General features: G+C 30.1%; 1 protein-coding gene across 1 annotated transcript; it reads left to right on the top strand.

Annotated features, from left to right (window-relative positions):
* The first annotated feature begins 44,358 nt into the window (after positions 1-44,358).
* Positions 44,359-115,128, top strand: LOC128999504 (fat-like cadherin-related tumor suppressor homolog). Its single transcript, XM_054426069.1, has 47 exons — positions 44,359-44,441; positions 52,146-52,248; positions 52,712-55,893; positions 58,465-58,571; positions 59,436-59,673; positions 59,883-59,941; positions 60,265-60,411; positions 61,614-61,757; positions 62,261-62,468; positions 63,815-63,948; positions 65,874-66,109; positions 67,547-67,791; positions 68,936-69,122; positions 71,558-71,786; positions 73,596-73,842; positions 76,815-77,035; positions 79,074-79,258; positions 82,916-83,189; positions 83,747-83,893; positions 84,462-84,633; positions 85,100-85,309; positions 85,862-86,098; positions 86,789-86,971; positions 88,098-88,274; positions 89,222-89,527; positions 91,897-92,105; positions 94,565-94,709; positions 95,262-95,417; positions 96,228-96,527; positions 97,545-97,793; positions 98,666-98,923; positions 101,370-101,582; positions 101,968-102,162; positions 103,042-103,223; positions 104,065-104,266; positions 104,988-105,202; positions 106,179-106,313; positions 106,398-106,541; positions 107,309-107,561; positions 108,052-108,376; positions 108,780-108,930; positions 109,514-109,724; positions 110,077-110,284; positions 110,802-110,910; positions 112,029-112,170; positions 113,792-113,860; positions 114,431-115,128. The coding sequence occupies exons 2-47, from the start codon at positions 52,169-52,171 to the stop codon at positions 114,550-114,552; spliced, it is 11,748 nt and encodes a 3,915-aa protein (XP_054282044.1). The 5' UTR covers positions 44,359-44,441; positions 52,146-52,168; the 3' UTR covers positions 114,553-115,128.
* Positions 115,129-144,179: the final 29,051 nt, after the last annotated feature.

The raw sequence follows: 144,179 nt of genomic DNA, 5'->3' as shown, positions 1-144,179 counted from the left end.
GCGCTAATAACGCAGCTTTTGATAGATTTACACAAACCGACTAAAACCCAATCTCACCAGGTGAATTTGTATGTACTGCTAGTGGAATGGAAAACGTGATTGAATTCAGAATACGCTGTGTTAATTTGGTTATTTGTGGTAATCAAGAAATGTACTGACAATTAGATAAATTAATTTATTATAAACATATAATTATATTAAGCATAATGGGAGTTATGTTAGTCAGTTTACAGTTTAGAGTGTGCCCCATAATTTTGAATTAAAACTGTCTTTGAAGAGTACCCGTCTTAACAATCTAGTTACCCATTGATGGCGAAATATTGTAAACTTATTCTACTATTTTATGAATCAACTTGAAATACCCGTCTCTTTTCATGCATGCCACTGTTACAAAACAACTCTTTGTCAGTTGCTAAACCAGAACAAGAGTCTTTGTACTTTGTATCAAAACGCTTGTTATTTATTTGTTTCTTTGCAGTTTAAACTTTGATCCCTGTTTTGTTTTCTCTTTGTTGTTGCGCAACGTATATTTCTAACGGTTGCTGCGTTGGTAAAACTTCAAACGTAGTATTCAAAGGGTGGCCGAAACTACTTTGGCACTAAATATATATGAAAAAATAAATAGTTAAAACAAATATACTATATAAAAATTAAATAAATATAAAATTTTTATCAAAAGCATCAATAAAACAAAAATAATTATGACAGTTTCAAACAATGCTTTAAAAATGCATTTCTCTTACAAACTCTTAATATTAGACGAAGAATATAAAGTTTTATGTAGAAATGTTAAATGCTTACTACTTTGGGCTACATTAAGTCTTAAATCAAACTTAAATGTAGGAAAAACTTGTAAGACAAAATGCTAAGTAAGGGTTTCCAGTAACAATCGCTTATAACAACTTGTTAAGCGAAATTTACTTTTTCTGGCCTTCTGAAGTCGTATGATTTTGCTTTATTATATTTTAAAACTTATTTATTAGATCAATATACTTATAAATTATGTGACAAGGCAAAATTATTCTATTTAAATGACTGGTTTTACAATGAATGATGCATTACAATCTACTTTAGAAAAATAAATTGTTAATTTTTTAAAGTCCTCTACTATATCTATAACATTATTAATATGATTATACAGGGATTAAAAATTTTTGAATTGCTCTTATAATTTTTTGTAAAAGTGATAAATTTTTAAAGATATTAATAAAATCAAAAATTTCATAGAAATATATTTTTTAATGAAGTACCAAACTGGCATTCCTCAATCAGGATGATAAGGATAAATCTATAACATTTGTGTTGAATGTGTGTAAAGTAAGTTTGCAATACAGTAGTAAATTATCCTTTGGCCTTAAAGCACCACAAATTTATAGAGAAATACAAATACATACGATTTTTAATTAGGGGGAAATTTATTTTTACTTTTTGAAGCAATACCCTATCAAGGCATGTTTTACTATTTAAATTTATATTTATTTCAAGTAAAGAGGTAGACATTGGTGCACTATTTAAAACACTTTTTGAGGGAGAGGTTTTAATATGATGAAGTTGTTGGATGAATGAACTATTATCACATAGAAATATTGCTTGGAGAAATCCTTAAAATACAAAATCCATTCTAAGAAAAAAGAAAAAACCGGAAAATAATTAATTAGATTCATTTCGATACATTAAAAATCGTTCATGTATAATTTACATTAAATTAAATACCTATAATCAACAATGTTGTAATTAACATCAAAGCAGTGGCAAATCGCAGTACCATTGAATACCAAGAAATTATAATTGATTTTGTATCATAATATGGTTCCACGAAGGTGTCTGATTATAGAACCGCAGTTGCAATTCAAAGGTAATACAATACACTGGTTCAGTGGGTACACTTTGGTATAATAATTGTAACTTGGTGTGGGATTTCCGCTTTGACTATATTTAAATACTAGGAACTAGTTAACAGCTCAAAAACTTTACTTGTTCATTTCCGATTCGATAAAGTATACTTATTTGTCTAAGGTATTTTAGTAATTGTTTTCAAAATATTACCAACATCTTTATGTAAGTCCAAATTTAGGTGAAATTTTATACACAAGTATATTTTTGATGAAAATAACAAATAAGAATTCCCTTTCTTAGTTAGAGGATTTTCAACTCAGATTACTAGAATGGCTAATCTTAAAAACTTAAAATCCAAAAATCATTTTAATAGTTTTTTAAAGTCTCAAAATACAATTTAATAATAGTCCGATGTAATGGATCCTGTAAACTTGGGAATATAATTAAATATCCTCATTTTCTTTACAACTTTATCCATTTACCTCTAAAGTATTTTTAGTGAAAGAAAGCACGCCAAAATGCGTGTTCTATGTGTGTTAGGCCTATCTCATCTTAACTGGGAATAATAGATTTTAAGAATTTACTTAACAAGGTACTTGAGCTAACAAACAATTATTTTCTTTATAATATAAAGTAAAACGTATTCGATTACATCCTGTGTACTACCAATAACCTCAATAAAATTGAATAAAGAGGATAAAGAGGATACAAATATTACCATTACACCAAAATTACCACAAAACTCTTTAAAATATGTTCAATTATTCCACCCTCAATGTCATATGAACTATTTAGAAAAGTAAACATTTAATTTTATACAACACTTTGGTTAGAGAACATTTTTGTTGGCACGAGCCCGGAATTGTTTTTCACATTACTTCATACTGGACCTAGGGATGCAGCATTATCACTTAGATAAAACCCATTGGTGATTTGGTGGGATTTGAAGCCGGGACGTCAGGAACCGAAGCCCCACACTCTACTAGACCAGCTCGCTCCAGCAAGTTCAAGTCTGATGGTTTAAGCGCAAAAGGGTCGATCTGAACTTATATGAGCATTTATCAATTTGTCGATTAATGAAAATGTCAGTCTACACATAAATATTGATGTGATATTGAGATCAGGGCTATACAGTTTTGGACGAAAAACAAAACAAATTCAAATAATATAAGTTTTCATATAAAAGATACGACAGGAATATACTTTCAAAATAAATGAAATCAGGAATGAAGTAAACACACTTTTTCAGAAAACAGAGTCAAACTCATTTCTCTTTTGTATCAGCGAAAAAACAAGTTTTCTCTATGACACACGTTTATCTAATTTACTACTTATCTTGTCTTTCTAGACATAAACAGTTCCGGTAACGTCGTCATTTTCGACTCTAATAGCATTACTCAACGATCTTTTTCGTTATAATATCGTTCTGCGACAGTAACTGACATGTCTTTTGTATTACAGTAAATAAAACGTGAAACTCAAACTTCTGGTTTGATGATTCAGGTAAAATAAAATTGTAATTTATACGAGTATTATTCAACTATAAAGAATAAATATGTTAATGTAAAACACTTATTTATAGTTGCTATTCTGTAATATTTCCGAATCACTCAGTCGTACGTCATTCCCTCAGCTTACGCCAGTCACTCAGACGTCTTACATCACATCAACTTATACACCTGCTGATGCAAAACATATTTCTAACACGTCACTCTGCATAAGGTTGTGTCATGAAATTCTGGACGATTCGATAAGGGTTGGTATCATTTTTACATGACTCTATTAGTAACCTAGTAACATTACATTGTACATCACTGCTGTGATTTACCATCACACAATATTTACTTATAAAAGTAAAACCTAATTGTCACACCTAAACCAAAAGGTGTAGTTTTTTGAACACTTAAATAATAGCTTTTTAACAATTTCATTCGCTGGTACGTCATCTTATATAATGACTCTTCTCCTTGATGTTAAATAATTTAGTGTTACTTTTAAAACACATACTCAAACTTCACATTTTCCTAACCAAGAGAAATCTTTATAAGCTTCACTGACACACCATCATGAATTTAATCGTGATAGACACATCCTCGTCTGCTCATTTAAAAACATGTCATGTTTTTACATATCACTCAAGCAAACACTTCTATAATCTCTAAGGATCTAAATGTGGACTATTGTTTTGTGTTACTCTTTGTCAAATCAGATGTATTATAATAAAAATAGTTCCTTCTGTATTCCCCGGGAATACTGGTTATGCGTTTTAAGTGTGTTTCCCTTAGAAATTGAGAATAAGTTTTTGCAGGTATTTCACAACAAATACTAATGACTAAAATCTTAAATATCATGGTTATATTGAAAATAGCCCCACTGCAGCAAACAAACCGACTACCAAATTAGATTTTTCACGGAAACATTCCTCTAACAGCGTTATATTTAATCCCCATTTAAGTATCGGTGTGTTTATTGAGTACTTAGGTTTGCTGCTACAAAGAAGGTATTAAAGTCCGTTTTAGAGAAGTGTTGATACTTTGGTATTTAATGAGTAGAGATATAAAGCTAAATTAAAATGTATCCATAATCAAGCAAATTACAGCAGTTTGGTAATTATTCTCTATAAGATTATTGATATTTTAAGATCGTTGTTTTTTTTGTGCCCTCCCGTAACTGAAACTCCCGTAACGACAATGTAGACTTGCAGGTAGGCCTACAGGAGAAGCGCTTCCCAAAGCGTCAGCTACACCAAGACCAATAAGGTGTAGCTCAGGCAGGACCAACTAGAAAAGCTACATCCCCACTAGATATACCCTCCCCAGGAGTCGTACCAGCTACTGCAGGGTGAATTTCCCCCTGGCGAGCGTGCTAAGTCTCTAGAAGAATTCATTCCGGGATTTTTTAAACTCTCATATGAATAATATAAGTGAGGAGTTTTTTCCATATGTGAATCTTTAACATGGACGAGCTTGGGATAAATAGAGATAAAATATTATTGATTATGATTTTTCTCAATTAAAATTCGTGGTCTCTTTCCCTTTATAAACCACACAGCATAAAATGGGTTGCGTGAACAGTTAGAAGAAAATGTAATGGTAGCATGTCTATGTATATTATCCAATAAACGGTTAAAGGGAACTTGTCGTGATAGGCAACGGATTGATGCATGACATTTTTTTACCATACGATAATACTATACTGTAAATTCTTTTGTTTTCTTTTGTTTCTTATTTCTTTTTCGTATTATTTAAGAAAATAGCTAAGAGCAGTACTCAAATTGTTTATATTTTTTATAGAAAATAAGTTCCAACAAAAATACTCTACAGTAGCTGTTAATATATTGCACAGAGGTATTAAATCATTTTTGTAAATTGCAATAAACGCAATATAAGCTGTAATAGTAAATATTTTTTAACTATATTATTTATTTTTGATTCTGGGGATGACATATGTATAAAGTATAATACAGTATATATAGAAATATATAAAGTGCACATATCCTTATTTATTACTGTTGAAGGCTACTGAAACATATTGTGTAGAAACTGTAAGGTGAATAATGTTATATCGGATGTTGAGGCTGTTTGAACGAAAAGGTAGGTTTGCAGTAGGGTTCAATTTCCGTAACAGTTTCCATAACAGTAAAGTGAATCGCTTCAACCCATTTGGGTCCATGTTTTGCTTTGGGTTAAATAATCTATACCCTAACTGTATTTAATTTTTTTTTCTGATAAATCGCTTTAGTTATTATGTATACGCTTTAGCTATAAGGGATGATGGAATAGTAAATGTTAAGGGGATATTAATGTAGTGCAAAATTTGATATAGTTGTATTAAAAATTCAATATAAAATAAACTGAAATGTTATTGTCAGGTAAAACTTATCACTTATAAAATTAATTGTGCATCAATACGTTAATTTAGGTATTTTTTGTAAGTTTCATATTTTTTTTTAAGACCGATGTTTTTTTTCTTTTATCATAGACTTTAATTTTAATCTTTGAAATTATTAACAATGGTGTTTTTACTATTAATCTTCCCTCATTTTCTATTCTTGTTATTAACAATTTATTGTAGAACACGAAAATAAAATCATCTACTGAAATTCATTTACATGTAATTGAGAAATCGCTTTATGGTGCTTAAAAACGGATTTTTTCAAACTTAAACTGTTCTTGGTGAAGCTAAGTTTTAGATTTAAAACACCTATATGCATCATCACACATTTAATTTGTACTTACACCAAAAATACTTTGTAACACTGATGACCAGCCACTCTGTATATAATATGGTGTAATGACAATGCATAGTGGGCTCCGAAAACTAGATTCTATATTCCAAAAAAGGTTGAAAGTTTTTACTCTCATCTATGAACGCCTTTGTTCGTTTGCTGGTGCTGTATTCTGCTATTTTATTGTTAATATAAGACTAATAATAGCTCGAAACTTGTTGGTTATAATTATAATGCAAATTATTGTTAAACTGAGACTTAACTACTAAATCTAAAACGTAAACGTAATTAGTAATTGAATATCACAGTTCTTGGAACATAAGCGCACAGTATCACGCAATAGAACAGTTCTCAATCGTGTGTGAGCATGTCAAACATTAGAGTCTGGCAAACATTCAAGGCCCCTTTGGTAAGATTGGATATCAAACATATTGACTTACACTCGGTTGTTAAGTCATTGAAATCGTTTGTACATTTGGTTGTCATATTACAGAGAAATGTATAACCCTTTTCCAAATTTTAACGTACAAAGTACTATCATATATATTTTTAGAACGTTTTGGAAATAAACAAATTAGATTTTACAAGACTAAAAAATATAACTCATTCCTGAAACATAAAATAAATAAAATGAATAATAAATAAATAAAAACATATAATTTATAATTTTATTTATTACATTTGAAAATTAATAGTTTAATAGGAGAATCACTTTAGATTTAGTCCAAAAACTACCTACAGTAAACTAGATATAATAGGCCACGAATAGTCTTCATTGACATACAAATCACATTGTTATGTTTACAAAAAACCAATGTGAAATCCAGCAGATATATTTAGCTTAGTTGTGTCACAGTTACATGCATTCTTAGCCAGTGATAAACTTTATCCAATGTTGTCAATCCACAAATAATATCGTATGATTTAACTTTCCTTATGATAATTACTTCGGTAATAATAACTACAGCTTCTAGGAGTTTCGTTTCCTCATTTGTCTTTGAAATTTCTATAGTTTGAGTATTATCGTATAATATGTGCCCTAATCGGTCAAATTCAGATATTGGTAATACTGAATCAACTAAGCCATTTTAATAAACGATCCACGGATTTCCTAGTATATTTTCTTTAATGTTTATTTTACAAAACTCTTTTCACATTTACTGGCGATAACAGGTGAGATCGTAGAGGTCCGATGGATAGGCTCAGTCAGGTGTGGAATTTGTCAGGTCCTCGTCAGATTTCTATCTCACACTCAATATTTTTGTCGAAAAAGAATTTGCACTAGTTTTATTCTTAAATATGCTGAGAAATAAAAAGAAAATTGAGTATTATATGAAAAGAACTTTATTTAAATATTTGGCACATTTTCCAAAAGAAAACTATATCGTATTTTTTGTGTCAAGGTGTATATAAACATATATTTACTATATTTTCAGTAAATGTATGAATTTACCTAAACATAACTAAATATTACTCAGATAATTTGACATTATTAGGTGATAAAGTAATTTTTCATGTATCTTTTAAGCACCAGTATATATTTATACATGGTTTCAGGGTTAGCTAGTACAATGCAACGAGTACAGGATATAAATATATTTATACGAAGGGATCTCTGGTCTAATGGCTAAAGCTCTGGACTTTTGAAATCGAAAACATTTTCAAGAAAATTGGGAAACAATTTTAGATGAAAGGAACTTAATTTCTTTGCAGGTGATCTCAAAAATAAGCTAGGTATAAAATACACACATTATTCAATAAAGTTGCCATATTAATGGTCTTATTACAACTAAAATATGTAGTAAATTAGGTAAAGTGGTGATCAAAAGATTTACTGTTGATTGCAATTTGTTTTAAATCCTTTTAACTTGATCCTAACTACCTTAAGAATTGATAATTCTTATCATGAATACTTACGATATGAATTATAATATTTTTATGACTAGGTAATATAATAAACAATATGTAATCATACCCACCTTCAATACTTTATGCGTAATAAAATACTATGAGTAGTATTTTATTTTTAGGGTATATATTTATTATAAATATTTATTATAAACATTATAAATATTTTATTTTAGGGTGAGCTGCATATCTTGTCAAACTACGCCCACTGGCATCACTGTAGACAGCTGACTATGCAAATACATGATTGTATATTCAATTAACAGCTGTCAATCAAAGGGTATTTCGGGATCCATAGTGATGACATAAGTCAACCAAATAGAATCATATTGGACACACAATTTATACACTGTATGGCAAATATTTTTATATATATGCTATTTAAAACCACCAAATAATGTTGGAGACGTTCACTTTGATAAAGATAATTGATGGTGGTACAAAGCTAGATTTTAAAGTGAAAATTTATTATGGCTAAAAACTTTCATTACTTTATTAAGAATTTATGAATTTCATTGATCAAGGTATGCACAGAGAAAAGTCTCTAATAGTCTTTGTTAATCTAAGGTCCAACAAAAGAGCACTAACGAACGCCTACACCTTCCTTTACTGTTATGAAAATTAAAGTTGTAATTATACTTTGTTCACCTCCCTGCCACGATTCTCGGATGAAATTAACCTAAATATAAATTATGTAGTTTTTCTTAGCAAATAATTATCTTATTACTAATAATATTCGTTAAAATCTTTCTAGACACTTAATATTACATCCCAACTTAATCGAATATTTTGTTATCCTTAACTTGGTTTCAAAAAGTGTCATGATGTAAAGAGCACAAAAAGGTCCACGTAGCTTTTTGTCTTTAGGCTGTTTTAATACATGTTATTTTATTATTGAATTAGTAGGTTTTAGCGTTAATTAACTACGCCAATTAACTTTTCTAGAAAACAGAGTGCTGAGGTTCGTTGAATCTTGGTTAGTTGGTTAAAGTGTACTTAATGTAATGACCTGTTTCTAAAGCATTACGTTGCCAAGGGCTTAAGTCTTGGGAATGTAGTAGAGCATTTAATTTAAGAGCTACAACTCATCAGACGCTAGAACCGGGATGAACTGTAGTATTTATTCTTTTATAAAGCTTAATTAATGTCAAACAATGCAGGTAAAACTACTAAAATAGAAATATACTGTAAACGCAATTTTTATAATAGTTATAGTTATTTTAGTTACTTTACACATGTACTTGAAGGTATTGGAATGGAAAAAAAACTATAAAAATTATGTTTCTATTGCACTTAACTGTACGCTTACCTTTTCCAGAAACATTAAGAGATATGTATGATTATTGCTGTTACTTACATTATATTGCTCTATGTTGTTGTTTTTAAACATTATGCTTCCTTTTTACAGTCAACATAAAATATCTTTTATAGGTTTATATAAATATATCGAACAGTCTTCGTAGCCGTATTGTGATATATTTATCACTAATACATAAAATAAACATTGAAAACTGTTATACGCAACGTAATAATGTTAAGTTGTTGAATATTAAATAAATACTTATTGTTTTATAAGTTTAAACCGTAATTGAACTTAATGTTACCGAAACATTTGAAAAACATAACATTTATTTACTATTTTCAATCAACATTTCTTTTAGGTGTTAAAAATAGTTGGGAGTTAGAAATAAGATAGTTCGAATACAAAAAGCCTTTAACTCACTCAATTAATCATGAAATATTATTCTAAAATTATAATTCTAAAATTGTTCTATTGTAAAATGGTCTTAATTCCATACTCTTGTTATATAGAGCATTGCACTACTTGATGTTTAAACTAGGGTTAGTGGAGAGTTTTGGAGTGTACACAGAACACGGTATGTGTTTAATTCTATTTGTCTATGGTAGCGATTCAATATTGTTTGGTATTGTATCACTTGTAAAGTTGTTTATTTTATATATTGGACGTTGAGGTTTACCAAGAACATTATTTTAAATAAAATGAAACGTGTTGTTGAATTCAATATATTGCCCTTATGCATTGGTTAAAAAACGAAAAGAGCATGATTGTATTTTAGAATAAAAAAGCAAAAAAGGAAACTATAAGTATATAGAAAATTATACCCCGTTTATTCTTAAGTTTTAAATAGTATCCAAAATTGTTTAATATTTTTGGGTTTTACATGCAGTTTAGACCCCGCTGATAAAAAAAGTAAATAAAGATATTTTACGGGAATAATATGTAGATGGTTGAGAAAACGGAACGTTTTTACTATTTAAAACTAATTAAACTTAAAATGCTTTATTCACTTTATGAAAAACAATAATTTAAACAATACATAATAAATCATCAAGTTTAAAATACTGCATTTATCTATTAAACTACAAACCAATGTGTTCTCTAAATTAAGAAAGCTCTCAGTTTCAACTAAAAAAAAATATTCTTTTTAGATTTCCCACAATAGGCTACTATTGATAATTATGAAAATATTTAAATATATTTTTTGTACAGTATGTTATTAATATTACAATAAGTTTTTTTATTTATTTAAACTCTATATTAATCTGAGCTTACTAGTCTATAATTGATACCAATCACGAATTTGCTTCAATTCAAAACCGTACAAAAGGTTCTTTCTGAAAATTGCTAATTGAAATTTAATGGTTCTTGTTAATTGTAGGGCGATTAAATAAATTCGCTTTGTAAAAGACTATTGCCGGGAGAACGTTGGATACAAATACTTTACCATTCTTAAAACATTAAGGTTCTGATCAGTTTTGGGTATTTATGATTTATTAAAATGTGTGTGTAGTTTCAGCTGTTACATATTATTTTGTAGATATTTTCTATTTCGATTAGTATAAACAGTAAATTTCTCAAAACTTTTTTACTAGAAAAGTATGTCCTGCTAAAAGCTTACGAACACATCTAAAAAACTCACATATTATGAAGACTAATAAAAAAAGGAATAATGAAACATAATGGAAAAAATGACAACGATACTATAGCACACCGTTTGATAAATTCAGTGCAACTACAAATATTTAAACATAAAAGTTATGGAGAGTTTTTGATTAAAGCTGCTGTATTGCTTGAATATGCTACAAATATAGTATATTAAATATGTATACATGGAGGCCTATAAATTGTGGAATATGTACCCACAAATATTATCATTATTTAAGCAAGTTGAAGCTCATAAGTCCTATGTATATAAGTTCCATGGAACAATAATTCTATTTATTGTATGTTACTGAAATGCATAGCACTCTTAATTTTACGTGCAAGGAATGGCGTCAATAACACAATTTAAAGACCATATAGAATTATTTACACTAGGAGTAATTCCCCACTGGGAGATTTTAATACAAAAACAATATAACTATTTTATTAGTTTTATTGAATACAGTTATACAGTATTTTCGAACATGACAATTTAAATAAAGGTAATTCAACTTTTAATTAGTAATAAGCTATGTAGTTGATTCGTAAAAATAAGAGACGCGCTTTAAAAGAGAATATACCCGAAAATAAGCAATACTGCTTAACAATAAACCTTTATGCACTGTGGTAACTCCTAAACTCCCTAACAAACCGAGTTTAAACTTTCCTGCAAATTCAATATTGTATGTGTGGTGAAAGAAGTTTGAAATATCTACATCTGGCGAGGTTACCTAGCATTACTTTATTTTTAATCAAATACAATGAAAGATTATATATTATGTTTGTTTGTTTGAGGTTTTGACATTAAACATTTTTTTTTTATTAATAAGTTTATTTGTGGTTATTTACATATCATTAACGTTCGTTCGGTCAGGTAAATTTTTTGGAATGTTTAGAAAAAAAATTAAAAAACCTAAAACGTGTAATAACCAATTCAAATTGTATTAGCAGTAGAAATTGATATAGGTTATTTGAAATGAGTTAAAAATATAAATAAGTTACAATCTTATTTCTATAATTTTATGCCATATACTACTTATTCAACAAAATCTCATTGATATGAAATTGAAACAAATAAACAAATAAATAATAGTTTTACATCACATCATAAAACGAAAAACACACGTGTCTCAAACCTGTGTTACATGATTACAAACCCCCAAGAAATATTAATATAGTACTATTTTAACCCCAGAATGTTAACTTGGGCCCCAAATAGAATATGATTGTTCAGAAATGCGTACAAAAAGATATTATCTATTCGTTACTACTTGTATTACTACTCTTAATTTGCCAACTAACATACAATTTAAAAAAGGTGATTGTATCATTTCATGATTTGCCATACACTAATTGGAAGAGTGTTTTGTAATAGTTTATATAACTTTGAAAACTAATCTACAAGTAAATCAGATGGATTTAATGGGATAGAGTTTAATTTCCCTGGTGGTCCCTATCACCGCTATCACCCTGTAGAGACCTATTTTACTGTATAGCTAATGTTTTATCCCTTTTTGTATTTGTCCTTGAATAAGAACGGACTGGTTTTGTTTTACCAATACTATTAAGAGGTATATACCACTCCCTCACTTACTCTTTGAATCGTATACAGTATTTAAAAAATAAAAATCTTAACAATTCATGAATTCGCTTTAAGTTTTCAGCTTTAGATATGCAAAAAAGAAACGTTTCCAAGAAATTCGATCAGGGCTCTGCTTCAGTTGTATTAAAAGTTCCACCTTTTGTTCGAAACTATAATGATAAAAAATACATTTGAACAGATGAATACTTTTGAATGTATCATATTAAGATAATCGTTAGTTAATTCATGGACTATTTAATTGTCAACGGTTTTGTAACAATTGTTATTTGTAAAACATATATTGTTAACATATTTGGAATTATCTTAAATGGAACTATGCATTATAATTGTGGCTTGAATATTAGTTTTTCACTACAAATGATTTTTGTAACAATTAAATTAATAAAAAATCAAGATTTGAATACCATTTTAAGTACTATTGTATGATCTGCTTTTCTCCGCAACTAAATAGCAATATATTATTTGATGGGTTAAGAATATTATTGTCAAAGAAACTGTTATTTGCTTTCAAGTTTCATCTGTTGTTCTTAAGGATGAAACCTGCCTCATCCCTATCCTCATCAGATAATTATTTATGGATGCTAAAAAGATAAGGCCAGAAGTTGATAAGTGCAACCCTATTCATATTGACTACTAACAATGTCATCATCATGCAATTGCAGAAATGTATGTTATTGTAAAACCCGAGTTCATGTTCTTGACTAAAATCCTAAAATAATAGCATTTTAATAAATTTGAAATGTTTTTTAATGTTTTTAAAAAAATGCGCGTACTTTTTAGGAAATATGTATCCTAAATATTACAAATATTCATTAAATATTCATATTGTGTTTGATATGCACAAAATTAAGTTTTGAAAATGCTTTTTACTGGACATTTTTGATAACAACTCCTTTTATGTTTGTACATTCCAATTTGACGGAATCATTGTAAATTAGTTGACCTGAAAATGATTAGAGCTATAAAAACACAAAAAAATTCGTTTTATTTTACCTAATGTAACAATAAGATACTTTATACTTTTCAATAAAGCAAAGTGAGAACTGACTATACCTTTTAATAATTAGGGTTGAATGTGTAAACCTTGGTGAAAGGAGAGACAGCAGGAATGGTATTCTGATCTAGAGTAGTATTTAGGTCGTTTCAGAGTGATTATAGTCTGAAGCTCCTGGTGTATCAAAGGACAGTGTATATTGGGAATGAAAAAGTCATCCTTTGGCTTAACTTCAGTATTCACATATGTTTAACTAATTTTGGTGATTATATACGAATGGATGTAATACAAATTAATTTTATTTTCTGAACATATCCATAATGTTTTTTTTTTCAATTGGTTTGTATGATATCCATTTTTTTGTCGTGGTTGTATGGATTTATGCAGGATCATGTGAGTTTATGTTTCTGCATAAATCTACATAGTAGATATCTTTGCCGGATTATACTATGTAATTCCAGGTGCACTCATTTAACATAATGTTATACACGAAAAAGACCTAAATAATGTACTGCTTGATGATGCAAATGTAATTTAACCTTTACTAAAACACAGCATTACTTGAAAACAATGTAGTTTATTTCGTTTAGAATCATATCGTATTTCTTATAGTTATATGATATTAAGTTAATCTGCAAATTGTTCAAATAAATTGCCTTGTTTAAGAACAAGGAACAACAAAGAGAGTTTAACAAAAGACACGTTTCTTATCAAGATGAATGTTTCTTTGTTTCTTTAATTGGGTGCTTAGCAACACGAAAAGAAGTATTTTGATCAATAATTCAGCCCATAAAACCTTTTAATAATAAATTATGTATCATTTAATGTCGTCATTACATGAACTTTTCCTGTATTATTCACACTTATTTCCAATTATGTAATTGGCTTTTTTTCAGAGAATTTCAGTTATTTTGTTTTTGGAACTTCAATTGACTAATTAATGAACTAATCAATTATCTAACTTTTATGATATATCATATGAGTGTAACAGTGAGGTTCTGCCATCCATGTATAATTGTGCATTATAGGATCAAGTTATTTTCTAAATCCAGTTGTATTATTATTTTAAATGTAAGTGACTACAAATGATTTGGAAAACGTTTATTTTTACTAAAAAACTATCCGTCGGTCGAATCATGAATATTGTTCTAACGATCAAAACGTTACTGTAAAATAATGAAAATTATATTTATGAAAAATTTGAGTGCTATGCAATAATTTAATTAAGATTTGTATTCACTCCTAGTTAATTAAATTAATGTGTCTGAAATTACCTATGATTTACAGATAATAATGATTGAATATTCATGATTTTTCAGAACAACTTTTAGTAAATAATGGTTATAATATGGTTCAAAATATGGTTATATTTTTAGCACATCATGATCTTTGCTTTGATAATGCCAAAGTAGTTTAGGAAATAATTGAGTTTGTTTAACATTGTATAGCTGATATTGAGTTTCTAATTTAATAACTTGAACAAAGATAATCCACCGTAGAGTCATTAACGATAATGACAACGTATCAGTTACTGTAACCAATAGTGCTTTGGGGATGAAATTAGGCTCAACTACTTTGAATATTTGTTTCGTGGCATCAATATTCCTGAAATGCATGCTTCAAAATGATTTTTTTACACTCGTCGTTTATCCAGCCAAAAATAAGATTTGACGTAAAAAGTAAACCTTAATAATATATTTGAGATGTATATAGTTGTAAATTTCAATATTTTACTCTTTTAAGAATTACTTTAAAGCTTTTTACGCATAACTTTCATTAAATACAAAGAACAAGAAAATATTATATTGAAATAATCTAATTATGTGGATGATTATAGTTTTTAAATGCAAATAACTACTTAAGTAGGGCTTACTGTGTTACCTGTACACTATTATTTGTTACCTGTTAACTGTTACTTTTATCTATTACCATTTACCAGTTACATGGTCCCTTGTACCTATTACCCATAGGATTGGGAACCTTCTGTCACCTCATGTTGACCTTTGGAACCCCTCAGTTGTGACCACCATAAAAGCCTATATGAAGCTGGAAGATCACCATCGTTGACTGTATTTTTACTGCCTGTATTGTTGCCCATAGTTATTGCATGTTATTTTATTGCCTATTATTGTATTGCCTGTTATTTTATTGCCTATTGTTTTATTGCATGTTATTATTACCCGTTGTTTATTGTCTGCATTGCCTGTTATTATTGTCTGTTATGTTTTGTATTTTTTCTTTGCATAGCATGCTTACATAACTTTTTTAATTCAAATTTTGAATTTATAATTTTATTGCATTAAGTAATGTAGTGTTATTGTAAATTATACAATCTTGTAATTGCTGATGATTATTGTATAAATGGTGTAACCGTGTGAAATAAATAAGTTACGTATTACCTGTCACCTTTTAATGTTACATGTTAATGTAACATTTAAATGTGTTTAAGCAACTATTGCTCAAATCAAATGCATCAATGCTGTTTTATATGTTTATGCTTATAAAACCAACAATACTAGCTGTTAAAGAGCGCCATAACCTCGAATCTTAAATTTATAATAACTTGCTCATTCAAAATAGCTTTGTCGCTTACACAAAGGCGACATTTCTCTGTAAGATTTAAAGCTTTTCTTTTGTCTGGAGCTGAAGATAACGAACAAAGCATAGCTTTCAACATATTCATGTATTAAATTATAACAATTATTTAAAATATTTTGTCACAAGTTGTATCAGGTATTTTAATTCAATTTTGAAAAAATGTAAATATTTTTAAGTGAAAGGTTTTGAGTGTTATAATAGTTTTTATTGGAACCTTGATATCGATACAAAATTGGTACCTTGTTAGTTTCTTTATTGATTTCAAATCGTATATAAATATTGCTAATAAATTATTTGCTATACGAGACATAAACAATATACTTAAAAAGACTTTAAAATTATTTAACGAAGTTGATCTTTTGATGACGTTTACACTACTTACCATTATTAATTCAATTTCATAATAATGTGTCACTCTATGGTTATCGTTCAATTTTTCTCTTGTACAGTATACAATTATTAAATTATTACCCTGAAATATTAATGAGTAAAAGATAGATTATATGACTCTTCACAATAATATTTTTTATTTACTGTTCTTATTTGAGTTTTAATGCAATTTAATTGTTATTAAGTTCTTTTCCTACAAAATTAAAGATTATGATATAACTTGGAAAATTTCTGACAAATACAAATTTCTATTTAAATATTTGTTGTGCTTATCGTATTTGCTCAAATATATTTGATCAAAATACCTTCTTGTTTAGCATCGTACGTGTTATTAAATTAAGCTATTGGGTCTGATTATGATTGGAGTGTCAAATTGCAATCGATCATCACTTACCATCTTTTATATGTATTTACCGTCTTGTGAGTAAAAATTATAAGTGTAAATATATTATTACATGTGTTATTCGACGTAAATTTTGTGCTTTCTTCTATTGTATCATAACTTCTATAATAGGTTTCCAGGCATATCAATATAACCACTTGAAACAATGAGTCAGTGATGTGGAATTTTGAATAATCTAATTTTAAAGTTTATGAAACATTTCAAACTTATAAAAAATGCTGCTGTGCATTCTCAATTAATGTGCTCAGTGTTGGATTACATGTGTATATGTATGCTGTTAAATTGCACGTAAAAGAGGGTTTACTTTTTATTTTAATGTAGTTTTGTTTTGTTTTGACACATAAAAAGGCTTATGACGTATAAATCATTGCTTTAAATATATTTTCGTATAAAAGATCATATTTTAATTATGTTTTTTACCATCCTTAATTGAAGTTAGTAGGATTATATATAACCACACCTTAGTTATATATTTCTTATCGACGAAATGTGTAGTTACTGTAAATTTTATATCCACACTAGTCACGTTTATAGCTTCTTAACCAGCTTTAGTGTTAATATTTTACGGAAAATATATAAAAATACTTTTAATAACACACATATTTACACATATACTGTATTAAACAAGGTGGTAAATAAATATAAGAATAGGTAGTGGTGATGACTTTCTTTTGGAATCTCAAATCATTATCTTTCGCCCAATAATAAGTTTAAAAAACACCTATATTTTAAAGCGTTTTCACTGAACATTGAAGTACAGTTATAACTAAAATGACTCCTATACATAATTGATACCATCTATATTTACTATAATAAGAAATCTTATATTTTCCTTAAAAATAATGTTTCAGCAAGTTAGGCGATTTTAAATTGTTAATTGAAACTTTTAAACAGGCATTCGATTATACTCATAATTCCCGGAAATGTCGAAATAATTATGAACTCTAACGAAGCTATGTCCAATCCATTACCTGATAGGCCTTTACATTAATTATTGCTACCCTGTATAATCTGATTCACACGGTCATTTAACTATTGGCTAATTAAAAGCACATTGAACATAAATATTTCCTTAATGATCATTGAAATTTACATATGTTTTACGCTAAGCCAATAATAATTTAAATATATGGAACTGAAATGTCCCCCTAATGAACTAGTAAATGATATAGTACTTGATTTAAACCAATTTCTATCATCTATTTAAAACATTTATGCTTGGTCGATCTTACGAATAAAATACAGCTGTTTGTGTATTATATTTCAATTAACATGACTATACAGGGTGGTCCGGCTAAGGTATGACAATAGTTCATTTTTACTATGAAAATAAAAGTTAAAATGTGAATGTTTAAGATGTTATTCGGGTTAGCTTCAAATTAAAAAAAAATGAACGCAATTTTCCACACATATTATTTTTTACTTTCCGATTATTCTCACATATGGTCGAAATATTTACTAACCCTATATGGTACTTGACAATGTAAACTTTCGTCGCGTTTCCTACAAGTTTCTAAAATATTTCTCTAGCTTTTTTAATTCAATGGCCAAATGTACTGCCAGAACAAAGGTATGGCTGTGGTATCACCATTGTCACCATCGAGTATAAAAAAAGACATTCAAATTATTTCTTAGCCATTCATTGGTTTTTTTTCATCAATGTAAGACCGAGGTTTTGTCTGAAATGATTTTTTGACATCATACGAGTTTCATTCTATAAGATTTAATGTTGAAAGTCCGAATTCAACTTTTAACAATAAGTTGCTCTTTTTGTATAAAGAATCTCCCATATTGGGAATAAGTTGTTACCGAAGGTATCAAGAGAATATGCTCACAGGATCGATTTCATTTTTCGTTTTAAGGTCCCCGGAGCACAGAAACACCATCCGTGGAACTAACTGCAAGGAAGACTTTATGTCATGGAATAAACTCAATAACATAACATATTGTGCTCTTAGTAAAAGAAAAACAGTTATACTTTTTTAATAATGATACAATGTAATAATGCAAAGTAATTCGAATAAAGTAAACTTTTCAAGTTTGTTTGGAAGCAATACCAAAATGTCTCCGTAGAAATATACAATTGTTACAAAACTGGTGAATATTCTAACCTGGAATTCATGTTTTTACAAACCCTCTGGCCTACCAATACAAATATAAATAAAATGATGAGGTTTGGTAGATCAGGTAGCTTATTCTAACTTTAAAGCCCAAGTACGTCCTAATGTTTGACAAATATTACTTTTCATATTTGGATGCAATTACTAATAAATTAATTTGGTTACCTTTTTTCAAACCTTATTCATCGACTATGTGAAATTAAGTTGTATAAAAAGTACTTCATAAATGCAAATATATGTATTAAAAAAATAAGGCATATTGGCAATGTAAAAGGCTTATTGTTGAGTAAATTAAAGAGTGAGTGTTATCATCTGGTTAATACTGATTCACCACCCAATTCAACGCAGATGTGAACGCTATTTCGTCAGTTAAACATGGTCTCTCTCCCATACCTGACCATGTAGATTGTATTGACAATACAATCCTCCAAGCTGTATTTTGCGTTTCAATACAGATTTGTGTCCTTCAAAACAAACAACACCTGTGAATCCATCACATTGTGCCAAGGTATGAACAATTTTATTAGAATACATTTTAAAATTAAAAAAAAATTATCTTGATCTTATAATCGAATGGTTTCAGGCCAACAATCTGTAACTTAACAGAAATAAAACATATTGCATGACCTTTCATTCTAACAGCATAAAAAGTAGACAGATTTACAATAAAAAAAATAGCAGTCAATTGAAATCCATAGAAGTCTAAATTCTAAATTTCTAAGGACTTCACTTGACTGCCATTTTTAACTAGGATAACGTAGAGATCTCTAGTTTGCGTTGTTAGTTTGTGTTTAACACAAAGTTTAAAATGAGAGTTCATTCGAGGGGGCTATACATTTTAATTTTTTTTATTTTTCCCTAAAATCTTTCATTTTAGGTTTGCAACCCATGTAGCAATTAAGCTCAAAAAGTACTTCATAACATGCCATAAGGGTGTGCAGAGTTAGGTTTTCCTAGTATGGGCCGTTAAACAATTTACAGGGGGTCTTCAGACTTTTTATTAACCCTGTATTATAATAAATGTAAAGTGTTTTAGAGTAATAAACAATATAGATATTCTAGCTTTGTTCAATACAAAGCGTTGATGTAAAGTGTAATTTACTGAGGCTGTTTGATAATGGCGATGTTTACACATAATATAACATTTGAATATAACAGTTATATATAACAGGTATGTATTAGATATATATAACAGGTGTATTTAACAGTTATATATAACAGTTTCTAGCTTTTTCAGTATTGATTCGCTTGAATAAAGCGAATAAAAAAATCCATTTGCTATTTTAACTTGCAAAAAACTGTTTTCCAATTTTATTTTGCAATTAACAAACGACATTATAATAAATGTACAAAATTGTCTTTGGTTTAAGATATCAATAAATACATTTTTATTCCTCCAAAATTAATACAATAAATAAAAGATATGTTTTTAAATGACCTATTGAAGAGTCCTGTGATGAAACACAGAACCTATTATAAAATAGCCTACTGCTGCATGCTACGTGTTACTATCATGAACATAAAACACCGTACTTGGTTCAATAAATGAGTTATTAAGTAAAATAATTTTAAAATATATATTTTTTCACTTTGCAGTACGATGTAAAGCACTTTCAGGTTAAGTGTAAGAAAGGGCCATGTGGCCCTAACTTTGCCTGTTGAAATAAAGGATTTTCATACGATGAATAAGCGAAATATTTTCTTTTGTGTGTAAATACAAACAACAAATTTAACATCATTGAAATTTCATTTGTTTTAAACTTACTTTTTTGTATCGTGATTGGGTTTCTGATAAATTATAAATTCAGGTTTAAGTTAGTTTCTATACTACTTTGTAAAATAAAATCCTTGTAATAAATAAAGATAAACATAAAACATATATATTTTTTTATAAATAATAAGTGGATTATAAGTGTATTACCATCAAGATTGTTGCCATTAAGGACTTATTGAAATACATTTTATAATGTCCTAAAGCAATTTAGCAGACCTACAAAATGCCAGACCGTATTAGCTTCAATTCAGAACCATATAAAAGGTTCAGGTGAACAGACATTTCTCATTTGATTTTGAGATTGGTTTAAATAATTTTTTTATAGGAATGTATTAATGGTTTTGATTTAAATAAATAATAATTTCCCTTTATTAACGCCTTTGAATACATACATACATAAACTACATATACTATACATAATTACATTCACAATCAAAAATATAACAATATCAAACATTTTACTGTTCCTGGGCACACAAATATACCTTTTTTACTGCTTTAACATACTTAGCTCAGTTTAATGAATCATTAGGCACCGTAGGTAAGTGATAAGTAAAAAATTACAGTTTAGCGTTTTGTAAAGTGTTTTCAATTATATACAGCCATTTTTTTTACATAACGAGCAATGCTCAGTGTTAAAAGCAGAATGATTCAAAGACCCCTTGTAAATATTTCCGTAGCTGGGATTTAAGTACCCAATTACTACAGATAAACCATCCATCAATAATAGCCGTGCCTTTCATCCGATGGTAGCTTTCTATGCTCAAGGAATCATTAGTTGCTATGACCTACATACAATATCGATCATACAATCGATATTAATATATGGAATATCGATTATATCGATAATTTTTACACTGTTATTCAGATTAACACAATAAATAGTTTTCTTTTCATAAAATAGACAGGTTACTATCTTTTATAGGCTGAGGCAGTTAGGTTGGCTTGGTTTTGTTTAGTTTTCGATATTGTCAAACAATGGAATTGACAAGTTTTGATGTTGTGTAATTTGTTAGGAGGCAAATAAATACAAGTTTATCAGTATGTTTGTTATGTGCGAAAATGTGACATTGTCAGTTATTAGCATAATGCAAGTTAACTAGACTAGACTGACCTAACCAAAGCTAGCCAAACTTATCCTTACTAAACTAGACCATTACAGCATTTTGTTAAAGATTAGCACTCTTCATTGAAAGATCATGGTTATGGATGTGGTGGTTATCTTGAAAAATTGCTGGTTTTCAGGAAAAAAAGAAGCATCATTGTAAATTAGGGTGGGAAACATCGATCTGATGTACAATTCCTCTAAATAAGGCAAGATACGAACGTGCTTTCATGCTACGAATGGATTTTCAGTATCACTAATTAAAATACTATTTTACATAAGGGGTTGTTTTTATTCTGACATGGACTCTTTTAAACCATTTTTATTTATAGGACTATATCCTATTTTCGAACAAATATCACATATTTTATAAAGTTGACGACCTCTTTTTAGCCGAAATTTTACTATATTAGGTCTATAGTCTATCAGTCCAACGAAAAAGTGCACTAAATATTTTTTTGGTGGTGCCAAGACGTGAACCCATGACATTTCTATTTTAGATACGGAGTCCATTCTACAACCAAATAAGCTATAAAGACAGCTTATAAAACATTTATCCTTCTAAATGAGATTACCGCAAAACATAGATCAGTTAATATGTTTATCCTTAAAAACCAATAATGTCACAAGAGCTTACCAATGGCTTTACTCTTTGCAATTCAACATTAACACTGCTATTTATATTTACAACAAAACAAAACGCTCATGCATTTATTTAATAGCTGTCTATGCAAACCTTGTTTATCGAAATACAAAAACATGTTTTGCCATAGATTTCTTTAAAGATCACGTCATGCTTATTTTATTATGAAATGCTGAACTATTGCTAATAATCCAAGACAACAAGTGTCCTTACACTATTTCCCCATCTAAACGTGGCATTTTACCCATACCTGATTGCCTGGGTGAAGCGTTGTCTATACAGTCCATCCTAGCTGCATGTTACGTTTCCATACAGATTTGCATCTCACAGCGTAAACTCGACATGTTGGTCTATTTCATGCATTACCATATGCCACGTTTTGTCAACAGGATTATGTTTGACTAAGTTAGACTCATAACCGATCGTTGAATCCACCAAAAAATACCTGTTTGTATGTACGTTTAGTTTATGTTTATGGGTTCGCATGCTAAAATCTACAGTGTATAAAGAAAATACTTATATTTTCAAACGTACCCTGAAGTATTGAAATCAAAAAAATAACACAACGTCTTTATTTTTGAAGTTTCATGTAACAAAATATACTCAATCTTAAAATATACATTTGTGGTATTATATCTCGCACCATTTAGTACAATAGCGTTCAATTATTACAAGTTATTCTAACACAAAAATCTTCTAACTAACCATCTATACATTTAGTGTTGAAAAGAAGTCCATTCTAACAAGCGAAGGGGTTATATTGTTGTAGTCTGCGATAATAGTATTACTCGATTATAATTCTATGACACACAAGTCAATGTATTTTAAGGCAAACACAACAGTTGACTGGATAAGATGAGAAGTTATTTATTAGAATTTAACATAACTTAATTGCATTACTTTCTAATTGTTTACTACATATTTTTGTTATTTTAGGCCACAAAATATTTACCACTCGTATTCGTAAAAGATTTCAATGTATGAGGATGGTCTGCTGGCATTTGATACGGGATTAAAATGTGATTTAAGGGAAATAAAGTTAAGGATTGATATAAAATAATAATAAAACGAAAACAGATAAAAAGAAACAGTCTGAAGGAACAGAAGGATGATTTTGAGAAATGAAAGGATAAAATTATAAGAATATGAGAGAAAGGGGAGAATAATGAGTACACATTAATGGCTACAAGATAACAAGACTGTTTGATTTACCTTTTGATATAACTTGTTTCAGCAATTTAATAAATTGTAACACTTGTTACTGGGAAAAGAGGTGTCCGTTATGTAAATCATACAGCGATAAAACTATGATTATTACTCCAATTTCTTTTCCATTTTTGTTTAAGGAATATTTCATGTTTACGAAGCAGTCAGTAAAGCTGCTCCTCCATTGTAAGGACGTATACTTATCATCATCAATATTTGATTATTCTAAAAGAATTATCTTGTATAAAAACAGTAAAATGTACATTGTTTAAGCTTAACTAGTGGTCGCTTCGTGGTCGAAAACTCAACCAAAACATGTATTGTGCAAACTTTTCTTTTTTCACATCAAGCTGTAAATGAAAAATTTGATTGGAATTTCTTACATTTGTTTTGATTTTCTGTTTATATTTCGTTGTTATTTCAACACCAGCATGGCAACCTATGAGGACCGAGTTATTTTTTTACATTTTAAATAATTTTTGTGTATTTTTAAGTCTATTTTAATTTATAAAAGGATTCTGTGCATCTACATTAAAATGCCTTACCAGTATGCGTAGATTTCCCCTGCGATGCACACGAGCAGAGAAAAAAAGGTTTTCAAGAAACATGCTTGGTTGTTATTATACAGGGTGTCCATAAAAAACGTTTCAGGACTTTGGGAAATGAATCCCCATACTACAAGGAAGAAAAAAGTTTATGGGAAGGTATGTCCGAAAATGCATATTAACCCAGATATCCGCCATTTTGTTTTTATACAAAAATATTTTTATCTTTAAAGTTTTTTATTCGACGATTATGAAATTTGGTATACATGTTAATATACACAAGACCTATAATAAAAAAAATAATAAAGTTGTTCCGATTGTAAATTTCAAAATGGCGGCCGTTTGAATTTTTCTAACTTAAATAAATCAAAAACGGCTAATTCTATGAAAAAATGTCAAGAATACCTTTTTTTAGCATTTTTAATTTCCTATCAAACGATACCAAGATCAAAAAAATCGGACAAAAGATAACTGAAATATAACGTTTTTTGTGTAAAAATAAGGCAAAGTTTTTTCTTCCTTTTAGTATGGGGATTCATTTCCCAAAGTCCTGAAACGTTTTTTTTATGGACACCCTGTATAGGTATTATAATAAAGGGATTTAAATTAAATCATATTTCATGTGGGTTTTAGTTTCACACTTATATTATTAAGATGGTATTTTCGTTCATCGAAGTTTATACAAAGGGAGGATCGTAATAGACTTTGATAATCTATGGCCCAACAAAAGAGCGCTAACTAACGCCTTTCAATTCCCTTCACTGCTACATTAAGTTTAAGTTGTAATAAAATATTGTAGACTCACCTGCTGTCAGTGTTCGATTAATGTAACATACTGTATAATATTATTATACGATTACTCTATGTAATTTCTTATATATTTATTAAATATTATGTTTATTTTAAAGGATTTTTGTGATATTATAAAACAGTTCACTCTTTTTGTTTTTTTGCACAGCATAAATCGATATTATGCCTTTTTAAGTTGAAGTAATAGTTAAACAAATGAACGAGAATATAAAAAATACATCATACCTCTTATGTTATAGTTTTAATTCCCCGCTATAAAGAATTTAATAGTAAATACAATTTGAATAAATTTCATATTTTGATTCACCTTGCTTTATTGTCTCAATTGTAAAAAAAATAAATCAATCCCCAATATAAATTGCAGCATCTTCAAGAGATTAAACATTTTAGACTATATACAAAGAACTATGTTTGATTTATTTTAATTTGTATTTTATATGTAATTTCGACTACTGTGGAAATTGTAATCTATATATCTATCTTCTATATATATAAAATCCAATGTATGTTTGTTTTTTTGTTTGTCAGGCATGCACTCCGAAACCGCTCGACAAATTTTAATGAAACTTTCAGGCATTATTAAGCATCATTCAAGAATGGTTTGTGTGAAGTTTGGTGGAGATCCGTCAAAAGGGCTCCGCCCCAGTGGCTCTGGAGTTTCCCATAATAACCTTATGAGTACTCATATTTAAATGGCATTAAAGAATCTTAACAGCTGGTTCAACTAAACAATTTGATGTTCAATTGAATTAAAAGTTAATAGGTTTACCAACAGGGTGCAGCACTATTATTAGCGAATTTCCCATATAGGGAATAAGCTATTACCGTAGGTCTCATGGTAAGACCTAGACCCGGGACCGATTTACTTTTTCGTTTTGAGGTCCCCAGAGGCCAAAAACACCATCCGTTCAAATTCATATATATATATATATTTATATATGTGTCCGTTAGCGCGATAACTCGAGCAAAATTGATCCGATTTTGATGAAATTTGGTACAAACGTGTTAACCTACATTTATTCGAACGAGTTCGCGAACCAGCATAATCGGACCATGGGATCAGGGGTTTATGGGGGGTTTTATGGGGTAAAAATGGGTTTTTCTCATTTTTGACCCTAAAAACTTAAAATTTCTAAATTTCTCTCTAGACCATTTTGAAGAGCTTAAAAAAACAAATAATTTAGTATATTGAAGTGTTGTTGAATGTTCATTGCCTACGGAGAAAATTTAAAAAATTGTAAATTTAAAATTCCCATGTTATTCTTATGGAGAATAAATAAACTGTTCTAGTTTGCTTGTTTATGGATATATTTTAATCAAATTTGGCAATTTGGTTTATTTCATACTAAGCTATCAATATTTCAATTGAAAAAACACATCTCAACATGTTCCCAGTAGCAGCAAACCTAACTACTCACTAAAATTAATGTTTTTTAAATAGGAAATAAATCTGAAAATTTATAGGGAATATTTTAGTAGAAATCAAGCCGGGTAAATGGAAATTCGCTTAGGATGCAGGTTTGCTGCGACGGGGGTATTTTTTTCTATTTATGACAACAGCTAATTTGCAACCAAAAGGTGAGTGAGCGTAGCAAACGAACTTCAACCTGGAGGCGAGTTAGTGTAGCTAACGAGCTATCCTGAAGGCAAGTGAGCGCAGCGAACGAGCTCCAACCTAAAGGTGAGTAGGCGTAGCAAACGAACTTCAACCAGGACGTGATTGAGCCATGCGAACAAGCTCATCTTCAAAATGAACGAGCATTCACATAAAACCACATTAGGAAAGGACTACGTCTGTCGGGCCAGCTAGTACTTATTAATAAGGAGCTCCTAGTAATATTTGTTGATTAAGGAAATAGATTTGCTCTGATATTACAAATTACAGTATTTTAATACATCATATAATAACCTATTTTGAATCCAAGATCATGCATTAGCAGCCCAATACTTAAAACAAGATACATTTATTTTTATTTTTAAATACCTCTTTTAAATATTATATTTCAATCGAAAAACATTGGTTTTTTGGAGGTTATTTTAAAATTTTAGAATCTGTAACATTATAACTATCCAACAAACAGAGGCTTTTGAATGATACCCTTGTGCCTTATATTTGTGATATGATTAATGTTAATCAATTTTCGGGTTAAGATTTAAGTTTAGAAATATATATTTAAATAAAAATACAATCTCTTAGTAGATAATGGATTGCTACGGTTTATTCAAGCTTGACTGGGCTGTACTTTGTTCAATGACCCGTTTCTAAAGCATTGCGTTTCCAAAGTAAAATTTTCTTAATTGAGCAGAATATGTAATTTGAACGTAATAGTTAGATTATAGGCTAAAATTAAACTTACTAACACATGAATTACTGTAACCTATTATTAGACCCTTTAAATGTTTGGTATATTGTATTTTCATTTACATTAGTATTTTCGCATTTCTTGTAAATTATCTGTATAACGAAGTGATTTACGTTATAAAGATTTGTTTCAAATTATCAAAGAGGGTCTTTGAAAATTGGTAGGTCGTAATAATTTAAGGTTCTCATTTGATTCTTTAATTGTATGGCATTATTTCGGTGTAAATGCATTTTACTAATACTGTAATAAGTTGTTTAAGTTGCATGCGCAAGGTTAAAAATCAACCATATAAGAGTATAAATATATGTAGGTACAGTCAAGTATGTTAAAAAAGTGAATTTGGAAATTATTAACACAATAATTTCCTTTTTTGGCCCACTATATTGTATAAAATACAATACAAAGAAATTAAAATACACAAAAAATAATTTAATCTACATATAACCTAGCTAATCCACATTGGTATCATATATTAGCTATTTATTTATTTTAGTGGGCTACTGTTGCTTTTTAAAAAAAGCGTTACAGCTGATTCTGTGGGTTCTCGAAAGTTTTCAAGTAATTTCCAGAAAAGGTTTCTATATTTTTGGCTAATAATTAAAGATTTTAAATTGTTTAATGAACCCTCCCCTCCTCTTCCTAAGCACTACACATTCTATCTCAAGAGTCGATTGATGTTAGTTTCAGTTATTTCTAAAGACTACCATCCATTACGAAGCATTCATTTGCTTTCATTCAAAATTCTATAAAAGGCTCGTTCTATCAATTTCTCATTGGAACTCAAGTAGGCTTCCTGTAATTCGGAGGTTGATTCAAGCAAATTCCCTTTATTAAATGGTATTGGTGGTTAAAAATTGAATAAACATGTTATTTATTAGACTATCGCTCCTTTTCAATGAATTTGCTCATATCAATCTTTTCATTATTTTTCACTTTTGTGAGTGCTTGAAGTATTTCACTGTTTTATTGTTAAATTATTAGTTTAAATGAACATACAAAAATATCTTAAAACCTAGTTTCCGAATAAGAAAGGTTTATATCGCCTTCAAATTAGAAAGGTGCAACTATTTAGATGTGAAAATAACTTTTTATATCTACTTAAACTGAATTAACATACGCAAAACTAATAGGGACTTGGCATTTATCCATACAATTTAACCTATTCTAATTAATAACAGACTACTAAATAAATATATAAAGAAAATTAACAATGAATACCCTAATAATATTATAAAATTGAAGACGAAAATAACCATTTAGTGATTTAAACATTGGTTTTATTACATCTTCTAAGCGGCATAAAATGTTTCAATTTGAAAATGTTTTCCCCTATTAATTATTTTATATTGAATACATAGCATACCAAATATATTTATGGTTTTAACCAAATGTTTCACTCAGGAATCCCTAATTTGCATTTAGGAAAATGTTGGCCAAACATTTTATAACTTCAGAAATATATCAATCGGTTCCATGAATAATCTTTTACATTTTATGGGTTAATAAAAAACCCGTGATACTTATTTTGGAAAAAAAACTTTGATTTGGTCGGTAGTTTTCCTTGGTATAAATCGTATAGTCATCATTTATTTCAGTCAACGCTATATAATAATTGCCTTAAATTTGAATTGTTTAAATCGCTTTATATAATGCTATAAATTACAGAAATGGGGCATATTTCTTGATTTGTAATAAAACTGGCATAGATATTCAACGATTAAAATGGTTTGACTACCAATAACAAAAATTATGAGCAATAGATTTATTATACTTCTCTTCATATTGCAGGATGTATATAGCATCAATAAGGATGCTTACCATAACACTGGGCTTAAGTTGACCATAATTAATTGACCTGGTTAGATCAGGGGTCAATTGGCCTATATGGTTTAATTATTGACATCTAAACGTCTGTATTGACTAATTAGTGAAAGATCAATGATTAATTATCACTAATTAATTGCAGAAGGTATTTTGATCGGTTGATGGTGAGTCTGAGCATAGTAGACGTACGAAAACATTTTAATAATCTTTTTTGAATGTTAAGCAACCAATAATGGGAATAAACGAGTATGTTGACATAGTAATATTTTGGAATCAGTGCATTTTACTTTAGATTATTAGGTTTGGAGTAAATTTGATGGTATTTTAAAATAAACTGTTGAGTCAGTGACGTAGTCGTTTGCACCACAGACTTCAGACCCAAGGCAGTGATGTCATGGAGTCAGATCCTGTTTCCAGACACTACATTTTATTATGTTAGTTCACCATTGTACTGTACCAGCTCACTCTTTCTTCTGATAAATACGTTTAAATATCAAACTATTAAACTAATAATTATTATTATAACATTAGCATCCACAACAAAGCACATCTTTAAGCTTCAAAAGGAGGCTGTACGGGTCATTGCTGGCATTCGCCAGAGAGGGTCTTGTAGATCAGCTTTCGTCAAATTAAGACTTCTACGGAAAAGTTGAATTTACAATCTCAATACCTTAAATATTTTTACACCAAACCATGGTTTTTTAACCATTGATTCCCCAATTCAGTTTACAACATTAAAAAGTCCAAATTGACCATTCCATACTACAAAACCTCCTTTAAAAAAATCGTTTTTTATAATGCTATCATGCAATTTAACTCACTGCCTGACGAACTTAAAACGGTTAGTGATATTAGGGATTTCAAACGTAAACTTAAATTATTTCTTTTATAGTTTTATAGCGTAAAAGAATATGTAAACTACAACTCATCATAAATATGTTGTATTTTTTAGGCATGATGTGCAATAATGGGTATCTATGTCATTGCTTATCATGTATTTTATTTATAAATTGTGACGCAAGCCATGCATGTAAATAATGTCAACGGGCAATAAAGGAATATTTTATTTGATTTCATTTGATTTACTTCTAGAGTCCAGTACAGTACAGATAGTCTTGGACAAATTTTGGGAAAAGAGATTTATGAGAATTTTGATATGAAGGCAGAATAATGCATTAACCTGGGAAATCAAACTGTTTGGATTTATCTCCTTACCGATGTTTTATTTTTACGTAAGACTATAATATTTTATATGGTACTATATTTTTCGTGATTGCTTTTTTCCAGAGACGTTTGAAATATTACTTATTTTTTTTATTAATAAAATCAACGGTTTATTAATAACAACGTTAGTATAACGTTGATTAATAGTTATATGTGTGTAGTTTATGTTTATTAATAAATACGCGATTTTTATTCAATTTAATATTTGACCAACATTAAAATAGTTTATCTGGTTACCCAGCAGGAGTGGTATAGTTAAAATACATTGTAGTTTGCTGTATTTCGTAATAAACATAATTCCTGGAATGATATTAAACTGAATACAAAAAATTATAAGATCCAATATAATGCTAAGGAGTTAAACTAATATTTCATTGTTGTTTGTTGTTTTTTATTGTATTGTTGCTTTGATAATAATATTTTTTGTTGCCAGTGTGTTATGTTTCATTATCTCAATTATTTAACTTTGCACCATTACTAAAGAAATAGAGCTTCTACTTTATCCCTCAATTACGCTATAATATCGAAATATTAGATTAAAAATCAATCAGGCAAATGGGAATTCGCTTAATCCACACGTTTACTGCAGCTTGGGTGTATATTCAAAAATAATAGTTCATTATTTTATACGGTATGAGTTATTGTTAATAATGTAGTATTAAAAGGGAAAGTTTTGAGCACTAAACTGTAGTAGTAAACTTAATTAATTCTCATAATAAAAAATACATCGTTTTTATATAAGCACACAAAGTAAACACACTTCAAAAGCAAACTTAAGCAAATTGGTGAATTTGTTTGATCTGATCAATTTGAAATAATATTGGGTTTATCAGTAAATTCATCAAATAAATTGCCTGTTTTTGTAACAAGAAACGACAAAGAGGGTTTAACAAAAGGCACGTTTCTTATCAAAAGAAATGTTTCTTTGTTTCTTTAATTGGGTGGTTCTTAGTAACACGAAAAGAAGCAATTGTCCAATGACTTGTATACTATCGGACTGTTTTACTAATAAACACCTAATACAGATATAGTCGTTGTGGCTTAAGCTCTCTTGGATACTTTTGTTTTAATTTTATATAATTTGATGTAATTAAAATTGTTATGTTTAAAATTCAACCTTAGCTTTTAATTCGTTAATTTATGTGTTGACATTTGTATTATGTAATAAAGGCTTTTATAATGGGGATACTTTTATGATCACACATTTAGATAATCTATACCTTCTCTGAGAGAATAATAACCCTTGAAATTATAATATGTTTTTCTTGGCTATTCCTTAAAATAATAAATCCTAAAGTGAAAGATACTTTCTTGTTCAATAAATTTACTAGACTAATAAAAAAAAAAAAAATAAAAATGATTTCTTTTGAGAAAAGGGGATACAAAATTAAATATATAAAGTAAACGAAAACAAATTTTATTAGAAACTATTGTATTTCTTTCTATACTTAAAATGTATTAAAGATTTCAGAGATACATATTTAAAATCTAGCTTGATACTAAATACCCCCGCCGCAGCAAACCTGCCGTCTAAGCGAATTTCCATTTGGCTGAATTGATTTTCAATTGATCTATTTAAATAGCATTAGGTTTAACGAGTACCTAGGTTTGCTGCTACAAGGAAACTAATAAAGTGTGTTTTTAGTAAAATATTGATAGCTTACTATAAAATAAATAAATTTGCCAAGTTTGATCAAAATATATCCATAAACAAGCAAACTACAACATTTTAAAATATTCTCCATAAGAATAACATGGGAATTTTAAATTTACAATTTCTTTAGTTTTCTCCGTAACCAATAACCGTACAAAAACACTTTGATATACTGAATTGTTTGTTTTTTAAAGCTCTTTAAGAAGGTTTAGAGAAAAATTGGAAAATTTTGTGTTTTGAGGGTCAAAAGTGAGAAAAACCAATTTTTACCCCATAAAACCCCCATAAAATCCTGTTACCATGGTCCGATCATGCTGGATCGCGAACTCATTCAAGTTTATCCCGCCTTACACTTTCAAACCAAATTTCATCAAAATCGGATAAAAATTACTCAAGTTATCGTGTTCACGGACACACATATATATATATATATAAATCTATATATATATATATTACTAAGCAAATCAAAATACCACAGTACCCTAAAAACATTTTATTTTATATTACTTACATGTTTCGGACATTAATGCCATGATCACAGTATAGTATATAACCTATTAGTTTCTATAAATATTATCCTAAAGTGAAAGATACTTTCTTGTTCAATAAATTTACTAGACTAATAGAAAAAAAATTTTATATATAATTATGTATTAATAATAATAACCCTTGAAATTATAATATGTTTTTCTTGGCTATTCCTTAAAATAATAAATCCTAAAGTGAAAGATACTTTCTTGTTCAATAAATTTACTAGACTAATAAAAAAAAAGATATAAAAATGATTTCTTTTGAGAAAAGGGGATACAAAATTTAATATATAAAGTAAACGAAAACAAATTTTATTAGAAACTATTGTATTTCTTTCTATACTTAAAATATATTAAAGAATACATATAAATTTGCCAAGTTTGATCAAAATATATCAAAATATAACCTAGAGAAACTAATAGGTTATATACTATACTGTGATCATGGCATTAATGTCCGAAACATGTAAGTAATATAAAATAAAATGTTTTTAGGGTACTGTGGTATTTTGATTTGCTTAGTAACATTTAAAGTAGCCCTCATTGATGTATACAATAACAAAATATATATATATATAGGTATACATATATAAAAATTTGAACGAATGGTGTTTTTGGCCTCTGGGGACATCAAAATGAAAAAGTAAATCGGTCCCGGGCCTAAGTCTTACCATGAGACCTACGGTAATAGCTACTTCCCTATAGGGAAATTCGCTATAATGAAAAAAATTAGTTAGACATTGTTGATCGTTAATTTAAAATCTATGAGATTTCAGTTAATATTTGGATATAGTGACAAAATAATGAAATGTTTTCCAGCTTCGCCCCATGGTGGTGAACGATAGCCGTATATAATGATATGCGAATCAGCATTTTCGTATTTAACCACAATAGACATAAATTCTCCCAAAATATATGCATGTATAGTACTGTGTGGATTATGTGTAATAACGCATGCTACTCAGTACTACTCACTAATTGTTGTTTTAAATCAAATATGGAGTTAAAACTGTTATTAACCTAATGACTTGTTCTGAAGTCAAGCATATGTGTAATATTTGGAATTATAAAACAATTCACCCTGAAATATCTATTATTGTTAAATAGTACAACATAACTAATTATATTATGAAATCAACACAATGATATTAGCGAGATTTCCAGAAGGAATAAAGTTGTAGATATTGGGTAGTATTTAGTTTTCCCACAACAGTATCAGCATTATTAGCAGTTGTACCCGAATATATCTAAGAATCTTAAATTTGTAATAACGAGCTCATTCACAGAGAATGGGCTAGTCACTTACACAAAGGCGGAATTTATCTGTAAGATTTGAAGCGTTTCTCTTGTTTGGAGCTGGAGATAGCGAACAAAGGACAGCTTTTGATATGTTCATGTAGGTACAACATTTACAGTGAAAATAATCTTTAAAATATAATTTGTGAAACTATATCAAATTAAGGTGTTTTAAGTCACCAATTGTATCATGACTGTGTTTTTCATTGAATTGTATGTACTTGTTGAAATGCTTATTTTTAAATCAGTGTGAGTTTTTACACGGTTTTTACAAGACTCGCACTACAAAGAGAACGGGGTTAACTATTAAAAGAAGCAAGCATAGGAAAGCCAGAAGGGAAATGACCATTAGGAAGGCCCAAGAAGTGGGATATTGTTGGTGGGATAGTGTCTCCAAGGAAGTCAGAGAAGTCAGGGGCAGCAGTGGAAGAGGCAGAGGATCGAGAGAGAAGGAGAGCAGTTGTTGGTGCGGCCAAATCCCTCCTTGGTCATAAATGGCCATGGGAGTGAGTGAGAATATGGGTTTTTGCACAGTCTTTCGTTTTACAAAGTCATTGTGTGTAAAAAAGAATAGCCTTGCCTTTTGTAGTCTAAAAACAACAAATTGAAGTTGTATCTTTTAACTAAAAAACTTCTTGATCAGCACCACAAGTGTTACTAAATTACCTGAAAGCACAAAAATACGTCAAATTACACTTATAATTATATATTTACACTTATACTGTTCACTCACAAGACGGTAAATACATAAACAAAGATGGTGATCGATTTCGATTTGACACTCCAACCCTCATCAGACCCAATAGGTGAATCTATTAATTCACCTTTGTGTTCTAATGATGATTGAAGTGTCCAATCAAAATCGATCACCATCTTTTTAAATTTTATTACTGTCTTGTGAGTAACCAGTATAAGTGTAGATATATCATTATAGGCTAAGTGTTATTTGACTTAATTTTGTGCTTTTAGGTATCCTTTAACTTATTGGTTATTTGTTACAAGTCCATAATTAATTATAACTCTAAAATAATTCAACATCCTTCAGAATTAAAGTGTATGTTACAGTTGTATTGCATCGCCAAATATAAATTTTAATATGTCATGAACTGGGGATTTTAAGACTAGTTTTAAAATATAATACTCTATGTTAAAACATTTGGGCACGTACAGCATAATATAGGAATAATGTAACACTACATTTATATAACATTGTGCTTTAATATTTTTTGTCTAACGATTTATTTTTAAAAGGTATTAATTGTTTTAATTTATTTTGTAACGAGCCCTTCTTTGTTATCACAAAATGAAGTCGATTATTATCTTTTAAAATTATATGGTTTTGATCAAGTAATTTTTGTAAATAAAACGTTAACATTTTTTCAATCAAAAACCAAGTTAAACTACAGGCTTATATATTTTACTATTTTTGTCATCTATATAACATAGGCTAACAGATTTAAATCCTTTGCCTAATAAAATGTTACATTTTTCGTATACAACTAACACTTTTAGGCGAATTTAATGGGGAAATCACTACAAATTAAATTCCAGGGAAACCACATAGTGCTGAGCATTCAATAACCTAATTTGTATCTTATAAAACATGCAATTCAATAAAACGCTTCCGTGCATGTTCGCTACGTTTAAGTAATAGAATACGTGGGTGGAATTATGGGTTTTCTCTCATATATTAAAGTGTTATTGAGATGTAGTTTGGATGAAAATGTCCTCGAATTCTTTGTTAAATTCTTGATTTTCTTATTCTTAAAGTTAAACGTTTATAAGTTAGTAGTATTTTATAATGCATTATTTTGGGTCAATACTATAATTTTACGTCATCAGTTATCAGTTTTTGAAACAAATTACTTTATTACTTACCACTTACTTTATTACTTACTTATTACTTTATACTTATTATTGTTCACCACTTTGTAGTATGACTATATTATTAAGCTATTGTTTTTGAATTTACAATTAATTGCAAATATGTTGCTCATACCTTAGGTTAATCGAGGTGCTCATGCTTATAATCGAGGTATAAAAAAATAACAATCCACAAAATAATTAATTGTTTTATTAAAAATGAGCTATGGCGCTTAACATGTCATAAATATTTGTTTTTATTATTTTAAGATTTTACTTACTAGAACTGTTTGGAATTAACTAATTTAATTGCTCAGGAAATATCATATTTTGAAATTCTATAAAGAAATACAGTACATATAATGTGAGTATTAAAAAAATCTTAAAAAAATTGTACACACAAGAAAAAATATCCCTTATCTAAATAAAAGTGTATCAAAACTCATCTTTCATAACCATTTTAAGAGTTTTCTCAATATTGGATTATCTTAGAGCAGAATTCAGCACTCTCCGAACTATGTTAACTTTACTCATTACTAAATTCTTTGGGTAGCTTTGGTATTAGCTTCTTTACAAACTAGGTTCAACTATTCATACAAAATTCATCATAACGTGCTTCTTTGTAAGGCAACGGAGGAGTTGGAATTTTTAAATCTGTTCAATCTAAATTGATAAACCAAACCTTTTTGATCTAATCGACCATTAACCCTTTTCTAAATAATAACTCTATTTAAAGTTGTACAATATTCTTATACATTTATACAAACAAGCGTAGGCTATACATAGTTAACCAAATAAATCTATTTGCACATTACGTTAAACAACCATATTGAAAGTGGCGAAAATGTGTTTTTCATCAAAAGTATCTACAAGTAGGCGATAACAATATGTATATAATTACTACCTACCCACTTATAAGGAGCCCCAAATAGTTTAGAGGCAATTAACCCAATAATCCAAAGTACTGTGTGAATGCTAACTAACTAAATTCATTGTTATTATTATCAATACCGTACCTAATACATCATTTGTAGAAACATAAAGTTATTGAGATTATTTACTTTGATTTCGTTTCCAACTTAACTATTGTAAAAACGTGATTGCCTTTTTAGTTGTTAAATCATGGGACTTTTGCACTGATAGACGAGGTCCGTCCCCAATCGCATTTAACATGAGCTAACCTTCAGCTCAGAGCTACTGGGCAAGAACAACTAGTTCTTTTTAAAGATTTATTTTACGAAATAAATAATTAGGTAATTACTAGGATTGCTTTTAGAATAATAAAGGGCATTAGATTAATAATTAATTATTTTTCACATTTCATGTTTTTTTCTGAATTGAGAAATTTCTACTTTGTCTATAGATGAATTAAACTGTTTTATAACCTAAATAATTATGAGTTTGTCAACAATAACAAGTAGTATACATGTACTAAATAAATTATAACTGTTAGTTTCTATTAACTCTAATAGAAATACGCCATGAATTGGCATTTATATAAAAAATAATTTGATAATAGGCTAATCAGTTAAAATAAGCTAATTTAAACTTCTTGCTTTAACCCAAATTTACATACGCACTATATAATTTGTTTCAAACAGAAACATATAATTTAGCTGACGTTACACTCAACCATTTCCACATGAAACATACATCAAATCTGGGTTCAGATTAAAAAAAAAGATGAGTTTACATTTTTTTCAGGACACTTTTTGAGATTTTAAAACCCGAATGTAGGACTAAGAGCAAAGTTTAATGCGTTTTGTATATATAATTTGAGTCCCTCACCAACAACTTTATTTGTAATAACTTTCAGTCTCTTGTTTAACAACGTTTGTTTGAACCAATTATAAATAAGTTATTTAATATTGCATCTAGCAAAAGCTTATTTTTCTAAATGCAATTTGACAAGACAAAAAACACAGATTATATTCTCATTTAGCTTTCATCTGCTGCGATGAAGAATCTAATAACAAATTAAGTGTCTTCTCTTTAATCTTATGTTCTAATTTTCAAACGTTTATATTAAATAGGTAACTGCCAGAAATTGATATCCATGGCCTGATGGAGACTAGTTTTATAATGAAAAAGAACAAAGTTGATTGACACAGTAAAAGACAATTATATAATTACAAATGCTGGTAATTTGCCCCTTAAGTTTTAAAAGATATTTCAGTATTTTTGCAGTTCGCGTGTAAGTAAATAGTCTAAATGGTTTTTATGTTCTCAGCAAATGCCCAGTTTAAATAATTGACATTTTATATCAAATTGGCTTGAATATTTATATAATAATTAAATATCTATTTCCTATAACCATAACTATACATACATAGTTACATAAATATATAACCAACCAATCCCTAGCTAGCCAAAACTGTCTCCTACAAATTCCTTAAGAATGCGGATCTTTTAACACTGTGAGTCACTGGCAGAACAGAAATCTACAAGAGTTATAGGGTATTTAGCTCGGTTGGAAAGATGTGATATACTAGACAATAAACTGGTCCTCAGTAAGACACATTTCGACGATGAATGGCCTAAGGCCACTGATGTTAATAATTTAGACAGCAGTAATATGGTTAGCCGTTTCAGATTTATAGTTTTTCTTCCATTGTTGCTTCTTTAGAAATATTGGCTGATGTTCATAATACGAACTGTTAAGTTTACCATTAAACGTATTATTGTCAGTTTTATAAAATATATTAAACATATTATATCTAAATAAACCACAAACTATTTCCTAAAGATGATAACATTAACTGATACAACTTCTAAACCTGGTAATTAGTGTGTTATTCAACGTTGGTGATTTACTAAAGTTGATGTACAGTAAAACAATATTTATTAGTTATTAAAACCTTTAGTTATTAAATGACATCAAACACACAAAACTACAATATCATTCATCGAAAACCATTCAACTACTCTGTGAGATAATATTAGGTTGTCTTCATTGACCCTTGTAGATTTAAAAAGGCTCTAAAAGAATGTTGTACCAAGAATCAATAACCGTGTTGTATAGTTATACATATTTAAGCTATTTCCCCATAAGTTCTATCAATTATTTTTGTTTCTCAAAATCTAGTATTATCCACCAGGGGTAAAGGGGGAAGGGGGGATGGGTAAAGGGCAATCACCAAGTTGTCGATACATTTTATATGCATAACATAAAACTATAGGTCTTTAAGCTAGAGAGAATTTTCCCGTTTTGGATTACCGCCTTCATCAATGGTTACACCATAATTTTTATGTATTTACTGAGCTAAAAACACTGTTTCGTGGACTTGGGGCCAACTCTTACCAAACACAAATAAAATCTATTACGTAATAATTTCATGTGTTGTTGGTCCTGAAATACAATGTTTTAGTCAACCTGTAGACACATGAAATTACAGGTAACTCAGAGGAACAAACTGTGTCCTATAATTTGTACACTATTCATACCAATATTTAAACTATATAAAAATGTGTTAGTTTACTTAAATACCCTTTTTTTCATCAACCGAATTACAAGGTGAAAACTTAACCATACATTTTATAAATAAAATACTCATATCATATAGTTTCTACCATGTATTTTCCTAGCTGTGGAAACGTAAAACATACACATTTTTCTAAACTCAAATAAAAAAAAACAATAAAAAAACAAAAACTGTTTGCGAACATGTCATACCGAGTAAACCGTCAGTCCCCGTGCTGTTTACAATTAGTCGTGAGGTGTTGTCGTCCAACGAGAACAGTTTAAACAAAACAGAGTAGAATCGTCTGTTTGTTTCTAAATGTTCACCACGGTTGTGTTATAGATGTAACTTTTGTAACAGAAATTATGTGAACATATATGGGTGGAGAGTAGTTATTGTTTGAATATAAAATATTGGTTGATAAAAAATTACTAAAAATAGTGGGGGGTTTTATGGGATTTATTTATTTATTTATTTATCCATATACGGTAAACACCATTTTACATTGAACATACATTGCAATTTTTTACAGATGGCCAAAAAAGAGATCTACTACTAAAAAGATCAGCTAACTACTACCTACACTTAGTGTGGATTGGTTTTGGAATTGGGTTGGTTTTCTCAATTTTTACCCTCAAAACACCAAGTTTTCCAATTTTTCTTTAGACCATTATGGAGAGCTTAAAAACAAATAATTTAGTACATGAAAGAGTTTTTTTTACGGTTTGGCTACATAAAAAAAAACTGTAAATTTAAAATTTTCATGTTTATTCTTGTGGAGAATATCGTAAAATGTTGTAATTTGCTTGTTTATAGGTATATTTTGATCTAGCTTAGAAAATTTATTCATTTCGCTCTAAGCTAATGATATTTATTAGCTTCCCTTTTGCAGCAAACCTAGGTACTTAATAAACATAATGTTATTTAAATAGATTTAATTTTTTGATATTAAATATATTGTTTATCAATTCTGGCAAATAGAAATTCGCTTAGTCTGCAGGTTTTCTGTGGCGGGGCTATTATTATTAAACAATTGATGTCAACATCTGGAATTATTATTATGAACACTTACTTTTGTCATTGTGTTAATAAAAAACTGAGAAGAGAAGATAAAAAATATTTAAAATTGAAGAAGAAGAAGGCAATGTAAAATGGCCCCAAACAAGTTTCACGGGTGGATTTAAATCTGTTTCCTGTCAGGTAGAATTATTTTGCAATTTACTGTAGAACGTTTTCGAAGAACCTCATCTGCAAAATTTCCTTTTTTATGAACGTTATAACATCTACTCAACATTTCATGTGTTCTACAAAAGGGTTTGAGTTTTTTGAGTTGTTATTGAATAAGCTTTTCACATAAACAAAATATTTTCTGTGTCATATATGCTCTACAATACACACTAAAGATTATTATCTTTTATATTATATATTCATTTAAGTTCATTTATATACATATTTTTTATCTCCTTGACCTTAGTACCTTAGTAAATTAAGTTAGGTTAAAATTTGTCTTTCTTCTAATTAAAAGATTTTACAAATAGTTATTTTGTTGTTATTAAGGTTTAGATTAAGAATAAGCCATGAAAAAATAAGTGATCATTAATTACTGTAATATAATTATACAATTACCTCGTCACAGCTCTGAAGTCTCCGTATGTTACGGCCGTTTCGGCATCAAAATTCCATCCAAAGATATATCCACTAGATTTAGCTTCGTCAAACTTTACACGCACATTAAACACGAAAAAAAATTAAAACATATTCAACAACAACCTATGCGTGACACGCCTGTCTCTTGTTTTATATGTTTTAATTTTTCTCGTATTTTTATATTATTATATTATAGTCATCAATTCAGTCAGTCGTTAAATCATGCCTATTGATCATTAATTATTGATTTGTATAAATATATTTGATGGATGATTATAATGCTGCAGCTGTGTTATTGGTTTAACAGTTTTGTTTGAACGAGCTCGTCTTAAATGTCAGATCATACAAACGTCACAACAAACGTTTTTATGAACGTTAGTAACAAAAGCAGGCTTTGGATAGTTTCTAACAAAAAACGAAAAAAACATGTCATCCATATAGAAATCGACCCATGGTTCTTTGGCGTGTTTTAAAATTTTAAAAATTAAATCTCCTTTATGGATTTTTATTGAATTTTAATTTTTATTCCTTATTATATTATTGGAATTAAAATGTACATGCAACAGTGAAATGTTTCGTAAATACGTCAAATACTACATTAATGTTATTAAAGTGATTATCAACGTAAGTTTTCCTTGACCTATGATAGAGAAAAGTCCAAAATAGAGTCGATACAAAGCTGGATCGACCTTCTGAATCATTTCAATGAGTTATTCTGATTTTGAAAAGTGTTCAGAAACGATTTATGAGTTCTGCTGTTGCTAGGGGCAACCTTGAATGCTTCCGAATCACATGTTTTCATGGTCCACTGATTTTATGACGTCATAATTTCTATACATGAATATAAATTTATCGGTTGCTCAATACATTGAATATTAAATAGCGAGGTTTTATAATGTGTTTCCTTTATGTCCTGTTTATTACAGTTTATCCAACATTATTTGTGTAAAATATAAATATGTTTTGTTTATTACTTGTTTACAGCTGTGGATAGTGGCAATGGCGATATGTTGACACGTTAAGCAACCCAAACATAGTACAGGGTACAGTGGTAATAGGCTCTGAACAGTTGTTAGGGGAGAACCGGTCGAGGGTTCAAATCTCAGTAAATAAAATACCTTGTATGCCATTTGATGATATCAGAACCATATGGCTCAAATGCAGAGAGACTATTCAAAAAAATCATCGGATTTTATAATGGCAAAAGCATTCAATCCGTATCAGAAAACCTTTCCTTATTTGGCATTATCTTGTTTGTAAACCTTATTTTTAATAGACAACACAACTTAAAAAAAAAAAACACTTTGTATGCATTTTGATAAACAAAAGTAATGCTTACAGCATTAAATATAGGGTTATTTGTAACTGGACTTCATAATAGAAGTGACGCGATATACGCCTACACTATGTTGAACTCCCATTTAGCATATAAAAATACTCTCAATGTTCATACGGTTGTTATAACAAATTTATAATTACTTTACTTTGTTTGGTTCAAATGTTTAATTTAAGTTATTCGTAACATTTTATGTGAAAATCATAAGGCAAATTTATTTTTGATCACTAACAACACTTACCGTAAATCGTTCAACAGTCATGGGAGTGAAGAAAACAAAGGAAACAACCAAAATGGTGAGATAAGTAAAATTGTTTTTGAGGAATCAGCTGTTTCGCAAAATAACTTTAGTGAACACACAGCTTTGAATGAAACTGAAGACAAGCATTTCATTATTCAACTTTACTATCGTTAGTAAAATTTTAATGTCTGCATCATGATCGAGATTTAGTTTTTAAATAACGACTACTTACAATTCTATCTCACTCCAAAAGTTATTTATGTCCCATGATTATTTTATTGAGTAAGAGACAAAATTCAATTTGAACGTACGTCATAACATTGAACGAAACTGGCTTTACCATCTCCCTTTACTGTTATGGAAAATGTAAACCCAAATAGAACTTTACTGATGCTTGGCTGCATTGACGATCCTTCGTGTACGTACTTAGAATTTATCATCCTTCCACCATTATTTGTTGTACTTAGTTAACATGAGTAAACGGTCACGCGCTGTTTTTGTATAGCTTATTTTACATATAATCTTTGAATAATAACTCACAGTACCATAATAAAAAATGATAACAAATTATAACTCTGTATTGATAAATTGTGAGTCATAGCCTTTTTGTTTGTGGATATTTTTAAATGTAGATGATACAATTGTGCTCTGATATTTAAGGCGATAACTTATTAATACCATTTTCTTTTTCTTTAAACGTAAGCTGGTTTTGATTTCGGACATAAATCTTGTTTTAATAGGTACCTATTATTGTAGATAAACAACTTTTTGTTTTGTATTAGCAAGGATAACCTAAAAATAACTTGGTATAATATAACATGTAAATATACTTAAATGTGTCAAGTATTGCATAATATCTTGATTAACCATCAACTATGAAAGATTGAGTATGAAAATCTCAGGTAAAACTCTTTGACAAAAGTTTTTCCCAATTTACAACATCGTAAAAAACCCTCACTAAAATATATACCAAGTTATTGAAACCTAGCGGTATAAAATTTTCGATCTTAATACCACAGCGATTCTTTTAATGTTAGTGAAATGCTATTTCGATAGGTATGTGGCATTTGGCATGTAGATAATATTAAAAATTAATCGAGTAACACAATTTTAGGTACCTGAATTAAGCCGGAAAACTCTTTTTGACAATACAATTTACTAAAATTGTTTTACTAAATAACCTACAGCAAAATTTGTAAAATTGTTTCTGGTTAGTAATAGTGGTAATAGTGCTCGCCTTCAAATCTAAAAATCACTAGTTCGATTCTAAGCGAATAAGTTGGTTTCCAGACCAAGATACAATTTTTTTCATTGGGCTTTGGGGTTTGGACCGTGCAATTCCAAAGCTAAAAAAAATATTAGCGTAGAAAAGAGAAACCCAAAGACAAAACTGCAAAATGAAGATGAAGGGTATACCTTTAGGTGGTGTTTGTGAAAAAAATAATTTTAACAAATAATGTACGCATTCTACTTCATTTTACTAAAAAAATTTCCTTTCACACAACCAATTCATCGCATTGCTTTTATTTTATAATTAAGTACTATGACATAATCTTAGCTGTAACGTTTTCAGTAAGACAAAATTGTTCACCAAATCCTGCATTAGACTTGCGAATCCACATTGTTAAATATTTTCCGCTTTCTCCGTAAATAGAAGCGGCTGGCTCCAACGGGCAAAACTCCAATGTATTATTTATCTAAGTCTGGGCAGGGTTGAGGGAGGGACATGCGCCCTATCGGGGGTGTTAGATGTAGGGAGGGGTGAGTTGTCATTGCTAGGTGTACCTCCGCTTAGTAGTTGCCGCGGTCAACGCTGTAATGGCGGGCGAATTCTCGCGCGAGTTGTAAAGTGCCGGTTTAAAATGTGGTTTTGCAAAACGGATATCTTTACATAGGTAGGTGGTTATTAAATGACATTTTAATGCACAAGTTTTAAATATTTATTTTTTATTTTTTAAATATTGTACGTGTTAGTATACATAAATTTAAAAAAATACAATAGGAAGTCAATATTACCTAAATGTAGACTGTTAGGTAAATTAAGCCCTATTAGGTTAAAGCTTAAAATTTAGGACGCGTTTAAAACTAAGACTTTGAATATTCTAAATATATGATACTATAATCTTAAATACTTGTTAATGATTCTGTACTTATGTGGAATTACTTTTAAATCTTTGGCAATATAACATTGTTCCATATCTATTTTACATATATTGCATATAACCATTGTTCAATAATAATTTAAAGATCATATCCGTAACCTACAAAGTAAATAAAGTACACTTATTACATTTATTTCAGAGCTAATGCAAGGCTAAATGTTTTACACATATAGGTTAGTCATTTAAATATGGTTTACAGTTTTACAGTGCAATGACACATTTTTGAAAAAAAATTATAAAATTAAAAATATTTGTTATTTAAAATAGTAAGACGAAAAGAAAAAGTACTTGAAATGTTATATAGTGTAATGCAGATTTATTAACCTGTAAAATTAACAGTTTGTTAATCATTATAACAACTAAGATTTTTATTACTAAAATCAAAATTAAGAGGTTAGAAAATAATTAGGGTTCAATTAAAATTTTCCCGCCTATGGAGTAGCCTACTGATATGTATATTAGAATTTATGACTACCTGAAAATAATGTATTGAGTATTTAATTATAAAAAAAGTTATTTGCAGTACATCATATTCTTTATATTGTTTGCTTAGGCCGTACTCGAACTATAAAAAGGGCTAACAATTTCCCTATACCTTCAATACATAAAAAATAACATTGAATCTCACAAAAAACACTCAAAGCTCAAAGCGATTAAAGTGACCTATTTAAACCCCTTTTGGTTCATTTTAAACACGTAATTTATTGTTCCGCCTTTTAGATTGTTAAATCATATTTACACGATATTTAATAAAAACATAATATGATCTGTTAAAATCTCTATTTATTTATGTTTATAGAAAAACCCTTTTCTGCTAATCAATCAACAATGACATTTTCCAAGAAGAAGCAGTGACTTCATAAACTTAATTACAAAAACGTCATTCAACTTTAAATCATCTACGTAGTAATTTGCGGAAAGTTATTTAACTAAAATATTTTAGATAAAGGAGTTCTGTGTTAAAAGTAGTTGTATAAATAACAAAATACATGATATTTAAATAAAATGAAAATTAATACACGATATTTTAATACAATTACTTTTCGAGGAGATGTGTTAAAAATAGTTTAATTCAAAATGGTCAAAGCCTGAAATGAATGCATAACTCACAATGAACACACAAACACTTAAAGATCAAAGCGATTAAAGTGACCTATTTAAAACCCTTTTGGTTGATTTTAAACACGTAATTTATTGTTCCGCTTTTAGATTGTTAAATTATATTTACACAAGTTTAGAGCATGCATTTATATTGATTTTATCTTTATGACCTTTAAATTCAATCCATTTATATTACAAAACCATTTAACAATGAAAGCTTATATAATAAAGTGCAAGTTGTGTTATTTATAAGTTTTTAATAATTTGTTCTAAATCACTTATCAAAAAATGTAATGTAAATTAAAACGTAATCTCAGTTTTTGTATTGCTTTAATTACTGATTCGAAATCGATAGCAATTATCATAATTTCCCTGTTTTCCCTGGAATGCAATCTATTTCATATATTTACTGCACCAACGACACATGCACCCTTATAGGTTTTAAAAGTAAAGGTTTCTAAAGGTTTTAGGAGTATTGAGCTCCATTCTATTAAATACTCTTTCTAGGAAGGGTGTACAAAAAAGTTCCTTTTCAAACTTTACAGAATCAGGTTTGTAAACCAGTAAAGGTCTTCAAAGTGGTTACTAGGAATATAATGTCGTTTATGTATTTTATGATCTTCTCCTTGTAAAAATATTAAGCGTTCTAAGTTGATTACAGTAAAAATGAATTTGGATTAATATTTTGCACGTTGAAAATTGAGAGGTATTTGTTAAAAAATAAGCTATAAACTGCTAATTCTTTCGGGTGGGCATTAATTGCGCCAATTGGCCTGAGATAGGTAGTCGGGGATTCCTGAATTAGGACATCTACTCCAGGGAGCCACCCGATAAGTTTTCAAAGCCAAGTGGCGGCCCTCTTTGACTGTATAATTGAGTAAGTTAAGATTAAGTTAGGTTAGGTTAGGTTAGGATTACACGAAAACAAGGACATTCCTTCTACCGGCAACTCACCCTTACCTAACTTGGGCTTGGCGCAATTAAGGAACATATTTGGGCCCTTTGAGGTCTTGGCACAATTAGGGAAATCTTTGGAGCAATTAATGCACAACCATTTATTCGGATCCCTCAGGTAGTACTGGCAGATCAATTGTCAACAGTGTAATGAAGGAGTAATTGGTTTTTATTATTATTGGGACTGTTGAAGCCTCTTGACCATTTCTTTATCTTTTCTAGCTCTCATAGCCTCTCATAGTAATTGTCCATTCCTGAGAACTTAAATCCCACTTAGAGAAATTACATCTTATTGATCTTACATATAAAATAATTGGATGAATATTAAATGAGATCTGTCTTGCTTATAATATTACAGGGCATCTTTTTCAACGCAATCATCCATCTGTAGTACTCTATATCTATATCCAATATTAAAAATAAACAGAAACTTAGTAGAGAATCAATACTGAGACTGGACGTTTGTTGGGATTTATTAATAGGTGGAAATAACAATAATATGTGATACAAAAAATTAGGAAAATCAGGTAGGGGAAGAAGTTCCCAATCAGTCGTATCTGAGGTTTTAAAACTGATCAGGTAAATTTCTGCCGTATTCAACCCACCAGTTACATATACCCTACATTACCCCCCCCCCCCCTTCTCTACATTACGGACAATTCATGTTAGCAATGAAGAGTTAAGAGGATTGTGTATATTGCCTTTGGATCTCATTAAATGTTAAAATATGTTTTATAATAGTAAAAATTTATCTTTTTTTAAAAATTTGCATTTGATGTCAAATAAAAAAAACTGCTTCGTATATATCAGAGTAGTTGGCTCCTTTGGACTAAACAAACCAAGTTAGTCTTTGTTTTTAATTCCAGTGACACTACCTAATTAAATATTTATTAGCATAGACCATTATTTTAATGTACTTTATTCCTATTCCTATTCTTGATACGTTGCATGCCATTGTGATCTATGTGTAAGGGAAATGCAAGGTTGAAATAGGCAGTTAACCTGTTATATAAATAAAAATGTGTGCAAAAAACTAATTACCTAGGTTTCTAAATTTGGATTCAATTACCCAATTTTTGAAAAATTAATTGACGTTTAACATGTAACTCATCTTAATAGTATACAATACAATATTTTGATATCTAAGTAATTAGGTAGTGTATAATATATGTGCTTAAGAGATTTATTTGTAATTGGCGAATAATATGAACGATATAAATAGAATATATTTTAAATATGTAATATCTGGTTCATTCAAAAGCAACTATACGGCCTTTATCAACCTATTGAGGGACAAATATAATACCAATATTGCTATTAGGTTTAAAAATAAAATTTCAATGGTATCCATCCGAATAAAATATTTTCATTCTTTAGTTTTTTTTCTAATGGCCGTATTTATTTGGTAGTAACAGTTACTTCTTATTTTGTGTTAGGATCAAACGAATGATCTTTGTACGGTCACTGTGCCTGCTTTTCAAATACTAATCCACAGTTAAAACAACAAAACCAAAGAGTAACTGTAAGACTTAAAAAAATCAGTTTAAAGACCTCGAAATCCGATTTTATAAAATAGTAAATAAATAGTTAATGATCGTGTGTAAACAGCAATACAATGTGTTATGATTTCTTGTGCCTCTTTTGAACAGTCCACATAGTGTGTCAATCTCAATAACTTTAATTAAGCTTTTCACAGTGTCCTTGAAAGTTTGAGGAAAGAGAGTGTTTCGAAGTTAAACAATGAGGGTTCTTTTACAGCTCCGCCAACGTGTGTTCAAGTCAGAAGGTAAAAGTCAAACAAACTTTGAGTGAATGAACCGCACTGTATTTACAAAGCCGTATAGCTTCTATCAAACCTTCAACTTAATCCCCTTCAATATATCGAGTCTTAATTTGAATTGCTCTCCAAGGAAGTTTGTTTAATTTAAATTCCTCCATTTATTTGCATGTGGCTGTGTAACCTTAAAATATAAATAATCTTATTCTGAACAGTGGATTAAAATATTTGTTTATTGATAAGCTAAGTATATAAAATATTTTCAGGATATTTCTAAATTCTTAATTATTGAAAATCTTTAAAGAATTATGTTGTATTCCTTAAGGCAAAGCTGTTGACATTTTCAAGCAATGGTAACAAGGACATGATAAGTGTTTCAATTTGTCTTGTATTCTGAAATTCTTAGTTTAACTCAGTATTTCTGTCTTTCATCTATATAATTTGTTTTTCGTTTTAGTTTTATCCATGTTTAATTGAAATTTTAATTTACAATATGTATATTTTCACCGAAACTATCGAAGCTTTAAAAGGCACACTATGCAATAATATTTATTAAATAACTGTTGTTTTATTGAAAAATATTGACTAAATGCTATTTTAAAATAAAACCTAAAATCCAAGAATTGCACTTTGGCATTCTGAGCTAAAACTAACATATCTGAAGAAATTTTGACCCAAGGATCTTTAATTGGATATATTTTACGTTGGCATACACAGATATTAAATGCAACTATAAATCTCTTCATTTAAAAAAAAAATGATAGATTTACAAATAACCTAACGTAAAATTCAAAACCCTTACCTATGGATTAGTATTAACAATAGATATTTTCCACCAAACACTAGCTTGGCTTAAAGGATTTCCTAGAAGCAATTGATGATCATTATTGGTCAGAGGCTAAAGAGGATCGTTATTTGAACTAATCCAGGATTTCTGCTCCTTCTCAGGTGTTGAGCTGGTCTAGAGGATTATGGGAGCTGCTATCACTAATCCTTTTCCAATAGAATAACTAATGGCTTTCTTTGGTTTCAATATGAGAATACTTCAACGTACATTCGAGCATTTTTTTGGAATGATATCAGTTTCCCTTTTAGTTATATTTTTAAGTACCTCTTTATTAAACGTGTATAAATGGTAAAATAAGTTCAATGTCATTATTTTATATTCATTAAAATATGATACTTAAAAATACAATAGGCAAAAAGGACCCTTTAAGATTTAACTGAATACACAATTACTGCACTTAACTATGCTATGAAATTGCTGTATTGTATTAAGACTATTGCTTTTTAAAACGTAAATGAAGATAAATATGCCCATGTGAAAAACATGTAATTAAATTTAAAAATTTAAAATGGAACTAAACTTAAAATTGATAATTTTAATATAATGCCTTGAGTTGTTTAACATAATTCATAATAATATAATATTCATAAACATCTGAAGATATTATAATTAACTTTGTTATTGAATACTTTATAAAGGGTGGAATGGAACTTGGTACACTGAAATGTATACATGAATCAACTTAACAAAGAAATCAGAGATTTTCTCAAATATTACAGAAAACAATCACAAAACTTACAAACAGACTTAAGACTTTCAGCAGAAATATGATGTTGAAGCAAATATTAGGGCAGGCCTTAACTAATGCAATAAAATATATGGAATAAAGGATACTGTTTGGTTAGGTTAGTTCAATCGAAACAGTAAAACACTTTACATTCCATCCTACCAAATATCCATAAACTCATGGTCAATTGGAATAAGTTAAGTAGCTGTTTATTTCATTAGCTCTTTAAGTTATGTAATGAAAGGTTTGAGGCACTAAGAACAAAACTAGTGCAGCAAACCAATTTAATAAAAGAAATAAATCATTTTAATATTAAATTATTTTAAAATTACATTAATTGAAAGTTAAATAATTTTAAAATTTAATTTATTTTAAAATGAAATAATTTTAAAATTAAATTTTTTAAACATTAAAATATTTTAAAATAAAATTATTTTAAAATTATTTAATGTTTAAATAATTTTAAAATTAAATTATTTAAACATTAAAATATTTTAAAATAAAATTATTTTTAAATTAAATTGTATTAAAATAAAATTATTTTAAAATTAAACTATTTTCAATTTAATATTATTATTATTTTAAAACCCTTTAAACTAGACTCCAAGCACTGGCTGAAATGTAAATATTTACAGTAACTTAACACTGTTTGCACTCCAATCAAGCAGAACCACACTGGAAAGGTAGAGCATCTAAGGCAAATGTTTACACATCTCAACTTCGGGTATTGGCAAAGTTCTGTAGCATGTAAGGTAACAGAAATATTCTCTGTGACACATGGAAAGGAAAATTCTCATTTCTTTTTAGGGCGTGTTTCTTTTTTATATTAATATTGTAAATGTTTTTACGCAGATTTTTGGTAGTTATTAACTTTAGTTGTTATTTTCTTACTACTTTTTATGTTATGAATGTAATATGTATGACTTATTTGTTTAGTTCAGTGTTAACAGTAATATAATTTTTTGTATTGCTTGGAGCTTTCTTCTAGTATATAAAACACCTTTCTTTATTTTTCTGGCTAGTTTAAAAAATATTTCATAAAAAATTTGAAAGATTGAAATAAACTCACTAAAAGGTTTACAACCAATATTATTTATTGAAAACTAACATTTTCAACTTGGTTTGGTGTAAAATGAATGTAGTAATATTTAGTTTCACGAAAAAAACTACTTATCGTGCCTAACTTATAACGTAACATATAAACTTAAATACACAATGCTTCCACCTAAAAAAGGCCCTTAATTCATTCGTAAAACGTAAAAGAATTCTGTGACATTGTTTTAATACATTAAGATTGGATCAGTTGTAATGATCTATCACCATGCTAATTTATTAAGTTTTTTTATCCAACATGATTTATATATTTAAGTGGCTCTTTAGTGGGTTTCTTATGTTTAAAAAGTAATAACACATTTTTGGTTGTTCAATAATTTATCTATGTACAATATTTGGCATTAACCGACATTTTATTTGTAGTGTAGTATTATTGTGTTTTTTTTATATTTGAGTATTGTTTTATTTTTTATTTTCGTATTGTTTTATTGTTTGAGAGGGCTCAAATAAAGTATTTAACCCGTAATGGCGTTTAAAAAAGATAAATACTCAAATTCTTAGCATACAACTAGATCTAATGCAAAATATCCTACATAAGAATAGTATTAGAAGTACAATAATAAAACATCTCATTTTGTTTACCTTGATACAAGTGATCGTGCTATACTCAAAGCTAATACACAATACCATCGCGTTGGTTTATTTTTTGCCATTCAGCTTTGCAATGTACTTAATACTTTAATAAAACCCAAAAGAACAAAATCAGCAAATGAGAATTTTCCACAATGTCTTATAATGTTGTAATTATTGTTTTCTACAGCTACCTGTAAATGAGTATTAGGATGTAAGTGTTAAGTTTGCAAATAATAATAATATTGACGTGGACATTTTAAACTTAAAATTATTTTCTTCATCTCGTTTCAATCCATATCTATCAATCACTTTGCTTGTTAGAAACAATCACATATTTGTTCTCAGGACTATCCAGATGACGCTGAAGAATGACATCGCTGCTTTTCCACGCCGCCATTTTGTCCTGTTGTATTTTTTCTTGGAGTCATACAAACCCAGAAAGGCTCAGGTAATATTTCATTTTATAGTAAAAAAAACAAAATTTTATTTGATCATTTAATAGTCAACATACTAATTTTAGTTAAAGTGGTTATAGTACCTGTAAAGTTGATAATTCAAGTGGTTGTGTAACAACTAGTTTCGGCTCACAATGGAGCCTTCTTCAGGTTTGCCAAGGACATTGTTGTTTCTTCTGACACCACATAGAAAACATTTAAAAACATAACACGCATGACTAGGACTATCTACTAATTTTACCTTTTGCTACTGTTGTTATATCATTCAAAGAGGGGACTATTATAATAGAAAATTATATTTATTTTGCTGTTCTTATGATTAAGCTTATAAAAAATGTTTTTGGATTTTAAATAGAAAATAATATCCTTTAATGATTTTTCTCAAAAGATTCATGAACCAAAAATGTAATACTTACTAAATCCACAACCCTGCTGCTATAGTTATTTTCTCTCTAGGTTTACCAGAACGTTCTACAACGTGACGACCCCAGAGAACTCTGTCAGTCGCACACTCGTCTCTTCCTCGGAGAGGATGGGGATCCACAGAGAATCACAGGATGACGTAACTTTCAAGATCACCTCCGGAGATCCTGACAGGATATTCAAGTTGGAGGACAAACCCATGGGAGACTTCATCTTCCTCGTACTCCGCACCAGAGGAGGGAGTTCAGTTGTGCTCAATCGGGAACGAAAAGATAAGTTCGTTCTTACAGTCAAGGCCTTTTCTACAAGAAGCAGCTTGGAAGTGACTACGATCATTTACGTCAGAGTGTTGGATCGGAATGATCTTAGTCCGATATTCTTTCCTTCCTCTTACAACGCTACCCTCCCTGAAGATTTCCATCTGTATAAACCAATTTTGACGGTTTCTGCTGAAGACGCTGACCTAGGTTTGAACGGGGAAGTAATATATTCCATCAAGGAGCCTTCAGAGCATTTTGCTGTACACCCGTTTACTGGGGTCTTGACGTTGACTAACCCACTCAAGTATGCGGAGAGGTCGGTGTACGATTTAACTATTGTTGCTCAAGACCGTGCCACAGTGTTTAGAGGGGGAGGAAAGCCTTCGTTTGCATCAGTTTCTGTTCGTGTAAGACAAGTAAATCTGTTTGGGCCTGAAATCTACGTTTATGTTCTCCAAGAGCCTTCTGCTCACAGACTGGGCTGGACATATGCTGTCGCAAGAGTTTTAGATAGAGACGAAGGAATTCATGGAGAAATCGAAGATGTGAAAATAGTAAATGGAGAACTTTCTTCATTTTTCACCGTGGCACAAGTAGATGAGAATAATAACAGGACTGAATACAATATAGTTTTATTAAATAGCTTTAAAGGAGATATATTTTCTTTGGTAAATCTTTCTTTGGAAGTTATCGACCGAGGATTCCCTCAAAGGAAATCTTACAAGGGTATTTCATTTAGACTAAAACGTGTTGTAGATACTGATCCAAAGTTTTTAAATGAATTTTATGAAATTCGCGTGCCTGAGTACTTACCACAGGGTTCACCTATTATTCGTCTATCTATTTTGAATAAGGAACAGTTTTTATCAAATAAATTTAGTATTGTTATAAAAGAAGGAAATGTCAATAAATCGTTTAGGTTTTATGATAAAAAGCTTGTTCTGTGTACAATTAAGCCTCTTGACAGTGAAAAACTTAGAGTCTTTACCTTGTCCTTGGTTATTGTGGATAAACATGGAAATTCTATTGGATCAACAGCCAAGGTAAAAGTGAATGTCGTAGACTACAATGACAATGCTCCAGTTTTCAACGACACTCCGGAAGAAATATGGATAAATGAAAATCAGCCAGCTGGAACACACGTTGTAAAAGTGTTAGCCACAGACAAAGATTCAGAAGACAACGGACAGATCACATACAGTTTGGCAAACATCAATAGAATTCCCTTTGAAATAGATCCTCTGTCTGGAGTGTTGCGTACAACTCAACCTTTAGATTACGAAACTGCAAAACATATCTATTTTATAAAAGTTCGAGCATCCGACTCAGGGACAGATTTTAGACGGGAAACAGAGAAAACGTTTACTGTGAGGGTGAGAAACATTAACGATAATAGTCCTGAATTCACAAAAGCGGAGTGTTCATTATCTATACCACGAAATTTAAAAGTTGGATCTGAACTTTTTTCTATTACGGCGACTGATTTAGACGAATCAGACATTCTTAGCTACTCAGTCTCGTCTACACATGGTACGAACTGTATTAAGATAGATGCTGCTAAAGGTATGCTGAGTTTGCAATGTGATCTAAACGAACTTTCTACAACGGAATGGGGTGTTAATATTACAGCAAATGATGGAATCCATAAGGCACAATCTTACTTAAGGATTTTCGTTGTTACGATGCAGCTTGATTCTGAAGAGCTAAATCTTGCTCAGTACTCTTGTAGGAATTTTGACAGTTTGAAAGAAGAACCAAAAATAAGCAAGTTTAATTCCTTATCACTTTTATCAGGTGATATTGACTATGGAAGCATTCCTAGTAATGATAGAGACAACTTACACTACCCTTTGTTTGAAAACTTACCTGAAAGTTTGAATATTAAGGAGTCCATTCCAGTAGGTGAAATTGTGTACAAGCTTAGAGCGTTTGACGATGATAAAGGAATCAATGGGAAAATTGTGTACGGATTGACAAGTAGACCAGAAGATTTTGTGGTAAAAGTTGATGCGGACTCGGGCGAAATTATAGTTTATAGTGAAATTAACTACGAAGACCAAAATAAATATTCATTAAACGTATCTGTTTGTGATTTAGGCCTCCCACAAAAGTGCTCTTTTGGAAATATCATCTTGAATATATTAAATACCAACAGTTTTGCCCCAAAGTTTAAAGAATCTCACTACAAATTAAACATACCAGAAAATACTGAGATAGGTGAAACGCTTTTAAAAGTTGAAGCAACAGACGACGATTTAAATTTAAGTCAAAATGTCAGCTACTACATTACTAGTAACCCACACTTCGCCATTGACCAAAGTGGTTCAATAACCCTAAAAACCCCTTTAGACAGAGAAACGTCCAAAACCCATACGATAACAGTAAAAGCTGCCGATGGAGAAGTAAACAGTAACGACACACTTTACACAGAAGTGGTCGTGACGTTTTATATACAGGACGTCAACGACAACGTACCTGTCTTTGTAAACACACATTTAGCTGCAAACGTTCCCGAAGACCTTCCAATCGGCAGCATTGTTTTTCTAGTGATTGCTGTAGACAGAGATGAAAACGAAAACGGAGATGTACATTTTTCCCTTGACAATGAATTATTTAAAATTGACTCTTTCACAGGAGTGATTAGACTAAAATCTAAACTGGATTTTGAAACTAAAAGTGAACATAGATTGGTGGTGACTGCAACTGATAGGGGCACTCCAGGACTATCATCTTCTGAGACTGTCGTGGTAAAGGTTACGGACGTTGATGAAAACCTTTTCCCTCCATCGTTTGAGGAGGTGGTTTTTGGAGGGTCGGTGAAGGAGAACCTCCCTGCAGGGACTTTAGTGACATCGTTATCTGCAGTGGATGCCGACGCTACTGGGAGAGACTCTGAGATGTTTTACTATCTTCAAGGAGGCAGCGGATTGGGCCAATTCACGATATCAGAACAAGGTATTTACCTAATTTAATGTAGCTTATTTTTTTATTTATTATGTTTCAAATTATAAAAAAATACAGGCTGAATACTTTTTTGTTGCTTTTATATCAAAGTAAGGGAGTTTTTTAGTCAAAAATATGTTGAATAAATACACTTAATATTAGCACTAGAAATATTTTTTTACAACTTATGAATTTGTATAGCCAACTTCATGCCTATATTGCGCTTAAAAATATTTTTACTTCGATAATTTTGCTTAAAAATGTTGAATCGTTCGTAAGGTTCAAGTTGTTTCTTTTCAAGTGTATTGTTAACCCTCCCTCATATACCTTAGCTTTACCTCGATTTTTAAGCATGAGCTGGTTTCGTTAAGAGTTTCTCGAGTCTATAGTGACGAAATGCACTTTTTAATAGAGGAAATTATTACACTTAATGTTTTCTAAGCCAAAACTATCACCCTGTATACTCAAAAGTTAAGGGGCTTGCTTCGAGAATGATTCATCATAGGATGTAATAACCAGTTCTAATCTATGCTCGCTTCCATGACAGGTTGTGAGGGATCGAAGGATTAGGAGTTGATTGATGCTTTAGCCTTATCAGAGAAGTTATAGCTGGGTAAAGTTGGTGCAGCATAGCCTTCAGTCAAGCTGGTTCTATCGATTCACATACAGTGTTTGAGAGTTTAAAGATGTCTTGTCAAAGCACACTTTAAGTTTAATGGCTTAGTTTGAAGTAAATTAAAAATTGTTTGCCTTTATTTAAAACAATATGCGAGATTTATTTCGAAAATATTCCCGAACGTTTAAAACAAGAAACAACTATGGATAATTTAATTAGTTTTACAAACTAAACCACCAGTAATGAACATAAACCTTTCGTTTGGTTTCAATTTCTCTGTAAACCGATCTTTCTTTCAAATCCATTACATACATTGAGTTACAAACTATTTACAATTTACAGTAAAAGTCATGTTTTTTTATTTAGTAATATTTTGTAAAACATCATAAACTTCAACATCTTGAAACGGAAACGAGGAATCTGAAATTCTTATAAAACATTACTCAGATATTTTAGCTCCTCTTTAGTTTCCCTCTTATAGTGTGAATTCAACAATTTCTCCCAAGCTAAAGTTGGTTCCATAATCTACAAAGATTTTCCTTTTAAGTTAATTTATCTGAAATATTCGTGACGATAACTTTAGTAAACTATTGTTAAAACATCCATTTCAATTTAAAAGAATGATAGAAATGTGCACCTACAGGATGCAAGCAGTGGACTAATATAAACCTGATAAATGTTATTTTTCACTGCCTAGTAAAAAAAAAAATTCCCTGTAAACGGGAAGTTTTATTGAAAAAATCTGTTGAATTCTTGTTACAACGTGTTTACTCTATACATAAACATTATATTAACATTTTGCATACTTATTTATCCTATTAAAACGACTATACTGAAGATTGTTTGGTTAAATTAAGGGATAAACTATCTTTTGGGGATCAGAAACTATTTACAATGAAACATATTTCATATTGTGCTTATAATTTGAAATTTTCAAGATTTTAAAACTTCCATTGTAAAAATTTAACATTTCCATTTTAAAACTTTAAAATATCCATTTATATCTATACAAATATAGTAGGATGAGAGACTGAACTGCTATTTGCAATGCACAAACAGGGTCGAAAGAGCATACACTATATTACCATATAAACTAACTAGATAGAACCCATGTATGTTTCCTCTGGAGGGCAATCTATATCAACCTGTAGCATCCAGTTTAACTCTCATGTGACATTGCCAGGTCTAAAGTATATATCCTGCCACTCCCTGATCATACCCATCTCTCATTTTAGGTAGGCATTAAACACGTTTTACAACTTACAACACACACAAAAAAAATTGTCCACACTAAAATTATATATTAATAAAATCGGTTTTTGTTTTATATTTTCCATTCGTTAATATTGTATATTGGCCTATCACGTTATTGGCCATTGATTCCTGAACTTGATCGAGGCCAGGATCCTTAACCTAATTTGACTAAACCACATTCAGATCAAAATCTCTTTACAGCCTTATAAAATGCCACTTTATAGTACGCGAAACACCTGACATTGAACTTCTAAGACCGAATAATCAAGAAAGAAAGTCAAAACTTCTGAAAATAAACGAAGTCAATTCACTCGTAGTTAATAATTTCTTAGATATCCTAATAAATTATTGCTTTGATACTGGAATCATTTTACCAAGTATAGTTATAACTATGACCTATACATATCATGTATTTAAAACATACACATTTCCTTGAAAATATTTGATACCAAATTATTGACATCGACACATAAATGTGAAATACTAAATACAAATACAAATTTAATATAATTTAAGTAAAAAAAATAATTGACAAATATATAGTACAAAGGTGAGCAAAATGAAGTAAGAATCTATTTCAAAACACACTTCTATTATTTTATCGGCTTGTAATAACAGAACAGGTATTCCTTTACTATAACCAATTTATTCAAATTTACTCTGTGTTAATAACACTGTTTACTTGACACTAATCTTAATTAAATGTTTCCCAGGTCAAATCTACACGTCAGCAATATTAGATGCTGAACGTGCAGATCATTATTGGCTGACGGTTGTTGCAAAGGATTGCGGACTCGTTCCCCTCTCTACCAAAACCCAGGTATTTGTGGAATACTAATAACTTATACCAAAGTGATATTTACTTTAACTGCAATGGAGCTTGTGGACTATGAGTTTAATCACTAAGTGATTTAGTGTTTTAAATTTCATTATTTCTTAATAGCTTACAAGAAAGAGATAACAAGTTTTTTTTTCATGAGGTGTTGAGGTGGTGGAATGAATTAATGTATAAATAAGTTTGGGTATGTATCATTGTAATTTTGAAAACACTGATAATTTTATGCTACTAAATTATTAGATATATTTTTATCGTGTGGAGTATGGACGTAATTTGAAGTATGAAAAAATAGTTATAAAAATGGAAGGTTAGTCTGAAGGGTAATGAATATTCTGTTCCAATCGAATGTACATGTGTGTTTGGGAGTCAGTGTCATATTTATTTTATAATGCATACAAATTTCGATGGAAATAAGCAAATCGGATAGTTATGTATCACAGCACCTTGTAGAAACACCAATTGTTAGATTTTGCAATTTTTTTAAGAGGTTGGCGGCCTCTTTTGCATTTGCCCGTCCACATAGACTACAGATCTGTGCGTGGAACGTGTCCAGCAAAGCAAGGGGTGAGTCGGTACAGTAAAAAGGTGAACTGTACTGATAAATTTTAGTGACAGTGACCAGAATCCGAACCCACGACATCGCTGCCTTGCCTTGGGTCCGAAGTCCGTGACGCTTCCAACTGAGCCACCGACTCACTAAATTCCCGGACGTTGCCTGTCAATCTCATTAGTTTAGCTTTTAGCTGCAAAATATCAAATATTATTCTGAATTGATTTACATTTTGACAGCAAATTTGGTATTCCGTATTACTTTATCCTTCATTGATCCAAAAACACGATTTTCAGGTGTACATATCAGTACTCGATGAGAACGATCGGTTACCACTCACGGTCGAGCCGTTCTATACCTTTACAGTGGAAGAAAACCTTCCTTCTCTGACCGTTGTTGGTTACCTGTCAGCTGTGGACGATGATGTCAGTGGTACCAACATACATACTGGGGACATCCGAAAGGCTACCAACATATCTTACAGTTTGTCCCCATCGTCGATAGCTCTCCCGTTCACCGTTGACTCTCAAACAGGCAAGTTTTTTTTTTATTCTCAAAGATAGTTTTATTTTTTGCATACTTTTTGTTCAAAGATACTTAACAGATTTTCATGTTGGTGGGTGTGTTTTATGAGGGACATGTTAATACCAAATCATCGTAAAGACTTGTATTTTACAAATCTTTGGGTAAGTTTCTAACCGAGAAGTAAGGGTATCTAAGATTAACCTATTATATATTTGTAGGACTTATTTCCACTACCAGACTGCTTGATCATGAAGATGTTAGAGAATACGTGTTAAAGGTAAGTACAGAACTAATAATCTAATTTAAAACCATTACTTTATTATGCTTAAATTTGTATATGCTCCATTATGTCTAGGAAAAATTATTCACAACTTTAGCTGCAAGCATTAATTAAAGATAATTAATTGAAGTTGCCAATATTTTTCCTCATACAAACCTTTAACAATAAAACTTATAATGAAATAAAAAACATTAGAACTAAGAAGTTTGGTTAGGGAAGGTGTTTGTGTGTGTTTGAGTGTATAAGTGTGAGAATATGTGTTTTTAGTTCTGTATTTATAGCTGCACAAACTACATTTTAATTTCTTTTGATTTCCTTAGGTTGTAGTGTCAGACAGAGGTACCCCAAGTCTCACGAGTGAAACTGATGTTCTTATAACAGTGTTGGATGTGAATGACCACGCTCCTCAGTTCACGCAAGACCATTATGTAATTGAACCTCTCTACAGTCTTCAGATATTCCCATCTGTAAGTGACAACTGCATATATAAATGTTAGACGATAATTTAATATTGGCTTCAATGAGATGTGCAAGCTTAATTCGTAGACGCAAATAATTGCTGCACTAGAAAAATGTACGTTTCTCTCTTAAGCATTTTTCTCGAGCACTAAAATGGCAATTTTCACTATTGACTTGGAAAAGTCCCGGAAATAATTTAAAATTTTCAAAAAGTAATAAAGATAGAGCTTTAAGAATTGGTACATAGTTACTGGGCATTAACATAATTTTTACATGATTTAGTTATACACTAGGCTACCTCTTCAAGGGGATGGTCCGCTAGGAGACGGATAAAAATGTTTAATTTAAGCATAGGTTGATATGCCCATCAAATTAAAGGTCTTTATTAGTAGAATATAATGCTACAGTTAGGACCTTTCAACTCTGTCTTTAATTAATAGAAATTGCTTAGTGAATTCAATTTGCAAACTCATTATTTAGTATCAAAGAAGAATAGCTAAAATTTTCGTTAGTCTAAATAGTCTAAAAATAACCCATAGTCTTCATAAGGGTATATATGATAACTTGCATATCATACGCATTTAACAGAACGTTAGGTTTTACATTATTATGTTTTAAAAAAATCTATTTTTATCTAGAATGTTTGAAATAGCTTTAAAACTATTTTTAAAGCATAACATAAATATCGACATTACGTTTGTATAATCTTGTAGTAGTCTATCTGATGTTAAACCCCAACCATTTTTAATTTCGCAGTACTTTATGTATTAGGGAAGACCAAATATAATGCACCAGTTTGACATACAGTTTATATTCCAGAGCCAAGTCCAAAAGGCGCTGCAAGCTGTAACATATGAATATGACAGTTGGAGGGCGTTCAGTATATTGCCGGAGATGGAGATCCTTCCTTTATTCCAAGTAAGGTCTGACGCTGACTTTTTACAGATGTACTTACATGCTTAATATAGTAAAAAAATTGTTTATATTTATTTTCAAACTTTTAAAATAACAGAATGGTTCCGAATTAAGTATTCAACTAGTATACTTAATAAATAGCATTTGTCATTAGTTATTTATACTTTAGTATTTATTACGTTTACAGATATGATAGTTATATTAAATTTCACTTCGATTAATAATCTATTCAAAATTACAATAGCATTTTAAAAGTTGTTTATACTATGACACAGACTCTTTTTTTGAGTTGTAGGTGGTGGCACTGGACAAAGACGAGGGGAGCAAAGGAAAAGTCGTTTACAGTATTTCTATGGACTCTCCATTTACCATAAATTCCGAAACCGGTGCAATATTCCCTTTTACAACTCTAAAGGCTGGTGCTGAATACGAGTGTCAGGTAAGTTGACAAAAACCGTGTGTTGTTTTAGCTATGATTAATTTTAACTTGGGTTCTACCTTAAAAGTTTAATGTACTTTTAATCTGTTGGGATCTAACTTGAACAGCCTTTTATGATTGGGTTGGCAGTTTATTGACTTATATCTCAGATTGTACTTAATATGATTTATATAGGGAACCCTCTTTGAAAATCCTACTGACGTACAAACTAGAACATTTTAACAATCACACGTGCTATGAATGTGGATAGAGCCGGTATTTTCTTTGCTGAAACTTTGGAGATTTGGTATAAGAATGTTTAACATAATTATCTCCTCGTTTTACTGATTTCCTTTGCTATTTTATAATAAATAAAGTTGAAAGAAAATTACCATCTTTAATATTACCATACTTTTAGCATTTTCGATCATAGTAAAAATATAAAACTGCATGCAATGCAGTTAACATAATTTATTACAATGATAGAGGTTCTATTAACAAGTTTTATTGGAATTTGGTTATAGGTCAAAGCCAGTGATAATGGAGTTCCGAGGAGAAGTTCAATAACGAAAGTCACAGTTTACATTCCTGAGAGTGCCTCGCCACTTAGCAAAGCTAAACAAGTCAATAAAGTGATGGTTAAAGTTCAAGAAAGTTTAAGACCTGGAGAAGTAGTAATGCAATTTAACTCCTCAGCATCCAATAAAGGTCCGACTGCATACTTAATCACGGGTGAGTGAACATTTAAGATGGTTTTCCACTTCAATTGTGAACTCCCTCAGAATTCCTTTTATCAATTCAGTTTCATAGCTTAATGACTACATGTTGGTATAAACATCATTAATAACTGAAAAAACATAAATTTTTATTACACATGGAACTATTTCAATATTACATTAACTGTATAAACTACAAAGCCAATATCTAAAAAAGTTCTCATTAAATTTATATTACAAAAACACTTTGAGAATAACAAGGGTTGAATAATACGAATGATCAATAGCTACATGATACCTCACTTAATGTAGTACGTAATTTCTGCAAACTATAGGTACACAATACAGGGTGACAAAAAAGTCTGGAAACGGTTTAATATCTTTTTAACTAAATTCGTTAGAAAATTCAAACCTTTCACATCAACTTACATGTATAAAAACTACTTTTTGCAATCATTGCCATTATTTGACCTCCCCCAGGGGACGGCCCACGAGGAGTAGGTACATAATCTTTAATGTAAGCATAGGTTGATATGCACATCATTTTAAAGGTCTGGTCGAGTGGAGTTCATTGCCGGAAACCGCGTCAAAAAAGGTTCATCCGTTACAAAATGGCAGCTGTCCAAAGTTCTTGTGAAATATACCTGCACAGGCCTTAGTATGGGCAAATACTCGTAATAAACATTAGTTTGAGAACTTAAACTGTATTTTAAAGTCAACTAGCTCATAGACTAATAGTATTCAATCTTCAAAATAAATTTAACCCGGTTTCAGATTTCCCTGCTAATGTTGACTATGAGTATTTACCAATACTAAGGCCTCTGCAGGTATATTCGCAAGAAAATTGAACTGCCGCCATTTTGTAACGGATGAACCTTTTTTGACGCTGTTTCCGGCAATGAACTCCACTCGACCAGACCTTTAAAATGATGTACATATCAACCTATGCTTACATTAAAGATTATGTACCTACTCCTCGTGGGCCGTCCCCTGGGGGAGGTCAAATAATGGCAATGATTGCAAAAAGTAGTTTTCATACATGTAAGTTGATGTGAAAGGTTTTAATTTTCTAACGAATTTAGTTAAAAAGATATTAAACCGCTTCCAGACTTTTTTGTCACCCTGTATAGTAAAAAATATAGTCTATGTAAAAAAATTAATTTCTTTGTATTGAAGAAATTTCACTAAAAAGGTGTACATTTGATCAATTCAGATTAAATTCAAGTCTCAAGTGCAATTAAGTTTTTAATAAACATTACTGAAAGTAAACTACTACGCATGGTAGTTTTAATTAATTCAAGCACAATTAATTTTTTAATATACCGAAGTAACATGTTTTAATTAATGGTTATTCATTTTCAGGAGGAGATGGAGCTAATAACTTTGCACTGGTGAGGGATAGGTTATTGTTGGTTGGGAAACTGAACTGTGAAACTATGCAATCAATGGCGCTGAACATAGCTGCCTTGAATGGGACCAATATATGGAATACTCAGGTATGTAATTAGTGTTAGATTACAAAGTAAAGAATGTTAAAAAATTTTCATTTAGGTGTTTCTTGACTCACAACCCCCAGTCTGTCTGTAGGTTACCCCCTCTACATCTTTAGAAACCTCATTGCTCTAAATATCTCTTAATTATATACCTTATAATCATTTTTCATATCAACATGACTCAAATCACAATAATGTTTAAACAAAACATTATGTACGATTAAAGTGAAAAAGTACCATAAGGCATAACAAGATTATTAAATCAATCTAAAGCTGCAAAATCATGCAGACTAACCGAACAGAAAATTGTACAGTTATCAGGACAATATGAAAAAAATATAATAATAATAGCAAATGTTTAATTATAATTATAGGCAAATTAAAACTTTATTATTATAATTAATTTCTGTAACAATCTCTCAAACACTATTATGATTTCAGTTTTTCTACATTTACAGATATGACATAACAGATGATTGTAGTTTTTCAATGTAGAAACTTTTTTTAATTTTCCCTCGTGATTTCATTTTGCAATCTCCGTAATATGTGTGAAAAATATGGTCAGTAAAAATATTTATTTTATCTACATTATTTAGTTCATTCACATAATTTACCAGAAAATATTTTTCAGGCGTTACAAATTGGTTAGTTGTCGACTTCAATGTGAAAATATTTATAAAAGGAAATAGACCCACTACTATAAACAAAAATATCGTTGCATATTTGTCTTTACACAGAGACAATTCCAATGTGATGTTTGTCCCAAACTGCTCCCAGTGGGAAGTAAACAGAGCCATGTTAATTGTTGGTCGATGGGAATTGGCGTTTCGGCTGTCATTGCACAGTTCGGATAATCTATATAATATTCCTTTCATTTTACTTGTAACTGGTAATAAACAAAAAAATTAAAATAATAAGTACACAATTTTTCACAAATACAATTGACATTCGTATGTGAATCTTTTTATTTACGGTTAAAATATAGCTTAAATGTTAACGATTATAAAGTAAACTGTAAATTGAATTCGTCAAATTATAATAATTTATAATTATAATTATGAATTATAATTTTGTATGCGAGGTACTCTTTGTAAGATACATTGTTTTATTTGCAACTAGCTAATGTACCCGTGTTTCGTAAGAGTAAGATAAATCAGGTTCATAGTAATTGCATTGATTAAGAATAAATAATCGATGATCAAGATTTAGATTAAATAATCCTACCTCGTAGTTGTGAAAGAAACATATAATGTCTTTGGATCAGCTGTCTGGAATTGTGAAATAAACATTTGGTAGTTTTGATTGTATACATTGAATTGTCAACGAATAGGCAAACCTGTGAGTTTTCTCATGTTTTCATGGAGACCAGTTATTAAAATTAACTATTTAAAACCTCTTCTCAAAACTTTGGATATCTACGGAGAAAATCAAGGAAGTGAATAAATTATTCCTAGATATGTGGACCATTTTTGTGCTTACTTTTGGCCGTATTATGCTGTACTTATTATACTGTATCGGTTTAGTATTTTAGTTGTTACAGCCGCCCATCAGACCGACAGACAACTCCTCAATTTTGTAATAGTAGATAGATATAACAATTTGTTTACAGTGAGGATGCTAATAGTTGTGTCCTAACCGTTTAGAAGTGTAATGAGCCAATGAAATAACGAAAAATACGGTGAAGTATTGCATTGGTTGTTGTTTTATTTACGCCATATGAATTAAACAACTAAATTTCCTATCCAAAATATGTATAACTATTTTCATGTAGAGAATTATCAGACGTTAAAAATAATTTTTCCTCTGAAAAAATTCAAGGCATGTGCATTTATGTGTACATTCATGTGTTCATGACGTGTACAAAATATTTGTTAAGTAGATTATTTTTATTTTAAGGACTTAGTGTTATAACTTTAAATATATTTCAGATGGAAATACAAATTTTGGACGTGAACGAGTACAATCCGAAGTTTTCCCAATCTCATTACTTGCTAAACGTAAGTGAAGACACTCCGGAGGATTCCATCTTGACAACATTTCAAGCCCAAGACAGTGACGTCAACTCCTCCTTTCACTTCTCCCTCCATAACAGACATCCAGGATCCGATATGTTCACTCTGGATCGCATCACTGGGGACTTGATTCTTACTGGATATTTAGACAGGTAAACATGGTTTTACTCTTTACCATTACTGGTAACTTGTAAAATAAATTGAAAATCCACCGTTAACAAATTACTGTTGAAAACTTGCAAGTACAACAATTCTGTCAGGTACCTTGTGTGATTTATAAACTTAAAATGGTATCTAATGGGAGGCTAAAACAGTTTTCGTTAGCTAAAAGTAAAATCTACCTATTGCTTAGGTTAGGTTAGATTAGGTTTTTTTTATTTTAAACCCCTTTTATAGGTTTTAACTGTTTTTTTGTTACTTTAATAAACAAATATAGTTTATCTTACGTACGACAAAGTTTTCAAAAAAGAAAAATCATTGTACTGTCAAACTAAATGTATGGACAATGATAAAATTGAACGGACAATTTATATAAATCGGGCCAAATTTTCAACGTTTAATAATATACGCTTTTATGTTCTTAATGTCTTTTAATGTATAAAAATTACATATATCTCAGGTGGTTACAAAGAATACATATATATATATATATATATATATATATATATATATTACATATATTTCTCAAATCTGTGTTAAATTTAATGAAAAAGAATAGATCTATAACATCAAAAACATCCCCTATTCATGGCTCTATAATTAAATTTGCATTTTTTACCACCATTTTCACCCAACTGCTTGAAATAAACAGTATCAAGTGAAAAAATAAAAACAAACTTTAAATTTTGGATTCTAACAATTTAGAAGAAGATATCTTTTCCTTTCCTCCCTTGGGCAAATCAAAGTCTACAAACGGTTGTCAGTGTAAAAGGGATGATGTAAGGGAAGTTTATTGCCTGGAAAACACCCAACAAAGAATCTTGCTGGTCACGAACCTTAACGTGACTTAAACCGAATGGAATACGTGACATAAAATCGTTTAAACTCTGTTTTACGGCTGAAACTTCTATCAGTGTTGGCGATCACATGCAGAATACATATCTCTCGAGGCTTATGAACTCAAAATCAACAATCTCGTTTGTAGATTTCACTTTGTAATGTTTTATGTTGTATGTGGTTTTGAATGAATATTAAAAGTGTTTTATGTCTAATTAGGAAATGTAAATATCTAGGGTCTTATAAGTATTTTCAGATCATAAAATAAATGTAGAAAAACAAACATTACAGCCTAACACAGAGAGTATTGTGTTCTATTTATTGTCTTACCTCAATCTAAAGAACAATCTATATAAACCTTCGTTGCCCATATACTTTAGTGAAATACAATTTCACTTTGTGAATCTTTATCATAGTTGTTTTTTCAGTTGTATAAAATGCATTAATCATGTAAAAATTAGCAATAACTTTTCTTTTTTATAAGACACCTTTAAAAAACAAAAACAAACTGAATTTTTAAACAGTAAATTGTATTTTTATTAATAAATATAAGTAATATTAAAAACTAATATGTTGCTATGAATTTGTTTCAGGGAGACAGCATCATCCCACTTACTAACAATACAGGTCTCTGATGGGGTTGAGAATCAGAAACATGGATACGCTCGTGTCTTGATCGACGTAGTTGATGTAAACGATAATCCTCCTCGGTTTGCTACTGAATCAATGACTTTGAGAGTGTCTGAAGATTTGGAAATTGGAGATGTTGTGGAAACTTTAGTAGCAGCAGATCTAGATGTCGGGGAAAATGGGGAAATCAAGTACTCCATCGTATCAGGTAATTATTGAAATGAAATCCTTATTTTCAATATAAGTAAATTCCATTTTGTAACAAAAATTGTATGGCTGTACATTTCATTATTATTTACTCAGCCAAATCAAAAAATTAGTGTTACTGTACTTTTTATACATTGGTTGTGTACTAAACTAGTCCCACCCTTTTTAAAATGTTAATTATAAACTATTTTACAAACAATATATTATTGGAAAAATAACCTAAACTTATTTCCATGTAGGCAGTATATCTGTGCATAGAAACAAGACTTACACCGTTTTACAGTTAAAAATTGAAAACATGCCTTAAAGACTACTATTTATTAATCAACTTATGTAAAGAAAATAATGAGTCAGTAATAAAATATAGTTCCGTCATAATGTACTTTTACAACGTCATAAGCCACAAGTCAAATATGAAAAGAGAATTAATATTGAGCGAAGAGAAAGCAAATTATATTTATCTTTAAACATAGTTTGTATTGATTATTAATAACACGGTAACTAATAAATGTAACTAATAAATGTGTTAATAAGAATGTACAGACGGAAAAATTTAATATTTTAAAATATAATAACACAATTCATATTGGTTCGTATTATAGTAATGGATATAGTATGCTCCTTTAAACTAAAAAAAAAACATAGAACGGCATTAAATTACTCAAATTAATATTGAAATTATTTTTAAAATTGTTTTACGATTTTAAAATTATAAAAAATATTAAATTATAAAAACTATTTTTTATCATTAAAATTATTTTTTAACTATAAATACTATTTTTTATCATTAAAATTATTTTTTAACTATAAATACTATTTTTAAATCGTTAAAATGATTTTTTAAGTATTAAAATTACTTTTAAAGTATTAAAACTATATTTTAATTACTAAATTTATTTTAAAATTATTAAAATTATTTTTACATCATTTATACTATATTTTATTATTAAATTATTTTTAAATTACTTAACTATCATTATATTATTATTTTTTTTAAATTATCATTTTTTTAATTATTTTTTATTGATAATTATACAAATATTTTTAACAAATCAACAATTTTACAAATATTGTTTTTACAAAGCTATTATATTCTTTTAACAAAAATAACGAAGAACCATCTTTTACTGTAATCTTTTGTTCAGGTAACAAGAATGAAACTTTCAAAGTGAATTCAGAAACGGGATATCTGCGACTGAATAAGGCTCTAGATACTTATCGCCTAACAAGTTTCCACCTCATCATAAGAGCTATTGATAAGGGTTCTCCGCCCTTAGAAGCAAGGTTGAACGTCCTTATCGATGTTGTGCCTTCTGAGAAGAAAGGACCAAAGTGAGTTCCTTTGATATTTACTCCGAATACTGAAACTACCAGTTATTTTCGGTATTTTAAGTATATTTCCATAAGATAAAACTGAAATAGTTAATATAAGGGAAGGATTTGAGTAGAAAATATATACTGGAGATATAATAGTTTGAGAGCTAAGAAACATATGTTATTTTTATCATGCAATACTGTATGTTATATTGTAATAAGTCAATGTTGTCTTATATAACCGATAAGATTACTTATGTAACTCAAGGATGGTAAAAAACATTTTTAAAAGTAGAAATTGAATTGATATACGTTACCTTTATTACCAATAGTTCAAAGCCAATACATTATTAATGTTTGGGACAGATTTCCTAAACCTACATCTATATGTTTCTTAAAAGTGAGATTTTTCTGATTAAGTTACGTGTAAAAAGTCTTTAAGATTGTCAATTAATTATTATACAGGAATTTTATACTTTTACAATTTTCTGTATACTCCTAGAAATATTAACATGCAACATTTGTATTTTATTTTTACTTTTATACTATTTTTTATATTTACTTTTTTCATTTAATGAAAGTTAATCTAAATATAACAAAAACGGCCTTGTACCAATGACATTTCCGGAATAATACAATAATTTAACTATAACAACAACAAAACTGAGGTAACGAAATAATCCGAAAACTTTTAGAAGCTAACATTTCAAAAAACCGATTTATTTACTTTTTAAAAGGGAAAGTTACAACTTGTTTTGGTTGACGATCTCGTTTTCTGGTATGCAATAAACAGCATCTTCCCTCTCCAAATGGCCTATTCAATTTCGCCCGAAAGTGCCTTGACGCCCACTGAGATTTGAGTAGTTATGTAATTTATTTTGTTTGCAAGGCTTACTTTTCCTTAGAAAACATATTTATCTCAACGATTCTTCCGACAAAATTGTCACGGAAAATCTTCTAAAATATAAACTTGAATGCACAGCAATATTAAGTTATTATGTACTATCACAGACTATAGACCAATTAATGGTCTATTGTCTGTGGTAATATGTATAAACAACCTATATTGTTGCATATCGTCTAAGGTTTCTTCTCGTTCATTAGCCTTTTTGTAAGTAAATGTTTAAGTTAAATTATATAAAACGTACTTTTCCCAAAATATCAATTTCCAAAGTTTTAAAAGATAAAAAAAAAAATTGAATTACGGGCCATGGCTTAAACGTTCCAACTAAATATTCCATTATCATTTTGGATATTACGGGTTTAATTTAAATTATTATTATTTTTGTTTTTATTTTAAATGAGTTATTAAAAGAAAATACTAAGCTGATTGTAATCCTAGCGAAACACTTGCTAGCTTTATTTTAATTTTATTATTGGTAATGTTACTTACCTTTATATCAAACATTTCGTTAAATGAAAGTAATAAGCAGAAAAATAATATTAATTGTAAACAATAATATAATTTAGTGATGTTGATTAGTCATCTTATTGACACCATTAATTATAAATAGTGATATAGTTTATGGAATTTAACATGAAAATTCTAATTATATTTTGTTTTATGAACTTGAATTTTTAAAGCAGTACTCAAAATGATTTCAAAATAAAATCTTATGCACAAATACTTAAGTTATTACACAAAAAATGAATTGAAGAATGAAAAAATGTTGTTCAGCATTCAAAAGACTGTTTACTCATACAAACATATCAAATAAACAATAACAATAATATATATAAAGTATACAAAGATATTAGCTTGGAAAACAGCCTCAGCTTATTAGGCCTCATGATGGTGTATGACCGGTCGAAGTCGATCGAAATTATATTATATAAATATTATATACAGGATGTCCCGGAACTCTCTACAAATATTTTAGAGCATTGTTCCGGAGTAGGAAACATATATAAATATCATATTTAAATTGCCCGGAAGTCCTTAGTTACTCACATAGCCACCGTTTTGTTTTTTTTAATAAAGCATTTGGTTAAACGTACGAAATTGTAACTTTGCAGAAACATTTATGACAATTTTCCAAATACATAAAATAAAACGGTGGCAATTTACAATTTTGTTTATTTAATAACTCCAAAACCGTTGATTTGACAAAAAAATTTTTGTGGCCACCATTATGTTTTATGAATATGGAAAATTGCCAAATTCTTTGTCGATTTGTCTAGTTGTACCAAATGTTTCCACATATTTTAAATTTTATATGTTTTACCATTTTTATAAAAAAAATTATATGAGAAAAAATGGTGGCTGTGTGAGTAACTAAAGACTTCCGGATGCCCTAAAATATTAGTAGATAGTTCCGAGACACTCTGTATGTAACCGTGAATGTAATCTGTAATTGGACTATATTTTGGCATACTGTATTTGCACTATACTATCATTACATACATCGGTAATCAAAACTTATACATTGGCATAACATTCCTTCTATTTCCAGATGTATAGAAAGTTCACCATGGACGGAGATACTTGAGAGTGCAGCAGTAGGAGATGTTATAGGGTACATTAACGTTCATACCTTGCCGTATCTCACTTATGAACTTGTATCTGGAGACCCCGAGGGTACATTTAGTGTCAACCCTAGCACAGGAGACATTGTGCTAACTGCTCCTTTAGACCACGAAACTACTCAACTGTACAACATTACAGTCCGCATTACAAGTAGGGTAAGTAACTCATTTTGTATGGTAAAAAATGTTTAAACAGAAAATTTAGAAAATTTAGTAACAAAAGCTTAATGTTCGCATGAGTAGACTACTGTACGTATCTGGGATAACTAACATATAATTTAAGGAAACAGATAAGGAAGATCATACTATAATGCGATGTTCTTTCGTCAATTGTTGAAGAAAGTTTGTTTATGTTCATGGAAGAAATATTGCAAAGATGTTTTACTAATAGTAAAGCACAAGTTTCAATGATTTTTTCATCTAATTTCATATTTAGGTTAGAAGACTCAGCAATGACGTGATTTTTAAAAAGAGGTGGGCATTCTGGGAAGAATGATAGACATAAAATAGACATTTAAGTTATGGAACCATACATATACCATCATGAGTATGTAAAAAGAATTTCCATACAACTTTTTTAATACTCTTGCTGTTATTATCCTTCTTTATAGACACGCAAACTAAAATTGTTACAACTAATTTCAAAAGAATAACATCAAAATTCTAGCATTTAGGAATATTTTGGAAGATGTCTTACTTAGTATTTTTCCTACAGTTACTCTCACTGATTTGAGAAAGCAAAGTGGCCAATTCGTTCATCAGTGAGACAGTGCTAACATTGTCTCACTCTAATTACTTTGTCTCACTCCTGATTTGCAACGTGAAGGCACAAAATAGTGAGCGCGTAACATGCAGACAAGGTCGTATGCGCGCTAAATACGTTGGCAGCACTGGCTGTAAATCAGCTGGTCAGCTGTTGTACTGTTGTATCATTAAATGTCATATTAAAAGTTCACTTCTGTGTAAAAATATGTCACGTTTCTTTACCAATTTATTTGTTTTATGGTAACTGTAGGGAAAATATAATGTGCAACTTGAGTGCAAAGTGCAATTGCTCACTAGTTGCACAAATAACTATTCTAAACAAAGCGAGATAAAAGGATGTATTGCACATCAACTCGTGTTATATTTACAAAAGATATTTTCACTCCAGAAAAATTCTAAAAGAAGACTTGGGAAACAGCCATACAATCTTGAATTTAGCAATGCATTTGATCTGGAGGTTGTACACATACAAAGTAGATATATTTACCTCTAAAGCTTTGTTTCAATAATTTTATTCAGATACGAACAATTTTTGGTAAATTTAAATATACGAAAACGGTGTCCGGAACACTCCACGGATGAGTATAATTAAGGTCACTTCCATTAATCACACTTGTTTTCTTTGTTAGTTTTAATGTTCCCGCAATGCGAACGAGTAATGTTTAAACCCACACTTTTTATAGGGCTTGAATATTTTAAATGGTTATAGCTTCGAAATGCTGAAATCTTAATAGTCTTTTTTTATTTTTAGGAGAAAAACACTATTTATGTAGCTTAATTAATCGCAACGATGTTTAGAAGTATATTTGTATGAATAAATAATCATTTAATTTAGGAATTTTATTGGTATTTGGATGATAAAAAGCCGTGTAAGGAAGTTTTAAATTACTTAAATAGAAAATTTTACGTTTAAACACTTAAAAATAATTTATTATCTAAGACAATAGTACAACTAAAATGTGACAATAAAAAGAATATTTTTGGGTTTTAGTTATAATACTACATACAAAATAACGACACTTAACTTACTGGATATTTTAGATAGCTGAAAATACTTTAAATTTTTGAGGATGACTAGATAAATGCACAATTAATATATATATTTATGAAATTCTGAATCAAAAAGTTGTTGGATACTGAAAATGGGTATATGGTGTGAAACATACTGGTTTTATTATCTAAAAAGTATTATTTTTCTAGGCAGGACTGTACACAGACTGTTCTCTAGTCATATACGTCACTGACTACAACGACAACACTCCCTTCTTCAAACAAGAATCTTACATTGGCTTTGTAAAAGAAGATGATCCCATTGGCTCTTTGGTAATGTCCGAAAATGGGCCACTGAAAATACAAGTGGGAGATTATGATTCTGGAGAGAACGCTATGTTCGAGTTTCTTTTAAAAGGAAAAGGAAAGGAGTTTTTGAACGTTGACCTAATCACAGGTAAGGTTCTGTTTATTATTATAGTCTATAGTAATGTTAAATAAGTAGAAATAAATCATTGCTTGGTGAAATAAATATCGTATTCACGTTCATGTAAAATAAATATTGAAGTTCTCTAAAAATATTTTGAATTATAGTTTATCCATAATTGTTTTTAACGTGTACCTTAAACCTTGCTCGGATTTTTTTTCATTTTGTAATTAAAAGTGTTGATTTCCTATTTAAGAGATGGTTGACAAATTAAAATACTAAACTTTTTTTAATATAGAGGGTGTCCTGGAACTCTCCACCTATATTTAAGGACATTGTTCCTGAGTATGAAACATATCTAAATACCATATTTAAATTGTCTGGAAGTCCTTAGGTACTCACACAGCCGCCTTTTAGTTTTTTTACTTTAAAACTTATTTTAGTGGTTAAAGATACAAAAATAAAACTTAGCAGAAACATTTATGACAACTATACAAACAACAATGACAATTTTTTAAATTCATAAAACAAAATGGCGGCTATTTGAGGTTTTGTTTCTTAAATAACTCATAATCCCTCGGTTTTTAACAACAATTTTTAAAGGCTGCCACTTTGTTGAATTAAATTGAAATGAAAAATTTTAATAATTTCTTTGTAGCTTTGTATAGTTGTCATAATTGATTGTGCAGTATCAATTTCGTATTTTAACCAATTTCTGAAAAAAGTGATAAAAACCCTCGTGACACTGTTTTTGGCTTCAAGTTCCCTTATGACCTAAACAACATCCTGGTCTTGTTTAAGCTTCATGGCTGGGAAAATACCTAAAATATGTGACCCACAGGTCTAATTGTTGTTTATAGACGACCCTATCAACCTGACGTAGACCCTAACTAACCGGAATGTGGACGGTACAAATTATATAAATTGGGATTTTTTTTCATTTTCATCAATAACTCTTTGCACAGAAATAGGTTAAATATACAAACTAGTAACATATCCATGTAATAAACTTCTAAAGCGTACACAAGGAGACTCATCCCCGCATCGATTGTCTTGAAACCTCAAAGGGAAATTTACAGTATGAGAGAAGTAGAGATACGAGAGAGGCAGATATAGAGGCAATACAAAGGCAGTAGAGTACCAATCTCACCTACATATTGATCTTGTTTGATTTCCCTGGTGGTTGTCACTGAACTACCAACAAATTGAGCACGTGTGCGGTTTTTGTTTGGCTAACTGATATGCTGTTCACGCATATTAACTTTCAAACAGAATATTGTCACGTATTCAATATCACTGTTATGAACACTAAATATCTAAATAAAGGGAAACATATTTTTTAAATATCTTGAATTTTATTACATGGTCTTAAATTTAAAATCCTATACCTAATCCCAATTTATTTAAACATATTTGTGTTCAAGTCTTGTCCAGTAAATGTTAGTAAGAATTTGTGAGTTTTCATCGGCTATTTTATATGGTTCGCGTAGAATAATTTTGTGCCTCATCTTTAACGAATATTATAATGATACCCATGTGCAGCGTTAAATCTATAACAACATTTAATAACTTGCACCATTATCATTCAAAATTCTTTCAGTGGGTGGCTGAAGTTCTGTAGTAATCACCTGGTAATCAGAGTTTTTTTTCTGTTCGATATTGAAAACGTCAAAATCAGTTAGGTTTGGACATATGAACCACATTTGATTGGTCAAAAAGTTTTCAATAAATAGTGCTGGCTAAGGAACTAGATAATTTTTGTTCGTATCAAAATTTTCACTTACCTTCGCTCCTCTAAAATACGAACTTTGGCGTGTTTACGATTAAATTATTGACTTCCATCTTTTCCGCAGAATCAAATCAATAAATTGTATGTAACATCTGTAACTTACCTGGCAACTTATGCTATCAGTTAAACTCAACCCTATTTAAGTCTTTATACATTTATTTTGGATTGGTTATCTTGATATATTCGTTGGCAAATTTGTTAATTAATAGGCGGGTAGATGTTTGGTTATATTGTAGAGGGATGAGGGGAGAGGGAAAGGGGATTGTTGGGGGGTGTATTGTGTTTAAGGATTGATGGCCACAAAACACTCGTCCTGTGACTGGGATGAAATATGAAGTGACGTCATATACCGAGGTTGAGGCAGGGAGTTATTAGGGCTGTTTGTCATCAACTCTTTCGTTCTGATTTGTTGTACAATAAAATAAAAAAAATTGTATAATCCTCCAAAATATCTTCAAATTAACGGTTTATCCATGAGGAGTTTTTATAAATTTACTATCCTTTTGTTTATTTAAAAATATTTTCTTTATTCGTACCTTTATAATCGGGCAGGAAAGAAAGTTAGTAAAAAAATTGTAGACGTTTGAATTTATTAATATATATATACATTCGCATGATTCTTGTATTTAGTAGATTAAGAAGACTTCAAGGATTGATTAAGATGGATGATGTGTTCGATCCTCTTAATGAAAGGGCAAGTTTTAATTATTTAACAGCTTAATAAAAAGTTAAAAATATTAATTACAATCAGATCCGTTTCATAAAAACTACAATTTATGATACTGTAGGTCTATATGCTTTAAAAAACTCTGAAACAAATATTACATTTTTCTTTCGCTACAATATTTATTGGCATCGTATGCTACAATCCATATAAAATATTTGTGCCAAATTAAGGATTTTTACAATGTGTTTTAATTACTGTAAAAACAGTAATCATCATCTTATTATTTATCATCTTATTTTTATATACGACAACAAGAACATACGGTGGACTTTCTTTTAGAGCAGCCATTGGTTGAATATCCTCAGAAACTTTCATAGATTCCCCTGTGTTATTTCCTTGGATATATTGTATTGTTCTGGGTTTATGCCAGAGACAAAGTGAACCTCTTTTCTACTTAAACCACCCATTACGATTTAAAATGTAAAATTGTAATAGACGTATTTGTAATTAATCTCAATCATACTTTAATATTGAAGGCATTTTCAGGGACAGTTAGAACTTCTGGTGAATTAGACTATGAAACTGTAAAGGAGATTGAAGTCTTACTATCAGTACGTGACCTTGGACGACCTTCACTAACCTCAACCGCCCTAGCCTCAGTCAAGGTCATTGTGAAGGACGTCAACGATTGTAAACCAAGGTTCCTGCAGAGAGGCTACAATGTCACAGTGATGTTACCTACTGAAAAAGACATATTTCTAGTGCAGGTGATTATTTAGTTGGTAATAATTACTCCTTAAGTCATTACATGTTTAAGACTTTCAACGTTCTTAAAAATTTCAAAAGGTACAGTTTTCTTAAAAACTGTAAACCTTCTGAGACGTGTAATACTCGTATTATTATTTGTATGGGTTTAATAGTTAAAATATTTTAATACAATGTGTATAAACCATGAAAGCAAATAGTATACTATATAAATGCGAATATATAAAGCCATTATATACTTAAGTCTACTAAAGCTAAAAGACATTTAGCCAGGAAACAAAAGAATTCCAAAATTACTTTTAAACTACTTACTAAAATCAATAAATTTACAAAGTATACATAAATATTAAGAAAAAAAACTATACATCAACAACGATTTTAATTCTATTTCATCTTTTCATTTCTCTGGGGGTAAAACCTTTAAAAAAATACAGGCTACGAAAATAAACATTTATATGTAAGTGTAATAATTGTATAGGACAATTAGACAAACAACAATTACATTTACAGTATTTTCCCCAATATTTCCATCTTCAATTCGATGTTCCTGCAAACAAAAACATTGTTTTCAATATGTATAGAATAACAACGAAAAGCAAACACAGTGTGGGTTAAAATATCAACTGTGTTTTTAACAATACAAATAATATCTCGTACACTTTTACTGTTGATTTAATAAACATTCCAATACAGTAGGAACATCAATGAAAATACAAACAATAAAGTTGATTTAAAGTAAATACTGCATATCAATGAAATGGTTTTCTGTCACTTTATCGAGTTTTGTTTACGTTTCATTACTGAGAAGGATTAATATTAACAGTTGGCAGCATTAATATATATTATTGTCTCTGTAGTTAGCAAACTAACTTTGTTAGATTAATTTTATTTGTTTCACAAATACTTAATCAGTAAAAATGGCAGCCTAAAGTTTTCAAGGACAACATTATTGTATTACACTTCTATGAAACAAATTTGTACGCGAATAAGGTTTTTGAATTTTAACTTCTTGGTTAACACTTTTAAAACTCAAGATTCTTATTTTGTTTGAATAGTTAAATACAACATTTATATGTGTTTTTTTTACAAATCTAGAGCCCAGATAAGTTATAGTTAACTATTAATCATTTAGATCGATAGCCATTTCAAAAGGTTTATAAACGGGTTTTAGACTAATGTTAGGCAAATTATCACATATAAACAATTGACACCTATTCTAGATCTTATTGACATTCATATGTGGATCATACAACTAAAGGTTGTACCTTAAACGAATCTTTTTAAACTATGGGATGGTTTTAAATAAATTTGAAAATATAAAGTTATTAAGGGAGGTTTCCACTATTAAATTATATCAAATATTTTTTCGTAAGATGTATTACGCTAAATGACTGATATGGAATAGTATAGCTACATGTTGTAATAATGACTAAGCTGAGTATCATTTACAATGCTACAGTACTTTATCCAAGCGTTTTGCAATGGAATATATTAAATAAAGGGAGTATTCTTCGAAGGAGATGGCAGATATTTCCTTGGAATACGTCAAGAATAATTATGAGTATAACGGGTAACGGGTTTCCCGTTTAGATTTTCTACAACTCGTGAATCACTTAAAACCTCACCCAAATGTTTTTCTTTTGTAGAGTATTGTATTAACTAAGTTTCATGTGACTGATCAAAAACTTCCCCATAATAAAACTATGTCAATAAAAGCTTTCAGTACCTCCCACTTGATGCCGATTTTATCTGTTTGAACCAATTTGCTGATAAAGATTGTTTGGATAAACTAAAGACCAGCGTATGATACTAATTTACGAAAAAAGTTAAAAAATATTATAATCATATTATTTTTGAATCTTTTCTAACGCAAGGAAAACTGTATATGATAGTAAATGTTATTGACTTAAAAAAAAGCTGCTTTTGATTTTTTTTTTCAAACTACTCTCATAGGCTACACCCTGTTAGAAATGCATACATTAGATTTCAATGATGCCAATAAATTTTATATTTTATACCTCATACTTAAAAACTGTACAGGTGTTGGCAGAAGACGCTGATACTGAAGAAGTGACTTGGCTGCAATACACAATAACAAGTGGCAATGAAGATGGTGCATTCTATATGGACAAAAACACCGGTGAAATTTACATTGAAGATCCTGATAAACTTTATCCAAGAAGAATTGTGGTTGGGGTACATGATGGTGTTTTCAAGGATACAACGTAAGAAAAGTTTGGTATATCATGTGATAGATATTAATTATGTTTTTTTTAGCATGTAAAACTTAATTTTCTTCTATTCGATAATTCATCTTGTATTTAAGAAAGCAATTTCATTTGAGGACCTTAATTATTTTAGTAAATTCAATATATTGAGGTAGCTATTAACGTGGCTTTCATGCAATGGTCAAGGTACAGGGCCAGTGTATTTATTTAGTTTTAAACATGATAAAACAAAATTACTTTTAAACATGTGAACAGCTTTCCCTTTTTTCGCTGTCATGCAATTATCCAACGCATACTATCATTTTGTTTAACCTCATCATGGAAGTAAGTTATAACTATATTAATTAAACATACAAAATTATAGACTATAAATTACCTTTAATTAAACGTTTGTAAATATTGTTTTCAATTCATTCCCAAACAAAAAATCATTTATACAGCGACTTATTTTCATATTCAAATCGTCACAAAATTTTACTAATAATAATAATGGTACATTCGCACAAAATAGGTCACTTTGAAATCATAAAATTATCAGTGTAATATGTATTTTTCGTTAAATAGTTAGATGTTCAATGAATTACTTGTCAAACTGTGATTGTGAACTTTGGGATTATAAATATAACCTATAGCCGACATGTTTTTTATTCTTTTTATCAAACAACTTATGTACCGTACTTTTTGAACGAATATTATTTAGATAGGCATTATATGAAAATTATAGTTTATTTAGACGTAATTCAGATACAAATTAATAAATCAAATCATCCAAGGCTACAGGCTGACTAATACGATAGTTTACCCTAAATGTTTAAACTCGCCAAGGATGGAATTTCGTAATCAAGGTTCAAATCTTGAGACCAATACATAGTCTATAATGTTTACGAATACAGTTTTTTGTCCTAGGACGCTAGGCACGATCCCGGAATTGTTTTTCACATTACTTCAGGCAGAACCTAGGAGTTACGGCATTATCACTTAGAAAAAATCCATTGGTGATTTGGTGGGATTTGAACCCGGGACCCCTGGAACCGCAGTCCCGCGTTCTACCCACTAGACCAGCTCGCTACGAATACAGTATCTATGGCGCGTTTTTCAATTATCACACCGTTGGTAAAACCTTGACTACGGCTGGTTGAACTAGTTAAATTAAGGATACTAATAAATATCAGCCTAATAGCCTAATATAGCCTAATTATAAATCTCATTTAGTCATATAATTTTGAATATCATTAACTAAGTTTCAGATGGATAATTAACTAAATTCTCTAGGAAAAACGTTTGACACAAATTGAAGTGTCAGTTCTTGTAATTGTAACTGAACACTTTATTAATTAATAGCTTTACAGCTGCACCTGAGTGACATTTCACAGTGCAATTAAATTTAATGAATGTTCTTAAAGTTGTTCCGTTAGCCTTAATTGGAAAATAATATTTAATAGCAAACATTCAAAAAGTAATTCATAATTAATGAAATATTTAAGTCATTGTGGTAAAATGATGAATACTAGAGGTCGTCCAGTACCGTAGTCGAAAACTCGACCAAAAATATGTACATTAAAGACTTCTCTATTTTCACCCCACCCTGTAAATAAAACCTCACAACCTATTATACCTAACAAAAATTGAGTTTTGTTGACAAATAAAGTATACATATTATATTTCACAAAAACCACTGCAGATAAAAATAGCCTTACTTTAAAATATTTCATCACAACCAGTTAACTTCTACGAATTTATCAAGGACTAAATCATCTCACTTAGTCGCGTTATAGGCATTCATATATCATCCTCTCCACCGGTCTAAGTGTCTAATAACTCAAACAATTCAAGTGTTGTAGAAAGATTTCATTTATTTTGTTTTGTAAATTTTCTCTCTATTAAGAATATGGGGTAATCAAATAATAGAGTACATGAAGAAATGTTAAGTAATAATTACTTTACAACTTTTCATAAATTACATTACGTAATTGGGCTTGCACATTTTATTAAAATTAAATAAAACATGCCAAAGTTTAAAATAAATCTCATATTTTTAGAACTTTATAAATGTTTTATTTATTTCCAAAAATAAATATAACTTCATGAAAAGCAGGCATTAAAGTTTACACTTTAACTTAACCTATAATTTATTTGTTTGATCTAAACTTAACCCATATGTGAAGCTTATTACAAATGTTTAATTTCCAGTTCACTTCCGAACACCGATCGGACTCGTTTGAGCGCATAAATAATTTACCGGTCACATAGCAGATTTGTTCATGCAACAGGAAAATTAAACTCTAAAACTAGGTGGAAGAGACATTTTCGGATTGCGTTTAATATGAATGTCGATAAATTTTCGGGTTATATAATTTGTTTCGTGATAGTCAGCGGTTAATGTATTGTTTATAGCATATTTTTCCCAAATTCTTAGTTCTTTGTAGTGTTAAATTTTATTACCTGTTATTTTATACATTTTTGGAATTTTTTATTTAGAAAGGATGGCGGAAAATTGGATCAGGAGGAATTCATATACGTTGTATTTTTTCAACAATATATTTTTTATATACTTATAACACATGTTGAACTTTTCAAAAATAATGATTCTAACTATGCTACAATGATAATCGGGTTCACTAATGATACCCACTAATTAAAATCATACTCAGTCAGGTAACAGAAACGAAAATTTTCTACTTATCTTATTTTTCATATTTTTAACCTCGCGTGTTATCAATGTATCATAGAATACTGATTGTAATTATATATTTGCTAAGACTTATTAAAATAACAACAATAAATCAGCTTGTCCATAAATCTCAATCGTAACAATAACTAATTATTTTACGATTTTTTTCCACAGTTACCCGACAAAGCGGGCTTTCTTGCCCACATAGTAGCTTATTCCTGTATTTACTTACTTTCCGGTACCCATTCACGTTATCCTACTCATCTTACTTTCCTCCACTCTACTGTAGTATTTCAAGCAATGCTTGCAAACAAGTTGGCAACATTGCCATATCGATCAGCTGGTGCAGTGTTTATTTACCATTCCATTTGACCATTCATACAACGACTTGACATAAACCTATAAAGCTTTTGTTGTGTGTCAACATAAGCATTACAAACCAACAACTATATTAAGATTTTTATTCGCAATGATATTTTATTCAAAAATGTTATTTACAAATTTGAGACACTATTTAATTTAGGTTTTGTTTTGTTTGTGTGACATTTAGATTTAAATTTTAATTTATGAAAGGAAGTGGTAAAAGTTGACCTTTATATACATACGATTACCCATTTATGCTTTATAGTAACCGTATAAACAATGTAATGTAAGGACAGTAGCGAAAAGTATGTCGAGAATAATTTAACTCGTATGTCGAGAGCTGCAAAGCTCAAGTGCAGCAAAGTACCACTTTGCGCACTAGTTACACAAATACCTATTTCAACGCAGATCCTTTATACCCAACAGATAAGTCCACGGATAAGGTTTCTAAGGAAAATATTTTGATGAAGCCCTCCTTCAACTAAATATATTTTAAAATATTTCAAAATTGATTTATTTTAAAAAATTGTTTTAAATATTTAAAAATATGTAATATTTTTTTAACATTTTTATTATTTATAACATGTTTGTTGAAATTGTTTTAATTTCTATTTTTCCAGGACGGTGGATATCTCAGTAAAGCATCACCACCCATCAGCCCTGAGGTTTCAGAAGGACATTTACCATGCAGCTGTGATGGAAAACTCCACAAAGTCATCAGTGGTGGTCGTCGTCAGTTTACTTGGCTCGTTTATTGATGAAAATATCCGGTTCTCAATCCTTAACCGGAAAAGGAACCCGAGTTTCTCGATCGGCCCAACTTCCGGGATCGTTTCCACTTCCGGTGCAGTTTTTGATCGAGAAGAACAAAATTACTATAACTTGATTGTGCAGGTACGCTAGTCATAATTATCATTGCAATGTAATATATGGTAAACGTTTTTTTCTAAAACTCGACATTGTTAGTATGGTGAAACCAAAGTTTTGTCAGGTAAATTCGGGTAATCCCTTTTGGATGTAAAAACCTATATTTTTGTCAACTCTTTAAATGAAAGTAACAGTAAACACTTATTTTAATTTTAAGGTCTTACCTCTGTAGCTTCTGCAGTTAAAAACTACTATCAACGTTCAGTCAGATTATGGCTCATATGTTAGAGTGGCCCTAAAAACTTGTATCTATCATGTATTGAATTAGCATATCAATAGTAAAATATTTTTTTCAATGTGATAACAAATGAATCCAAAGAAATATTTATGTTTTATAACAGTTATGAATAATCTAAGATCAAAATATTAAATCAAAAGAGTAAAAATGGTATCATGCTAAGAAAATGGTAACAAAAACTGAGTTACACTTTTTTTGCTTTACAAGTTAAAGAAACATATTACTTACACATTTTCAGATAATAAAAAAAAAAACTCGTTGATTAATATTTCTAATATATTTTTAGGCTTATTCATTGGACAGAGACCTAATAGCGTTCACTAAAGTCAACGTGTCCATTTTAGACGTAAATGACAATTGCCCACGGTTTACTAATACGCCTTACAGGGCGATTGTGATGGGGAATGCAACAAAAGGAGACTTTGTCTTCAAGGTAAGCTCTATTAGTTGAACCTTACCATTAATTAGTTCAGGTCAAAGATAAGCGTATTTAGAATGATAACCAAGACATACAGAAATTAAAATATATTTGGATAAAATGTATTAACTGGTTCAAAACTAAACAGGTTTGTTAACTAATTTTATTAACTAATATCGAGTAGCCTATGTCCAATAAACTAATTTGTTTATCGTCTGATAAAAGGGAAAACAACGTTTGTAAAAGTTATATGTTAACATTAAACAAGTCTTAAAGAACCAAATTTCGTTCACATTTTAATATATCGTTCCAGACATTACTTGGTGAAAAAATATTTTATCTTGGAAAAATTTATTGTTGGGAACTTTTTCTTTACGGTGATACCACCTTGTCTAAGTTCGTTTGAACCCCAAAAAAGTGTTGGTAAAATCTCTACGGAGCAATATTCTATAAATAACATATTCGAATATTGGAAGTTTCCATTTTGGTATTTAAGAGTTGCTTATATTTCTACGAAAATCTTATTCTTTGCCCTTTCAAATACTAAAAGAAAGGCTTAGTATAAAGCGACTATTTTTTTTAGATCAGCGCTACCGACTTAGACACTGGAGAGAATGGAGAAGTTAGGTTTGAGCTTGACCAACCTGGTTCAGAAATGTTCAGAATCGGACGTAAGTCAGGGGAGATTAGAGTGAAGAACTTGGGGCTACAAACCAAACGAGAGATTACAGTTAAGATTACTGCTTATGATGGAGGTAAGACAATTGTATTACATAATATAGTAGCTGATAAATAGATATTTTAATCATGTATTAATCAGGGATTCTTTTTTAATATTAATTAACAAAAATTAACTTTCTGTGTGGTAGGAATGGAGATTATTTCACTATAATTGTTTCCCTGAAAATATTGTATTTACATTCAATGTTTTAGCAATTGACAAAATATTTGGAAAGCATAAGACCTAAGCAGTGCGGCTTTTGGTAATTTAAACTTTGGTTTTCGTGTAGGTAAATAGTGTCATAGGTCGTGTTTTTTCCCAACACAACCCTAAAAACATAAATGTATATATTTTAAGTGAGGAAAAAAACTATTTTTGGAAGTATTAGTTAACTAAAATAGCAAAAAAAATTAAATTTTGATTTGTTTTAGCTTATTAGGATTTTATTGTATCAATATTATAACTTTTGGAACAGAAAAACATGTTTTTTTTCTTTTTAGGCATCATACCATGCTACTCCTCTACAACTATTGTCGTGTCCGTGGTCGACGCTAGCGCCCCACAGTGGCAGCGGACCGCATACACAGGTTCTGTATCGGAAGACGCCAAACTTTTATCCCCGATTGCTCTGTCACTCAAGGCAACAGCTGATCATAAAGTTGTCTACCAGCTGATCAACTCGTCTGATTTTCTATTACGACATGACACAGGTAAGCTATACCATGGACAAATATAATTAAATATAGACCAACAGCAGTGCTACGGTTGGCATAAGTTCTGGCGTCCACCGCAGGGAGCGCCAGGTAATTACGAAGCGTGTGTGCCTCAACTATATGCCGCTTCCAGCGGTGGACGCCAGAACTTATGCTAACCACAGCATTGATTTCGGTCTATATTTAATTCTATTTATTCAACGGCTAACTCATAAACTGTGAGTCATTATTATCAGTAACGAACGATTATTTAAAATGTATTTCTAATCCTTCCTTGGCATGTAAAAGCACCAATCGTCTTTTTCCCATAGGTTAAACTTAAAAACTTATCAATAAACTTGGATCGGATAAAACAATATTGTATACGGTAAATATTTTCTCATAAAAAAAGTATTTCAAAGGGATTTTAGGTTCGGATTTCGTCGTAACAATTTTAAGTCATACAGTTCAATTCTATGCCCTTAAAAATAACTACTTTTGCTTTGGTTTTACACTAATGACTTATGTAAATTAAAAAGTTATGTTTCAAAAAGCATTTGTACTTTTCAGGGGAGCTCCAGGTCTACACATCTCTGGACAGGGAGAAATTCCACACTTATCACCTCCAGGTTCGTGCAACAGACAGTGTAACAGGTTCTTCCTCAGACACTTTGGTAGTCCTGGAGGTCACCGATATTAATGACAATCCTCCTGTCTTCCTGGAGGAAAGGTACAGTACGAGAGTCCCTGAAGATGCGCCAGAAGGGACTATTGTCTTGGGAGTGGTGGCAATGGATCTTGATGCAGGTAATTTGACCTTTAGTTAACGTTATATGTGAATGAACAGTTAATATTAGTTTTAATAGGTTTATTATGGTCTTTCCCATCACGAATTGTAAAAAAAAGGATTTCTAGCGGAGTTTCTAGATAGGCTTAATATTCTTCATTTTAATTGCAAATAATTTTTGTAGGAAATTTTCGTGATTTTTTTAGTAACATAAACGTACGACAAGCAAATAATAATAAAAAAAATGGATTATTATTTGTTTCAAAGCAAGAGCTATTTTACTTATTTACAAAAACAATAAATACACGTAGGTTACTACCTCCAAATGGTTTTCAGACAATGCAAATAACACAATTCTAAGCAACTAAGCATCCACCAACGATATTAATGATAATAATATAAAAAAGAAATTCCAAAGCTATGCAAGTTGCTTGGGTACAACCCTACTCAAAATCCGTTACACATTTATTTTATCAATATGTAAAAGTATATTTACTGCGTTTCCAGTCTCAAAGGGAGCACATAGGGTGTTCTTATGCGACAAGGTTTAATTATTCTGCACAAAAAATTATAACCATTTTAACTTTGACTAACTGCTTTTCTTAAAACACAGTTGAGTTTTAAGTTAAATTTAAATAAATAATAACAAAAATATAGTTTTATTTGATTATTTACTATATTTTATCGTTATTTTGTGTTCCTTTTTTCAGGACATAATGGAACCGTAAGGTACTCCTTATTAGACTCACACTTTAAAATAGATCCTGTGAACGGAACCTTGGTTCTACTGCGGAGTTTAGACTATGAAACAAAGAAACACCACACTATCAAGGTCGTAGCTACTGACATGGGTGTTCCATCATTACTTTCCCATGTATACGTGGATATTGAAGGTAATTGAAGTTCAAAATAATTTGTATAAAACTAAATGTTCAAAATAGTAATGTACATATAAAAACTGTTTGTATAATACATCTGCTTTGCTACACAAATACTGTACTTTCTAAAAATTCCTGGTTTTACTGTTCTGGATTTAAAAGTACATAGGGTGTTTAATGGAATCCAGAGGTAACGTTACTAAACGAGGAGAGGATTATTTGAAAATCCAACGATAAATTACTTCTATGAAATTTTAAACGTTAAAAGAATAAGTAATAAACAAACAATTAAAATAATTCAAAACTACAAAATATATAACGTGATGATATGTGTAATTATTTTCTTTATTTTAAACAAACATATTTGGGATCACATTTATAAAAACCTATTTGATACCGAATATTTTTATCAATTCGAATGTGAAATCATATATACATCCTTATCACAAAGATTAACTTACCATTAAAACGTATCGAGTATCACATTTTGTTTTATTATCAATTTGAAATTATTCCCATATATAAAATAACATTTTCCCTTTCCTTTTTCCTTTCCAAATGAATTTAATTTGTAAGGTTACGTTGAATGATCACACATTGTATTTTATAGTAGTTTACGAAACAGTCGCATAAATATAGTTCTAACGACACGAGTAGAAAATTTAAGCTACGAACCTTAGCGAGCGCCTTAAAAACTTCTACGAGTGTCGTTAACACCGTTTACGTGAGCTGCGTACAGTACTTTACCTACGACCGGTTTTTTATTACTAATGAGCCCTACTCAAAACTTCTAAGAGATGTTATGTTTTCGTTTATAACCTCTCATTGCCACGGACATTGATGCAACGAATTATTGCATTAATCACTAATTGCACCAATCTTTATCAATGAAATTGGTAAACAGATAATTATTTGAAGTTCGAAGCATTACAATTTTAATTCTTCTCTCTCAATCCTTGAACCTCATTGGTCCGTTACAGGTGTTGTTATGTTAAACTATGTTGATATGTAAGTAAACAATGCTGTTATGAACCTTTCAATTCTAAGAACTGAACTGAAACGGATAGTTTAATTAATTACATTAACTTTATTAAGACTTCCCACTTAAAAAAGCTGTTATGATCCTATTTTTTTTTTTCAGTGCTTAACGTTAACGACAATCCACCCGAGTTTTCTTCTTCGACTTCGAAGTTCGTCGTAGCACAGCACGTCAACAGAGGCTTCTTAGTAGGAAAAGTCATTGCATATGACAAAGACAAAGATAAGATCAACTTTAGAACAAAGGTTCAGAACGGGGTGTTTCATATAGATGATTTTGGTGAGTATACATGATATAATTTCAACTATAATATTCTAGGAATCCTTTCCTTGAGCTAAATGGATTTTGTCGCCTTACTTCGTTCAGTGACGTATTAAGCCCATACTATAGTTTAAGACTTCTAGGGTACATCTTCTGGTTGGAAGAAAACGGGTCATCTATCCTATTTTGTTAGATCCGTCATAACTGTTATAGAACACACACAACACAAAACCACGATACAAATACGATTAAAAATGCAATACTGAAAACTGGCCAGTGTTTTCAATGCAGATCCGAAAGATGACTCGCCTATTTTTGTCACACCTCATGATAAGCTCCAGAAGTCTGGCTCTATATCAATGATGGCCACTCGACGTAGTAAGGCAGCGTAAGCATTTAGCTTGAATTTAACTTAAAAACCAAAGACTACTACTTTATAGCAATGTTTGATGTAGGAGATGAAATTCAGATTCAAAATATCAGAAAAGGATTTTATTGCCAGCTTGAACTGGTTAGAAAAATGCCTAGCTTTAAGAAATTCACAATAATAACTAAATTCAAGCACAAAGAAAACTAAAAGAAATGTCCTAAATGAAACAAAAATTCTATTGAAGCTAAAATAGTTAATTCAATATCAAATAAATATATGTGCAAGCTTTATTTAATCCTAGTAGGTGAGTAAAAATTATAAATGATGTTCTGAAATGTTTGTTATAGTAAACAAATATAATTTTAATATCAATTTAAAGATATTTATAATTTGTCCTAGTATAACAATTTAATAACCATTAAACTTAAATATTGTGTGGGAAATATTATTAAATTTCTCTATGTTATAAGTTGTTTAAACAATGTATTTTTATTGCAGTTTAAAATGTAGACAATCAATAGTAAATTATCTCTCTCTTTACATTAAAACTAGTGCTTAATATTATCCATCTAAATATATTTAATATTCTTTACAGGAGTAATCACAGTGAGAAATCCGAAATTATTGACTTCCAATACAAATTTCCTCATCAACATCACAGTAGAAGATGGCATTTATTCAACAAACGGGTTTGTTGAAATCAACGTCTTGTCAAGTAACAGACAGCCACCTAAATTTAGTAGAGATTTTTACGAAACTAAGGTGGATGAAAACAAGCCAGCTGGAAGCCCAGTGATAAGAGTAGCAGCTTTTGATAAGGACTTTGGTATCTTTGGCAACGTCACCTACTTCCTTCCTCCTCAAAAAAGTACGAAGTTTTTTGCAGTGGATAAATATTCAGGTAAGTTTTAGTTAGTAACCTTTTTCTTTTGAAGATTTAACCAACTTTATTTTATAAAATATCCTTAGATAAAACCAAGTACACTGGTGCAAAATAAATTTAAAGATTTATTTTTCTATTATGAACAAATAATAGCTATTTAAGCTAAGCCCTATTATTTTCAAATAGATATTACAGATGATATATTTATTTCCCTTGGAATTGAGGCCAAAGGTTTATGCTATAGTCGTATAGTTGATTTTATCTATATATTAATTTGAAACAGTTTTTCTTTGTGACAGCTATTTTGAGAGAACGGCTGGGCGAAGAAACTCGGTAGAGGTGTCTAAAGAAAGGTCTTGGTCTGTAGATGAGCCATGAAAAGAGAAAAATTGTGAATTCATTTGGGGCTCTGCCCCAGTGGCCTTTAAATTCCCATCCCATGTTATTCTTATGGAGGAAAATGGGGTTTTGGTCACAGATAATTTGAGAGAACGGCTGGGCTTAGAAACTTGTTATTGTATAAATTAGGAGAAACATTTTTCCTATTTACATGTTATTTTGAATTTTAACGTTATTTATTAAATATAATACATTCTAATTCTTGAGGAATAGTAAACATATCTAAGATATCGGTTCATTTTGCGTCTTTTAAATCATACTGCAGCTTAAATGGCCCTTGTGAACACATGTTTTACTGGTCTAGATTAGTCCTGTTTCTCTGTATGGTGTAAAAATCAGCTGGTGTCGATGACGTCAACAGTATATATTTTCTTTTGTTATTTTGATTGCAGGGAATTTGTTGTATCGAAAGTATCAGCTGATTGATTACCAACTAGGTTTAGATTTGTAAAGTTTTAGTTAAGAATAATGTTAGGGAAAACAGTTAATTGCACTTATACCCAAGAAATGCACGAAAACTATTGATAGTAAGCCATATCAATCGATATTTTAAAGGACCCAAACACAATTGTAATAGACGAAATTTAACATCGGGTGTTTCACAATGGCAAAATTGAAATAAGTCTAGTGATAAAAGTCATTTTTGGTAGCTTATCTTTACATTACAAGTACATACGTTTTGTGACTTAGTTCGCTTTAATTATGAAAAAAAATATGGTTCATTACTTTGGCTAAAAGTTTCTTTTCAACCCTCGCTCGTTTTCCAACCTCAGCTTCGTTAAACTTGAGTTTTATTGAAAAGAGTCAATTTACGCCCTATTGATGAAATACTATTCGTGGTGAGTTTAATTCAAAGGCAGATTTTTAAGTTTACCAGAGACCTTACTAGACATACTTTCGTAAATACTTAAAATTCTTGTTTCTAAATATTTGGTATTTGAACACTAGACAAAAAATACATGCTATTGTTGACCTTATCGGTTTGTAAATAATTTATTGTTAAAATTAAAATATATTGATGTAACATAGCTAGGAATCCCTATACTTTCCCTCCTTGTTGGTAAATGGTACTCAACACCCAAGGTACTCAGTGCCTAATTAGGTTCTGCAGTTTGGGAAGATGGTTCTCCATTAGAGCCACTTATGTTGTATGAACTTTGGCCAAGTTAATGGAATGGGTGTTGTTTGGTTACCCTTGATAATGGATATGAATGGACTGCTGCTATGTTTGTCGTGGTACTAAGGACATTGTGGAATTTTCGCTTGACGTATTTTTTATTTGTAAACAAGTTTTTCATGATTACCAAAAGAGAAATTGTAGTATTTTTAGCAAGAGATCAACGAAGATTGGGTGATAATAGATTAAACCCCTAGGTCTATCTTGAAGTAATGTGAAAAACAATATCTGGCTCGTGCCTAGCGTCCTAGGACAAAAACAACGTATAAAGTGTATCTAATTCGGTTGCTATTATATATGAGAACAAATTACTTGATCTAACAATAAACTATTTAAAATTGTATAAATAATATTGAATATTAGTGCAACTTTCTTAGCTGATAGGGTAGAGCTAATAAATAAACCAGTTTGACTAATGTTTGGGGTAGCTATAGTTTTAGGTTTAAACACTGGATCTAGTTGTTTTATTCCGACATAAAACTTGAAAATAACTATGCACCCCATTTACAGCAACAAACTTTCTTTAAATAGTAAAATAGCTTTTTAAAAGTTCTAGAAAATTTTAAAGTTGAGGATTAACAAATATATATTTTGCCATACATTATGATATTGAAATTATTTCTTTGCAATGTGTTATTGCTATCCTAAGTGTTGTAGTATCTCAATATAAACTATTCATTTCAATATCATTTTCATTTTGATGTTCAACTACGAAAACATATCTTGTAGAAATGATCAATTTAAATGCTGACGAAGGTCTGCAAATTACTGATTTTTAAGTTACTTATAATGATTTAATTTTTCTTGCTAGGAGATATAAAAACACGCACGCCTCTGGACAGGGAGCAAGACCCTTATCATGTCATTCACATAATGGCCAAGGATGGAGGAGGACTGCTAAGCTGGTCAAAGGTCAAGGTCAATGTCATTGATGAAAATGATAACAAGCCTTTCTTTGAGCTGCCACATTACTATGGCTGTGTTTCCAAAGGATTAGCTATAAATCAAAACATCATTAAGGTAAGAGCTGATAATTAATATGACTTGTCATAAATATTTTCCTTTTGTTAAGTCAAGATAAAAAAGTGAAAAGTGCTTGGTTTGCAATAATAGCAATTATTACTGGATTGTTGATTTACAATGGAAATTGAATTCTTGGTACTAAATTGGAATGCTGAAAATCTCGATCGACAATGGTTTAATTTTGGATCCAATCTTGTCTACCTTGATTATTTCGCTGTGATTCCGATTGGGTTGGATTAAAAGATGTAGCTTTGTGATTTTTATGGGTTCGAAAAACTAAAAATATACTATACTATTTAAGGAAACGTGGTTTTAGTTTTATTTATAAAATAATATAAGTTTTAAATCTATTTAAGAATTTATTAACAAATATTGTTTAAACATGGCTTCGCAATTTCGGTTAAGAATACTATTTCGAGCAGCCTAAAATATTGTATATAAACTATTTAAACCCCAGTGACTATAAGTTGAGCGTGACATATAAAAACTATTCGTATTTACTATTCCTACGTAATTCAGATTAACAATAAACTATAGCAACTATGCGAAAGTTTATTTTTAGCTTATATTTGTACATACTCAAATGCTAATATTTACATTTGACTTAAAATTAATTTTTTCCTCTTTAACTAAACAATATAGTTTATGAAACACTAAAATAGAATGTCTGTTCATTGAATAATACAACACGGAATAAGTTTAATAAATCATGGATGAATGTTACCCACTTTTTAAGATTGAAAGCGGATTTTGTAAAGAGTATTTTTCTCTGAACAGACGAAGCCACAGTTACATTCAATCATGCTGGTATCGGAAAAGGATTAGTCTTTAACTGCAGGGCTTTCAAATATAGAAATTTTCTTTTCTGCCCCAGTGAACCTAGCAATGCAGAAAACAATTGAGTTTTAAATTTAGTTATGTCAATATTCATAATTTTATGTTATATATTTACCAGTTTGTGTATACATATTTTTAATATATATATCGTCATCGGATTGAAAAATGAAAGGCTTACACACCATAAATTTAAAATGTATGTCAAGTAAAAATTAAAATCATAAACTATTTACCTAGTATTCTTTATCATTTGATGATTTGTAGAGATTTTTTAAATTTCAGAAATGTCTTAAAACACTTACGATTAAAGATTCCGGATAAAAATATAAAATATGACAAATAATGCTATGTAATGCAAAACGTTAATACGGAAGAAAGTGTATACAGCATTTTAATAGCAGAAAACTTAACTAAATATTGAAAGTACAATGCTTTTTATGAATCATTACAATAAAACAGTTGAATAGCATACTTGCAAAGAATCATCATTGTGTGTTCCATCAAAAATACTAATAGCAAGGAATTATACAGAGTTTTTCATTAGTATATAGTAAAACTCTAGGATATGGTTTTATAGCAAAATAAAGAATACTAAATGAGAGTTTTTCTCTAAAAACGCTTCGTCAAACAGATATTATCTTTCACTTGTTTTTTTTTATTTTTTACATTACTATTTTATATAAAGTGCTTCCCGAACATTCTTTATAAAAATGTAATTGAAATGTATTTTAAGTTTAAATGGGCCTATGTGAAAATAAATAAGCCCGATGTAGTCAGAATGCTCCTCATTTTATCTATTTTAAAGCTAAAACCGTGATATTTCAGCGGTTTATTATTCGTATGATAAGAAATATTCAGTTCAAAAGAAAAGATTCCTTTAAGATATATTTAATACAATCAGCCATTTCTTTGTAATTTAAGCTATTAGTTAAATGTCATATGTTTTTGTTATTTAACATTGTACCAAGTTAGTTTTTTTTTATAATATAGGTCTACTTTATTTTGAAATACTTACTAAGTTTCATTTAATACAAAATGCCCAATATATGGTTAACTTAGAGTTTAAACAAATTTTTTATGTTAATGATCTTTTAATTTTGATCTATCAACCCATTTTCTGAAGTTTTCTATTTGTTTACGGGACATCTCGTATAAAATTAAACTAGTTTACGCGTAAATATTTTGTACCAGTAACCGTTGTACTTTTGTAACTGTGTTAAAAAAACAAAAGCAGTAAATAAAATTCTTAATAAAATGGTCGAAACTTTTTTTATACTCTACGACTATTCAAAATTCAATTTCTTCCTTTAGTAATTTTCTTCATTACTAAAAGACCAGCGTAGTAATACAATAAACAGTAATAACAACAAGCTGGTTCGTTGGTTATAATAGGTCTATCAATATTTATGAGTGGCTTAAAAAATGGAAGCTCCTGCTTAGAATAATTTTAAAATTTGGAACGATGTGGGGTTATATCCATTTATAAGTCCTTATGGCAGGATTATTATTGATGCTAAATAGGAAATACAATTCAACTGTTAAAGTACTTTTATTTGTGAAACTGTCAAGTATATTTTTCTGTACTGTAATTGAATATTTAAATATAATGGTTTGTTTAGCTTACAGCAACTGACATTGACGAAGGAATGCATGGCTCAGCCAGGTACTCCATTGTTAATGCTGAACCTCCAGAAGCAAAGACCTGGTTGCACATTGAACCTGTAAACGGCTCTATTACGTTGAACAATCCAAATCTACTTAGAGGTAAGAAGATTAGTGATTTTATTTTCGTGTATGGTAGTTATAGAACTGTACAGTGTATTGTTAGTAATATTCAGTAATATTAATTTAGCCTTAAAATAATTTCCAATCTGAAAGGTCAAGTGTTACACTCAGTTGTAGCTTTTGTAGTATTTTACCTTACTACGATGTTTATATCATAATTTATATTACATCAGGTTTAAGCTAACAGAATCACAAGTAAGGATCACATTAAGTAATTTTTGTATGTAAAAATATTTTTTTTTATTTTTTACTCGATATTTTTGTTGAACTATATATTTGTGCTATTTATTTATATGTATATAGATATTTATTTAAATTTCACGCGGATGCATTGACTGAATATTATGATATCTAATGAAGCAAAAACACTTTCATATTTAAAAATAATTACTTATACTAAAGATTATCGAGAGAACGTAATTACAAATCCCTTTCAATTGATTTACGCTATATTTAATAGCTATATTTTGGTTTTTTACCACTACAGTAGTTATAATATTTATAAATCCCTTACAATTATTTTGTTTACAGGACCAACAATAAAGTTGACTGTTAGAGCCAGTGACTCAGGAACCCCTCCGCTCTATTCTGACGTCATATTAAGACTGCACACGTCACATGACAAACAATCTTCACCGTTGAGAAGTTTTCCCTCGCGAATGCGCATTCCTTTGGATGCTAAACAAGGTAAGCATCCTGGGTTGAAGTGGAACAATATTTTAAATGTTTCAATCATACCAAAAACAATATATTTTTCTTAACTTCAAAAAAAAATTAAAACCTATATTTAATATTTTTATTGAAATTATTTCTCAGTGACGCAACGAATCACTGTACCAAACACTGATGCACTACTCATTAACAATCTGGTATAAACAGCTGATCAGTTGACGTTTGAAACATTACAATTTTACTTCTCTCTCAATCCTTGAACCTTATTGGTACATTATCCCTGTATATTAAGTAAAACAACAGTGCTTTTATGTAAGTAAACAATGCTGTTATGTGAGTCTTTTCAATTCTAAGAACTAAACTGAAACGGCTACTTAAGAAAAAAACGTTCATAGGTAAAATAATTTTTCATTTTTATCATCACAATATCAGTAGTTTATAGAATAAAAATTAAATAACAAAACTTTCGTTTGTTATTCGTACCTGCTACGGAATTCCCTAGATATTGATCTACAGTATGTTCTTCTGCTAAATATAAAAAAATCGAGGATTTGTCTATTTAATTTTTAGTATATGGCATGCAATAACTTTTTATATAAGTAATTTTGTCATATATCTTGAGTTTTTACTAACAGAAAAAAACCACTCAAGATTTCAATAATTACAAAAACTTAGTTATCATGAAAATTCTAAATAAATTCTATTACAATAATATTTTATAATTTTACTAATGTGTGTTTCATAATATTTTATTACGAGATAATAATATTTTTGGAGTGCATTGATGAAGTTTATCACTAGAATATAATTGTTTAATGTTTACAGGATATATTGTTCATCGTTTCGAGGAGAATCAGCATCACAAAACAAAAATGCTTATATCCGGACAAGGAGACATCTTCGGCATAAATTCTAACGGAGAGTTATTTGTAAAAAGACATCCAATTCTAAAACATAACAAAGTAGGACTTCTAGTTCAGGCTCAAAAAGAAGAGTTTGCCATTTGTGCCTTTTACGAGATAAATATTGAGACTTATTCGACAAGAAACAACTTGACTTTTGTACAGGAGAGAGTAGAAATTTCTCTACCGGAAAATATTGCTGTCGGAACGTCTGTTTTCAAAGGTAAGTGCTCAAGTTTCAACAATAATGTAGTGATTTGAAACATAATGCTTACAGCAACATCTGAATCATTAGTTTTATAACGATAAACATTGTTATATAGATAGTAGTGGTCTTACTATTGTTGTATAGTGCATAAAAAGACACAAACTCATTTTTTATGAAAGTAATGTTATGTAAAAAAATATTATTTATGTAATCTCATAAATTTATTCCGTATCTTATACAGTTGTACTGAGTCATTTAAATGTATTTTAAAACGTAAAATTATCATATTATTTTTTCTTACTTAACTTTCTTAACTATTGCACATGGTAATCATAGCTTAGCACTCGTTTGGTATTATATGAATATGAAAATACTTGCGTAGACTTTTACTTCATTATAATTTACTTAACAGTTTTTTTTTTTTTTTTTTTTAGAAGTACACTTAGTTTGTTTTAGTTGGTAACTAATTACCCACAATGAAAATTTTAATTTAGAACTTCAAAGAATTGATGTTTAGAACTACTTGTTACTATATCAATAATGTAAACCTTAATCATTCAACCCACTTATATTCTTGTTTTATAGTAGTTTTACTTCATAAATTTTTTACCTTAATGTAGCCTACAATTTTTCCATTAAACTTAAACCTTATTTTAATGGTTATCTAGTACATGAGTTAATAAAATTCAAATAAAAATAAATGGAAAAATTCCTTATGGCCCTTTCTTACACTTAACCTGGCATACAAAAATACATAAAAATAAATATACAAATAAATTACCTAATCTAATTATACATCTTATATATTTTACAGACTGTATAAATTTGTAAAACAAAATTAAAAAAAAAAATTTAACAAAAAACAAAGACAATCACACACTTTTGCACACCCACACCAGCAATCGCGCATACACAGAAGCCCTAGAACACACTCTAGCCGAGACCATCCGGTCAAAGTAGAGATTTTTCATTGCCACTACAAAACTAGGGACGTTTTCCAAGGGTTGCTGTAATAAACAACTTATTTTTCAGTGGAGATCAACGAAGACGAACCAACAGTTTTGTTCAGCATGGCTCCAAGTAAAGTGTTCTCCATAGACCCTATGACAGGGTGGATCACAGTCACCGCTCCACTTGACAGGGAAGACCAAGACTCTCATGACGTCATCGTCACCGCATCTACATCCCTGACGTCACAATCTACATCTGTCGTCATCATAAACGTCACTGACGTCAATGACAATCCGCATATTTTCAACCAGGATGTTTACCATGTGGCAGGTATAAAAAAATCTGTTATATTATCTTTATTAAATTTAAGAACTCGGTTTTTAACGGTAAGATTATTATTTTGTGAACTCTATCTTTTTTAAGGATCGTTGCAATACAACGTTCTTTTCGGTTAGTTATTTTTTTTTTGGTCTTGTACAATTGATTAGAACTGACAGAATGGATTCGTGATAAGTGATTAGAATTATAACAACCAAAATTCTTTGAGGTTATTATTTTGAGAAACTACAAAAGAGTCCTCTAGATTTTTTGTTGTAAAAATATATTCATCACTGAACCTTAAAGCAAGATCTAGATCCAGTACAACAGATGTGATTTTTAACCCGTATAAAAAGAATAACTTTATATATTACTTGCTTATTAATATTTGTTTCCGTAGAATGTTTTGAATTTAAAACTAATTCTAGTGTTTATTCCTTGTTAAAGCATTAATATTTACCTTGAAATACATATTATCTCATGAAAATAACGCGAAATCAAACAAATATTTGGTCCTTGTGTGTATATTTCCCAAATATTTGGTAAACGATGTTTATAAAGTGAGTTTATCTAAAATTGTATTGCCTTTTGAGTCAATTTCCAGCAAAAACAGTTTTCACTTCACGAGTTACAGGGCTTATTATCTCTTTTTCTACCTACACCAAACAGAATTAGTTGGATTCGAGGTCACTAGATCTTGTAAATTCCGTTTTACACATTTAAACAAGATCATGACACCAAAATGTTTACATCATTCGAAAAAATTTAACATGACCAATTTTAAAGTAGTGCTAGGTGTAGTGCTAGGTGTTAAAGTAGTGCCGTGCCATATTATATCACCAATTGTAATATAATGTGAAATTGTTGGGTTTTTTGTTCCTCAGTCAAGGAGGATTCTCCGACTGGTACCGAGGTGGCCAGGCTGTCATTGGTTGACCCAGACCTAGCCGATGACGTCATTCATTACGTCATTTTGGAAGGCGATGATGACGCCATGTTCACCATGTCTTTCACTGGACAAGTGCTTCTCGCAAAGTCTCTAGATAGAGAAGCTCAAACTGATTACTCTTTGGTGGTCATCGCAAGCGATGGCGTCTTCATTGCTTCAACTATTGTCAACGTTCTCGTCATTGATGTGAATGGTAAGTTTTGCCCTTTGTTATGTATTGCCATAGACTGTCAAAGTAAGGTTCCGTGATGTGCCGCTAGGAGTACCGTGTAGTTACGGCGCATACCACTGCAGAACAGGCCACGCCCTGGAAGAATTGGCAACGTCGCACGTAGGGTTGTTTAGTGTGAGACGTCCCATAAGATAACATGGCAGACAGGTGACATTAGCTCATTAATTCGCACTTTATTGATTTATATTTAAATTTATGAACATAAATTTATTAAAATATTGAAAGTACAACATGCAGAATTGAAAAGCTAAACAACATGAATTGAAAATGTTTATCTGTTCATTTAAAACGTAATCAGAGTATTGTCATAGTCCAGTAACCAAGCTCTCGTAAGTACACAAATACCATTAGCTTCCAAACAAAATTGCTGTTACAACCCTACTTGCAACGTTGCCACTTCGAAGGCCACGGCCTGTTAAAGGTGGTCGAGGCTGCAGGTGAGGAGCCGCATACTACCAGCAGACGCTGCAGCGGTAGTGCCGTAGCTACACGGCACTCCTAGCGGTGCACGCTGGAACATATGCTAACCACATCACTGCTGTCGGTCTATATTTATTCTCATTGCCTATATTTATTCTCAATATTATAGGAAAACCTTGCCATTGTTTTTGTCTTTAGCTGATCACTAGAAGGAGTGTAAACGCAACGCTTACCTCTAGTTAAGTATATTTAACGTGTTTCATTCAATTACCAAATTTAATAACATCTTACCCTAAAGCAAGTATTTTTAATATGCCATAATATAGGTTACAAACACATTTTCAAGACTGTAATTATTATTTTTAAAGTCAAATTTAAATATTAATCTAAATAAAAAGTTTAGAATATTCTAACCTGGGATTTTATATAATAAATTTATATAACAAGGAGCTAAAAATCGAAATAAATAAGGGATAAGATTTTAAAACCTGAAAACAAATCAAACAACAACACCTCAAAGAACACCTTACAAGGAATTTAGAAATAACCGTAAAAATAGTTACATTGATTAGGTAACAATTGAAAAGGGATAACAATAAATTTAACAAAAAATATGTAAAAAAAGAAAACATGCTAGTATAATAATAATGATAAAAAGCAGTTTAAAGGGTAAAATATATATTTCTGACGGTGAAATACTTCTCATAATTAAAATCCACATGAATATTCATGCAACCCATTAAACCAAGGTAATAACAAAGAAGAGTTCTGAAAGATAATAAAACCTTGGTGTGGTTTTAGTAATTGATTAAACATTTATAACTTCGGTCGGCAAAGTTTTATTGAACATTCCACACCACAACGCTGCAATTAAACTCTGTGGTTTTAGAGTTTCAGCCAAAGTTTGCAGTATTTAGAAACCGTGTGTGACCTCAAGTCGTATATAGGTGTGCAAAACATGCAGACTGTGAAATCGCTATCGGAAAGTTATCTTAGTGTAAAGTGCAAAATAATTGCTTAAAGATTAATAACAGGTGTGTTACTAGTTTCCTTTAATGTTCCCCACAAACTTGTATGTCGTGTTTGTGAGTATCCACAGTTTTGCCTCCTAAGCTTAAGTTTGGGTTGGAGGTATAAATTTTCAATTTTCAATTGATTTATATCGTGTTACCTTTTAGTATTTAGTTAGTAGCATTTTTTTTAACAGTATATATTAAAGCATCTTTAAATACCCTACATCTCACTATAGACTATAACTAAAATTAATCCTGTTTCTAATTTGTTCTATGTTTTGCTTTTCTTATTACTTCATTTTGAATTATATAATAACTGTGAAATTTTTTTAACGAGTAATATAGTAACTGTGTGTAATTGATAAAGCAACTCAAAAACATATAAGCACTTTATCCTTTATATAATTGCTCATATGTTTTTGAGTTGCTTTAACAATTAATTACACACAGCTACTATAACAAAATACATAGTTATTATATAATTCAAAATGAAGTAATAAGAAAAGCGAAACATAGAACAAATTACAAACAGGATTAATTTTAGTTATAGTCTATAGTGAGATGTAGTGTATTTAAAGATGCTTTAATATATACTGTTTAAACAAAATGCTACTAACTAAATACTAAAAGGTAACACACGCACTGTTTTGTTATTTGTGGAGATATTTAATTTCAGTTTTATGTTTTTAAAGTTACCTAGCAGAAAACTACAGGTTTACAAATTAACACTTTAACGCCCCCCTTTCACCCCACAACAGTAAACCTAAGCTCTAGGTGGTAAATAAGTATATTTTTTATGGAAATATTTTTTTAAAAATCCAATCAGACAAACTAAAATTTGCTTAGTTTACAGGTTTACTGCGGTTGGGGTATTTGTGTGTACTATTTTTTTTTTTACTAAAAAAAATGCAATATTAGAAGAAAAAATATTAAAATTAAATATATCTTCATGTAATTCAATGATTCTTTCCCAGATGAACCACACAGCTGTGTACACTCACTCTACAATATATCTTTGGAGGAGTCTTTACCTCCAGGACATCTCATCGTTTCCATCCTGACCTCCGACCCTGACCTTGAATCATCCCTGTTGTACCACCTGGCAAGCAAAGATCAAGCCAAATTCTACGTCGACAACCACGGGGATTTAAGACTAAAGCAGTATTTAGACAGAGAGTTGAATCCAGGTAAAGATGTTTTGTCATTTTTATAATTTTTGTTAATACGATTGATGTAATGTAATGTAATATCAAAATATATATTCAAATTAAATACAACAATATATGATGTCATAGGAGATGAAATGTAATGAAATACATTCCTAACTTATATTGTTGTTTAATTATAATCCAAACTATTTCTACCATGCGAGTGAGTCAAATTATGCTATTGCCGAGAATACTATATCAGCTGTTTTGCAACATATTTATTTAAATGTTCCTGGGAGCATGAGCAAAGCCTCTTAATACACATTACTTGTTACATTACATTCAATTTATATGTTTCTAATGAACCCATGTTATAAAAACATCGTTATTGTTATAATCCTATTATTACATTCTTATATTTTAGAGCACACAGTGGAGGTGACCGTAAAAGACCCACATCACCCAGAATGGGTCTGCAGCTCTGTGGTACACATCATCGTTAACGATATAAACGATAACACACCATCGTTCGCAGTCAGCAACGAGACTGTCATGTTGACAGAAGACGCCATCGTTGGAATGATCGTTACGAAGATCACTGTTCTAGACTACGATGAAGGTGATAAATATTTAATTTTAAATATATTTTTTTAAACATTTATTTGTTAGGAATATTAATTGCCATTTGATTTGTGTTATAATAAGTTACTGTAAGTCAATGCAAGGTAAAAGTTTGGATCACATAGTTTCTTTTAAACAGGGGGTTTGCAATATACCGAATATTCTTATTGAAAAAGAGAACTGTCCCCTTCTGCTTTTCCCTAATAAAACAGAAAATGGGATTCGAACCACCTTGATATACAATTATTGCATGAATATGTCCTTTAACACAGAAAATTGAAAACAAAACTTCAGAACCCTATATTACTCTAACCAATAAATTGGTTTGCCTTTTTTAATTTGCCTTTTTTATGTCCTTTAACACAGAAAATTGAAAACAAATCTTCAGAACCCTCTATGACTCTAACCAATAAATTGGTTTGCCTTTTTTAACTCACTTTATTCAAGAGAACGTACGACATTCAATTACAGAAAGTAGGACATTGCTGTTTATGTGTTGCAATTATATTATTACCCGATATAGTGTGCGGAATAAACGGCCAGTATATTTTACCCTACGTTGCTTTACTCTGTTTGAGTTATAATTTTCTAAAAATAACTTATATAAAAGAAACTATACCAAGCATTAAAAGGACATGGATGGTCAGGTACAGATACATTTTCTTGCAGTCTCAATAATGTTATATATCTCATTTTATCTGAAGGATTTTGTTTTATGAATTGAGATGCACTGATCTTATGTTACATATATATTTTGTATGTTACCAAGCTGGAACTACACATGTTCTCATGTGGAAATTGCATTTTATCTTTAGCCATCCAGGATTTTCCTTAACATCGATTACACGTATGCAATTGACAAGTATTGAATTTGCAGGTCTTAACCGCACAATACACTACGCCCTGGTCAATCAAAATGGTCTGTTTAACCTGTCGTCAACCTCAGGTCTCCTAGTTCTAGCTAAACCTTTGCCCAACGGACCAGGTTCTGTGTATTACGTCACTGTTCGAGCCAGCGACCTGGGCAAACCTTCTTTGTCTTCGGTGTCCACATTGCAGGTATATTTTAGCATAGTAATCCTATTTAAGGTATACAAATAAGGTCATATCATTGACTACACACATAGTAGACTATCCATGTAATTTAAAAATTTGAAGCCAGGAAAATATATTCAGGACCATCTCACCAGAGGGTACGAGTGTATTGTGCTAAATATTAACATTGAATATTATTACAATTAGACGTTCCATCCCCATGTTAAATTTGTTGCCAGATTTTTTATAAAACTCGTCGTAGTTCATGTGAGCCAACGAGAGATTGCTCTGATCAAAATTACTAAATTCCGTCGAATACACACATTTTTGGCCAAGTCGAACTTAGGGAATGTCTTATGGTGAGCTATAGCAACTAATATGGCCCATCAACTTGGTCAGCTATGAAAAAATAAGGTATAAAATAGAATTTTAGACGCTAGTGCATTCTTTGGCTGGCTCACACAGCTAGGTAAAAAAACGGTGACAACTGTTCCATATAGATGGGATATAATAACCTTGCGTAGTATTTCAAAAACACTTGTATTGCTTTTTAACACTTTTTTCAAAATCAAATATAAAATCATCATAAACAAATGCAATCTGCATGATTAGTTTCCAAATCAATAATGAACATGTTGCAAAAACACTATTGTATCTCCACGATACTATGAATTAAATCAGAAAAACATAGTTTTTTCTGCCATAATTCTATTTTATATAATATTCAAGTTAATACGTATTTTGGAAAGACAATGACGAATGACATAAGGTTGTCTTCCATTATAAAAAATAGTTATTATAGTAAAACATGAATTAAGAGAGGTGTATTGCTTAAAGTGGAAACTGAATATGTTTTCTTTTGCAGATTGTAGTCCTCGGCATGAATGATGATCCTCCTGTACAACTGTCAGGGACATTCCATGTATCGGTGTCTGAAGATGCACCAGTCGGATCGTCAATTCTTCAGCTACAGTCAGACAGGAGAGTCGTCATTGAATTTTCAACTGTTGTCTACACGATTCTAGAGGGAAACGGGCAGGGAGAGTTCGACATTGATAGAAAGTCAGGTAAAAGAATAATATATGGTAAAAGTTAGAATACAGAAATTTTTTATTTGACATTTTGTCTTAAGTAGGTAATAATTTAAACGAACTTTATTTCCGATACATTCAAAAGCCATAATAAAAACTTTCAAAAACTTAGTTTATGTCCTTTGAAACCATATCATTTTAAGCTTTCTACGTTAGCGTTGTACATATGCAATATAAACAGTCACTTTGCTATTCACATTTTTAATTATTTTCGTTTTAGTTAAATTTTTACCTACGTAAACTGAAGATCTTTAGAATATATTTTTTCCCTTACTACAACCCCCATTGTGATACATGTTTACTAACTTAATGTTAACTTAACTTTGTAAACTTAATGCCTCTATGTACCATAAATAAAGTTTGTGCAAAGATCACTATTTATCTTTTTACTATAGGCGGAGTTGGTGTTTTAATCTGTGGGGCAACTGACTGAAATACCGTGGTATTGTGTGTTGGGTTTCACTCTGGTTTACTTAAAAAGTATAAGTACTGTCAATTCCTGTTTTACCAGTTCGTTCCTATCTCCGCTTTGAAGGTTCCATGCACGACCCAAAGGCTCTTAAAGTGTGTGTGGATGCACAAACTAAAAAGTATATCAAACCACCCACGAATAACAATTTAAGTAATGTTTTTACCTAACAATTGAGTTGCATAAACTTATTTAGTGAGGAGTATAGTTTTGAATTTTATATTTCAGGATTATTAACCATAAGCAAACCTTTAGACTACGAGTCCCACCAGAGCTACCAGCTGTTGATACTCGCTACGAGTGTTGGGGAGAGCTCTGTCACTAGTTACTCATCTGTTAACGTGACTGTACTGGACGTCAATGATAACACTCCGATGTTCAAGGTCAACCGGTGGTCCGTCCAGATCAGAGAAGATATTGAAGTTGGCCAGATTGTTCTGAAGGTAAATAAGGATTCCAAAAAGCATATTAGTCACCATTGGTATAGGTCCAATACAAAGACAAAAGATGGGAAGAATTGTTAAAGATGAGACTTAATCTATAATCTTTAATCTATAAACAATAATCTATGATATATGATATTAAATCTATAATTTATAATCTATAATCTGTAATCTATCATTTATAATATATGATCTATACTTTATACTCTATAATCTATAATCTACGCAAATAAGGTAAATGTTGTAGAATAATGATTATAAGTCAATTAATACAGAGTGGCCCAAATAAATCGTCCTTTAAATAAAATCCATCGGAATTTCGCTGTTAAGGTGAGTTTAAAAGGCCTAAGAGGAACGAGCTAAGGTCTGTTAGTCTAGCTACTGAAACATATATCACGGTTAACTTTGTTTGAGTTACCTGTTTTTGCCAATTGGTGCTTCAGAGTTCCGATCTTAGATTTCCTCTAGTTTTTGCTGATGTATCGTTTCTGTAATTGGCAATGTCGTTTGTTTTGTTCCGATCTTAGTTTTCCTCTAGATTTGCTGATTCATTCTTTCTTTGGCAACGTCGTGTGTTTTTATAAGATTATTAAGAACATTAATATATCATATGAATTTTATTACTACATGGTGACATTTAACCATGTATATATTATTCAACTGGTGCACAATGTCCAAAAAATTGTTTTATAAATTTATAGAATCATCTCATTTTTGTTTTTTTCTTCTTAATTTTAAGAACAATCTTACGGAAAATGTAGACCTTCAATGATCTATCTAAGTACAAAAGCAATGTCTATAAAGGTTGACTGATTTCCATTGTTCCTAAATCCCAATACATACTTAGGATAAGTTTTACTCACACCCAATTTATATTTGGTCATGATTTAATTTGCAAACTCTTAATTTGTATTTTCAAAATGTGTTTTTACCAGCCATGAGCACACGAGTAATCTATGGTCTGTTTCATTTACAGCTGGAAGCAATCGACATCGATTCCGGCTCTAATGGAATGATTCGTTACTCGCTAGACACCGATTCCATGCAACAGTTTGCAATAGATTCATTCAATGGGATCCTGATGGTACTTAGCTCTCTAGATCGAGAAAAGGTAATACCCACTGCTTGTTTCACAAACGTACAATATATTATCTTAGGAACAACAAATTGGTTACATTACATATTTTTTTTTCAGAAAGCTCAATACAACATATCAGTGGTGGCTACAGATCAGGGAACCATTTCTCTGTCGTCGACAGCTTATGTAAACTTGGAAGTACTTGATGTAAACGACAACCCACCAACATTTCTTACGCCAAACGTAACTACTGTACTTCAGGTAATTTGTTTAGTTGCCCCCATAAAAGTTAACCAAAAGTACAAAAATATATTACAAATATTGTTTTATTCTCCATTACTAGGTTAGAAAGCTCTTCTTATTGGAAGCAAACGTTTTAGCTATCAAGCATATTTTGGTAATTTAAGATAGTAATAAACTTTGTCCTTAGGAAAATTGCTGCTAAGTCCACATTCAATCCATTCCTGAATAAAACCAGCCACTTTTATCTGAGCGAGAACGTTATAATAATCACTTACCTGGCCAATCTAATTAATTGTTTGGCGACTGTTTTTATAGGGTTACCGCTCAAATTGTATTTATAGTAATGTACATTATTACCAATTTAACTTTACAATATGTTGACATGTGGACATTTTATTATCTAGATTGTATCGACAGATAACAATAGGAAAGTAAAGTTTAATTTTTAGAGAGCCCATATATAGTTAGATATTAAACACAAAAACCTTTTTTTGGTAAAATAAAATAAAAGTAATACATATAGAAATCTCTTAAAACATTGTATACAGTGTACTTTGATTTTTTTAATTTGAAATACACCCAACAATAATTTTGAAGTTCTTTATGTATGTGACTGATTATTTTTACAACCCATTATATTTGGACAAGCTGTTTGATGAATTTCGTGTTTTTAGTTATTTTAAACTTGATATAAAAAAAACAGATGGATATAGTAATATCTTAGCAATATTAATGCTCCAATAAAGTTATCAAATCATTCACCAACCTCAAAAATATTGTTCTAGGCTGACAGGATGCCAGGCTGGGCTGTTTTTCATTTTGCTGTGACTGACGCCGACCTCACACTCAATTCTTCTTTTATATTCCACATTACTGAAGGCAACTCAAAAGACATGTTTAGAATAGACAGTGATGGAACTTTAAGGACTACTGACAAGTTGAAAATACAGTTAGGAGAACAGCATACACTAGTGGTCAGGGTAGAAGATTCTGAAGACCCTACGTTATCCTCTTCAACCTGGATATACATCAAGGTAGGTCAACGATTACTAAAATAACTAGAATTATTTGTAAATCATTTTTCCCTAATGGACATGTTACTTGCGCATACAAGAGTTTCATAATTGTAATTTAGCTATGTTCTTTATTTACATTAGTAACAATTCAATAGATTATATCAACAACATTTTTACCATCATTATATATAGATTTTTTTACAGGCTGAATAATTTAGATTCGTGTTTATGTTTGTAATCTAATTAATCCACCTGAGTGATCCAACAATAAATAATTAATATCTCAAATTCGCGAATAATATATTATCTGATCAGCATATCATTTTAATTTTTAGATTTAAATATCCACGATATAAAAAAAATGGTTAAATATTAAATACTGTTAAACATGCCAAGAAATGTAAAAATATCGTGAAACGACATTAATAAGTTTATAGTTTCACTTTCATTCTAAACTAGTATTATTTTTCATCTATGCTGGAAATCACAAACATAATTTTTCTAACAGGTAGTCGAGCCTTCGAAACACCCGCCAATTCTTCACCCTATGAAAGTTTGGGTGGCAATTTACGAACAACAATGGAACGGGGGAGACCTTGGCGTGTTAACATCAAGTGACCTTGACCCGTATGACAAGCTTGAGTACAGTGTTCCGTCCAACCATCACTTCTCAGTGGACCCTCGCCAAGGTACACTCAGAGCTAGAAGTAGCCTGGCTCCTGGAGTGTACAATGTCAACGTGACTGTTTCAGATGGGAAGTTCACTACAGCAACAAACGTAGTTGTTACAGTTGAACCATTGAGGCAGGACATGCTGCAAACATCTGTGTATATCAGGTAAGGAACAACTTTGTGTTTGAATGTTTTAATTGAATATGAAATTTAAATGAGGTTTTGTAATGAAGGAAAGATTTAGTTAAGATCCTAATTCTTACGAAACGACGACAAGTTGTTTTTTACCTTGTTGACGTATACGATTTAAATTACATTGAATAAATGTATTGTTTTAATTCACGTATAGAGTCCACAAGTGTTTGGGCAACATTTTCTTTCTGAGTAATTAAGATGTATACCAAGTAGAGTCGATTTCATTTTCATCTGTCAAAAAAGTAGAAAGTTTCGAAAAGAACTGAAGACTGCTTCATAATTCATCACAGCATATATAGTAATGGGAAAAACTTTTGAAGCAACAAACTTTTAGTATTTGTCAAAAGTGTATCAAATCTAACTTTTTTTACAGACTTTCACCAAGAATTCGACAGCAAACTGTGGCCTCAAAGCTACCACGGTTTCTGTCAACATTACAATCTGCGTTTTTAAGAGATGTTAGACTAATAAGTATTCAAAATGGTCCTGGCTCAAGTATTGGTCTTCTGATTGCGGTGGATGGAGTAAGTAGTGAAATAAAAATTATATATGACTTTTTGAATAACTTACTAGAAATTCTTCAAGTCAATCTATTCAAAGTTTACTTGTTTTATTTAACATGCAGATATTTTCAACCAAGAACAAGTTTTGAGACAACGAGTGATTGTTATGCTTTTAATTCAGTTCAATACTTATATCAACAATAAAACGTAAATTAAGATAATCCTTTTTGGGCGATTAAAACACAACTCTCAATAAATTATGTATTTTCTCGTTATAACACCCAAAGGGAAAATATCAGAAAGACAAGGAACCTTAAAAAAGTCTGTATTTATTTGCAATTGTTATACCATATATTGTGATTGTAACCATGACCTAAGAGTTGAATCAAAATAATGATAAAAAGGCATTATGGTTTACTTATCTCATCAATGCCATGTATATAATCTAATACCTTATAAAAATAATGTATTGAAGTAATCGTGGCATTATAACTACACATCATTATAGTAACCTTTCTTTCTAGTCCTTGGCGATGATGATTTTTAAAACCCATACCTTTTTAGTATTTATGATCAAAAATCATTAAAAAGTTTGTTTGCATAGGGTGCAGACCTGCAAGTAGTCCAAGAAGTAATGGACTCGTGTGGATTGACCGGAACCACACCACAGTGTGACTGCAGGAACGGTGGAGTGTGTCAAAGACAGTTACAGATGATGCCTGAGAAAACATCCCTGTTGATGGGAGAAGGTATCAGTTTTGTGGCCCCGGGACATTCTTTGGCATATTACTGCATCTGCTCAATGGGATATGCAGGTATTCCTCTTCACGTTTAATACACGGTTGATAAATAATAGCAACTATTATAACGTTGATTTATATATAATTTCCTTCTTTTCTAATTATTTATTTAAAACCAATTTGCTATAATTGTTGCAAGTTGCGAATGAGTAAAAGTGATAGGTTAGGTTAGGGTAGGTTAGGTTAGGTTGGGTTAGGATAGGTTAGGTTAAGTTAGGTTAGGTTAGGTTGGGTTAGGATAGGTTAGGTCAGGTTAGGTTAGGTTAGGTTAGGTTGTAAAGAATTCAATTCCACATGGATTCACTCTAGAACTTCATAAAGAGTTTTACCTATTGCTCAGTCAACTTTATGGCTGTATCTTTTTCAGGTGAACACTGTGAGGAAATAAAATGCCTTTGCCCTCCCCTACAAGTCTGTGTCCCTCAGAAGGTTGGGTTTACTTGTATCCCGCCTTGCTCAGCCAATCAGACGTGCCCGGCTGCTATGACGTCACTAGTCACATGGTCCGAGCTTGTTATATGTATCTTGGCCTCAACTGCACTAATTACTGTTGTCGCTGTGTTTGTTGCCTATGGGTTAGTTGATGACTTTTAATATTTTATGAAATTATCACATTTATTTTATAAAATACAGTGTTACTTGATGGCAGATCTATTTATGTTACTCAGCTATACGCTATTATCAGAATACTGTACATCTCTTTACTAGTATTTGACAATTTACTAAGCCGTTCCTAGATTCGTGACAAAAACTTGTATTTTTAAACCAAAACAATTTATTTTTTTAAATTTGTCTTGGTTTTAATACTATTTAATTTCTATGTGACTTAATTATAACTATAACTATTGGGACTTCTTTTCTGCATCACTTTTTACTATTCAGAAACCAAATAACAGCCTTTTCTACTGCAACGTCCTTTATTCGTCAATATAGCCCTTTGACATACACCATACGTGAATTTTAGTTGTAGCTAATTCACACCTTGTTCCGTTGTTAGATAATAAGAAACATACAAGTTCCAGCTTTGAATAAATAATACTGAGTAAAAGCTAATTTAAATAACACCACACTAATTTTGATGTTCTTTCTTAGGAGGAGGTACCGTAGATCATCTGACAACAAAGAGAAAAATAAAAGTTGGGGAAAGCAAAACGACCAGACAAAGAAGAAGTCAAAACTAAGCAATCTCATGATGTCTAAGGTACAAAGAAAAATATTCATAATTAGCAGGCTAATGATTCGTTGTAATATACTCGGTGTGTATAGCAGAGTAAGCTGCTGATCCTAGAAAAAACTGTCACCATATTTTAAATATTGCCAATCTTAAATGTTAAAATTGAAAAATAATACATATGGTTGTTATAAAAGCCTTCCTGTCTACAGTTTAAACTATTTAAGATAATATATAAAATATATGCCACTGACAGATACCAGTGGATAACCAGCTCACATTAATACATATTACAGTTCCAGAGATATTTCAATAAATTATACATTTAATATTTCAAATTAACTATTGTATGTAATTTTGAACATATAATTATATCCACACATACAGTCAGACAGACACACACAGACACACAGACATCACTTCGAAACCCACTGTTTTCGTTTCTGGGAACCAAAAACGAATGTATCCATCCATAATTCAAACATGTAAATGTTGACGAAAAATACTTTATCTATACAGATTTAGATTATACATTGACTATTTATAGGGGAAGAAAGTAAAAATAAAATTCTAAGAATCAGTTTTCTCAACAGACTTGTTATAGCTTCTTGCGTATCACAAATACTTTTTGATTGCAATAGTTTAATAAAATTGTCATCACACTATAATGTGTTAGCCGTTGAGCAAACGTTAATTGGAAACTGTTCGCTTATTTACCCAAAATATTAATGTTTACATATTGACAATGCTATTAAAATACATTGTCACCACTGCGTAACAAATATTTATCGATTTTCTCAAAATATATCTTTACATGACATAAAAGTCGTAGTTGTGTTCATTTTTTCCAATTTTGGATAATGTGGTGAAAAATAGCATTCATAAAATGGGCCAAAAGGGTTTTGCTGCTCTCAATCGTTTTCAGTTTTCGTCTTCGTTCCAAACATGAAAAAATTATCTCGAGCTGGCATAGCATCATTATTGGCCCTAGGTACGAAATATACTATTATAAATAATTCAATTATCTTGAAATAAATTATTTCTTGACAATTTATGACTAAGTGATTATTAAGTTAAAAATATTTTCTATTCTGTAAATCGTGATTTACAGTATGCTTTGTGTTTTTAATGTATGCTTTTGTTTTCAGAAACCACAGATTTTTACTGGCAGTCCAAACAATGGTATTGGACGTAACAATCTAGAATGTACTGCAGCAACTGTCATAGAAGGAGAAGTAATACCTTTGGACTATCTGAGAAATATCAACCCCTTAACAAAGATGGAAAATGGTAAGTAAATCTTCGTACGCTCAAATACACTCTTACTTCCTGGGTTAACGATTTAGATGACGATTTAGTCGTACAATGTTTTTTTACGATTTCGTTAGGGAAAGGTGTAAGCTTCACTTTTTAATGTGCTACATTTATCCTGGAATAATAAAACTATATGTGTAATTTAAGATGAGGAAAAAATCGGTTTCATAGATAATGCATCTAGCCCAAAAGCATGGGTCTGAATTGGGATTTATATAGTTTGGTTCTGATAGGAATCGTTGTAGTTTAAAGTTATTAATTTTCCTAGAGATAACAATAGCTTTCCCTTTAAAACCCAGATTTTGAGAGAAGATTATATTCCAACCACAATTATCATTGATAATATTTCCTGTTTTAAAGTAAACATGCTAAATTTATTTGACATATGCGATTAATATACTTTAAGAGTTTAATTAAAGATTAAAATTACACCTCTTAACTCTTTCTTTTTTCACCTAACATAGCTTGTATCAATTGAACTGTTTTGGTTCCTTGTTTTTTGTTTAGTGCTCGTCCACTTTTAATCGTGATAATAATTGAATATTAAACATACTACTGTATTGTAATTGGGTGATATTTTGGTGGTATTGGGTTGTAAACTAGCCGTATTAATGAACCAATAAGATGACTTGATCAACAAATGCACAACTAACAACAAATTGCAATAAATTATTTAATGGATAATTATTGTAATCTGTAAAAATTACCTTAAAGTTAATTCAAATTTAATTAGTTTGTACTTTTACATGAACGGTAATGTATTAGGGGTTAATTAATAAAAAAACTCCAGTTTTGGGTTATTTTTATATCGTATTCATATTGGTTTAAATATAAAAAATAAAATTAAAGCGAAATGTTTAGATCAAAGGAACATACTTGTATTAATACGTTATAATTTTAGTTAAAATCTATTCAGTGCAAATTTTGTAATCATCAACACTGATCTGAATTACAGCCCCACAACTGTTATTAGATAATGCACATTGAAATGCATAACTGAAAGAATCGAAAATTATAACAATAATATTCTCAATTTATTTAATAGGCATTTAGTCTAGTGTTCAAAACATTTCTGTAAATAGTGCATTACTCAATGATACTAGTTAATCTATTTATAATTATCTTGCCAATCTTAATTTATTGTTACCCTAACTGCTTCATGATTTGTATACCATTTCTATTACATTAATAATCTTCACACTTTTGCTTAAATTTCAAAACGAAAAGAAAGGCTTCGAATCGGTGTATTCCACAATCGAGATTGTTTAAAGTTCAGACGCACCATTCCTTAACAAGCCCTCTTTACCACCGCCTTCCACCCTGCTTACTTAATTTTATCACTTATTAAATTTCTAAATAATTTACCTCTAACACTAACCATATATTTACATCATTATCGCATTCCTTATTGTGTACATCTAGTAACTTCAATCCCATGAAAATGTAGGTCAATTTCATTTCGATATGAAGTAAAATACCTTATTTAAATAAATTCCAATCTAAGCCATCATCTACATAAATTAAAGGATGATACCAGTCTTAATCTTAAAGAAAATGTTCAAAAGAAATTAAGACCACGGATTTGATTTTGTTTTAGACATTCTTCATGGCCACAGTTCAGCACCAGACCTCGCTACATGTCATGTCACTGATGTCATCGTATTAGGTAATAAAAAATGACAAGTGAACACCAACCTAGAAATAAAATAATAATATATTGATAAGTGTCACAATACACTCGTCTGAATGTATATAAATGCTCACAAATCATTACATCATTTCATCAATTTATGGTATTGTTTTTTTTTAGTTTTCGGTATGAAAACACGTAGTGTTCATTGACGCATGCCTAGCTTAATTATTTCAGTTTCATTTATTTTTCCCTTGTATCTATATATCTTATCTAACCATCAGGCACCGTTTGAAATCGTTTTGATTACAGATACGACCTAAAAGAATTATTTGATTTCATAGCAACCTAAATAGCCCAATCGTACCATCTATAGCATTAAAAAATTATTGTATTTTTTGCTTCGTATTTTTTTTTTTTTTTTTTTTTTTCAAGATGTCAGATACCATGGTTTTTATGAAAAGTAAAACAAACTATTTTCATTAAATAAATGCAGATTTTGCCTTTAGCTTGCTTTGCATCCTAGACATGAGTAGACAGGAAATAAAATCATAGTTCAACATTGTTTTATCATACAGACGTTTTACATATATGATTTACCTGCAGAAGATCCAGCTCGGGGGTTGGCAGCATTGGACGACCAACTGTCACAGGAAGTTGTCCAGTACGGCTTCCCACCACCAGGGGTGCCAAACTCACTTCCGGAGGAACTCGAAGTCACCTTATAGCACTAACAATCTCTTGAAAGAAAACCTAATTTAATTATCAGACACGCTTAAGAAATGTCACAAGAAACCTTTTCTTTAGCTCTGTGCTTAATATTGTAAAACACGTTAAACAGAGGTTCAATCCCAGTCGAGACACAGGCTTCAGACCAGCAAGGCTATTGAGTTATGCACACATTTAGATTGACAAATTAATAATTCATTTACTCAAATAATATCGACAAAACAATCATCATAATCCACAGTTAGAAGACAAAATTTCATTTTATTGTTAACTTTATCAAAGAAAAGTTTCATCAATTTTTACGTTGTTGTAAAAAATTCTTTAAAAACTTAATTTTTTCATTACATTAGAATCGCACAAAAATAATTTCACGAACTTCTAAGATCATTGAAACTAATCAAAATAGTTCAGTAAGAAGCAACGAACCTTGTCGCTATTTTATTATAGCTCTCGTCATGCATGACTAGGACTCAGAAAAAAAGCTCAAAATCTGAAAATGATATTGTAAATATTTTTATACGTTTTATCTAAAGAGTACCTATGTATTGTAAAATAAAATATTTTCTTGATTGTTACTTGTTTTGCTCCCTAGCCCTTGGAGATGGTTATTTAACCTAAATACTTCCTTTCTTTTTGCTTATGTTATTTTATATCCACTACTTAATGAGTGGATGGATCCATACAAATGAGTCAATCCTTTGGAATATTTATAATACATAGTCCATAGCATTTTTTACGAATATTTAATACTTGAATACAAGGACTTTGAAGAGTCTACTATTTTCATTATATTATTTTTTTTTAATACATACAACATAAAATTTAAGATTATTTTCTTTCTTAGATAATATTGGTAGACATTAATTGTATATTATATTCAGTCAAAATCACAAATTAGTCAAGGGAAATATAGTGGGCTAAAAAAAAAGAAAAAAAAGGAATAAAGGAAATAAAGGTGGAAATAAATAAATGAATAAGGAAATAAAGGTTAGAGTAATAAATCATTGCTAAAACAGGACGAGGAAATTACATAAATAGACAACAGTTAAAAGGTACATTTTTTAACGAAAAACATGCTATCATTTTTACATAATATCCAATGTTGATACTTCAATCCGAATTCTCTGATATTAAATATAATTTTAAAAATCTAACGTTACGTTGAAAGTAAAATAAGCTGACACCAGCTGACATAAGAATAACCACCAGCTGAAATGGTTCGTTGAAAGTGAAATAACAAAAACATACAATTAATTATTCCGTACCTAAGGCTAATAAAACGCTATACACAAAAATATATTTCGTATATATTAACCTTTTGAACAGAACGCTAATATTTTGTGGTAGATTTGGATCCATTCCAATAGTCGTGGAAGCCAAATGACTGAAGTCTTGGCAGAATTTATCTCCGCCCATTAATGATCAATATGTGTAGGTGATCAGTTGCTTTTAACCATTTCCCTTATTGTGACGTAATGAAGTTTAAAAAATTACGAAAATAAAGGTAATGGATCGGTTTATTTCACAATCAAGATTATACATTGGAAATTCAGACGCAGAATTTACTTAAAATCCTGTCTTTACCAACTATTGCCTAGTTGCTAACCTCGTTACCTCAATAATCACTTTGGAAACCTATTCTTATTAAGATACTTTAGAGCGAGTAAAATTAAAAACAAAAGCAATTTTAGAAGAATACGATCAACTTTGCAATGCCGAATAGCTAATTTCTTAATTTTGAACTAATTAATTATTATTTTTATGGTAATTGTCGTACTCTAATATTATACTTGGGTTAAGAAAAGTCTACACTTTTTTAATATTTATTGCTAAACCCTGTATCTATAGTAAAAGGAAAAATGTATAACACAAGGCATAAGAGTAGAAGTTACCTTGTACCTTTCCACAATAGGTTATCCAAAAACCTATTGAATAAATTAAGATCGGTACGACTTGCGAATTTGCCAAACAATAGTTCTATTAACAGTAATTATTGACTTTGGCTTACCTGGCGTCAAAACACTATGTGTTGGTGTTGTTTGGTTTATACAGTTAGATTGTTCCCACGCGTGGTGTTTGTTAGGAAATTATATTATTAAATTTAGCTTGGCTTTGTCAAAACCAAGGAAGTGGTAAAAAGGTCAAAGTAAACTGTTATTATTAAGGCAATTAGTCTATTATTTTAAGTAGTCAAAGTTAATACTCTAGATCGGGACAACCAATAAGTTTTAGGATGCCTATAGTTTAATTAGGACCATGAGGAAACTACATACAATCTTTTTTGTTATGCTTGACATATCTTTAAAACTATTGATTGCCTATCAGCCGCATTTTTTTTCTATTTGATGAACATTTTAATTGAAATTACAACTTTCATTCTTGATCTGCGAGTTTTGGAATCCAATAATAAAACAAACTTTTAAGCAAAGGTGAAACATAGGCCTTTTGTTATTATAGCGACGACAAATACCAGGCACTACGAGAACTAGACAACATAAAGCAGCACTAGAACTGAAACATCAACATATTATACGCAAAGTTGAATTTTATCATAAACGTAGCTCTTTTGCTTGCTTCGTACTGAGACATTTTAATGCATTGCAAAAAATGTTGGCCCTTACAATTACAATTTACAACGTACAACCAAATATAAATTAGGAAAATTAGATTGGGTCAAGATTTCATTTATTAAGGTTTTGTGGCTTTTTAATCTAAAAATCCACATCTAAATATAAACTGTTTAATTTTTGTACCCTGTTTCATTGTAATTGGGCTCAGCATGTTAAAATATTTAACTTGGTAGCAAACATATTTTGCATTAAAATGTGGTTACTAAAACGATACATGTGAGAACTACTGAATCCAATTTGTATAAATCTTGTGAATGACGGTAATCCATCAATGTCCATCAATAAGCCAATCGATCATGCCTGGAAGTGGCCCCCACTCTAGTGTTAATGAGTTGTATGGTTAACACACAAATTGTATACCTTAATCGTTCCTTACAACTCATTATTTAGCAGCCAGTACTCGTTCTTTATTTGTTCAAAAGTATTGAACAGGAACACTTATATAATGATACATAATATGGTTTGTGTAACATTTGCTTTTTAGCGAATTCCAATTTTGGAATAGGTTATTACCGTAGGTCTCATGGTAAGGCCTGGACCCAGGACCGATTTACTTTTTTGTTTTGATGCCCCCAAAGGCCAAAAATACCATCCGTTCAAAATAATAAATTAATTATTAAATTCGTATTGATTAAATTTGGCAAAAACATGTAAACCTATGTTTATTCGAACGAGTTTGGTTACCAATAACGGCAGGATCATGGGACGGGGTTTTTTGGGTAAAAATTGGGTTTACTCTTTCTTGACCCTGTAAAATTTCTTAATTTTTCTCCATACCTTTTTGAAGAGCTTAAAAAAATAGTTGAGAACATTAAAGTGTTTTTGTATGGTTATTGGTTAAGGATAAACCTAAAATATAGTACATTTAAAATTCATATGTTATTCTTATGAGCAATAAGTAAACTGTTGTAGACTGCTATTTAAAGAATATATTTATATCAAACTTGGCAAATCTGTTTATTTTTTGCAAACTATCAATATTTTACTTAAAAACACACTTTGCTACCATATCTGTATCAGCAAACCTAGGTATTCCTTAAACTTAATGTTATTGAAATAGACTTAATTGAAAATCAAATCAGTCAAACGGAAAATCGCTTAGTCTGCAGGTTTGCTGCGGCGGAGGGTATTTATAATTACTATCGAATATGAATCAATTGTATTGTCCCATATATCTTAAAGTGAATTGGATAGCCATAAATTTTCTTTTTTGGTAATTAATAAAACATAAATAACTCCAAACTTTGAATCTTTAAGTAAATCAAAAATCTTATTTTACATTGGATTACATTATTTCAGACTTAACCCACATGTAATATTTGGAAGAAATATAGGTTTCAGTTACCCAAACAGTTTAATTTTAACAAGTATACATTTAATATTTTCCTCAATAAAGGTTCCTCAATTGGGTTCAACAATGACGTTATGAGCATGTCATTTATCACAGAAGGGATTATATAAGCTTTACATTATAGATCAACACATGTTTGTCATACCAAATATTTTAATTTAAAGCTATATTTCCTGCTAAGAGTTGTGAATAACCTATATATTTATAATTGAACTGACTGAGTATAAAAAGTATAGTTTTAGGAAAGTATATTTTGATTTTACGATGGATTATTGTGTGTTTTTACTTGTAGTTTTTTTCCGATCAATTTTTAATATATTTTTTTATCAAAAGCAACTTCAAAGGGAAGTAGCCCATAACAAAAAGACATACTTTCTATTCATACAAAAAGTATACCTATAAAAGGTAAGGATTTTACCTGTTCGCCCAGAGTAATCTCCCTCCCAAGAAGCTTGACCTTGACAGTTATAAAACCTAGTGTGGTCTTGATCATAGATCGCACCTCTAAGAATTCATACTATTTTGACTGTAGGATCAAACCGAATTATTTGTTAACGTACCTTTCTTTCAGCATGTGTAAAATCCTGTTTTAAAAGGATACTAGTGTACACGTTGCTCGAATTCGAGCAATTGCAAAGTATTACAGGAGTTATTTCAACACGAATAACAGTCATATTTACAATGAGTTCAAAAGAGTCAACTCAAACATTACCGGTCGGTGTGTAACACAGACCATGTTTATCTTCGTTATTGATAAACCTAAAGCATTCCGGCCTATTTTCTCCTTCTCAAAATGCCTCGCTGTACAGGCAACACAGGTCATTGATAGAGGGCCAATTGAGAATAAAAAGTCGTTTTGGGGTAGTGTTAGGGCGCATTTATAACTTAATAGTTGAGATTGTCCAGGGTCAGGTGCGGACTTGATGAGTTAAGCCTATTTCACGCCACTGTTCTGTAGCTACGGTCGTTATCACGATTACGCCTCCTGTCTATGTTTCGTTGTCGTCACGTCGTAGGCATTTAAAAGAAAAAAACAACAATTAAACACATTATAGCTACACAAAACAACGATAAATGCACAAATTTGATATACAACCATACTAACACGATCCGTCTTGGGGGTTACGTTTACACAAACTCAAATACTGTAGTAAATAAATGTACTCAATGCGTTTCATTGAATTGAAAAATAAATAACAGCAATTAAATTATACAGCTGATCAAAATGTAAACAATTGTGTTCTCCAAGGATAACATGGGAACTTTCAAAGCCAATGGGGCAGAGTCCAAGGGACTTTTTCAAAAATGTAAGGCCAGTTTGCAAATCTACGCGACACGCTCTTTCCAATGAGACGTCAACGGATAAAATCGGTGAAGAAATGGCGGAGGAGTTCAACCGACAAAGTTTCATGTAGCGTATTAATTATATAGACGGGCACAGCTGTTGTAAAAATATGCTTTCAGCAATTTCATTAACAACATTGCAATGCCGGCTACTTACTATAAATCACAGTATGTACATTTCCATACTGAAATGACATTTATAAATATATTTTTACTATCTACTATTTATAATATGCTAAGTTTATTCGTTTAATAAAGCGCATGATTTCTAGAATAATAGATGCTATAAAGCTTGAAGTATGATTAATTTAAAACTCATTAACCCTCAAGTATAGGAAACTTCCACGTGTGAGCGACGGCCTAAATATTGATAGACATTGATAGATTACCTTTATGTACGAGATCTGTACAAAGTGAGTTCAGTAGTTTGTTATACCACACTCAATTTGTGTATTGCATTTACTCCTAACATTTCTGATATTTCGTTGGCTTTGTTATGATTGTACCTAATCCAGAAAAATTGAGTACACAAAGTTACACGTAATATCCTAATTTCCACAAGGCTTTTCAATCAAAGGCTCATTATCTGAGATGAATTTGGGTGGGTTCCAAAATCATTAAAGCCAAATAACTTTATTGTTGACAGAATTTATCTTTGCTCTTTAATAAATCTCAGATTGCGTAAAATCTCAGATTGCGGTAATAAATATAAAACAAACTATTACGTATATAAAATTACTTAATTCACTATTAGAAAAGGTTTCTGATATCCTCAAAACTATAGCATGTTTTTTCAAAAGGCTTAGACTACATGTCCTGTTCATCTTTAGGCACGTTTTTAATATTTAATAATAATATTTAAGTATTTTAATTTCCTAGATTTCATATTTTTGCCTATTTAATTTCCGTGAGTTTATTTATTCCAAAAAAATGTGTTATCTACGGAACAATATGCTTACAAACGCGGTACATAAGTAATACAAGTATTACGGTATAACAGGATTACTAATAAAATACAACTTTAATAGCGAATAGTTATAAAATAGGTAACACAACAATAATCGTAGTTAACAACAACAGGCAACAAGGAATAAACAATAGATTATTCCCTAATTTACTAACTAGACCTAAATTTGAAAGAAACAAGGACAAAGATCAATAATAATGATATAAATAATAAATCTGCAAGTCATTACAATATGTTTCACAAAAAAAACACGTAAAAAAACTTAAGAATCTGCTTACGATAGCATAATGAAACATTTGTTTCATCCATTTATTGTGTTTACTTTCGATATATAACAGATGGGTGATACGCTGTTAAACGATGTTGAGACACGTAAAATGAGCAAAAATTATTAAAACTGTAGAAAACAATTGTTTTCGTTAAATTTATTTATTTGTATAATTGTGCATGAAAAATAAATTCCTAAAATTATTGAACGAAAATTGATTTGCTTGTACAGACAATTTTTTAAATTTATGAAATCCTAATCCTATGAGAAAATTGAAAAAAACCCACTACTGTCAGTTTCATTAAATTACAGTACTAGTTGGATTTACAGTTGCTGCAGTTTACGAGTTATGTTATAATAATTACTATTATATTATTATTATATTATTATATCATAACATTCTCTTGCAGTTCACCTATGACCCAAGTTGAGCAAATTTAAATACTAGTATTAAAGTTATCGCTTAAATATACCCCTTTATATAAATCTAATAGTCTAATGGTTTCCTTTGAGAATATACTGATGAGTGACACTAAAGCTAGTAGTACAGGTATATTGAAAAATAAAGTTAATCAACCATCAGACAGCTAGTCAGTCTATTGTGCCATGTATATGGTATCTTCACAACTTTCGTGTGTAAATGTGTTCAACCAAACAAACTAAAAACTCTTCAGGTTTTTTACCAGCGAATTCAATGCACACCTACTTTGTCTCAAGTGCCTTATTTCTAATATAATTGTAATTTGAAAAGATTTTTCTTACCTCGTTGAAAAATAATATAGGCATATTAAATATTGACATAAATAGGATTAAAACATAAAAATGCATATTACCATAGATTGGCATGTTATGTGTCAACCCTCTATACTATAATGCGTGTAAAGCAAATCATACTGTTTGTTATGTAGCATACACATAAAGTATTAACCCATGTTTATATAAATTTTTATCTTACTGTCTATTATACAGTAATGTTAAACATTGTAAACCCACACGGGTCCAGCGTCCGTCACCTGAGTGATAAATTACTTTTTGATGACTTCAATGTACAACTTAACGTTCACATGTCATTACTTAATACAATATTATGCATATAAGATTATATTCACTGCACTTATTATTACATTATTGAAATGTTCCAATAAATATTACCCATAACTGAGAAGAAGGTGGCTTAAATATTTAAGAAAGGTTTTGCTTTGCTAGCACGAAAAAAGAACATTTACTGTACAAAAAATACACGTTGGAAGTTTTATTTATTTTTCTGATTCTTTACTGCATGCACTTTATTTCTGATCCAACTATTTGATCTTTTAACTGTTAAAAGTAAAGTCTATGTACCTTCAATGATTTGTAATGAAACTTATTTTTCCTAATATTGCTACCATACATACACATATAACGAAATTCGCATTGCATTGTGCTTTACTAGTTAATGAAACGTACACTTGTTACTGTAAGTCTTAAAGAAATTCATAAGCTTTGTACAATAATAGTTAACAGTACTGTTGAACATGAAAATTATATTTTTTTAAGATTAAATTTTAAAGATCACCAAATTGTTTTACTAGTTTGCATTCTCGTTACATCGACAGTTTTGTATTTTTTTTATGTTCAGTACAACATGTTATGTTTTTATATATTTTCCCTTGAAACTTAAATTCAAATTTTATACCATATAGTTTTGGTTATATACGTTACAAGGTTTGAAATATTATCTATTCAGTCTGAACCTGTTTACTTTTGGGATAATAAGTATTATATATTTGTTACAAAAAACAAGGTACGACTGCACCAATATGACAATACTAATCACATTATTGTGACTTACATCGCAGTTATTTATTAAATATACACAATAACTATGATGCACAATATTGTAGGTATTGAATAAAGAGTTGGTAACATATAAAACTCGACAAGTATAGTTAGTCGACTACTTTTTTTTACCTAAAACACCTAAACTACAACCGTACTCTAATATGATAAATTTAATGTACAAATTTAACAAAATTGTAGTAAATATGATTCCAAAAATGTAATAACTTTCATTGATTGATTTATTTGGATATATTCACTAATAACCAACGGAAAACATTTAGTTTAATAGAATACAGACTTTTTAAATTTCAGCATGTAGGCCCAGGAATCGTTTCCTGTTACAAGATCCAAACAAATGACTGCCGTTTTAGGTATTCTGTGACATCATTTTTCACAACACAGGCCTACATGGCGCTGTTAACAGTTATTATTCATGGAAGTATTTTTAAGATTTATGAAGCCTTCCAACAAATTGTAGGACGTTTTACAGCTTCATTTTATATTTCAGAATAGAGTTTTATGAATCTAAAGATGCAATATCCGTGAAAGAAAAAAAACAAAAAGACATAGCAAGGTGTTCTCGGAGTAAGGGTTTTTTTTTCAAATGCATTTACAAACTAGTATTTTCACACTTATTACAATATTTTATCTCAAGTCGTATATTTTATAAATCTAATAATATAAGTCCCTTGTAAATCATCTACAATCATAAAATAACAAAATGTAAAGGTGTTCTTCACTATACAATAATTTCCTGACAAGTGGAAATGTTACGGATTTTTTTTTTAATAGCTTTGATGAAAATATAGTAAACATATGAAATTAAAAATAATATTAAGCCACTGTGGCATATGTATACACTTGTTAAGCCTAAACTGTACCGACACGGCATTAGGTATGCTCAATTTGTTATGGGTTTATTTTAGAAAATTGTGCGAGCTGGTGGTAGATCTTGGAGCCAATGGACCAATGGATTTTATTTTATAATATTGTGATAAAATACATGACCCTGTAGTAGGACTACCCTGAAGTAATATGTAAAACAGTTTCCGGCTAAACCTATCACCCCAGTAGCGAGCATCCTATTGAAGGTGGTACAACAACAAAAAGTAATATACAAACTAAAATAAAACCATGACATATTTTTACTGCCAAGGGTCTAGGTCAACAACATTACCCGTGTAAAAGAGAACATATCAAAAAAGTATTTAGCTCAAAAATACTCAGGGAAATACATTAATTCCCTAATTAAATCCGATTAACGTTTACAGATCACTGATATATAGTTTGTCCTCAAGTAGATCCCTGTATATATCTCATTATTTTGTAGCCAATATTACTAATGTTTGTTAAAATCGTCACAGTATCAATATAAAACTGAAACTTATTAATAACAATATAAATATATATCTGGGATCATGTTTTCCCAATCAACAATAAATCTTATCTATAAGATAATGCCACAAATTTACGTATAGCCTAAATTAACGTGTTTAATAGTTTACCTAGAGTCTTAAAAATATAAAAGTAAAACAAAAACAAATATATTTTTTTTATCATCGATCTCACAAAACATACTGCAGATTTACTAAAGCAATTTACAGGTCTTAATTAAGCACTCTGGAGTAAATTGTTGATTGCTTCACTCTCAGTTTTGCTGCAAGGCAATCACGGTGATCCAATCATCTGCCGACCCATCTTGACTCGCTTTGACCACTTCTAAAACTGTTACATCGAATGTGGAACATATGTGTAAACTGTTTAAAATGCCTCGAATTTATTAAATAAATAAATATTTTTCAAATAACAAAAAGGTAAAATTACGTATTTTGTGAAATTACGTTTCATAAAGCTTTTAGTCAGGTAATCTTTAACGTTGCTTATAAGGATGGGATTTTTTTTCACTAAATACATAACTGTAGCAAAGTTATAAATTAAGGCAAAAGAGTATTTATAAACCCTCAGCAAATAATGGTTTAAAATTTGAATTTAATTGAGTAAACAGAAACTAATACAGTGGAACCTTGATAAGACGACCCTCGATAACAAGTCACCCTTGATAACAAGTGTCATTTTCAAATCCCCTTAAAATTATTTTACCCCTAATCACATGTTATTACAAATCTCGATAAGAAGTCAACCTTGATAACAAGTCTTATTTTACAATCCCCATGAGAGTCTTGTTATCAAGGTTCTACTGTATTTTGATTACAATATAAATAAAATTAATCGTAAGTTCATTTAAATTAGTTTTAGGAGCTTATTTTAATCTACTAACAAGAAATTTTATTGGTACCAATTTAGCACTAGGAAATGCTAGTTCAACTTCCATTACGACATTAAAGGCCATCCATTAATAAAGTTTAAAAAATAAAATCCATTCACTATAAATGGTATGGTCCAACCTAACAATGGCGTCGTCAGCAAAACATTTATCATATCAGGCCTGGACGTAGGCCTTTATCCGTTAACCACACAGTTAAATTATGTACAGTAACTAGGAGAATGGATTATTACCAATGTAATTATTCTCTTACAATAAATATCATTCCATGTCTTTTTTTCTGGTCCAACTTCTTCATTGCTCATTCCACTAAATACAATTTGGTGGCTTATTATCTATATATGATGTGTAGTAATGGTACACTGACCCTGTATAAAAAAACTTTTCTTGTCAAAATAAACAAAAATGATTTAAACAACTTCATTTATATGTTTGTCCTATTTATTTATTAAAGAGTGCTATTAAAGAGTGGCTATTTATAAAGAGTGCGATGGATAGATTCAAAGTCACCATCACTTGTATAGGTAACAATACCCCTCCCAGGAAATTATTCCCTAATTGGGGAAACTTTAAACATGAGTAGTACTAGCACACAGTAACGACTTTTAAAAATCAACATTAGTCAATGTCTTGCTACGGCCACGATCTTGGATAATTGCGGCCGATTTCTACTTGTTTGACCATATTTCACTAACCGTTGAAAAAAATGAAATTTTAATCGAACAAAATTTAAAGAAGGCACAAAAATACATCTTCGCAGTCCTCATAACTTTTGTCATATTTTTATCGGTTATAAAAAAAATTGAATTTCACATGAACAAAACGTAAGTTTTTACTTCCCCTTCTATACCATGAAATATGTATAAAGATTTCGTAAACCAATTTTTGGATTCAGGAGACCCAAAACTAGAATATCCAGCCAAAACTAAAACTCGAAACTTTTGATGAAAAAAATACTTTCTCCATAAATGCCTACCATTAACATTAGCAATTTTTACAAAGGCCTTTTAACATGGATTTTTCCAGGTAACGAATGCTTGAATAAAATGTATAAACAAAAATGATTGGTACATGATTATGACAACGTAAATTTGTATCGACTATTTAGGAGGTGACGAAGCAAAAGTCCCCACTTGTAGCCTTTTATGCCAGGGAAAATAGGGGGGTCTTGATGGTAAATGTTTTTGGGGGCTTTCACTTAAATTTCGAAAAATATATGTCCTAGCAAAATAACTACCTTCCAAAATGAAAGGCGTTAAAAAATGCGTTGTATGCAGTTCTTTTTATACTACATATGGCTATCAAGCTATTTGCTAATAAAGTTTATTACATTTTTACAAAGAAACATTTTTATTCCTAACCAAATCACCAAAAAATACCTCTGGTCAGAAGGAGCATCAAATGACATTGAATAAAATACATATATTTAAACATTTAGGTTACTATCAAAGTACATTTAGTGCAACAAAAATTTAAAGTAGGAAAAAATAATATTATTGTAAAAAGTATATCCAAAGTATTCTTTTAGCTTATGGAGTAAAATATTGTATTTCAAATATTTTCCTCTATACCTTTTTGCCTTCTGGACTACTGTTAATAATTTATTTTACAGCTTTTATTCAAGAAAAATTGAAAAATAAACTTTGGGAGACACTATACTATCATATGACTGCACTCTAGCACATCATCAATTGATCATGCTGGCCCTAAAGTCATCAATCATTAAATCGTTCCTTTTATGTTACTAAATATACGCTACTGGCTGCCATGCAGAAAAAGATGGTATAGAAATGTGAAATACTATACAAAATTGTTTTATAAATGTTTGACAAAAGGTTTATACGTATAATTATTATGAATGTGTCTTTTTTATTCCGTAGGCTGGACACTTACTTATTTATAAATTGCATGCAATCTTGAAGAATAAATCTTAAACTGTCTTAAAAAAATGCATTCTATGAAAAAATGACTTTGTTATTATCTCTTTAATTGTATAGTACGTTTGAAGTGAAATCTTCATGTCAGAAAAAATTGATCTAGAAAGAGTTGTATTTTTAATATAGTTTCTTTTAGGTTTACATAAAGTAATATTATAGTTAGACTTACTCATAGATTTAATAAATTCGAATCATAATAATTTAAGTGTGTAGTAAAATAAACAAAACTACAATCATTTTTCTTTCAATGAATAGTTAAAATATTTCAATGAAAAATAAGTTCCCAAAATGCAGTTAACAGTACTAAATACCTTTTTTTATGATAAACAAAATAAATAAATAATGTAATTCTTGAGAAATATTTTGCTATAGAGAAGATTGAGTACAGTCTCCTTTAAAGTCATCACAATGTGTATCAGTTCTTTAAGCAGTAGTTGTTTAAAGTTAAGAACTTGAAACTGTCTGTTATCTCAAACAAGGTCTGGATATACGGAACGTTAACTACAACTAGCAAAAGCTTTTAGTGTTCGTGGTAAAGGCAGGTTTAGCAAATAATCACTTTACTTTACGTGGTATGTTGAAACAGTATGGGTTTGTAGAATTTATAGAATAATAATTGACAATAGATATATTTCAGTCTGTATAGTTCATACAGAAAGGGTGGTTTCAGTAATACTTCTTTTCGCCAGTCCTAATTACCAGAATTTTATGATTCAGAAGTCATTTTAGCATATAGTTTAGCACAAGGTTGAATCATAAATAAAAACAGTATTTGAATTTGGGTTTCACCTCCTGAAACATTGATTCATTTTTCAAATTCAATTTTAAAGATCCGAGTATTTTGATTTCTTTACATCTAGTTTCAATGTAAATTGTTATTTAATAACAGCTAATCCTTCAGTTTAGTTCAGCCCGAGACCAATCATTTTGATAAAATTTAATATAAATAGCCTATGATACGTTAAGTGATATTTTTTACCTGATTGAGGTAGTTAAAATTACTATTTATGACAGAGATTTTAAATCGAAAATTAAATGTATTGAATATGAGTAGTTTCATTCATCAAATAACGATCTTAAACCTAAACAAACACAATATCGTTCAGACAAAAGAGGGTTGCACTATACTCTTTGCCTTGGAAAAGGATTTGAATTCTATTAATCTACGCTATTTGCACTAAAGTCCCTTCGTACAAGATTATTCTCTTTAAATTCTTGACTTAACACCGTAGAAAACAACCACTTGGTGAAATGCTAAGTTGACAAAAAACTACATACATGAGCTGTTGAAATAAAAATATTTCCATTGTTTGATTTAAAAAATGTTGGTTCAAATTTAAAAGGTACCTGTTGTATGGCTTTGAAAACACTATACAACAGCATACTTCACGAAACTTTCTGGTTAAGTGCAACCGATACTATTTATAGAAGGAAATTTGGAAGATATTTTTTGGAAGATAATATAAGTTTAATGTTTTGAGCTATTTTGTGGCTTATATACTTAAAAAATGCAGCATCATTTAGGAAGATGTGTGTCTTGGTAACTTAAATAACTTAAATCTACTTTAACTAAAGGTGCCTTGACAAAGGTCCGATTTGCACTAAACAGAACCCACTGTTCCATGAATACAAATGAACCTTCGACAACCAAGTACATGTTACACTTTATGCAATTCACTAAAGTATTGCCAATGATGATCAATCCTGTTGTGTAAATTGTATGCAATTAAATATGCTTGAATATATATTGTCATGTTATCAACAAGCATTTATGTATTAAACAATTAAAACTGTAAAAGTAAAGAGACATTGTTCTCTCATTGACATATTGTATTTTCAATGGAAAAATAGAGGGTGTTTCTAAATTGTCTGGAAATATTTTGTGAACTTGTTCCTTGGGCTAATACAAACATAAAATGCCATAAAAGAATGGATCTAAAATGCCTAGATTTCTGTTTGTCGGTATGGTTTTGATTGTTAATAATTATTTTATATCTTAGGCATTTTTGACGTAACACATTTTGATGAGAAGTTTTGAAAAAAAAAATAATTTCTATATGAAAGATTTTTGTAATAATTATAGAGCTGTCTATAAACATACGTCAATATTAGACAGAGACGTTATATTTAGACAGAGTATTTCTAAAGCCTTATATTGTCATAGAAATACCTTTTCGTTGAAACTTTCCTGTAAACAGAGTTGTAGTTAGCTTACTTAATCCAACGCAAACCCCTTTCATTGTTTCTTTTTGAACTGTTGGAAATGCCAAAAATCTAATGTTCAATCACATAATTTTCGAAATATTCTTATAGTATTATTTAACGCATACTAGTAAAATTTCTTTTCTGTCTAATAATTCATCTATATTAATCTGATTTTTACCTGGGAACAATAGTATTTTATTTGCAAAAACTACCTAATATTCAACAGTTGCATTTACTTGTTTGGTTATTATGTTTATTTTATTACACTAATTTGTGTAGGAGGGACCAATTTATTGAGGCACGAAATAATTAATTACTTGTGAAACTTTGACACTTACCCTGCGTGAGCTTTTAATGTTGTCATTTCGGTTCCCTACTTTAAATTTATAGACTACTTATATAAATATTATAGTTTAAAGTTCAGGATTATAAAATTTTTACTGATTAAAAAGATTTACAGGATTTTGTTATGTTTAATGTTTTTATTTATTTGTGTAAACAAAAATTAAGCAAACATTTGAATATGTATTTAATATACATATTTGAATTCTTTGGCTATAGGTAATCTGTTTTGAAAAGAAAATACTATCCTTTATTATTGTATTACCTATTTAATCTTGGGATCCAATAACCGTCCTGTTCTATCTGTATTTTCAATGACACGTGATCATAGTCTAAATCATTGTTTAATCGCAGACTGTGAGATCAATTCCAAAGAGACAAAGGATCCATTGCATGTCCAATTCCGATTTTAATTATGACCTTTTCTTAAAACAAAAAATGGTCTTATCCCATCTTAATTATAAGAGATTTCTATTTATTAATGACTACAAGAGCAAATATTGTAATAGTTTGTAATATCATCTCAAAGGTGTATCATCAGGGTTAAAGCAACAACGTGTATGTAGATGAAGGAATAGCTTAAATTATTAAAATGTATTTGTGATCTAACTTAGTGGATTATATGAATGGGTTTAAATAATTAAATAAAATTTTAAGTGATCTTAACACCCTGACTGTTGAGTCATAATATATAAAATTCATAAAATTATGTTTATATATAAAATGGGTTTATTGTTAATGTCCCAATATTCGAAAACAACTACTTTTAGCTTTAATTCAATAAATTAATTATACAGCTTGTATAGCGTTAAAAGTCTACATATTCAAAATGTCAACTTCTTACTTCCAATTGGAGTATGGTAAGGCTCATTATTATTTTAATGCTGTTATTTACAACAGAGTATGAAACAAAGCTCCATCAAATTGCTTTTAGGAATATAATTTTCAGAATAAAAGAAACTTTGAGAAGAATTGATGCTTTTAATGGCTGCTGGCATTATTTATATTGCAAATTTTAATGACAGTTGAATTTAACCTAAAATCTGTGATTAATTACCAACAATCAACAATACAATTTTGAAATATATTTATTTTCATAGCTTTATTTTATAAATAATGAAAATGACAATCATTTATCAAAGAACGGAATAAATACTAGTAAGTATGTTACCCTATACAAACATAAACATTGAAACAACGCAGCCGAAATGGTTAGTCATTTTGTTGTTCATTTGTAGGCTACAACACGAAAACATAAACCAACGTTGATTAATATTCAATAATGCACACTTTATCACTTTGACATAGAGATTAAACATTGATTCATGAAGGATTGAAATGACATGTGTGAGTGAAAGCAAAATATACGGACCATATGGTTGTGTTGCGGTATTAGATAAAATACACTTTTTTGTTCAACGAATGTTTTGGCTGTTGATTTTAAACAATTCAATATGAAATCTTGATATTTACATTAGTAAATAAACTATGTTCTTTTATATGTTTTTAAGAACCATGGCATGTATTGCAGTAGTACTTATTACGATAATACGCGCTGTTCATCCGGTTCCACTTTAATATGTATTTATATATTTAAGGCTAACAGTTTGAACAAGTGTATAACAAACAATGTTATGAGCGATAATTCTCGAGAAAATGTGAATTTTTTAGAACGGCCAGCCTCTAAACAAAGATCTAAATAAAAATTAATATTTTGGTTAAATGTTTATCTTTATTATTTAAAAAGCCACTGAACAAATGTTCACGCAAAAATCTTAAGCTTACTAGTTTAACGATATGACTTATTTTTTTATTAAGTGATACTTATTGAAATCAAATTAGAATTGTAATCTAAACGGGAAATTTCTTACTACATTACAGCATAAATATACAGAGGAACCTTGATAAGAAGACCCTCGATAACAAGCCACCCTTGATAACAAGTGCAATTTTCAAATCCCCTTGAAATTATTTGACATTTAATCACATGTTACTGCAAACCTCATTTAATAATCCCCATGACAGTCTTGTTATCGAGGTTCTACTGTAGTAATTTTTCACAGTGGTTGTTTTTATTTAAAAAAATTAAATTTTTTGAGCTCTTTTAATAGGTAATCTAATCTAAAAGAAAGTAAGATAAAAAGAAATAAGCTTATAATGGAAAGCTTAATGATAATACAAATCACCAAATCGAGTTTATTGTTGTTTAAGTTAATAACTAACTAACAAATGAATACCTACTTACATTTGAATCAGAATAATTAATTGAGGGGTTTTAATAAAATAAAAAAAATTAAACGTACAATTAGCTTATTTACGATTAAACTTTTTTTATATATGTAAGGAATCATTATTTTTGTATAATTTAAGAAGTAGCATTACACCTTACATTTAAACATGCATTCGTCTTCTTAAATGTTGAACATTGGTTCTAGTTTAAAAAATAGTAACGATTTTATAATTGATGACTAGGGGTCGCAGCCTGTTTGATTGATGACGTGTCAGGACGCCGTTAGGACGGTTATTTGTACGTATTGTGTTACAGGAAATGTCATTACAATTAAGTCTTTAAGGTCTAAAGTTTTGAACTAGTTGCAAATGTGTGTCGTAATGTGGAAAATAGTCCATTTAATTTATTTTTAAGAAACGTAAGTTGTTTAACATTTGTTTATGATCTTGATTTACTCGTACAATAACCTTAGCCATTTTGAACTGGTCAATTTGTAATCAATATATTTTGGATATAATACATGTTTTGTTTACTTTCACTCTTATTTTCATAGTAAATGTTTGCCAACTTTAAAATTGGGGTTTTAACCATTTTAATGGCACAAACACGAATGGATAACTCATTTTAAATACATATACGAACTGTGTTTAAAGATGTAGTAGATATTTACGTATACCCTTACAAACCTTTTTATAAATATATTTGTTTTTTGTTTTTAGTCATCTCCATAGGGTTCATTGAAGAGTTATTGTAATATACAAGAAACACTAGGTTATACCTCTTTATATTTTAATTTTGACACGAAGATTTTATACAAAATTGAACAAAAGATTGGGGACAAATATTTTAGGTAGGAAATACTAACATTTGTTATAAAGACAGACAAAAAGATTGCAGCGTTTGAGAAAATCCCTTCAAAGTAACTCATGAATATTTCTAGCTTATCTTTGAGATTTGTAACATGGGAAGCATATGTTATTCATGCGCTTGCTATTTGCTTTGTGTCCTGCATACCTATTGTATGATTTTAACAGGTAATGTATACCTAAAAGTGTCTATTTCTATCTAAAAGTAACGTTCATCTTAGACCAGTTCAGTATTAGTTTACTAAAACGAATCGATAAACGAATTATATTGCTTATATAACAAAATATGGTTCAAAATACATTTCTTTTAAGTATTTTTTACGTTGCTCCGTCAATACCAAGGACTCAAATTTCGATGCTGAAGCCTTATATATATTTATATATATTTCTCCAATCTATACCTGAAGACTCTAGGTATTAATAATATATTTAAACTATAGCGATTTTTAAGATTTAATCCCATTAACCCAGCACCTCAGGTCTACACGATAAAACTATACCTCCATACCCATGATGGTTTAAATGCTATTTCTTACGTTGAAACATTACCGTAAAAATTGTTTTTATGCCATTGGTGATACCGAAATACTGTAAGTGATGATATTCGAAAAGTGCATTAGTATTTAAATGTTACGTGATTTGGGTTATTTTGAAACTGATATATTTCGTGGACCAAAGAAATCTGTGACAATACAAATTACTTAATAAGTGATTAAATGATCAAAGTACTTTAATGGTACCTAATACACTAATCTGAAATGGTGATCATAAGGAAGTAAGTGATTTAAGCCAAGGATAAATGGATATAAGTGCATAAAATAATAAAAATTGGGCTGCACTTTAGTTTACGTCCTACACTCATTCGAATGAATATATCGATCGATATATCGATTACTTCATTCGATTTATCAAGTTTGGTTAGATAGGTTAACTTAACCTAACTTATCGAATGAAATAATCGATATATTGAATAATCTATATATTGATATTTTTTATTCGAATGAGTGGAGGACGTGCAGGAACAGTGCAGCAAAAAATGGTAAAACGTAGGGAAAAGTAAAGAGCAGTCAGCAGATAACCTGGCCGTGATTGGCTGCCAACAAAACTGAGGTTGAGGTAATTAACAATTTCCTGTACCTCGATTGATTAACATCTGAAATTTGCTTTATCAAAACCTCACCTTTGGCGTTGTGTAGCACATTACACACATTCCAGTCTGAGATTCGTATAAGAAAAATATTACATTTGTTTGATTAAATCTTAATTAAAGTATTTTCTTAAAATATCTAAGTTTATTCCCCATTTAAATAACTAGGTTCAAAAATTAAATACTTTGAACTGTATGACTGACCTCTTTCCCTGTATATTGATGTATTGATTTGATTTTCCTGAAACCTGCTACTTTGAAAAAAACGAGCTTTGCTCACTAAAAGAATAAATCTGGAAAAAGCGAGATTCTAAATTAATAGCTGACATCAAGGACACGTGGGATGATGAAGGATGTCACCGAATGCCTAAAACGACTGTCATTTGTCTGGATCGTGTGGGGAGAACTGTTTCAGCAGTGTAAAATTAGTAGAACATAGCCTAAAAGTATCAGAAACTCTTGAAGATTAATTTAATTCTGGACGAGAGTTCAATCGCGATTTATTTTAATTACAATCTAGAAAAAGCCTTAATACAATTTTGTGTACAATAAAACAAGCCGAAATGTATTTATAAGTAATGTATTTATTAAAATCAGTTGTGCATGTAGATGTTTAGTGAACAGAATCCAAAATCAAGATTATCATAAGTTTTGACTCATACAGTTTTTATTTATAAGTTTTGACTTTGGGAGAAAGACCACCGATACAGAGACATTTGGCTTTAATTGTAACTTATTTTATACAAAAGTGTATCTTATTTGGTCGATCATCTGTACACAACTATATAGCTACACCGAAAACTAAAAAAGGGTTTCATTTGTAAATTTGTGGTAAAAAAATATTAACTGCTTCATTTTCCAATGAGAAATTGTGTGGTTCGTATATTATCCTTTTGGGCATCGTGAAATGAAATATTAGTGAACATGTAGAAATCTAATAGGTAAAATTCATGATTATTGTGAGTACATTGAAAGACTAAGAAGTTTTTTAGATTATATTTCATTTAAATAGTTTTAAAGTAACTTGTTGAGTGGAGTGTGTGAAGATCTTAGCTACACTCCTGCTTTTTTTCCACATACCCCTCCTGAACGGCTAAATCGATCTGCATGAAATTAACACATTTATTGTAACCAACTATGTTAAGTATAAATCGGAAATGGTATAAATCGGATAATGGGCTTTTCTCTACGTGAATTTAAATGTTTAGAAAATAATACAAAATGAGCCTTATTGATATATTTGTCTCAATTGTATTTTTTCAAAGATGACAATATAAAGTTACACAAATAGTTGTATGGCTGTAAACGAAGTTACACAAAGAGTCGTATTATATGGCAGTAAACGAGTCATCTGAACAATTACATGAAAAATACAGAACAAAAGAGAATAATAGTCGGATTAATATCGTTGAGCATAATTTTTGAATAGGTCTAACTAATTAGGGTCGCCGGGATTATGATCATGCACCATCGACTTTAGATACTTCATATAGCAATTCAATTTATGTTACCCAAATATAAAATTGAAGTTGTTAATAAATAAATGTAACGTACAATATTATTAAGATAACAAAAGTAAATAGAACCGGGGAAACGTAGACAGAAAGGTCTTGCGTAAGTCTTACATTTTCACAGAAATGCCTTTTCTTTGTGCCTTTGACTGGCGCTCAGTTAGTTGTAATTAATTAAATCAAAGCGCCAGAAAACCCTTTCAATGTTTCGTTTGGAATTGTCAGTAGCTTATGGCTTCACGTGATCTTACAAATAATATTAGTGTTTTATATTTTTACCTACTTAAAGCAAACTAGAAAAATCAACTAAATTGTAAGTTGAATTATTCACCTTTATAAAAAGAATCTATCGGATTAAAGGTAATAGTAATAAAGTAACACCCGGCGAAAAATGTATTTTTTTTTAAATCCCATATTATTCCTAATGAAAATAATTTGACTTTTGTGGTTATTGTTTTTGTTTCTGATCACTCTTTTTAGTTTGAAAAGAAATAATTTAGTACCATTTTGAATGATTGATGATTTATTTTTTTTCTTTTAACCTCAGGGTGACGTGGGCTTAACATTTATGTAAAATTTGACATATTGGTTTATGAATACTAAGCTTACACACAACATTTATACATATAAAAATATAAAATATAAATATAAAAAGTTTATGTTCATTAAACGTACAGTGATACTCCATTATTAATTGGCTAAAAGTTATATGTTTTTATGAATATTTACTGACGAAATGCATTAACTATACTGCTATGACAGTCATTCTCATAACATATGACGTCATCACCTAAATCATCGTTTGATATTCGATTGTGAGACCAATGTCTAAGGGACAAAGCATCCACAACAAAAATACTCTCTTTTGCTGTAATTCTTTGGAAATTACGTAAAACACTACGAGTGTGTTGTAAACACAAGACCTAGTTCCTTGTTCAAAGAACATTGCTTCTGTAGGTTCATTGATATTCATGGAACTTCTGTTTCCACTTTGTAGGGATCCAAACCTTTCTTCCTGTGATACTTATGTTGTAAAAGTATGAAACAGAAAAAAAAAACAGAAAAACTATCCATTTTCAATACATTATTTTGATTATAACTAAAGAAAAGTGCTCTGGATTTACGGCTTAAAGACCTGGGTTAAATTACCACATGGCTACTTTTCGTTCATATAATATGCTATAGTATAATAATTCCCTGATCTAGTTGTTTGGAACCAATTTTGGAAATGATTCCAAAACTATATCCATAAAATTTCACGTCTTCTCTGAGAAGAGGACGTAATGAGGCCTCATACCTAATCCGTTTCAATTTATTGTTGAAATGCCAATTTTCAGGAAATCAAACGATTTTCCCTAAGTCACCACTATTAATATTCAGTTAACAGAGTTTGAGATCATAGTTTTAATATTCCATTGCTTTTAATGAGTCGGGATTCTGCAATGAAACCTTACCTTTAATTACAATAGGACTGGCAATTTTAAAAGATTTCGAATATGAATTAAGGCAACATTTGAATCAGGGAGTAGCATTTATTGTTACGTTTCCCTCAAAAGTGTGCTCAGTTAAGAGTTCAACCTATGCTCAGGAATTTTAGTACCTTTCTTTTAACTGATCAAACAAATTCTTGAATTTTGTGATAGTTGTGTTATTAAATATTTAGCTACGTGATAAAAACTTTGTAGGCTTGTGTATTAAGAGTATTAGTTTTACAATACATTATCAAATAAAACTAGGCAAGTTACCAACGACATTTGGTTGAATTTGCTTAACTCGTAAAACTATTTTAAATATTTTAAGAATACATCCTGAAGATGCAGAGATTTTATTTTTTTAAGTTAGCTGTCAAACAATTTTAGTTAGAAAATAATTCTAAAAAAGATCAGAAAATACATAGTGTTCCAAAATAGTTTTAAAATTTAACCACCTTATTAGAAAATAGTGGGTATTTTTTTACTGGAATTCATATTCTTCATGTAAAAAAACCAATTTTATATTTTACCTAAATATAATCATTTATGAGATGACATGGAGAGTTAATTCATTTACCCTGTATTTGTATATAAATACATATACATACATTACGATAGAGAACTGTATTAATAACTTTAAGTGGAAAAACCAGACGTGATGACGTTAGTAATTTTGGTTATGGAATAGGATCGAATGAATGATTGATGAGTAATGGCGTCAGCTGACCGATTGATGACGTGTCCAGCTGGCGTTATGGCAGTCATTTATTTGTATTGTGTTAACGGAAATGGCCTTGTGACCATGTATTTATAGTCTTAATATATAACGGATCTGTCCGGCAGTGTGTTAATAATGCAAATCATGGTCGATTATAATGTGTTTTTGATTCAAGTAAGATGGCTAGTTCATATATTATTCAAAATTATATTTCACATTATTACTTTAAAGCTCTACGAATGTGTTTTTAATCTCCAGTTTTGTATCTGTGTTTATTTATTTTTATGACATTTCTATCCTTATACAGTATTGTATTTTAAAGTTTCTTGGTATACTTTAATCTCGACCACGATAAGTTTCAGGGTAAAAGTTTTTTTTTTTTTAACTAATTACTAAAGGGCACTAGTTTAATAATTAGAATGGTGCTTAAACCAATTATTTGTAATTATATTTTACTGTTACGTAACCTTAATTACAACCAATTGTGAAGTAAAAATCTCCAATTCAATTTTTTTTAGTTTTTTTTTTTAGATCGTAGTGAAACTAAAAAAATAGTCGTGGAGAAACTTCCTCCAGATAAGCAATACTAAAGTTTTTTTTATGAAGACAGACAAAATATTGCAGCGTTTGAGAAAATCCCTACAAAGGAAGTCATGAATATTTCCAGGCTATCTTTGAGATTTGTAACATGGGAACCATATGTTATTCATACGCTCGCCATTTGGTTATATCTGGCAATTCCTGTGTGTTTTAAACAACCAATATAAAGCAGGTAAACGTTCTATCTTAGAACCTGTTTAATTTTATCTAGTTAAAACTTATAGGTGTAACCATTAGATTTTATGCTGTTTAACTATTAATTCTCACATTATTTTCAATGTAATTTCTTCACCTAGAACCATAGACAAAAATAATTAAATATGGACCGTCAGTTGTGCTTCAGTAACCATAGGTTCTGGTGCACACCGTTGGGAGCGAAATGTAGTTAGGTGTACGCGCTATGTAATTACACGGCGCTCCCAGCGGTGTGCGCCAGAACCTATGGTAACCATGGTAACCACAGCACTGTCTATATTTAATTTTTTGGACTATACTAAAAAGCAAAGCCTAAGAGCTATGTACCATTTGGACATACCACATGCTAAGTATACAGAAACACGGCATAATCACCTTGTAGCTAACAGCCGCATGTTATTGATGGGACTTGATCCCAGGACTTCAAAACAGAAATGTTAAACGATACCTTAAAACAGATATTTTCAAATAAACCTAACTAGATAGATTCAACTGCTCTAATGAGTTTTAAAAGTTCAAGTGATTTTATACTAGGTAGTATAGAACGATTGTAGATAATAGCCTGGTCGTGATTGGCTTACAGCATAACCTCCGTCGAAGTAATTAACAATTTCCGGTACCTCGGTTGATTAAGATCTGTTATTTGCTTTGTCAAAAGCTGATCACCTTCGGGTGTTTAGTTCATTAACTACATTCCAAACTGAACACAAAAAATATAAGGTAAAACCAAGCAAAAAGAAACTCAAAGTAATACAATTTATAAGTCCGAAAACCTGTTTTATTTATTTTATTTGTTTTTGTTAACCGTTGTACTATATATATGTCTTATGGTTTTTGATTATTTTATTGTAATATGAAGTATTGTTTAGGGGTTTTATTTTTTTTTTAATTCAGTTTGCTTTTTAAAAATAAACCACTATTTTTTATTTTGATCAATAATAAATAAAAGTAATTTAATGAAATGCCTTTTCCTAAAAGTGTCATTCAAAGGATATTCATGTTTTTGTCTCGTGTTAATGAGGTAAAATTATTCTTGTAAAAATCCGTTTGTAACAGTGGCATTAATATTATTAAAACAACTTACCAAGCATAAAAGTCTTCATAATATTGGTTCCTGAGACGAGGATGTGGTAGTCTCTGTTTCAAAGTTTTTTTTCTACAAAATCCGTTATTCAGTGAATATAGTAAATGTGATATGATACTCTTGGCTGTTATATTTTGTTTTTACTACAATACATGCTAATAAATTTTGAAGGAAATAATTTAATTACGAACAACGACTCGTGTGGGACTCCATTGCACTCAATACAAAAATTGTATATATTTTAATTTAATTGTTTGGATACCATAACTAGTATTAGAGCAGTAAATAAAGGGTTGTCCTATATGCTGTACTTCGTTTCTTTTTTCGTTCTTGGGGTTTCCATGTATTTTTACATATTATATTTATACTATTTTTAACTTGGTTTTCGGCTGAGCATGCCTATAACAAATATAAAAGGTTTTTGGTTTGCAAAGCTTACAAAATAAATTAGCCTAAATAAACAGTAGTGGAATAGTAATCGATGATTTAGTCCCAACAGTTTATTTTGGCTAATACTGTATAATACAGTTTAATGAACCAGTCTAATTGGTTCACGTTTGTTTAAATATTCTCTTTTCTGTGTTACGACCATGACTAAAAATCTCTTGATAGCCCCATAAAAAAAATATTTAAACAACTCAAAACTAAGTATGTAAAACATGTTATTTAATAATATAGGATAACCTCATAAATTGAATTAATCTCTTTTAGATATCTTGTCTATGTCATATAAATATTCTTAATTTATTTATTTAAGATTTGGACCTGCAGATAAGTAAATCTTAAGAGATGAAGGCCTAGAAATTGTAGAGAAAACTGTTGGGAAATGAGTAAGGAAAAAAAACGGAGCTTATGAGTACTTAGAAATTATATTCCATTAAATGAATTCAAATTTTCATAATATCATCAACTGTTATTACTGGGATTCGCAGCGGGAATAATTGGTGGAAGAGAATAATGTGGCTCTTTAAACTTGCTTGATGACATAATTGCTAATTAAACATTAATTTAAGAATATAAACAACATTTTACCGATTTTATATTATATTATTTTAAAGTTCACATAAATAACATATTCTTGTTTAGAAGAACTTAAACTTTATAATTCATTTTGTAAAGGTACGCTTATTTAAAATTCAATTTATAATAAAAAAACTTATGTTTGAAGTAATACGTAAAAGGTAATTCCAAAACATATCTCAAGCTCCTTACATGTAATTAAAGAAAACGTAAGGCAAAGGCTGAGTACATCGCATGTACAAATGTGTACAGTGTAAATAAAAACCCATCGAGAATATGTTCAAAATATAATAGTAACTATCTACGTAATATTGAGCTATTCATGTGAATTACATGTCAGTCTTGAAGTAAGTTGAGCAGAGTCCAGGGAGAGAAAAGATTTCCGCTGAATTGGTCTGGTTTATAAGTAACATTATTATTGACAGTATTATAATCTAACATAATGATATTATGATCCAACATATATGCTTCAAATAATTTTGATGTCTACTTGTATGCAGCATATTTCATTTAGTGCATTATTTTGTGAAAACTATCTCACGCACGAAATTGGAAAGGCAGTAAAGGTGAAATATCTGCACATTCGGTTTGACTTTCTCGTTTATGTTGGTAATAAAACTTTTCAAATTTGGTTTTATGGCTGGGCCATTTGTTTTGAAACACGGCCGGTAGGTTATTGATGCAAACTTTGAAGGTATTCATGTTATGTTTTTGTCCCTAACCCTTGTATTCTAATTAATTAATTAATTAATTGTTTATTAGGTAAACTGAAGGTAATTACCAAGAACAATGAACGATGCTTTTCAGGGGTATATTTTGATGAAAATTTTCAACTTCACATCAAACTATTAACATGCTAATAAAACAACATTTAATTACCTTTCCTGTACCATCAAAACTAAGAAATTATTTAAAAATTTTAATTTAAATAGAAAATAAATCAGTCAGTTTAAGGGAATGTTTCATTAAAATCCAACCAGGTAATGAATCGCAAATTAGTCAGCTGTTTTTCTGCGGGGGTGTATTTTATCTTAAAAATGTGCTAAGGTAATCAACCAAGTTACTTTTGTTCCTTACCTCATCACACGTTTTACTAGTTTGTTCAGCTACGATATAACTTTTATAAGTTTATGATTATTTATAGCAATACGGCGTTTAAGATTGAACTGAAGCACAACTTTGTAAAGTTATGACTCTAATACAAGTTTGTGATAATTTATAATCAAAAGGAACATATTTTATGTAACACAACCGAACTGGCAGGCTGCCTCTAGCAGTTTTCAACTTTAGAACTTTATCGTTCTGAAGTATTGTGCACGCTGTACACTTTAAAGTGTTATACACAACGTTGGCATTAAATACTGTACATAAGATGGGTAAATTGTGTTTAATTTTATCCTTCTGATCAGTTTATATATTACACTATATTCAAAGTATATTCCACCTTAAATTTGTGAGAAACATATATAGTTTAGGCCTACTTTGATGAAAATACTATTAATCATGACAACTTTATCTACAAAGCTCATAGTTTGTTTATCTTGAATAAGTCTATTTTATAGGTGTTAGATTTCTTGCAACGCCTTAAAATTCTCTCCCTCTACACGTACTATATGGATTGTTATCGTCAAAATTGTATTTTTGGTGGAAATATTTGTCATGAGCCCTTCTTCACACGAAAAAACGTTTCTATGTGATTTATGTATGTGAGTATATGTGTCTGTGTCTTTGATGTAAAAAGAGGTAGGGGTATTGGTCCATGATTCTCGGTGTTTTTTTTATTTCTTAAAAAATTGGAACTTTTGTGTTGATTTTACAATTAAAACCTACACAAACATGTATTTTTACAAAAACAACTCCAGCATTTTATTTTCTTATGGTTCTTTATTCATTAAAGAACATTGTACAACCCACAATGCTGTAAACAAAATGGTTCAATGTTTATTGAAACTTTAGCGATTTTACAAATAAAATAACATACATACTTCCACCTCTTGTCCATGATAAGGGTTATTGTCAAACTAACGGAGGAATGTAGAATTACTATAGGCGTCTTTTTTTTAGTTCAATGACACCTTTGATACCAATTTATTCTTCATTTAAACGTTTGGTCTCTGTCAATATACCAGCAAAGCCATTTTTTCTCTTCCATTAGTTGAAATTGTCTGAAGCAATCTTGGGGGCCTGGTACAACCATGTTATAAAGACCGTCGAATCATTTAGCTAACCGAGCAAATACGGTCTATTTGAACTATAACGATAATTGGAGTATCCATCTGCGTCGGTTTCCCTCTTATTTCAAATCCTGCAGAATAAAAAAAAAACATTTTCTTTTCCTTTGTCATATAGAATATATTCTACGCCCCTCACATTATTAAACTGTATACAGGTATATTTGTTATTATCATTAAAGTTTGGTTGAAACTGCAAGTTGTGGATACAAATGAAGTATTTCTTTACATATGTTTAAACATTTTCTTCTTCTTCAGCGTTATTTTTTAGGTGTTTGAAGACGTACTGCAGGTTTTTTTAGATTATTCTTGTGTGGCCAGTAATAAACTAAAAAGCAATTTACTTCTCAGATTATTTAGTACCTTAATGAATTAGTTTTGCAAAATAGAGGTTACTTTATTTAGTGTATTAAGCCTACAGACACTGTTTTTCAAAAGACTCATTACTAAAAAAATATATCGTTATTAGGGCCTTATACTCATAGTGATAAAGGCAGTAAATCTCCCATTTGAACAGAACAACTAGTTGTATTATTTATTACTTAGATGCATTCAGAAGTAAAAGTCACCATTACAGTGCACTTAGTAAGTAACATTAGTAAGTTTTCATCATGTACAGAAGTGGGCTTGCCACAAACCACAATATAAGCTAGGGTAGAGGTAACTATAATAACTATTGATTAATATAATAATATAATAATAACCTGATTAATATAATTGATTAACTGGTTTATAAGTTGATCCCATAAAAGGTAGTTTTTCATAACTTAATTAAAACTCATTACCTAGAAATAGTTTTCACCTATATTACCTACAACAAGAAGCTTATTGAATATCCTTATGTGTGTTAATAGTTTTTAATCTGTATAGGGACAGATCAGATCAAATACTGCAAGACTACCCAAATCACTACTTGAAAAACCTATTAAATATTGACCTTATAAACTCAACGCCTACTAGTACAAATGACCAAGTATTAAGCATATGAAATCCATTCATAAAATTAATTTTACTGATAGAGTAAAAGCAAAATATACCTTAAGTTATAATTTTTTTTAAGCATCACATTTGTAAATCAATGCAAGATGGAAACAACAACAAAACATCACAGATCAATTACTTCATCGTAAATATCATCTCAGTCACGTAAACCGTAAATTAAATAAGGAAAAACTTTAAGCAATTATTGTTATCAGTTCATCGACAAGTTTAGATAGCTCAGAGCTTTTCAGATACGTCATATTTGCTATAAATCAATGTTAATCTCTGGCGTTCATGTCACAGTGGTAGGAAATTAACATATCGGATTCTGGATACAGTTTAGTGCTAAGTAATTCCGGTTTTGACAGTTAGAGATTAGATATTTTAGGCATATTTATCAAAAAGCTAAATATTATTTTAAG

Source organism: Macrosteles quadrilineatus, unplaced genomic scaffold (genome assembly GCF_028750875.1).
Source record: "Macrosteles quadrilineatus isolate MER2022 unplaced genomic scaffold, UCM_ALF_1.0 Scaffold_8__2_contigs__length_117827958, whole genome shotgun sequence".
In the NCBI taxonomy this organism is placed as follows: domain Eukaryota; kingdom Metazoa; phylum Arthropoda; class Insecta; order Hemiptera; family Cicadellidae; genus Macrosteles; species Macrosteles quadrilineatus.
This window is presented reverse-complemented; position numbering and strand designations above follow the sequence as displayed.

What these genes read in the sequence shown, in the direction of transcription:
- LOC128999504 (XM_054426069.1), top strand. Translation starts at nt 52,169, where the DNA reads ATGACATCGCTGCTTTTCCACGCCGCCATTTTGTCCTGTTGTATTTTT. An exon ending in TGCAGTGGATAAATATTCAG is followed by an intron (nt 89,528 to 91,896) that starts GTAAGTTTTAGT and finishes TTTTCTTGCTAG; the next exon opens with GAGATATAAAAACACGCACG. An exon ending in CGACATTGATAGAAAGTCAG is followed by an intron (nt 104,267 to 104,987) that starts GTAAAAGAATAA and finishes TTTATATTTCAG; the next exon opens with GATTATTAACCATAAGCAAA.